The 144,179-nt window shown below is 43.7% G+C and overlaps 1 protein-coding gene across 9 annotated transcripts; it reads left to right on the top strand.

Annotated features, from left to right (window-relative positions):
• Positions 1 to 43,400: 43,400 nt before the first annotated feature.
• On the top strand, positions 43,401 to 125,734 carry BCAS1 (brain enriched myelin associated protein 1). Of its 9 annotated transcripts, none has more exons than XM_088026286.1 (12): positions 43,401 to 43,472; positions 46,236 to 46,314; positions 66,607 to 67,178; positions 86,317 to 86,475; positions 87,466 to 87,510; positions 89,839 to 89,973; positions 94,073 to 94,249; positions 100,246 to 100,281; positions 108,383 to 108,556; positions 116,246 to 116,311; positions 121,443 to 121,706; positions 125,660 to 125,734. In XM_088026286.1, exons 1-12 carry the CDS (start codon positions 43,401 to 43,403, stop codon positions 125,732 to 125,734), a joined length of 1,854 nt encoding a protein of 617 aa, XP_087882412.1. The 9 variants fall into 9 exon arrangements, with proteins under 9 accessions (XP_087882412.1, XP_087882411.1, XP_027981058.2 ...); XM_088026285.1 differs by having other exon boundaries at positions 116,246 to 116,336; positions 121,459 to 121,706; XM_028125257.2 differs by having other exon boundaries at positions 43,401 to 43,475; positions 46,248 to 46,314.
• The last annotated feature ends 18,445 nt before the right edge of the window (positions 125,735 to 144,179 follow it).

The following is a 144,179-nucleotide window of genomic DNA, read 5'->3' as shown; positions in this document are numbered from 1 at the left end:
GTTTCCACATCTGCAAGAGGATCACCTAGCACAATCCTTGGCATGTAGTTGGCCTTCAGGAAATGGTAGTTGTTTCTCCTTTTGGATACCTGGTGATTCTTGCCTCATTGTATCATCCTCATGTTATTGCTTGCCAGCCCCATAGATGCCACTGGTACCCCCGTGTGTGTGTGTGTGTGTGTGTGTGTGTGTGTGTGTGAGAGAGAGAGATGATGGGGATGTTTCCCCATCACTGTCAATGAGACCAACTACAGGATGGGGCACTCCACCACCTCTGCCCCCAGTGACTCCAGTGACCTGGGAAACATTATTACTCAGAAACTCCAGTGACCCTGCCTGGGGATGTGCCCCGCTCCAGCGGGAGGGCATCCGTTATCAGAAAATCCTAGCTGGACTCGCAGCTCTGCACCTGCAGAAGGACAACGGGCTATCAACTACCATCCAAAGGTCGAAGGAAAGCTCAGCGGTTGTCAAGTGCTGATCCTGTTTCTCTGTGAGTCGCCTGCCCAGAATTTTCAAAAAATCTGCTTGCTCTCATCTTTCAAGCTTATCCAAATGATGAATGCCACAATGTCTGACTAGTTTCATCTGCTCTTGATTCACTCAGCTGGAAGCTTGGCACAAATCCAATCACGTGTGTCATTTCTGTGTCTTTGGGTGAGGCTTCACTCAACTTCGGGTTTTTTCATTTCATTAGTTGGGTCATCCCCAAGGTTTGCCTGGGGGCTTTGTTGTATCTTTCTTTTTTTTTTTTAAATTTTTTATTGTTATGTTAACCACCATACATTACATCATTAGTTCTTGATGTAGTGTTCCATGATTCATTGTTTGTGCATAACACCCAGTGCTCCATGCAGAAGGTGCCCTCTTTAATACCCATCACCAGGCTAACCCATCCCCCCACCCCCCCCTTCCCTCTAGAACCCTCGGGTTTGTTTTTCAGAGTCCATCGTCTCTCATGGTTCGTCTCCACCTCCGATCCCCCCCTTCATTCTTCCCCTCCTGCTATCTTCTTCTTCCTTTTTTTTTCTTAACATATATTGCATTATTTGTTTCAGAAGTACAGATCTGTGATTCAACAGTCTGGCACAATTCACAGCGCTCACCATAGCACATACCCTCGCCAATGTCTATCACCCAGCCACCCCATCCCTCCCACCCCCCACCACTCCAGCAACCCTCAGTTTGTTTCCTGAGATTAAGAATTCCTCATATCAGTGAGGTCATATGATACATGTCTTTCTCTGATTGACTTATTTCACTCAGCATAACACCCTCCAGTTCCATCCACGTCGTTGCAAATGGCAAGATCTCATTCCTTTTGATGGCTGCATAATATTCCATTGTGTACATATACCACCTCTTCTTTATCCCTTCATCTGTCGATGGACATCTTGGCTCTTTCCACGGTTTGGCTATTGTGGACATTGCTGCTATAAACATTGGGGTGCATGTACCCCTTCGGATCCCTACATTTGTATCTTTGTGGTAAATACCCAGTAGTGCAATTGCTGAATCGTATGGTAGTTCTATTTTCAACTGTTTGAGGAACCTCCATACTATTTTCCAGAGTGGTTGCACCAGCTCGCATTCCCAGAGGGTTCCCCTTTCTCCACATCCCCGCCAGCATCTGTCATTTCCTGACTTGTTAATTTTAGCCATTCTGACGGGTGTGAGCTGGTATCTCATGGAGGTTTTGATTTGGATTTCCCTGATGCCGAGCGATGTTGAGCACTTTTTCATGTGCCTGTTGGCCATTTGGATGTCTTCTTTGGAAAAATGTCTGTTCATGTCTTCTGCCCATTTCTTGATTGGATTATTTGTTCTTTGGGTGTTGAGTTGGATAAGTTCTTTATAGATTTTGGATACTAGCCCTTTATCTGAGATGTCATTTGCAAATATTTTCTCCCATTCTGTCGGTTGTCTTTTGGTTTTGTGGACTGCTTCTTTCACTGTGCAAAAGCTTTTTATCTTGATGAAATTCCAATAGTTCATTTTTGCCCTGGCTTCCCTTGCTTTTGGCGATGTTTCTAGGAAGAAGTTGCTGTGGCTGAGGTCGAAGAGGTTGCTCCCTGTGTTCTCCTTTAGGATTTTGATGGACTCCTGTCTCACGTTTAGGTCATTCAACAATTTGGAGTCTATTTTTGTGTGTGGTGTAAGGAAATGGTCCAGTTTCATTCTTCTGCACGTGGCTGTCCAATTTTCCCAACACATTTGTTGAAGAGACTGTTTTTTTTCCATTGGACATTCTTTCCTGCTTTGTCAAAGATGAGTTGACCATAGAGTTGGGGGTCCATTTCTGGGCTCTCGATTCTGTTCCACTGATCTATGTGTCTGTTTTTGTGCCAGTACCATACTGTCTAGATGATGACAGCTTTGTAATAGAGCTGGAAGTCCGGAATTGTGATGCCGCCAGCTTTGCTTTTCTTTTTCAACGTTCCTCTGGCTATTCGGGGTCTCTTCTGGTTCCATACAAATTTTAGGATTATTTGCTCATTTCTTTGAAAGAAGTGGATGGTATTTTGATGGGGATTGCAATGAATGTGTAGATTGCTCTAGGTAGCATTGACATCTTCACAATGTTTGTTCTTCCAATCAATGAGCATGGAACGTTTTTCCATTTCTTGGTGTCTTCTTCAATTTCTTTCATGAGTATTTTATAGTTTTCTGAGTACAGATCCTTTGCCTCTTTGGTTAGATTTATTCCTAGGTATCTTATGGTTTTGGGTGCAATTGTAAATGGGATCAACTCCTTGATTTCTCTCTCTTCTGTCTTGTTGGTGTATAGGAATGCCACTGATTTCTGTGCATTGATTTTATAGCCTGCTACTTGACTGAATTCCTGTATGAGTTCTAGCAGTTTTGGGGTGGAGTCTTTTGGGTTTTCCACATACAGTATCATATCATCTGCAAAGAGTGAGAGTTTGACTTCCTCTTTGCTGATTTGGATGCCTTTGATTTCTTTTCGTTGTCTGATTGCTGTGGCTAGGACTTCTAACACTATGTTGAATAGCAGTGGTGAGAGTGGACATCCCTGCCATGTTCCTGACCTTAGGGGAAAAGCTCTCAGCTTTTCCCCATTGAGAATGATATTGGCTGTAGGTTTTTCATAGATGGCTTTTATGATATTGAGGTATGTGCCCTCTATCCCTATACTCTGAAGAGTTTTGATCAAGAAAGGATGCTGTACTTTGTCAAATGCTTTTTCTGCATCTATTGAGAGGATCCTATGATTCTTGTTCTTTCTTTTGTTAATGTATTGTATCACGTTGATTGATTTGTGGATGTTGAACCAGCCTTGCAGCCCAGGGATAAATCCCACTTGGTCATGGTGAATAATCCTTTTAATGTACTGTTGGATCCTCTTGGCTAGTATTTTGGTGAGAATTTTTGCATCCATGTTCATCAAGGATATTGGTCTGTAATTCTCCTTTTCGATGGGGTCTTTGTCTGCTTTTGGGATCAAGGTAATGGTGGCCTCATAAAATGAGTTTGGAAGTTTTCCTTCCATTTCTACTTTTTGGAACAGTTTCAGGAGAAGAGGTATGAATTCTTCTTTAAATGCCTGATGGAATTCCCCTGGGAAGCCATCTGGCCCTGGGCTTTTGTTTCTTGGGAGATTTTTGATGACTGCTTCAATTTCCTTAGTGGTTATAGGTCTGTTCAGGTTTTCTATTTCTTCCTGGTTCAATTTTGGTAGTTGATACATCTCTAGGAATGCACCCGTTTCTTCCAGGTTATCTAATTTGCTGGCATAGAGTTGCTCATAATATGTTCTTATAATTGTTTGTATGTCTTTGGTGTTGGTTGTGATCTCTCCTCTTTCATTCATGATTTTGTAGATTTGGGTCATTTCTCTTTTCTTTTGGATAAGTCTGGCCAGGGGTTTATCAATCTTGTTAATTCTTTCAAAGAACCAGCTCCTAGTTTCGTTGATCTGTTCTACTGTTCTTTTGGTTTCTACTTCATTGATTTCTGCTCTGATCTTTATGATTTCTCTTCTCCTGCTGGGTTTAGGCTTTCTTTGCTGCTTTTTCTCCAGCTCCTTTAGGTGTAGGGTTAGGTTGTGTATTTGAGGCCTTTTTTGTTTCTTAAGAAAGGCTTGTATTGCTATATACTTTCCTCTCAGGACTGCCTTTGCTGTATCCCAAAGATTTTGAACAGTTGTGTTTTCATTTTCATTGGTTTCCATGAATTTTTTTAATTCTTCTTTAATTTCCTGGTTGACCCATTCATTCTTTAGTAGGATGCTCTTTAGCCTCCATGTATTTGAGTTCTTTCCAACTTTCCTCTTGTGATTGAGTTCTAGTTTCAAAGCATTGTGGTCTGAAAATATGCAGGGAATAATCCCAATCTTTTGGTACCAGTTGAGACCTGATTTGTGACCTAGGATGTGATCAATTCTGGAGAATGTTCCATGGGGACTAGAGAAGAATGTGTATTCCGTTGCTTTGGGATGGAATGTTCTGAATATGTCTGTGAAGTCCTTTTGGTCCAGTGTGTCATTTGAAGTCTTTATTTCCTTGTTGATCTTTTGCTTAGATGATCTGTCCATTTCAGTCAGGGGGGTGTTAAAGTCCCCCACTATTATTGTATTGTTGTCAATGTGTTTCTTCGCTTTTGTTATTAATTGCCTTATATAATTGGCTCCTCCCATGTTCGGGGCATAGATATTTACAATTGTTAGATCTTCTTGTTGGATAGACCCTTTAAGTAGGATATAGTGTCCTTCCTCATCTCTTATTACAGTCTTTGGCTTAAAATCCAATTTGTCTGATATAAGGATTGCCACCCCAGCTTTCTTTTGGTGTCCATTAGCATGGTAAATGGTTTTCCACCCCCTCACTTTCAATGTGGGGGTGTCTTTGGGCCTAAAAGGAGTCTCTTGCAGACAGCATATGGATGGGTAATCCAATCTGATAGCCTGTGTCTTTTGATGGGGGCATTTAGCCCATTTACATTCAGGGTAACTATTGAAAGGTATTAATTTAGTGCCATTGTATTGCCTGTAAGCTGACTGTTACTGTATATTGTCTCTGTTCCTTTCTGATCTGTGCTGCTTTTTGTCTCTTTCTTTGCTTAGAGGACCCCTTTCAATATTTCTTGGAGGGCTGGTTTCATGTTTGCAAATTCCTTTAGTTTTTATTTGTCCTGGAAGCTTTTTCTCTCTCCTTCTATTTTCAATGATAGCTTAGCTGGATATAGTATTCTTGGCTGCATATTTTTCTCGTTTAGTGCTCTGAAGATATCATGCCAGTCCTTTCTGGCCTGCCAGGTCTCTGTGGATAGGTCTGTTGCCAATCTAATATTTCTACCATTGTAGGTTACATATCTCTTCTCCCGAGCTGCTTTCAGGATTTTCTCTTTGTCTCTGAGACTCGTAAGTTTTACTATGAGATGTCGGGGTGTTGACCTATTTTTATTGATTTTGAGAGGGGTTCTCTGTGCCTCCTGGATTTTGATGCCTGTTTCCTTCCTCACATTAGGGAAGTTCTCTGCTATTATTTGCTCCAATATACCTTCTGCCCCCCTCGCTCTCTCTTCTTCTTCTGGGATCCCAATTATTCTAATGTTGTTTCATCTTATCGTATCACTTATCTCTCGAATTCTGCCGTCGTGATCCTGTAGTTGTTTCTCTCTCTTTTTCTCAGCCTCTTTATTTTCCATCATTTGGTCTTCTATTTCACTGATTCTCTCTTCTGCCTCATTTATCCTAGCTTTTAGTGCCCCCATTTTTTTTTTTTTTTTTTTTTAAAGATTTTATTTATTTATTGGACAGAGAGAGAGAGGGAACAGAAGCAGCGGGAGAAGGAGAGGGAGAAGCAGGCTTCCCGCTGAGCAGGGAGCCCGATGCCCGATGTGGGGCTCGATCCCAGGACCCTGAGATCATGACCTGAGCCGAAGGCAGACGCTTAACGACTGAGCCACCCAGGCGCCCCTTAGTGCCCCCATTTTTGATTGCACCTCATCAATAGCCTTTTTGATTTCGACTTGGTTAGATTTTAGTTCTTTTATTTCTCCAGAAAGGGTTTCTCTAATAACTTCCACGCTTTTTTCAAGCCCAGCTAGTATCTTTAAAGTCATGATTCTGAACTCTAGGTCCGACATCGTACTAATGTCCGTATTGAGTAGGTCCCTGGCTGACGGTACTACCTCTTGTTCTTTTTGCTGAGGTGATTTTTTTCATCTTGTCATTTTGTCCAGAGGAGAATAGATGAATGAGAGAACAAAATGCTAACAGGTTAACAACGTCCCCAGCAAATATACTCTATACAAATCAGAAAAGACCTGAAACCAGGGGAAAAGAAAGGGAAAGAAAGAAAAAAGAAAGAGAAAAGAAAGGAAGAAAAAAAAAAAAAGAAAAAGATTAAAAACAAAAACAGAACAATACAAAAAAAGCCGAATATGATCAAATATGATCAGGCTAGTGCATAGATCAGTGCCACACACTAGATTTTGGGCGTATTTTGGTCTGTTAGAAGAAAGTGCCTCCTAAAATTTCAAAGGAAGAAAGACTTATATATGTACAAAATAAGGGTTGATACAATGAAGGGCTGGAAGATGACTGTAAAGATGAAAATTATAAAAGATTTTATAAAAGGAATTGATACGATAAGAAGTTGTTTGAAAAAAGAAAGAAGAAGATTTAAAAAAAAAAAAAGGGAGAGAATGTGATCAGGCAGGAGACTAGAAGAAAGCCATACTCTAGTGATTTAGGGTATATTTTGATCTGTTAGAAGAAACTGTATCTCAAAATTTTAAAGAGAGAACAACTTATATATATATGCCAAAAATAAGGGTAACTACTATGAAGGGATAAAATACAACTCTAAAAATGAAAAATAAAATTTTTTTTTTAAAAAGCGGATTGTTAAGATGTTGGTTGAAAAAGGGAAAAAGAAATTAAAAAAAAGTTAAAAAAATTAACTTCGAAAATCTAATGAATCATGGTAAAAAAAAGCCATGAATTCTATGTGCAGTATTCCCCTAGCACTGGAGTTCTCCCATTCTCCTTGATCGGTAAACTTGGTCTTGGCTTGCTGGCTGTTCATGCTGATCTTCTGGGGGAGGGGCCTGTTGCCGTGGTTCCCAAATGTCTTTGCCGGAGGCGGAATTGCCCCGCCCTTGTGAGTTCGGGCTAAGGAAGCTGCATCGGTTTGCTCTCAGGAGCTTTTGTTCCCTGCAAGCTCTCGGTACAGTTTGGAGGACCAGAGTGAAAATGGCGGCCTCCCAATCTCCGCCCCAGCGGAAGCAAGAACTCAGGGCTCCGCTCCTCAGTGCGCCCCCAGAGAAAAGCAGTCACTCCCGTGTCCCTGGTCTCCGTCCGCACTCCGTGCTCACCCGGCCTGTGACCGAGCGTTTCTATCTCTGGCACCCGACCTGTGTGTAGTCTCCAAACCCAGCAGATCCCTGCGGTGTGCTCCCGCGCTGCTCCTCCCAGGGGAGGAAGGGGAGTCTCCCCGGCTCTGCCGCTTGTTGGGTCCCTGCTGGAGGAGCAGTGGCCCGACTGGGTCGCGGATCACAGTTTATGGCCACCCCGAGCTGAGAGCCCGCGCCTCGGCTCCGTCTCTGCAGCCGGCTTCCCCGCTCCGATCCCTGGGAGCTCTGTCGCACTCAGGCACCCCCGGTCTTTCTGTGACCCCGAGGGTCCTGAGACCACACTGTCCCACGAGGTTTCCACCCCCCGCTTAGCCACTGGAGCGACGTCCCTCCGCGGAGCCGACTTCTAAAAGGTCCGATTTTGTGCTCCGCGGCTCTAGCACTTGCCAGAAGCGGCCGACGGAGGCCCCCTCCCCCGCCATCTATCCTCCCGAATATTGCCTCGGATTCACTTCTCCGCACGTCCTACCTTCTAGTAAGTGGTCGCTTCTCTGTTCAGAGAGTTGTTACTACTCTCCTCTTCGATCTCCTGTTGAGTTCGTAGGTGTTCAGAATGGTTTGATCCCTAATTCAGCTGAATTCCTGAGACCAGACGAAATCCAGGTCTCCTACTCCTCCGCCATCTTGCTCCGCCTTGTTGTATCTTTCATGAGAATGGAAATGACATAGAGGAAAAGGGAAATATTTACTGGGGGACATCGATGGGTTTTGGGGCTAGGCTGTATTACAGTTCATTGGGGTGGGTCTTAGTATCCTAATTTTGCTCAGAAAAACCAAGTAAGGTACCTAAGCACACAGCTAGTAAGCAAGGATTTAACCCCAGGTCCACACAACACAAAGCATAAGCTCTTTGACCACGTGGCACAATCAGGATCAGAGAAAGTCAATTATGGATTGAGTTCCTACAATCTATGATGGTGATGATGACGAGGAGGGTGAGGAAGAAACAATAGAGTATAACCCCGTTAAATTGTGACCCATGTGGTTCAGTCCCAGAAAGGAGGCCCCTCAGAAGAAACACAATCTGCCACCAAAAAAAAATTTTATTATAATTCAAGGTTTTTACATAGATTTCTCTACAATCGTGAGGGAATTCACAATCAAGAGAGGAAGACAGATGTGAATTGGATTCAGCATCCTAAATGCTACCATGTCGGGCAGACAGGGACAGGCAAACAGAGAGTCTGGACAGTTCGGTCCCTTGTGGATGAAAGCAAGGGCTTGCCTCATCTACCCGACCTGCTCTCTACCATGCTCACCTCACCTGCTGCAAGTCTTTCTCTTGGTATCGCCTCAGAGTCCCAAGGTGGTTGCAGAAGTTCAAGGAGTACAGCATCCCCAGCAGGAAGGAAGGGGAGGAGCCTTCTTCCCATAGCAGTCAGGGAAGAAGATCTTTCTCAGAAACACCCAGCAGATTTTCCCTTATATCTCATTGGCCAGATGGGTTATCGGCCCATCCCTAGACCAGTGAGCCGGATGGCTTCCATTCAGCCCCTGGATCAACACTGTGCTCTAAAACATTCCATGTAGACCAGTAAAGGACTACCAGTAAGGACTTCAAGGTTGCCATCTTCCCCGCCTGGTTTCAGCCACTGGGGGATCCCAGCAGAAGGTTGGAGGGAGAGAGACAGTGATGGGGCAAGGGGGCGTCTTCCCTGACATCTTCCTTGAAGGTGACCTCAGGCTGGCTGTGGACTTCGCTCCTCTCAAGAGGGTTCCCCCTGCCTGACTCTCCTCAATTCTGTGATGACCTTCCTGATCCCTTTGGCCACGGGAAGGTAACAGTTCTGTGGCTGCAAGTCTGTGGTTGTTTCATGACCCCTTGAACGGCCGTGTATGCCATCTCTGTCCGGAAGCTTCAGAGAGAGAGTGGCAGTGGAGCAACAGCTAGAAACCCACCCCGGGGTCTCCATCCTCTCCCTCTTTTTCTACTTCATCCGCTTTCACCTGTGGGCAGTTTATTCTCCCGACTCAGCGTCGCCAGGATGATTTAGAATCTCAAGCTACGTATCAGTGGCTTTTGAAGTGTCGTCCCTGGACCAGCAGACTCCAGGATCTGGGAACTTGTTAGAAATATAAATGCTCAGGCCCCCTCCAGACCTGCCGAAGCAAAAACGGGGTTTAACAAACTCCCTGGAAGATTCTGGAGTGTGTCATGGCAAGAGAAGCGCAGCTCTGGGTGCTGGCTGACAGGGCTGGTCGCCTGCTCACGTCATTACCAGCACCCTCCTGGCTAGTGGAATCAGCTAGTGTTGTTTCAGGTGAGGAACACCCTTCTCAAGCAAGTTATTTCAGGGCAAGAGCTGGAGAGGTCTTTTTTCCCCTCCCTCCTTTGGTCCTTTTCCTCTTTAGCAGCCTGCACTACTGGGGTTCACAGAACTGCTGCTGAAAAGTGAGAATTGGGGATAGCAAAAGAAGAGAGAAGGAGATTGTACAGAATCTGTATAATCTGGGATCTGGTTAAAACGCCAATTCCGGTCCAGCGCGTCTGGGTGGGTCCTGAGACTGCATTTCTAACAACCCCCACATTGCTGTCAAAATTGCTGATCCCTGGACTCACCAACCACCTCTTCTTTACCTACTTACGTTTGGAGTCAAAACTGAGACCCGGTTGCTGCTGAGCACTGCTCTCGCACGGACGGTCTCGGGCCCAAGTGCATCAACCTCCCTCGGGGCTTAGGGAAACACTGATCGCTGGGCCCAGCCCCAGAGTTGCCCCTTCAGCCCCGGAAGAGGTGAGGCTGGGTAATTTGCATTTCTAAGTGCCCAGGTGATGTAAATGATGCTGACCATTTAAGAACCCGTGATCCAACAGAACTTCGTCTTTGCTATTTCATAGCATTAAGTGATAAAGATAGCCTTTATTTATTCCGGCTGCGATGATTCCAGGTGCTGAAAATTTGAAAAGACAATTATTTCTTGTTTCACAAAACCCCCAGCGCGGGGAGGGCCAGACCCCGCCCACCTGAAATGTAATCCAACCGCACCACCTGCTGGTCATTTTAGGACGTGCACCAGGCGTCTGGCCGTCCTGGGCGAAAATCGCTCTCTGTAAATTGACCTTGGCAAACGCGATAGGACACTAGACAAGAACCACCACCTTCCTCGCCTTTATTTCTTTAGGAAATAAATATGATTCATGTATTTAAAAAATAGTCCCCCAATTCTCACCTAAATGGTGCCTGGCCCATGGTAGTAAACGTGTTGGCTAACATTAACTAATTTTGCAATATGCCCAGCATCTACACTTGGGCAATTGGTGTGAACTCTACCGGCCCTCATGATTCCTATGGAAAACCGAGGTGCAGGGCACTTAAGGAACTTGCTTAAAGTAATTGATGGAGACGGAATTCCAACCGGCTCTGAATCTCCATGCTATGCTCCCTCACAAAAAATCGTTGGAAGAAGTGCCTAGTAAATATGTTTTAGATTAGCTGATTCACCTCTCCTAGAAATTTAGCACTAGAATGTGCTTTCAATGCAAACTTTTTCATCCCCTTATTTTTATAAAGAAAAGAAATGGGGCACAGAGTGGTGAAGTAACTTGCCTAAGATCACACAACAACATGGTGACAGATCAGCAAGGTCACTGGGCTCCTTGAGCCACCCACACATTCAGCAGCATTTACTGAGGGTAGATTGCCAGGTGTCCAGCACCGGGCTGTGCCCCATGGGGAAAGCAGAGTTGTGAATATGCCCCACCCCTGGACAATTAGGGGCTCTGATTATATTATACTCTGATTCTAGAGATAATGACTTAACTCATTAAAAATATATAATCAAGGGCCCACTACAGTCTCTATTCCACCATTTAAAAAATTATTCTGTAGGGGCACCGAGGTGGCTCAGCTGGTTAAGCATCCGACTTTTGATTTTGGGATGGGTCCACGCTCAGCAGGGAGTCTGCTTGAGATTCTCTCTCTCCCTCTTCCCCTCCCTCTGCTCGCAGGCTCTCCCTCGCTCTCTCTCAAAATAAATAAATAAATCTTTTAAAAAATTATTCCCTAGTCATTCCAATAAGCTATTAACATTTTTGACACATAATATTTACATTATTATTTACTCCATATTTTTCCTGTGATCCATTCATTTTGTTTTTATGTGTCCTTGTCCTAAATAATGATATTTCTTAGTCATATGTATGACATTACTTGATAAGTTTGTTGTTTTATTTATTCATTTAAAACACACAGGATTCATTTGTGTAATGCCTAAATGCATCTTGCTCTCCACCACTGACAACCTCCCGTGTTTTGGGGAGAATCGGCTGGGCCCTTGGTAGCCCTGGCTATGTGCCAGAATCTGTCTTGACAATGACATCTGTAGGTCGTGTGATGTGGAGCATCACACTCATTAGGACTCATCACACTCAGTGGGGCATTACCCTTACTGAACCCTGGTTTTATCATCTGAAAAGTGGGATTAGTATCATTTCCTATCTGATAGGGCTATTATTGGGATCAGGTGAGATAATCCAAGCCAGAACTTCACAAGGTGCCCCAGACATAGCAATGATCCAATCAATGTCAGCTATTATAATGAACAATAATAATTGCTCTTATGAAGTGTTACGTTGTATTTTTTTAAATGAGGATCCATGAATCTCCAGGCTAGCTATACATCTGGCACTTCATCATTTTCTTTGAGAATCTATTTTGAAAGAAGGAACTGTGTTACCCATTTAACAGCTGGACACACAGAGGTGTGAAAAGGTCCTTATTGTGAATTCCCTAAAATTTTTGTACAACTCAGTGGGAATATGGGCATTTTCAAGTCTTGAAATCACTAGGAGATCTTCATTCTTATTTATTTTTGAAATTTCTGGGTTGGGAGTTTATGGTACTAAAGAGGAGCCTACTTTTTCCGTATCAGGAAACAAACCACGAATCCTTTTTTTTTTTTTTTTTTTTAGATTTTATTTATTTGACAGAGAGAGACACAGCGAGAGAGGGAACACAAGCAGGGGGAGTGGGAGAGGGAGAAGCAGGCTTCCCGCGGAGCAGGGAGCCCGACATGGGGCTCGATCCCAGGATCCTGGGATCATGACCTGAGCCGAAGGCAGACGCTTAACGACTGAGCCACCCAGGTGCCCCCAAACCATGAATTCTTAATGCTTAAGGAGCTGGACTCTACTTAAGTGAGGACGGTTTCCTCCATGATTCATGAAGGACACTTCTCCTGCTCCAAGAATAAATTGTTCACATGGAGAAACCACTTAGAATTCAGAAAGTCTTCAATCTATCCAGGAGGAGAAAATTCAATGTGACTGTATTCTTCGGGCTTTTGATGCCACAGATATAAAAATAAGGCAGGCTTCCAATGCAGAGGAGGACCTTATGACCCAGAGCGTTTAAGTAATCATACACAAACAGAAAAAGCCAGAATTATTGAAGCAGATTCCGATTCAAGCTACAAATCCTGTTCAATGGGAGGTACTGTTCTCTCCTCAAGGGAAGGTTGAGTGAAAGTGAATGGTTCCAGACAAAATCAGAAAAACACACTCCATTTCTTCCTCCCCACAGCTGGTTATGGGGTGGAATTACATGCCTGTGAGCCAGCTTGGGGGAAGAGGGGAACAATACTGCAATTGAAAGAACACTGTGTTTTGCACACATGTTTGCTTTAATGATATGCTTACTGTTTCTGCTTGTACGTATTATTTGATCTCTGGTTATAAATGCCCCAGCAAATTGGCAAAGCGGCATTCTCTGCCGCCACCAAAATAGGAAGAAGTGAGAGCCTGACACAGCTCCCTCCTACAGGGATTCTCATCCTGATGTACATTGAATGAGCTGAGTCATATTAAAATAATACAAAGTACCTCCACCCGTGTTCGCCTGGGACCTTTGGAAACTTAATCCCTGGGAGGGCAGCCCAGGTGAGTCCAGTGTGCAGCAACCCTGAGCCAGCTGACAGGTGGGAGGGACAGCGCAGCTCTCCATCATGAAGCCAGCTGAGCTTGCATGCTCCTCAAAGAGATGCGCTGACTGAGGCTGCGGGTCTGCCTGGGGAAGCAGGACTTGGTCCAATGCCAGCCCGACTCTGATTGGCTGCCTGCCTTCAGGCCTCTTCTGGAAACTGCCTGCACCTCTCCCCGAACTTCTGTTCTGTGAACCGAGCACAAGAACTCAATCTACTAATGTTTTACAACATCAATGTTGTGGCTCACGAGAAATATTTTTTTAGAAGACCAGAATCGGATACAGTAGAATATAATTGAAATAAAATGTATCACTCGGAGTAAGCAGAAGCATTTTTTTTCAGGTGCGTGTGTATGCACCTGCACACATTTCTAGGAACAGGGTCCTAATGAAAAATGTATGTCTTTTTTAAAAAGATTTATTTATTTATTTATTTATTTATTTATTTATTTATTTATTTATTTTAAGGAGAAAGAGAGAGAGTGCAGCGGGGAGGGGCAGAGGGAGAGTCTGAAGCCAACTCCACGCTGAGCACAGAGCCCGATTGGGGCTCAATCTCACAACCCTGAGATCATAATCTGAGCTGAAACCAAGAATCCATTGCTCAATGGACTGTGCCAGCCAGACGCCCCCCCAAAAATGTATGTCTTGATTGTAAGTGACCATCAGTAAAGTTTGAAAGCTTCTGATCTCACCTCCAGGGTTTTGGTAAGGGTTAAATGAGATAATGCTGTGGGGCATGTCACATATGAAGCACTACATAAATTCGGTAGGTCGATGGGTAGACAGATGGATTGATTGACAGGCAATCTAAAGCACAACACGCCAAATTCAGTGTAGAGATGACAGAAACAGTGGGATGAAAGTGTGACCACTTCGACTGTGGTACCACAAGTGGTAGAATTGGAAGGTCAGTATTCCTAAGAGAGCATGATTTCCAAAGGGACTTGAACCCTCGGTTAATTCCCTGATGTAAGGAATGGGAATTTGTCCCCCTCTCCTCCTCCATTTAGAGTCAAGAAATGTCACATCGCGTCTTTTTTTCTTTCTCAAATGAATCCAGCTGCAAATCTTCACCAACTTGATGACCGAGAAATTCAGTCTCAGTCCTGGTTATGGGGTTTCTGCTTTTTTTTTTTTAATAATCATACAATATTAGAAAATGATAATAATAATATCATAGCTGCTATTTATGAACTTTATTATGTTCCAGGCACTGTGCTAAGCACTTAAACATACTGTATTGTTTAATCCTACTTATGAGGTAGATACTATTATAATCCCTATTTTATAGGTGGGAAACGGGCTTCAGTGTCCCCAAGTATTCACTATGAGGTCACAATCACAGTTTCTGTGAATTACCTCTGTTCCTGACCTGCTCTTCCTCCACCTGCAGAACCCAGATGCGTCGAGTGGTCTCAAAGATGCTCCTTTTGGCATGTCTTCCCCCTGACCACAGGTTCAGGGTCTAGACCCTCATTGCTGCTCTTAGAACCTCCGCTCCATAAGCTGGATTCCACTGGCATCCCAAAGTTGCCCCCAATGGGAACAGGAGAGCAAGGGTGGTGCTGGACTTTGGCACTCACAGAAACAGCAACCCCTCCAAAGTAGTGTTGTTCCTTTCTTGGTATTGAGCAGCAAGGTAGAAACACTTCCGCTTTCTTAACCACCAGCCCCTGCTTCCCTTCTCTGACCTTCCCTGTACCTCCATTGCCCAAGAAAAACCTAAATGCTGTCCTTTGAACGTGTAAAGACCTTTCTCTTTGATCTTGAGACACAAATGCTACATCTCAGGGAAGTACAAACACTGAACAGATAGTTTGGTTCATTTCTTAGGGGACCGCTCATGACTTCAAAACTCCTACCTTAAAAGTAAATACCTCAATATTTGAGATATGCCATGGGAACAAAAACCTTGCAGCAGGCATGGTTGATTCTCCATCTCTTTGCAAACAGAACCGGGTTCATTATCCCAGACAGTGATGCATCCAACCCTAGCGGATGAGCCACACTTGCTTCAAGCCAATAGCCACTCATGGCAACACATTACAATTTGCCGATGATTTGTCTGCCGATGAAATGGACCTCTGGCCCATTTGGCTCGGGTCTGACCAATGAGGGAGGGGAAACTCTGTTAGAAGTTCTTGGAAATATTTTCCTCCCATCAGAGAGAGCCACACAAAGAAGATAAGACACCCCTTCTTGCTTTGGATGCTGCCATGCCAGAGTATGATATTTAGATCAGAACAACCATAAGCTAATAAACCCAAGGACAAAAGTCAATGTTCTGAGGAGAGTTCAGTGGAATGACTGTAAGTTTTACTTTCCTTATCAAGGACATTATTAAGCCATAGTATCATCCCTAGGGCTGCAGTTCTGTGGACTTGTTAAGTTATAAATAAATGTACTTATGGTTCAAACCACAGCTTTGGGGGCATTCTGCCACTTGTAGCCAAGTATACTCCCTACAGATACATGGATCTTTCAGGGAAAGAGGAGAAATATGTCATTAGAAAGAAAAATCTGAACAAACTTGGGGGACCAATTTCCTTGACCTAACAGTGTCTTGATCATTTCTGCCTTTGCTTACTTATTCAGACTGATTGTTAGCAAGCTGAAGCCCCGAAACTCCTTCAAGTTTAAAGAGTTTGCAGAATATTTTATTACCTATAAATACAAAGTCTTTGGGTCCCTTTGTGTCTCTGACAATACTCTTCAAAAACTTCTCAGATAATTCCACAAGCCTTTACTGACCACTTAGAATGTTCCAGAAGATGCTGGGCAGTGAGGGAACCAAGACACCTGAGACACATGTCCAGTCCTTGTGGGCTTGCCATCTAGTGGAGAGACAGTGAAGAAGATGCCAAGAGAGCAGAAAGAAGGGACGCTTTTACTCAAAACATTCTCAGCTCCCTTGGGGAATTTTGCTATAAAGCAAAGTCCGAAGTGAAGAGCACATCCCATCCTTGGTAAAGTTCGAAGACCAATGAGGAAATGTTTCCAGGTGTCTCTGAAGTACAAGAGAGGAAGGGGCATGAGAAAAGTTTGGGGATGAGGAAAATGATGTCAGAGATTCTAGGAAATTACCAAGGTTTTAGCTGAAGTGATTTCAGTAGAAGTTTCTTTCTGTCCTTCTTGAAAAAAATCCCTCAAGGCAAGAATTTCTAAAGCCTGGATATTGGCTTGAATTGGGGATGAGGGGAAAATACGTGCCTAACAACCATAACTTATAAATAGGTCTTTCTAGATTCTTACGGTTTCCCCCATCATCCACTGTTGCCTTGTTCGTAGCTGGGTTGACAGCAATTTTTTTTTTTTTTTTGAAGTTGGCCTTTGCTGAGTTTTTGCCCCCAAGGAACTTAACTGATTTTTTTTACTGAATCGACAATTCCCTTTATTTTGATCCTTATAGTTTACTGAATTGTTTATTATTCATTTCAATGACCACTAACAGGTATGACTGGCATAAGTGGGTATGAGCACAAACACAACTGGCTCCCGGGGAGTATAAAATCCAACAGGTGGGAACAGAGGGTGCCCAGAGCAGAGCAAAACCAACTCCCACATGCTGTCAGCTGCTGGAAGCATCCTCAGAGCGTTTTACGGGCTGTGTGTGCAAACAGAAGAATCATGTGTTGGCAGAGGAAGTGGAGAAAAAGCTAATCCAGAGGCGAATAATAATATCTATTTTCCTTCAGTCAAACGTTCTGTTATCTGGGCTTTGCAATATGCTCCCCCAAGAAAGACAGGGTAGTTCTTGGGTTGGAATGCAGTGTGATATTCTTGTTTTTCAAAGATTTGCCCAACTTTCATTGGTATCTTGCGTTGCGATCTCAATGGTCAATCAACAACGCCATTAGTCTTACAGGACCAGCTTCTCCAATGTCTTCAAGTCCACATGGCCCATTAGCCATGCCTCTCCAGGAGCATTTCTTCTATTTGGCCCTCTCTGCCCACCTCTGACCCCTCTCCATCAGCTCTCTGCCTCCCCAGGCCAGGCTGATGGACTATGTCAACACACGGTTGATGTAGTGCTGTGCCCTTGGGCTTCCGTTTGGGTTTGGCCAATGAGGATACCAGGCAGGAAATTAGAGGAAGAAAGGAGAGTGAGGTGACTCTTGTGTCCCTCCACGAAAGGCTGGCTGTGTCTTCCCATGAAAAGTCACTGCTCCTAAAGCAACCCGCTTTATCCTATTCTCTTTCTTGCTGGGTCCTTCAATGCTACCCTTTGGGTTTTCATGCTGTCTTTGTCCTTTGCCAAGCCATGCCCACACCTCCGTAATTGGTCTCTCAGGAGACAAATCTTCCTTGAATTCTTCTCATTTGAGTGTGTCATCTGTTTCCTTTTGACTCTCACTGTGGCACTGGTGGATGGCTCTCTTGGATTCTGGCCACTGACATGAGTCCATAGTCACAGGAGGAGAAAACCAATGGGGGAAGGTCCAGTCACTGAAATTCTTTCCTTTTAGAGGAGATATGGTCAAGAATGCAGAACTGCCCTTCGGAAAACAAACTTGGTGGCAAGGGTGTGGGATTGTTTGAGAAACTCCTTATAACACATGGTCTATGAACAGCTGTTCTTGGCTTTCAAACAAGGCAGTGTCCTTTTATGAAAGTTTACACACTATAACTTAGACAAAAGAAAGTATGATTCCTGGGAAATTGGTAGCAATAAATGTGTCCTCCTGATAGCACGATAAGGAGAGGAAGCTGTGGCCCCTGGTTTTCAAAATCCTCTTCCCTCTCTGGAGTTTAGAGTAGTGTTAAAAGTGGGCTGAATCATTAGAGAAGTAAAAGTTGCAGTAAATTACTCATTACAAACATTGAGCACTTACTGTGTGTGAAGGACAATCATTGCATGCTTTCTATGCCCTGTCTCACTTGGTCTTCACCCATGCTCTAAGAGTAGCTACTTTATTCTTCGTATTTTACAGATGAAGAATTTGAAGCAGAAGGAAGTGAAATGACTCTTGGCAACCAAGACTCAGAATCCACATTTATAAAAGAAGGCTAATACTTGTGTCCCAGGACTGTGGTCAAGATGAATCAAGGTCCTCTCTACCCCCTACAGAGGTCTCTGCATAGTAGACCCTCAAGGACATGCAGAAGGGCAGGAGTTCGAAATTGCAAGGGTGTGGAGTTTGCTTTGCTGTCGCACATCTGATCTCATAACTCTTTATTTGGCCAACTTAGCTGGGACTTCAACTGAGGAATAATAATAACCCTGAACAAAACAACCACCATTTATTTTATGTTTCTAACATTCTACTAAGAGCTTTGTGTGCACCATCTCCCATCAACCCCATATAGTCCTAAGAGGAAGAAAGTGTTCTTCTGCCCATGTGGGGTAGTGAATAGACTGAGTACTAGGGAGATTCAGTAACTTGCCCAGCTAAGAGGTGGCAGAGCTCACATAAGAACCCAAATCTGCCTAGCTCCTGCACATTTGCTCTTAACCTCTACCTCATACCCTGTACCTATTTTTATTGCATTTAACAAACCTTTCAGTGCTTACTCTATGTTAGGAACTGTTCTGAACACTACAAATATTAACTTTTTTAGTTTTCATAAAAATTTCATGAAGTGGGCACTAGTATCATCTCCTTTTTACAAGTGGAGAAAATTGAAGCCCAGAGAAGTTAAGTAACTTGCCCAAGATCACACAGACTTTTCAATTCCAAGCCCACTTTTTCTCAATTTTCAAATGAAGTCAATGTCAGGCACTATAGTATTTTGAGAGTGCTAGGTTTGAGTTGTCTGCCGACTTATTGATGTGTACCTCAATGCTATAAAGTTGTGTTCTTTGCAAAAGAGTGAAGGACACATATTGGTTTTCAATTCTCAGGCTTACCATAAAACAAGTGGGGGTGGATCATAGTCTCATGAGGATGCCAAGACAATCCAAAGAGCAGATCCTATACTGGTTTAACCTCAGTTGTCTGGGAGAACCTCCACAACATTTGTCTTCAGGCAAAAGAATTCTACACCAAATGTCTACCAACAGGCATTCTTAGGCCAAGAGAAATGAGCTGGAGAAAAGCCCAGTCTCTTTTTTGACAGGGATACAGTGGATTTGCTGGGCTGAACACTAAAGGTTAATTGCTCTGAGTAATACTGTGGCATTTAATCCTGGTGCCAAATGAACTGAGACAATATTGACCAAGATTCAGCCAACATCAGAAGGCAAACACAAATGAAAATCCAAGTCCTTAAGCAGAGGGAGTCCAGGCAAGAATCTGAATATCCAGGAAGATCAACCAAGGCGGAGGCAAGTCTCAAAACCTCAAGGGCCACATACGCCCCTCATAAACCAACATTATACTACGAGAAGTGCTATGTGTGCAGGGCCTTTGCATATGCAACTCTCGGGGCTAGAAACAACTTTCTCTCCCCTGCCAGTCCCCTGTGGGTGAATGTCACCAATGTCACTTCTTATTCAGCTCTCATGTATAAGATTTTCCCTTCAGGAAGGCTTTTTCCCCCACCCTAGGCTTAGATAGGGCATCTCATCCTCAGCTTTGTATTTCCCCTTTGCTGACTGCTGTTTGAACATTTTTTTCCAGATTATACACATGTTTCTCCCTGTTATTCTGTGGCCCAGACAGTGACAATACTATTTTCATCTTTGTGTCCTTTTATAATCTCAACATGTAGTACAGACACTGGTACCTAAGTACTTGATAAATGTTGAAAGCAAAAAGAATGGGTGGATGGATGGATGGATGGATGGATGGATGGATGGATGGATGGAAGAAGAGATGAATGGCTGGCCAGCTGGATAGATGATGACTGGATGGATGGGTGGATGGGTGGATAAATAAACGGTTGGGTACTTGGATGGATGGGTGGGTAGGTGGGTGGATGGACGATTGAGTGGATGGTTGAATGGAACCGTGAATGAACAAACACATAGATGCCTCTTAGAGGCAGCTGAGGAAGGAATGACAGGATTTTCCATCTTCTGGGATTCAAAGAAATGAAGTCTTCTCAACTATAATTGGTCCATAAAATTCTGTAAATCCATTCCTGCGGAAGAACGCACAGGCCATACTTTCCTTTTCTCAGAATGTACGTTGTGTCATTTTTGGACTTCTATTCTCTTTCAAGATGGTCTGGTTGTTTTTTCTCTTTTTAAGCAGATTTCACTTGGATAAAAATAAAGGTCAGTGTGGATCACATCTGTGATTGGTCCCAAGAGTCAAAACCTCACCTGCACTCGTTCCTAAGAAGAATAACACTTGGAGGGAGTTTACTAGCCTAGTTCTCTGCAGGGGAAAGCTACTGGAACACCACCGGTTTCTTAATGGAGGATGTGGGGGCTTGAGGAGCAAAACCTTAGTGAAGTTGGTAGCTGGTCTATAGGGTAAATAACATCAACATATTATAAGTAATATCAGGTCTGCATTTGAATTTCAACTCTATTCACTTACTAGTTGTGAGAATTTAGCTAAGTCTCTTAACCTCCCTAAGCCCGACTTCCCTTATCTATAAAATGGGAAGTTGTAATGATTGAAAAGTGGTATGAAAGAATAGCTCAAAGACTTGTGTCCGGATTAAAAAAAAAAATAACACAGTGTAGTAATTGTTCAGCCAACAATAGGTTGACATAGAAGCTGGGAGGTGAAAGCAACTGAAATAGTAATACAAATATTCTCACTTCAATTAATAAATTATTATTAGTTCACTAGGAGAGCATTTCACAAATTACGGACTACATGCCAGTGATGATAGAGAAGACAAACTTACGTGGTATATAAAGTGAGCTTTAAATAACATTAAATCACTAAGAAAGTGAGAACGTTATTCCCTGTGCAACTTGATTTCAATTATGATTTAGTGCTTCTCATTGCGTCAAGGAGAAAGTCTTGGTTTGATGCCAGAATTTCTTTAACATCTTTTAATAACATGAGTAGGACTCGGGTGCGGATCTTGGGCAGGCAAAGGAATCTAGCTAGAATGTCAGATCTTTCTTTAAGGTTGTTGCATTATTTTTTTAATGGTACCTTTTATTTGTGGGAAATAGTACTGGTTTTCCTTCCGTGGTGGCCACATCCATGTCCCTTTTAAAACACATTAAGGAAGATTTGAGTCAGTTTAAAGAAAATATATACATAAGAGTTTAGGTGGCATGGAGTTATGGCAGAACCAGCGGTGAATAACTCGCATGTGGAAAACCCTGAACAAGGAGGAAGAAAATGCAAAGCTGGTTATGCTGAGAATATTCACATCCACCTGTGAAAAACTTGCCATCTTTTTTTCTAGGTTTCTGTTTAAATCTGTCCAAGTACTGAATGGTATGGCTCCCCAAACATCCCCGCCCCCGTGGTGGGGACAGTTGGGAAATCTCCTTCTTCCAAGGGAAGGAAAAACACTCACAAAACTCCCCTTAGGTGATCTCCTCAAGTGCAACAGGAAAATGTATGGACATCACTTGACAGCCTGCCTGGTCAGGACTCACAGACTCAAGTGTCTACTGGGGTCAAAAAGACCCAGGGCACACGATACACACTTTGGTATAAACTTCCCACCTGAAAAAGAACTTGATGCCAGGGCATTTTTTAAGAGTTTGTGTGTTTTTAAAAAATATAATAGTTATGAAGTGGGAATATTTGTATTACTATTTCAGTTGCTTTCACCTCCCAGCTACTATGTCAACCTATTGTTGGCTGAACAATTACTACACTGTGCTATTTTTTTTTTAATCTGACACAAGACTTTGAGCTATTCTTTCATACTACTTTTCAATCATTACAACTTCCCATTTTATAGATAAGCGAAGTCAGGTTCAGGGAGGTTAAGGGACTTAGCTAAATTCTCACAACTAGTACATGAAAAAAAGCATCCTTGCAGTTTTAAATACAGACACATTTTGCATGTCAAGTGTATACAATCATATTTCTATACATATAAATATAATGTATTATATATTAGATTACATAACTTGTGGCAGCTCGGTGATGAGGATAAATGGCAAATGATGCTGGGACTCGGGGCCAGACAGAGAGAGAGAGAGGAAGTCGTGGGGACCCAGGTAAACTAGAGAGCACATGTCCCTTTAGAAAGCACAGCTAACATTCAGTCCCGATCAGTTGTGATTAGAGAATATTGCCAAACCCTTGTATTTTTCAATAAGAAATTAAAACTGTGAATTTTTATATGCAACTCCCTGCTTATTAAATGTTGGCAGTTAATTTATTTTAAAAAACACTCTTTCCTGGGGTGCCTGGGTGGTGAAGTCAGTTAAGCGTCTAACTCTTGGTTTTGGTTTGGGCCATGAGATAGAGCCCCACGTCAGGCTCTATCCACCTCAGTGCAGGGTCTGCATAAGACTCTCCCTCCCTCTGTCCCTCCCACTGTGCTCTCTCTCTCTCTCCTTCAAATAAATAAATAAATATTTTTTTAAAAATAAAAATAAATAAAAAATTAAAAAACTAAAAAGCATTCTTTCCTCAAGACACAAAGAAATGGAAAAATGTTCCATGCTCATGGATTGGAAGAACAAATATTGTGAAGATGTCAATGCTACCTAGAGCCATCTACACATTCAATGCAATCCCCATCAAAATACCATCCACCTTTTTCAAAGAAATAGAACAAATAATCCTAAAATTTGTATGGAACCAGAAGAGACCCCGAATAGCCAGAGGAACGTTGAAAAAGAAAAGCAAAGCTGGCGGCATCACAATTCCGGACTTCTAGCTCTATTACAAAGCTGTCATCATCTAGACAGTATGGTACTGGCACAAAAACAGACACATAGATCAGTGGAACAGAATCGAGAGCCCAGAAATGGACCCCCAACTCTATGGTCAACTCATCTTTGACAAAGCAGGAAAGAATGTCCAATGGCAAAAAGACAGTCTCTTCAACAAATGGTGTTGGGAAAATTGGACAGCCACATGCAGAAGAATGAAACTGGACCATTTCCTTACACCACACACAAAAATAGACTCCAAATGGTTGAAAGACCTAGATGTGAGACAGGAAGTCCATCAAAATCCTAAAGGAGAACACAGGCAGCAACCTCTTCGACCTCAGCCTCAGCAACTTCTTCCTAGAAACATCGCCAAAGGCAAGGGAAGCAAGGGCAAAAATGAGCTATTGGGATTCCATCAAGATAAAAAGCTTTTGCACAGCAAAAGAAGCTGTCCACAAAACCAAAAGACAACAGACAGAATGGGAGAAAATATTTGCAAATGACATATCAGATGAAGGGCTAGTATCTAAAATCTATAAAGAACTTCTTAAACTCAACACCCAAAGAACAGATAATCCAGTCAAGAAATGGGCAGAAGACATGAACAGACATTTTTCCAAAGAAGACATCCAAATGGCCAACAGACACATGAAAAAGTGCTCAACATCGCTTGGCATCAGGGAAATCCAAATCAAAACCTCCATGAGATACCACCTCACACCCGTCAGAATGGCTAAAATTAACAAGTCAGGAAATGACAGATGCTGGTGGGGATGTGGAGAAAGGGGAACCCTCCTACACTGTTGGTGGGAATGCGAGCTGGTGCAACCCCTCTGGAAAACAGTATGGAGTTTCCTCAAACAGTTGAAAATAGAGCTACCCTACGATCCAGCAATTGCACTACTGGGTATTTACCCCAAAGATACAAATGTAGGGATCCGAAGGGGTACGTGCACCCCAATGTTTATAGCAGCAATGTCCACAATAGCCAAACTGTGGAAAGAGCCAAGATGTCCATCGACAGATGAATGGATAAAGAAGAGGTGGCATATATACACAATGGAATATTATGCAGCCATCAAAAGGAATGAGATTTGCCATTTGCAACGACGTGGATGGAACTGGAGGGTGTTATGCTGAGTGAAATAAGTCAATCAGAGAAAGACATGTATCATATGACCTCACTGATATGAGGAATTCTTAATCCCAGGAAACAAACTGAGGGTTGCTGGGGTGGTGGGGGGTGGGAGGGAGGGGGTGGCTGGGTGATAGACATTGCGGAGGGTATGTGCTATGGTGAGCGCTGTGAATTGTGCAAGACTGTTGAATCACAGATCTGTACCTCTGAAATAAATAATGCAATATATGTTAGGAAAAAAAAAAGAAGAAGATAGCAGGAGGGGAAGAATGAAAGGGGGGAAATCGGAGGGGGAGACGAACCATGAGAGACGATGGACTCTGAAAAACAAACTGAGGGTTCTAGAGGGGAGGGGTGTGGGGGGATGGGTTAGCCTGGTGGTAGGTATTAAAGAGGGCACGTTCTGCCGGGAGCACTGGATATTATGCACAAACAGTGAATCATGGAACACTACATCAAAAAATAAAAAGCACTCTTTCCTCTGCAACATCATGGAGAATTAGTCACTGAGATCATGACCCTCATCCAATTTATTTGTAATCTAACTTGGAGGAGTTATGAAACCCGATCAGTGCAGAGCTTGAGCGCTGGCCGAAGAAAGAAGTTGGGTGTCAGGATTCAGTTGTGTTGGCAGCTGACAAAGAATAAATACAAATGTCCTGTAAGCACATAATGACATTTTCAACCTCGTGCAACCAAGGGGAAAACTTACAAGACAGAACACTGACGAAAGACCATCATTTTTTACTAAGCAAATACAAAATAATTTTTTAATGCAAATGCCCGATTTTAAGCTGTACACAAAGAAACAGACCTGCTTACACATTGATGTATTCATTCATCCATCTGTCTGTCTGTGGAAATACAGATTTGAGTGATAGAGACCCAGCCCCTGGCTCACAGGAGATCATTTAGTTGGAGAGGAATTTGGATACACACACACACACACACACACACACACAAACACACACACATATCAGATGCCTTTAAAACATGACTACCCTTTGATCCAACATTTTAACGTCTGGGAAATGCTTCTAAGAGAAAATTCCAGAACATAGCTGCATTAATATTGCTGCAAAGTTGTTCATCTCTCTGCCGTGTTTATAACAACAGAACATGTCATGTGTCAAACACTTAAATGTCCAACATGGCCAGGTGATTAATTCATCCAGGGCATAGTCACTCAAAGGGACACCTGACCCTATTTTAAACGATGTATTTGGCATTGTATAGGATGGTAAACAAGCAAATAAGATGCTGGCTTTAAAACAGTCTTTCAGAATCACTAATATATGTGTGATATTGATATGGAAGAAGAGAAATACTAAAAGAGAGAATATTTCTCAGTGAGAGGATTATAGATTATTATTTCTTTTATATATTGCTCCCTGTATCTTTAATAAGGAACATCTATTCCTTCTGTAATGAGGAGGGGGGAAGGAGCAGATTTTTAAGTTTTGATCTTTAGAACTCTTCACACTGTTAAAAATTCTTGAGGACCCCAATATACTTTTATTCATTTTGGTTAGAGCTATCAATGTTAACCATATAAGAAATTAAAGCTAAGAATTTTAAAATATTATTTCATTTAAAAATAATAATAATAAACCCATTCCGTGTTAACAAAAATAACATTTTGATGAAAAATAACTATTTTTTCCAATAGTTTCCAACTATTTGGTTTGTTCCAAAACAGGGGGGGAAAAAAGCAAAAAACATGGTATGGTTTTACATTTTTGTAAATCTCTTTAACTTCTGCCCTAATGGAAGACAGCTAGATTCTCATATCCGTTTCTGCGTTCAGTATGTTTCCATAAGTTGTTTGGGTTCAAGTACATGAAGAAAATCCAGCCCCATACAGTTCTGTACTTGGAAGAGGAAGAAGAATTTTAATCATCTTTTTAAATAATAAAGTGTGCCATGATCCTACACTTGACAAGTGATAGCTTCTGAAAGTCAGTTGCTGTGTGAAACCTGAAATCTTATCAATGAAATTTTTGTTCTCTCTACACCTGTGAGAGGATGAGAGTGGAAAAGACAAATAGCCTGTCAGTATTATAAGGAAGATTGTATGACTTCAGGGGCTCCCTGAGAGGGTCAAGGATAGCCATGGATTCCTGGACCACACTTTGAGAATCACCATCTAAATCATACACAAGCAAAGTGGGTCGCTCTAGGGAAGTGGCCTAGGACAGCTAGCTCCATTTCTTTTGTTGTTGTTTGTTTGCATTTTTTAGATGACCTTTTGAATTATTCTATTTTTCCCATGTGCATTTCAATGTAAAAAAAAATCAATTTTCCTAGGGCCATCATCATAGACTGATCCCACGGGCAGCAGATTCTGAGATGGGGATTTGCCCGCAGGGAGTGCATCCAGGTGTGCTGTTTTGAGTCACCCCGAGAAGGAGAGAAGGAAGCAGGATTGGGCAACTGGAGGAGGTGGACACTGGGGTATGGTCTCCCCATGCCCTCAATCAGACGGGGAGCTCCCGGCTAAGTCAACCCTTGACAGCTGCCCCCCACTGAAGCAGGCGGACCAGGTCTTCCTCTCTATACCAAGTCTTGGAGGCTGACTGCCCCAGGGAGGAACATGGTCTGGGGAGAGGGCAAGTTCCAGAAGGAGAAAGAGCCATCTACAGCCAACTCTTCCAGAAGCTGGGAATGAGCAGTTGGTCCTGGAGGGGTGGCTGGGCAGGGCACCTCAGCCACATGTTTGTCAATGCCAGAGTTGGGATTAGAACCCCGTCCCTCTGTTTGCCTCCTGAGCCTCTATAAAGAGACCCTCTGAAAGTTTGCTTCATCTGGCGTGGGCTCTATTCATCCACACACTGTCGATGACGATGACACCAGGCTGATCCTAAGTGAACGGCCACAGGACCAAAGGACGGGGTCTGCACCCCACTCAGTCCTGCATGAATATAGCCGGCATTCAGCTCTCTGCTCCCCTCGCTGTGAGAATCTCGTCCACCTGTCATATGCAAATATGAAAATCAGGCTCCTGTGCAGTTCGCTCTGGGCTCTCAAGCGGTGTATTCTGGGTTAGGGGAGGACTTTCCCTGAAAATGTGCTCCCATTCACTCTGGTGATGGGACTAAGCTAATGGATCAGGAAGGGGAGAGGAAAATGTAGAAACTCTGCCTTGAGAAGATCATCTTGAATCTGTAGTGTTAATATTAATAAAGTAAAATATTTGACATAGAAATCCACACCCATCATTCAAGACCGGGGTGGAGGGGGTCACAGCTCCTGGGGTCTCAAATGACCCTGACACCCACAGAGCCATAGTGAGCACAGTAGCTGCCTGGGTCTCTCTCGCACAGGAACCTTCTTCTCTCCGTTCTGGAAGCCCCACATAAAGAAATCTCCAGTCGGCTTCCGTCTTGTAGCTCCTGTTTGCTCTAATGTGGTGAAGAAAAACCAAGGATGTTTACTGACAGGGCTGCTCAGGAATTCCCACCCACTTTCCTGAAAGCAGGAAGAGAAAACAAAACAGACCCTGCCTGCCCTCCTGTCTGTATTTACCACCTCTTATTTCATTCACTGCAAGAAGGAAAACCTCCTGAGAGTCCACATGATGAGGGAAAATTATTAGCACCTCATCATCCCATATTTCCAACTCCCTTTGCAGGAGTATTTACAGATGCTTCTAATTTAAAACAGCTTTCTGACCAAAGTCTCTCTGCAGCAGAGCACATCAGCAACCTTGCAGGATCTGCAGTTTTATTTTATCCTAGGTTCACAGTAAGAAAGACTTGGAACAAGCTAGAAAAATGGCAGAAAAGAGATTCCTCTCCTCTTGCCACCCCCAAGAACACAATTTAGCATGGAAGCCATTCATTTTCATGGTGAAAGGAAAGAACCCAATGCCTGAAATTGTGGGGGTCTGACACGGTTTGATTTCCTTGCCAGTTTGTGAAGATTCATGCACTTTCTCGGTGGCCCCTCCAGGCTGTGCTGTCCCTCCCATGGCTTTGATTTCCCTGTAGACTCTGAGACATTATTCTTCTCTGAGCCTCTGTTTCCTCCTTCCCCAAATAGATACTGGTTGTGTGAGGATTATAAGAAACACACTGGATAATGTATAAGAAAGTGATCTGAAAAATACCCAGTGATGGGTGGACGCAAAAAAACAAAGGTGCTTATTAGATTTTCTGTCTCAGCCAAAGCAGGGTAGGCATGCAGGACCTCTGGCTCAGTGATCAAAAACATGGCTGAAGTTGGCTGAGCAGGACAGAGAGGGCTGCACATAGGAGGAGGGAGTTTTGGCAAGGCTGGCTGGGGAGAGACCCGGGAAGGACGTCGGAGAGGATTCAGCTTTCCAGGGGACCCCTTGTGACAGAGCGACCGACTGCAATCCAGATTCTGGGAAAGCAGTACTTGGTGAGTTTGTCAATATTTGAAGAGGGGTGGAGATTGTAAAGCAAGAAGATTAAGATGCAAACCGAGTCAGGAGATGTTGATGTTCTGAACACCACCTAACGTACGTATGGCTGAGAAAAACGCTTTTCTTAGTGAGCACCTGTGGGGTGGACACTAGGAAGTGAATTCTTTCACCAAAACGTTCGTCCTTCTGAGGACTCGTTGCTACCTCCCTCCAGTCAGGGCCCTGAGCTTGGTTGAATGCTCTGGGGTCATCATTTTGAAATTCTGAATGATTTTATCTTTGAACTTGTGTTGGGGAAACAAAATCTGATGGGATGACCTATTAGAACAGCCAGACCCAGCACCCTAGTGATGCCCCATGCTGGCAAGGATATGGAGCAATAGGAATGCTCACTCGCTCGCTCGCTCACTCCTGGTGGGAAAGCAAAATGGTGCAGACACTCTGCAAGACAACTTGGTGACTTCTTATAAAACAAAACACGCTCTGACCAGAGGGTCCAGCATTTGTGCTCCTTGGTGTTTGCCCAAAGGAGTTGAAAATGTATGTCCACAAAACACCTGCACGTGGATGTTTATAGCAGCTTTGTTCACAATTGCCAACACTTGAGAATAATCAAGACATCCTTAGCAGGTGAATACTATTATTATATTAATCAGCTCTAAGAAGAAACAAGCTATCAAGCCATGAAAAGCCATGGAGGAAACTTAAATGTAGATTACTAAGTGAGGGAAGCCAGTCTGAAAAGGCTCCATCTTGTATGGGCCCAATTATATGACACTGAAACAGGCAAAAGGATGGGACGTTAAAAAAAATTAATGGTTTCCAGGGGTCAGGGAGAGGAGGGATGCATAAGCAGAGTACAGAGGATCTTTCGGGCAGTGGTGTTATTCTGTAGGATACAAGAGAAGATCCGTGTCATTATATATTTGCCCAGTCCCACAGAATGCATAATACCCAGAGTGAACTCTAAACTACGGACTTGGGGGTGATTATGATGTGTCCACGTAGGTTCATCAGTTGTAACAGATGCCCCACTCTGGTGGGGAATGTTGACAATGGCAGAGGCTGTGCATGGGAGGGGTATGAGTGCTCTGAAAAAAAGGAAAGTCTTTTTAAAAAGTTGACGGTCCCTGAGGCATATCTGTGAGCAGAGAAGACATGCGCGATGCACATGCCCACTGTCCATTGCATCCCATTCACACATAGCATTCATGATGCCCCACAGGCAGAGAATCCTAGAGGACCCACGGTGGGTGGGTGACCAGCCAGCCTCGACGCACGCAAGTACAAGATAGGTGAGTGTAGGGACGCTGACAGCCCTGAGAAGTCATGCTTTCTATCCAAATTGGAGATCATTTCAGATGCACAAAGAAAGCAACACATTCTTGAAAACATGAACAACAAAAGAACTCTGTTCTATCCTTCCTTCCTCATGTCACCTCCCTGTAACAGCCAATGGGCTGAAAATGATGTCACAGAAAGGGAGAGATGGGGCAATCCATGGCTTTTCCTTTTAACCCTTCCTTACTCATCAACAAACTCAAGGTGGAGGGTGTTGGTCAAATGTGCGAGTACCTAGAAGTGAAATAAACATCACTGACTATGTTTGTGTGCCATTTGCTTTTAGTAAGAACGAAATACATATGCTCATACAAGCTACAAAATACGAGTTGTGTGATTCCCGGGATTCTGCCTGTGAATGCATTGCATTTAACACCAGCACTGCATGGTATGTGGATGAATGGTAAAATTCACGTGAATAATTAAACATTTTATTTTTTCCTTACTTAGAACAACTTTGAATAGCAAATGAAATACCTAAGAAGCCAAGAGAGAGAGAGACTATGGAGAAAAGGAAATGCTCTCTCTATATTTTTTTAGATTTTATTTATTTATCTGACAGAGAGCAAGCACAAGCGGAGGGAGCAGCAGAAGGAGAGGGTGAAGCAGGCTTCCCACTGAGCAGGGAGCCCAACACGGGGCTCGATCCCAGGACCCGGGGATCATGACCTGAGCCGAAGGCAGGCGCTCAACTGACTGAGCCCCATTTTAGCACCTCGAACAGTACTTTTCCCCCCTTTTAGAACAAGGGGCTCTGCATCCACTGTTACTAAGTTAACCACCACACAGCCCGCCGGTCAGAGTCGCAATCCGAACCCAGGCCTGGAGCCCAAGCTCTTGAGCCTCCGGGCCAGACTGCCTCTGTGATTATGTTGGCACAGTATGTGTGCATGGCAGATGCTTAATAATGTAATAATTGGTTTTATTACATTCCAGAGTTAAAGATAGAGCGCCTTGCTAGAATTGAGTTTACAGCCCACATTGTGGGATGTGCGATTGTGAATTCACTATCTGCTTAAATAGTATGTCTGTCCCTGAAACGTTGCTTTCTGAAAGGGGCTTTCTCTGGCTCTCCCTGTTTCTCTCTCTGAGCAGCCTTGGCTTTGTTTCATGACGAGGATCACACTCTGTAACTCTATGTTTATTTGTAGGACTCTGTGTTCAATTCCAATGAGCCCGGGGAGGGGGGTGCAGGGACAGGGCTTCTGTTCCTCCCCATTCTAAGCCCAGGGCTATATATAGCCTGGTGCTCAGCAAGTATTCATGATGGGCGCTTGAGTGAGCACATTAATGAATCAAGCCACAATAATTAGTAGTTTGCATTTCTCCGGCATGTTTTCTCAAGAACACTGAATATAGTATTTGCCATGTTTCTCTTTTTGCATGGGCTGTTAGGGAGCTCAAAGCCATATCTGTGAAGCCATCACAGCAAGCCAGTAAATCCACATGCGTATTTATCTCTGATCCTGAATGCACACACTGATGCACCCACTCTTATTTCTCTATCTTCCTTTGCTATTTTTAATGGACGCTCCCATCTTGTATTACGTATGTCCTTGTGAGACACTTCAATAAATATCCCTGCAGCAGGCTGTCTTGAATTTCTAGCCTGCAGAGAAAAAGAATGCCCTTCCAAAGCCATCCTCCATCTTCAGAGCAATAAGCCACCCTTAGATTACCTGCTTTCTGGGGTCCAAAGCCCTTTGGGAGTGATGTTTCTGTGACTGGGGGCAGTGCGGTGGGTGAGATGCTAGTTCCTTCCAGTTAGGTGGCTAGGTGGTGGTGGAGGTGTTCTAGAATAAATGAAGGTGAAAGGCAGGCAGAACTGCAAAACCCTACAGAACGTGTTCTCCCGGCTCTGACCATGGCCCGTGGTTACTGGAGAAGGGAATCAGTGACCCAGGTCAACCTGAGCAGATGCAGTGGGTGAGCAGATGCTTGGAGTTCCAGGGAGGCATTAGTGCGAGAGAAATCAGGTGCTCGGTTTTGATTGGAGAGGTGAGAACAGCCCCCACATCCAGGAAGAGAACCTGCTTCTATAGGACGATGTTAGAGAGGAGGGCCCCACCCAGACTGGTGTTTGCCCTGCTCTGTGTATTCAGCCAGCAGGCTCCGGATGAGGAAGCAAAGGGCAGGAAGCCGGGCTCAGTTGACTGCCTAGCACTGGGCAGCACCAGCTGGAGACAAGGCACCCTGAGCAGGAGCAGCTCCAGGTGACTCCAGGGGACTGAAGACACTCCCACCAGGGGCTCGACAGGTAAGGACTTCCAGATTAGGCTTGTTGTTTGTGGCAGGCAGTGAAATATAGACACTGGGCATCAGAGGATTGAGTTCGACCCCAGCTCTGCCACTGATTCACTGTGTGGCCCTGGGTGTGTGTGAGCCTCAGTTTCACCATCTGTGAAATGGATCCAAAGATAGCCTTACCTAAATGGGTTATAGAAGGATTACGTGACCATGTAGGCGGTGTCAGGTACGAAGCAACAGAAATAGCTCCAATTTGCATGGGAACATTGAGAGCCGTTTCGAGTGTAAGACTTGGGGTGAAAAATCACCAGACAAAGGGGTATGCTAAGTGATTTGGGGACCACTGTCAGGACTAGAATCCCCCATAGGAAAGCTGACTTTGAGTCTGTGCCAAGGGGCATGGTCTAAGGACATGGAGGAGACAGGGAGAAGGATTCCTTGTGTGAATCTGGTTGTTTACATAAATTGTCTTATTTAACATTCAAAACCATCCTTCGAGGTAGGTGCTGGGTTCAAATCCCAGCTGCAGGACTCCAGAAGTCGGCATTGCCCTCTGAAACTCCTTACTGCCTTGAAGCGTCAAGGTGATTAGAGGGTGGGTGCCCTGGGGCCAGAGGCCACGGGCTGGCTGGGGGCCCCTGGGTGGGTTGCTTCACCTCTCTGAGCTTCATTTCCTCTTCTGTAAAATGAGCGCAGTCGTAGGGTCGAGATACACGCAAACTTTGTGAGGGCTGAGACTACTTCGTGAGACACCTATGCTCTTAATCAATGTTGTCACTTATTTCTATTGCCATCATCATCTCTGTTTGACCGTTCGGGAGATGAGGCAGGGGCAGTGCAGGGAACTCCTTCCAGGTCTCAAAGAATGGAGTTGAGATCCAATCCATTCGGGATTCGAGTGAAGTGAGTGAGGCACACACAGAGGTGTGCAGAATTTAAAAGACACCAAGAGACTCAGTCATTAAGATAAATTATATATATATGGCGGGGTAGGGGCAAAAGGAGAGGGAGAGAGAGAATCTTTAGCAGGTACCACGCCCAGCGTGAAACCTGACACAGGGCTCGATCTCACAACGCTGAGATCATGACCTGAGCCGAAATCAATAAATAGATGCTTAACTGACTGAGCCACCCAGGCGCCCCAAGATAAATTATATTTTAAAGCAGTATTTAAAAATGTAAAAATAATGCCAAAACATCCACGATGTACAAAATAGCAGGTTAAGTAAAGATAGGGTCGGTAATAGCATCACTGTGGGTTTTTTTTTTAAATGCCGTGTTAAAATACATTCTTCGTCTCAAAGGCTTGAGTTTTCAGGCATCCCCTTAAATTTTGCACCAGGGGCGAGCGCCTAATTCACCCCACCATCTGCGGGGGGCTTGCTGGGACACCACCGGCTTCAGGCCTGGGGTGTACCTGTCCTGCTTTGCCGGCAAAATAAGCCAAGAGAGGAGTGTGCTAAAGTTACTTCTATTTTAAGGGGGAGCGAGGAGAACAAGCCCAAGTCCCCAGTCATGGAGGATTCTTTCTTCCCAAGATTTCTGAAACTCAGGAACAGTTGGTTGTCTTTCTACCAAGAAGGCATGTGCTTTTGGAGAGCAAGCAGCCCGTCTGGACCCATCCTGGCTGGTTTCCCACGACAGCAGATGCTCGCACAGAGAGATGGAACAGGCGCAGGGGGTCGAGGACTCCGCTCCACGTGGGCTCATCCGTCCTGCTGGAGTGACACATTTGCTGATTGTTGCGCTGTTGGCAGCTCCTCTCACCGCTGCATAGCACTGGGAATAGTTAAGGATGTGACAGCCTGAGTCACTGGAGCCAGGTTCGACCCCAGCTCTGCCTCTTTAGAGCCTTCTGATCTGGGGGGGACGGAAGTTACTCTTCTTTACGTACTTAATCACCAACATCCATTATGTATTTAATCACCAACATCCATTATGTATTTAATCACCAACATCCATTAAACAAGCAAGGCACCTGTCCTCATGGGGTTTGCATTCTAGAGGTGAGAGGAATGCATCCCTGAGCCTCAGTTTCTTTATCTGTGTACTGGGGGGAATCATGGGGTGCAGTAAGGAAAAACAGAGACAATGCAAGTAACGTTCCTCACCCCAGGGCTGGACTAGGGTGAAGCAAACAAGGCCCCTGAAGGCAAAATCCAGGGCTGGAGGAGGGGACGCTCATTCCCAAGTGCAGATTCGGCCCCTGCCCAAACCGGAGAGGAATGCCTCCTTGCATTTTGCACCTGGTGCCTCTCCAGGCCCTGCCTGGCTCCGAGTAAGCCTTCAGATAATCCTACCTACTACACTATTAGCTGAAAGCTGCTTGGTGCAACACTAAGAATAAGATAGTAAGCTCTAAGCCTTCTAGGCACATCAACAATTTATACACGCATAACTGAGTGTTCCCACCGCAAGACATCAACTACCGAGCGTTCCTGAAACACCCGGTGCGATTTTGACAAGGGTACCTCTTCCCCTGGGCCCACACGGTCCATTCTAGGGCACAGGGCTTGGGGAGCGCAATGAAGGATGGATTTCAGTCCTCATATGCCCCCTTGTGCAGGAGGCAGCCTGTCCCACTGTACATGGAGGCCCTCAGAGTGTCTACTGCACCCAGCACTGTGCTGGGGAACGCAGGGAGAGGCAGGTCATGGGACCTGACAGAGCAGGTCTGGTCTCTTTACTCATTTTGATCTTGCCTTTGGAGTTGGGGGGCAGAGACTTCGCTCTGCCAGGTGTGCCAGATGGCTATGTTGGCATGGGCCTCAACTGGGTGGTAAGGAGGACCCACAGTTCGTTTACATTCCATGGCATTGATCAAAGGTGTTTCTGCTTACTTGGTGACTAATCCTGTCGCCATTCCACCGTTCAAGAACCTCCCCTTTTCATTTGACAGTCGTTTAGCTCCTTGCTGGAAGGCAGCTTCAGAAATGCTTTCTCTGGGGCAGCTTGTCCTGTGTTTACGGTTGAATCTGTTCCCTGGAGGAGGGCTTGTTGTTAACTTCTAACTACAAGGAGATGACATGAACACTAATCACTGGTGTAAAAGAGGAGGGAGGAATTCGATGACAAATTCTGGGGTGGCTAATTCACCTGGGGAACAGACCACGGAGCTAATGGGATCACAACATTTGTAAGAGAAATAAATAGTATTAGGAAGGACTAACGTTTTCTCGCCTGACTACTGCCAAGCCCTTGTGCTAAATCTTTGTGAAGATTGTTGATGACCCTTCAGTTGTGCATTCCTCCTCAAGTGTGCATTGACTTTAGATCAGACCACATTCCTTGACTGGTCATAATTTTAATTTCTTATTGCACAAACAGATACGCAGTATTTTATATTCTCTGGTGTATTACATTACAAAGAAATATTTAATAAAATAAAGGCATAGCTTACATGGCAGAGGACGTGTAAGAAAGAGAAAGCAAGGGGTGCTTGGGTGGCTCGGTCGGTTAAGTGACCAACTCTTGGTATCAGCTTAGGTTCTGATCTCAGCGTCATGAGATCGAGCCCCACAGTGGGCTCCACACTCAGCACCGAGTGTGTTTGAGGCTCTTTCTCCCTCTTGCTTTGTGCCTCCCCTCTGCTTGTGCTCTCTCTCTCTCTCAAATAAATAAATAAAACCTTAAAAAAAAAATGGGAATTAAGAGTTTGAACTGCAGTACCAGGCTGCCAAGGGTTAAAGCCTGAGTTACTGACTTACCAGCAGATAACCTGTATTAGTCAGCTCATGCCGCCATAACAAAAATGCCATAGACTGGGTGACTTAAACAACAGATATGTATTTTCTCACAGCTCTGGAGGCTGGAAGCCCATGACGAAGGTCCTGGCGGACTCTGATTCTGGTGGGACCTCTCTTCCTGGCTCTCTTCCTCCACTGTCCTCCTGCTGTGTCCTCACATGGTGGAGAATGAGCAAGCTTTCTCAGTGTCTCCTCTTCCAAAGATGCTAATCCTCTGAGACCGGGGCCCCACCCCGCTAACCTCCTCTAACTTAATTACTTCCTTAGAGACCCTGTCTCCAGACACAGTGGCAGTTAGGGCTTCACCAGGCGAATTTGGAGGGAGAAGCAGTTCAGCCCATAGAGAAACGTAGGCTCCCTGCGGGCAGGTTCTGCATCTGTAAAATGGTATAATATAAACACGTGCCTTGTGGGGTTCTTGTGAGGATGTGATATATCCATATAAGAAAGCACTCAGAGCAGGGTCCAGCATGGAGCAGGCACTGTGGAAATACTAAGTATTATTATTACGAAGGTACAGCACATTTTATTTGGCCCTTATTATGATGGCTAATCTTTAGTCCTTAACTGCTATACACCAGCCACTGGGCTAAACACGATGTGGACTGCACTCCTTTTAGCTTCACATGAGAGCGATAAGGATGAGCCCGCCATGATCCTTTCTCCACCGCTCACCCTTACAACCAGGAGCTGAAGCTAATGCCCACAGCTGGTGTGAGCCGGGACAGAGAGTTTACCCTGTTTCACCACCGGGGACTAGATCCCCGGCCAGCTCCTCAGAAATGTAGGTCACTAGGGGACGCTGGGACATAAAGTGTGAGGAGAAAACTGCTAAGTCCGGCCCCCAGAACAGGATCCCTCAACCTTCACTCTGGTGACGTTTGGGGCCAGATCATTCTCTGCTGGGGGCTGTCCTGTGCCCTGCGTGATGTTCAGCAGCGTCTTGGTCTCCACTCACTGGGCACCAGCAGCAGCCCCCTTACCCTGAGCTGGGACCATCAGAAGTGTCCCCTGGAGGGTAAAATATAGTCCCCAGTTCCGAAAACACTGCTTTCAAGTTATTGTGAATAAGAAAGAGAAGCATATTCCTTTTTTTTTTTTAAGACTTATTTATTTATTTGACAGATAGACAGTGACAGAGGGAACACAAGCAGGGGGAGTGGGAGAGGGAGAAGCAGGCCTCCCGCCGAGCAGGGAGCCCGACGTGGGGCTCAATCCCAGGACCCTGGGATCATGACCTGAGCCGAAGGCAGACGCTTAGCAACTGAGCCACCCGCGTATTCCTAAGAGAACACATTGTTTCTTTGAGAGAGAGTGAGAGCAAGTGTGAGTGTGAGTGCGGCAGAGGGAGAGGGAGAATCTTAAGCAGACTCCACGCCCAGCACAGAGCCCAACGTGGGACTTGATCTCACGACCCTGAGATCATGACCCGAGCCAAAATCAAGAATTGGCCATTTAATCCACGGAGCCACCCAGGCGTCCCAAGAAAACATTTTAATAGAATAATGTAACTCACTAGGAAATATCACAAGATCCAAAATATAAAATATACAGTCCAAGAATTAGGGCCAAACATCCCAGACTTTGGGTGTGTACCTCTCTCTGTCCCACGTGTCGGGGGCTGGCTCCATATAGGGCACACACGTCCCTCATTGAACCTTCCCCGCAAAACTGTGTTGAGCAAGAGCTGCTGGGTAAGTGCCACAGCCTCTCTGTCCTTGGTTTCTCAGCAGAAAATTGAGGGAAGAACAGTGTCTAACCCAGAGGGCTGTTGCAGGGACCAGGGCAAGTCCACACATGCAGATCAGGAGTGCGCAGCCCAGAGAAAACTCTCCAAACCTGGTTATTGTCGCCATCATTAGGAATACTGTCATTCGCCACAAGAAAAAAATCCATTCAGTGGGCCCAGTGCCTTGCCCAAAGCCTCGCAACTGTGGGATTTATGGAGGCCTGGCTCGCGCCAGAGTTCTTTTTCTCAGGGTGAGGTGGAAGCGCCCAGACAAGCAGGAGAGAGAGATTGCTCCCAACACAGGCTGCCCTCTCGCTCCTCCCTTGGGGCCTGAGTTCCTCACATCTCCACAGTCACCCGGAAGGGTGAGGCTGGCTGGAGCCAGCGGGCCCTGCACACCCATTCTCGGGGAAGGACAGCTGGAGACCCAGGCTCCCCCGCATTTGCAGGCTGACAACACAGAGGACCTACAAAGACGACCCTGACAAGATTGGGGAGGTTTGGGGCACCTGGGTGGCTCAGTTGGTTAAGCGACTGCCTTCAGTTCAGGTCATGATCTCAGGGTCCTGGGATCGAGCCCCGCATCGGGCTCCCTGCTCCGCGGGAAGCCTGCTTCTCCCTCTGACCCTCCCCCTGCTTGTGTTCCCTCTCTCGCTGTCTCTCTCTCTGTCAATTAAATAAATAAATAAAATCTTAAAAAAAAAAAAAAGATTGGGGAGGTTTCCAGATGCCTGGGCAGACGATGATTATGGGGCCCGAAGGCAGAGGCCCTTCCTCCATCTGAGAATCCGTGTTCTGTGTATCAGGGTAGGCAGCATCTGGGGGAGGTCCCTGGCCCAGGGGAAGCTCGTGCACCCCAAAATATCCAAAACAGTGGCCCAGCTGTCACAGAAGTCACCTGGAGATCTTGAAAACGTACTAGTGCCCTGGGCCCCACCCTGGAAAATCTGAGGGATCCGGTCCAGCTGGGGCCTGGGCACGGGGATTTAAATCCACCGCCCCCCCCCCCCCCCGTTTCTCCTGCATCCACTGATTATGGCCTCAAGGACACAGCCGGAGGTGGAGAAGTAAAATCCCTTTCTATCTGAACGACCCCTCACAGAGACTGACCCCGTGTTCTCAAAATGCTAAGGCCTCAAACATGAGTCCAATTTCAAAAACAAAATGCCCCGCCATATGGCATGGCTGGTGTTTAATGTCAGAATAGGTCATTATAAACAAAACAAGTAACACCAATGGTTCATGAAAGAAAGGGCATCACCTTCAAATTTGTTTTTGTTTTTTTCTTTGGTTTTTTGTGGGGTTTTTTTTTTTTTTTTTGGTTTGTTTTCAAAATAAAAACTGGCTCTTTCAAATGAATACAGCTTTCTTGATGGAAAAACTCCTTGTCTCATTATTTTTTCTCGTTTGTTGGACACTGGAGAAAACCCCATCACAGACAGGAATTATTGTCTGAATCACCTTGAGCCTCAGTTTTGCCATCCGTTAACTGGGGGTAAAGAGGCCTTGCCTCCGAGTCCTTGAGCTGGGTTATAGAGAGATCAGCTCACCCTGGTTTGCCCTGGTGGGGGAGTGGGGGGCTGGGGGGAGGACTTTCCTAGTTTTAGCGGGAAAGTCCTGCACATCCGAACACCTTCCTTCCCAGGACAGCCCGGACTGATGCTCACCATCATGGTATTCTCCATGTGTGCCTGATTATGAGACTCCCCTGTGCATTTACTAAAAATACAGATCCAGGGCTCCAGCCCAACTTTTTGGTGAGAGGATGTTGGGAGTCAGAGGTGATGCTGTGTTCCTCAGCTGATTCTCACTATCAGGGAGCTTGGGAGTAAACTGCCTGCAAATCTGCATGAGAATAAAGATGACAACCCTAATCATGGCTACCACTTGTATGGTGCCCACCGTGTGCCTGGCTCTCTTCCCTGCACCTTGCATATAGTAACTCATTTAATTCTTGCAACAACCCCCTAAGGCGGGTGCTATTGTCATCCACATTCTTAAAGTTTTTTTAAAAAGATTTTATTTATTTATTTGAGAGAGAGAGAGAACACAAGAGGGAAGGAGGGCTAGAGGGAGAGGGAGAAGCAGACTCCTGCTAAGCAGGGAGCCCAGTGGGATACAGGGCTCCATCCCAGGACCCTGGGATCATGACGGGCGAATGCAGTGTCCTTCTTTCTGTCTGAGCCGAAGGCAGACGCTTGACTGACCGTGCCACCCAGGCGCCCTTGTTATCCCCATTTTACAGAAGAGGAAACCGAGGCCCATCAAGGCTTGGTAACTTGCCCTGGATCATTCTCATCCTTATCCTACGTGCTACGTGGCTCTCTACCTCGATCGTTCGGCGCTGGGCTGGCACGCGGCTCACTCTCCCTACACATCAGATGTGATTATCATGATTGTTTTATTAAGCTGTCCTATCTTGAGGGCAGGGGAGGACTTTCCATGCTCGAGCCAACCTTTAACAGAAGCTGTAATTGCTAAATGTGAAATTGTTCCCCTTGACCTCCCCAAACAGTCTGACCTCGCCCTGGAGGCTGACTGTATTTATTGCTGCTGATACTGACAATGGCCAATAGGTGGCAGGAACCTTTTGTTTTTGTCCCGTGTAAATCCTGCTCTTCGTACAAAATCTGAAGGAAGAGCAGGAACCATTTCAAAACACCCATGTTCTAACTGCTGGTGGGAAGCAATATTCTGTGAACCCAGGATATCCCTGCAAAAGACGGGCGAATGCAGTGTCCTTTCCGTTCACTTGGTCCTGAATATGCCAAGAAGCTACTTCAAATCCACAGTTATCAGGAAAACGGAGGAGCCCCAGCTCTGTGGGATGAAAAGTTCTCCTGTCTGCTCACATCACACTTCTTGCAGCCCAAGATCTTTCATGACCTCAAACATTTTTTGAAAGTAGCCCCCCAAATTGGACTGAACCTGAACTGAATAAGAAGAGCTTGAAAAGTTTGCAAACCCATGGATGACTCATTTTTAATTTTGTAAAAAGCTGGGCTCAGGTGGTGACATAATCTTCTGCGTGTCTATCCTTGTGCGTGGCCTTGGTCAAGGCCTTACACCTGCTAACCTCAGTTTCCTTGTCTGTAAAATTGAAATAATGGTACCCATGCTTTGCGATTATGCAACAAGGAGTCAATGAGTTTACTCTAAGTAAAGCCCTTCGGATAGTTTCTCAACACATGGTAATCACTCACCAATTTGGTTGTTGTTGTCACTATTTTGTCATCACGGTGGTTGTTAGAGTTGTCATCTTTATTTTCATACACAGTGGGTTCAAATCCTGGTCAGTCTAACTACCACCAACACTGTCTCTCGGCTCCCTCAATCCTCTTATTCGCAAGCTAGGTATATATCACTCAGGGTGATCTCCAGCAGCAGTTGATAAACATTCTGGAAAAGCCAGACTTTTTAGACCATCTAGTCTCTGTTGCAATTCTGCAACTCCGCGTTTGTAACATGAAAACAGCCCCATGTTGACAAGACGTGAATGAATGGGCGTGGCTATCACCCCCAGAATTTTACTTATAGATACCAAAATTTGGAGTGCATATAGTCTTCCTGTGTCACAATCTATGTTTCTTCTTCTGATTTTTTTTCCAACCATTTATAAATGTAAAGCCTGTTCTTAGCTCACCGGCCACACCTAAGAAATAGGCAGTGGGCTGGATTTGGCCCACAGCTGTTGTTTGCCCACCCCAGTCTTGAAGATTCAATATTATATTTGTGATGCCTGTTTAGAGATGGAAGTGATGGTCTATTGTAAGTATGCATGTCGTGGATTTTATAAATAGGAAGTCTTGCAAAATAACTAGTGTCCTGTATGTGTTAGCAAGTGCTCAGCTTTATTACCTGGTATTATTAGAAAACACATAAAATCCCCAGATCCTGTTATCGATCAAATTCCCCGAGAGAGCAAGGGGTAAGATCTATGACCCTCTTCTGGCCTCTGAAATTTCTGATGACTCAGTGTGTCTATTACCAGGGCATGAAACTTTATACCGTGGGCCAGAAACCCGGGGGAATCCTTGGAGACGCATGGGCTGCTTTAACCAGAAATCAGAAGTCCTGGCTTTTATTCTGAAAGCTACCAGAGCTGAGGAGCCTGAGTCTCCTCAAACATACATTATTTGTGTGTGTGAAAAAGAAACTTTTAGGTCTCAAGGCAGCAGGGCTCTAGAATGTCTGAAAGAGCCCTACTTCTGAGACCAGGCATCCTCTGGGTCAGACTCTCACTCTGCATTTCCTGGATGTCTCTCCTGGGTGAGTTTTGGGGACCTGATTCCCTCCTTTCGAAGGAGAGGTAATAATTTGCAGAACATTCCAGTGGTTAGGAGCCTAGGCAGCCTGTTTGAATCTTGCCTCTGCCATCATTACCTGGGTGACCTTTGGAAAGTAATTCAGCCTCAACTTCCTCATATCTAGAATGAGATGATGACAACACCTGTTTTACAGGGGTGCTGTGGGGTTCAATAAACCGACACAGGGAGCATGCTTAGGAACCAGTGCTGGGAACTGAGAACGTGATAAATAATTGTTGACTTTTATCATTATTATTAAAGCAAGGCTTTCAAGAGGCTTAGTAATGATGTGGGCACACGCCTAGCTCAGTCCAGGCGAGGGGAGGCGTAATTATCAATGATTAAGTCCCTCCTTCCCACCAATAACTAATAATTAGCACCTGAAAAATGCAAACACCGCGGTGAGAATAGAAGATACGACAGCAGGTAAAGACAGACAGACCTGGCCTCATGATGCTTACAGTGTATTGGGGAAGGGACACAGAAGCTAAATGTTCTGTTCTGCCCTCCCAATCTGGATCCATTGTTACTTCATTCCAGAACTTCTGCCTCCTGAGCCCTAGCCTGGTCCTTGTTATATTACCAATTTACTTTTGTTCATTGCCTAAACCATTGGGTTTAACACTTAGATATTACTTATACCAAGCCCCCCATTGTTTTCACCACTTTACAAGCGTCAATCATTGAGTCCTTATAGCAGGCCTGTGAGGCACAGAGAGCCTAATTAACTCACACAAGGACACACAGCAAGGAGAAGCAGAGAGAGGGTTCGAGGCCAGGTTGTCTTGCTCGGGCTCTGCATTCCTAATCATTGTACCATGCTGCCTTGAACTATCAGAATTGGCCTGTCTGATGGATTTATTGTCTTGTTTATTATCTACCCACCAGACTTTAGCTCTGTGAAGTCAGGGGGCCTCGTCTGTTGAATGCATAGCCATAACCCTCGTGCCTGGCGCAGCATAAGCTACAGAGTTGGTACCCAGGATGTATTTCTTGAATCAATAAATGAATGAAAACACAGCCAAATAAATATATAATTACAAGTAGCACTGAGTGCTATGAAAATCAAAAACAAACAAAAAAACCAGTGCTATGAGGGCTTTTAACAAGGGATCTAATTCAGTTTGACGATCAGAGAATACTAAAAATTATAAGTATTATTTTAATTATCCTCATTCTAAAATCTCCTTGATTCCATAGCTGTGTTTGGTTAGAAGGGGAAAAAAATGGTATCTATACTGAATATACTTTTCAATGATAGCTATTTCCTCCCAGCAGTTGAAAACTGGGGTTGCATTTGACTTAAATTCTACTGAATATATGAGTCCCAAATCTTTTCTCATCCCCCAAAATAAGTATAAGCAATTGACCTAACTTGGGCTTGTGGTAATATATCCACAGTAACTTCTCAGTTCTCTGCACTTAACTTCATAGGCGGGAATAAGACTTTTCATTTGTCTTGGGTTTTAATTTTTCTCTTTCTCTTTTTTTCTCTATTGCAGGAACAATGGGTAACCAAATGAGCGTCCCACAAAGAGTTGAAGACCAAGAGAATGAATCGGAGACAGACGCTAACAAGGTAGTGTAGTTAGGGTCACCTAACTACTAGCTGAGCAAGATCATTAGCTACTGGGTCATTAGCTACTGGTAGCTAGACTTGGGGATGACAGCAGAGGAAATGGCCTTTTCAGTGCTCATCACATAGACATTATTGATGATGTGCTGTTGTCCCAGGGATTCTTCAGTTGTACTCAAACCTCCAGCATCCATCCAGGAGCTTGTTAAAGATGCAGGCCCTAGGGGCGCCTGGGTGGTTCAGTCATTGGGTGTCTGCCTTCGGCTCAGGTCATGATCCCAGGGTCCTGGGATCGAGCCCCACATCAGGCTCCCTGCTCAGCAGGAAGCCTGCTTCTCCCTCTCCCACCCCCCCGCTTGTGTTCTCTCTCTCACTGTCTCTCTCTCTGTCAAATAAATAAAATACTAAAAAAAAAAAAAAAAAAATGCAGGCTCTAGGGACACCTGGGTGACTCAGTGAGTTGGGCATCTGCCTTCGGCTCAGGTCATGATCTCAGGGTCTTGGGGTCGAGCCCCACATCAGGCTCTTTGCTCAGTGGGGAGCCTGCTTCTCCCTCTGCTTGCCTCTCTCCTTCTCTCTTTCTGACAAATAAATAAATTAAAATCTTAAAAAAAGAAAAAGATGCAGGCTCTAAGGCCCCACCTAAGACTTACTGAATCCAAAATTACAAGGCTGGGAGTCTATGAAACCTGTGTCTTTGAGGACCTCCAAGGTGCACCGTATGGGGCCAGTTTGGTACCTACCGCCAGGTGGTTCTCAGCTGTGGGTGATTTGCCTGCCCCCCGCCCCACCAGGGGACATGTGGCAGTGTCTGGAGACATTTTTGATTGTCACAGCTCAGGGCTACTGATCTAGTGGCTAGAGTCCAGAGATGCTGCTAAACAGTGCACAGGACAGCCCCCACAACAGGGAATGATCTAGCCCCAAAGGTCAGTGGTGCTGAGGATGGGAAACCCAGATTCAGGTCAGTAGCTCACAGCCTTGGCTACACATTGGGATCACCTGGCAGGCGTAGCATCCTAGACCAATTAAACCAGAATCTGCATGGGTGTGAGGGCAGGCATCTGCATTTTCGGGGCAGCCGAGTTGGGGCACTACTTTAGGAACGCTTCCTTTAGGAGACTGCTCTGGAGAGCTAAGGCCAGGGACACCCCAGCACTGCTCCTTAGATCTTCTATGACCAAGTGGCAGAAAGCCTACATTTCTACCATCCAGTGCTTCTGAAGTCGATTCCATTTAAGACTTGGAGCCCAGCGAACATGGAAACCCCCATAGGAGGTTTACAACCCCCTACAAACTAATATTGATCATATCATTGGAGAATTCCTGCTCAGAATAGAAGGCTGGATTTGAAGAAATGGGCTAAAAACTCCAGTGCCCGCAGAGTGGGTAGCAAGCCTGACTGTTGAGTACATCATCTGGGAAGCTTTGCAGACAGACTCCCGCTGCCTGGCCCCACTGGACGGCAACTGAAATGCAGCCTCTGGGTGGGGGCTCAGGCATCAGGAGTCTCTCAAGCACCCAAGTGACTCCTAGTCTGGGAGCCTCTGGTCTCCAGGGGCTCGGAGGTGATAGAAGGGAGGGAAGCAGGCGGGCAGGACCTTCAGGGGACCGGGGACCAAGGGTCCATTTGCAGATGGCGGACTCTGGCCGACAGGAACCAACCAGATGTTCCCAGTCTGGTTTGTCATTAGCAGTTGGAAAGCAGTGTTAATGAAATCTCCTGCTTTTTAAATATTGGCAACTGATTCCCAAAGACTTGAAAACAAAAACTCTGCAAGCCAAAGAAACCAATTGGCACATCCAGGATCGCCCCAAGGGATGCCGGTCGTGAGCTCGGAGCCAAATGGTCACACACGTTAGGTGTTTCCTTGTTGTGATTTCTTGGGAGGGTTAATGATAGATTCAAGAAAGCAGGCTTATTTTAAACACTTAAGACCATTATAAAAACCTAAAGAAAGGAAAAGCCTTCTGTGTCCCTCCAGAAGTTTCCCACCGTCAGGAGCTGCCATTCAGACTATAGTTTCCTCTCTGGGCACTTATTCACATGTATTAAACTACCGATGGTATTCGCAAAATACAATACCGCGTGCAGAGTGCTTAGCACATAATCAGTATCCAATTAGTGTCAACGATTGGTGGTATAATTTAGATGGCCTTATTACTAAAATAGCATTATGTAACATACATTCACTCTTGGAACATTTTTCTTTCTGTGTGAGTGTATGTGTACGTACGTACACACACATATATATAAATATGTATACAAGCTTTTTAAATACCTGCAGCAAATGTCAAGAATAAAAACAATCAGGGCAGGAAATTGGGAAAACAGCGAGGTTGGACAGAGAGGGTGTGGAGCAGAAAGAAAGCCAACAGCGAACTTCCTGTATTTGACAAGTTTGTTGACTAAGGGCTGGGCTGGGGACCGTGCTATGTGTGCGGGTTGGTAGCATGTGGTTAATCTCACGGGGTTTGGGGATCAGCATATCAAATTCTTGCTCCCCACTGATTAGACAAGTGTCTGTTAGCTGGGCGTCTCATCTGCACGACGGGGTCCATCCTGCCTGTATTTGTGGGGCTCACCCGTTTGAGGTGAACGGGTTACTTAGTTTCCTGAAGCATGATGGGAAGCTGGGTACTTTCCAGAAACACAGCCTTTAAATTAAGTTTAATTCGGTGATGTACCTTGTGGCCTTGAGGTTCTTCCCTAAGTTCTGATTTTCCCCAAACATCTGACTACCAATGCCACATGTTCTGTTGCAGGTGGCATCTGAGATTGAGTGTGGTCAAAACGGGACGCCGGTGATCATATCGACCCACGACATTCCATTCTATGATGAAGGTCAGTGCCACGTGGGGGAGGTGGGCTGCTCCTCGGAGGGTGGGGAAGGGTCTGCGGATCCTGTACATGGTGAAAAGAAAATGCAAGGCTCGAAGTCACAGTCTCGCTTTGAAAACATTAGTGTTAGTATCCTGGGGCTACCAAGACAGTGTTACAAACGGGGTGGCTTACACAACAGAAACGTGTTGTCTCACAGTGCTGGAGGCCCCAAGTCTTTTCTTTTGATTGCATTCGGTTATATTAAAAAGTAAAACCACAGACACAAAAATGAAGGTAGAGACCATGAGCCATGGGGAAGTGGGGAAGTAGGAGAGAAGAGGAACCCAGTGATGGTGATGGGTAGTCCCGGCTAGGGGACAGTCCTCATCACCATGGACAATCCTCTGTACCACAGCCTGACCACATCGGCAACGTTGGCGCCTTCTGAGCACTGCAAGCAGGACTCTGTTCTCTGCCTCTGTCCTAGCTCCTAGGAGCCTCAAGGCATTCCGTGGCTTCCAGATGCTGTCCTCTCTATGCACATCTGTCTGCATGTCCACATGTCCCCTTCTATAAGGACACAGTCACATTGGATTGGTGTCCACCCGAATTGACCTCATCTTAACGTGGTCATTGGCAAAAACTCTGTTTCCAAATGAAGTCACAGGCACTGGTGGATAGAGTTCAACCCTGAGCAGCACCCATCCCTTCTGAGTATGCATAACCGCTGGAAGGGGCCAGGGATCTCCAGCAGATAAGACAAAAGCAAAAGAGTGAAAACACTAAGAGGTTGGCATTTGGAGTTGGACAGACCAAGGTTAAAGTCCCTGCTCTGCGGGGCGCCTGGGTGGTTCAGTCGGTGAACCATCTGCCTTGGGCTCTGGTCATGATCCCAGGGTCTGAGATCGAGCCCCATGTCAGGCTCCCAGCTCAGCGGGGTGTCTGCTTCTCCCTCTCCCTCTGCCTGCCACTCCCCCTGCTTGTGCTCATGCTCTCTTTCTGTCAAATAAATAAATGAAATCTTAAAAAAAAAAAAGTCCCTGCTCTGCAATGGACTAGCTGTGTGATCTGGACAAGCCATTTCACTTTCTAAACCTCGGCTTTCTCAGCTGTCCTCTGGGGTAAGAACACATACATCACACAGTTCCCAAGAGGATTAAAGGAGCCTGTCCATTAAGCATTTACATATTACCTGGCACTTAGGAACTCCACAGAAACCAGTTAAGTAGACAAGGCAACAGAATATTCCCTAGACAAGGGCAGTTTTAAAATGGGACGATATACTTACCTATTTTATTTGTCCTGCAGTAGAACACTACACTTTCAGTGTATGAAAAGTGGACAGGTCCTACTTTGCAGAGTATATACATAAACTTATATAAGAAGAAGAAGTAGTTAAGGGTAAGAACTCTGGAATCAAACTGCTGGCTTTGCCAGCTGCCAGCTGTGTGACCTGAAGCAAGTTACTTAAGCTCTCTGAACCTCAGTCTCCTTGTCTGTAAAGTGGGATAACATTAGTACCTACAACATAAGTATCGAATTTAATAAGGCACCTATTTCAGCGCCTGCCACATAGTAAGTGCTCTATGTATTAGCTGTCATTATTATTTTATGATTATGGTTCCTGTCATTTGCCTGTAAGTTTCTGGGCTTCAGTTTCTTATTCTGAGCAATGAGGAAATGAGTCCTATTATTGGTTCTAGAGGTTTTAGAATCTCCTAGTGTTAGGAGAAAACTCCTTTCTTTATATTCCACTACTCACACCACATCTGACACCAAATGTGTGGGGATTCCATACCAAGCAATTCTGTGACGCTTCTGGGTGTCCTCTGTCTCAATGCAGTTCTGACTCTCTTGACCTAAAGTTAACATCAGCACCCACAGGCTGAAGCCTCAGTCCCTCAAGACTGCCTCCCACTTTCAGTTGACAGTCACAAGCGGTGGGTGGTCAGGTGACCCGCACAAATCAGAGATTCCCATGAGCCCCACCTCAGGTTCAGTCATTTGCTAGAACGGCTCACAGACCTCAGGAGAACAGTCGACTTACTAGATGGCCCGTTTATTATAAAAGGATACAACTCAGCAACAGCCAGATGGAAGGGAGGCATAGGGCAAGGTAGGAGGACCTGGGGGTGACAGAGCTTCCGTGCCCTCCCCGCACCCCCAGGTACTCACAGTCCAGCTCTCGGAACACTGTACTGTAGGGATTTTTGTGCATGCTCTATTACACAGGCATGATCGATTAAGTCATTGGCCATTGGTGATGGAACTCAATATCCAGCCACTCTCCCCCACCCCCAGAGATGGGGGATGGGGTGGAAAGTTCCAACCCTCTAATCACTAGGCTGGTTCCCCTGGCAACCAGAGCCCCCATCCTTAGGGGCTTTCCAAAGTCACTCATTAACATAAACTCAGAGGTAGTTAAAAGGCGCTGCCTTGTTATGAATAACAAAAGACGTCTTCGTGGCTCTTACCATTTATATGATAAGTTTCAGAGGCGGTCTGTGCCCGGAATGAGGATGAAGACCAAATAGGTATTTCTTATTCTATATCACAATATCATTCCTGAGGAGTTTATTAAAAGCTTAGATGGCAGCCCCCCCCCCCCCCCCCATAGCCTCTATCTACAATAAGCTGAGGTTGGGAGCTTTCTAGAGGATTCTGACGCACTGCCAGGAGAGGCAATCCCTGGATGAGAAAAAGGCCCCAAGTTTCTTCCTGCCTTTAAACCCTGTGGGTCAAACTTATACTTTGATGTACACAGAATGGGTTGTATTTATAGCAGTAAACCTTTGATGAGAACGGGGTAGAAGCTGGCCATTGAGATGCATGGGCTTTGAAATGAGAATCATACCATTTGTATAATTCACAAACTGTAGATGTTCTCAAGAAATTGAGAGGCATTGAGAATATAATACGCCCTATGGAAATTACTTTCTCTATCATAATTATACGATTATTCCCCTGTTTGTAGTATAGGACGCAAGGGCAAGGAGTGTGTAGGATGAACGGAAGAACATAGTGTTGGGAATTGAGAAAGCACCGCCCCCTTCTCCCTCCCTCAGTCCCTCTCTCCCTCCTTTTCTCCGTCTTTCCCTCTTTTCCTCCCCAATATATATATATATATATATATATTTATATATGGAAGGAATTCCTAAAAGGAGGAAAACAGCTTACAGAAACACAGGACTACAGTCTGGAATAGCATATTGCTGTGCGAATACCTTCACGGGACAAGGGAAACAAGAGAATCGCATTTTGGTGAGTCACGGGTTCGTTGCATTTAGCTCTAGTTCCCTGCAGCCTTGCTTTCAACTTATCCGGGCGCCCGCTGGAGAATCTGTAAAGAGTTTAGATTAATCCTCTGAGGTCAGAATTCGGCCTGTCATTCACTGACAACTTGAGCCCCGTGCAACTCGCTTCGGAGTGATTATCCCATTTAATGAGGAAGGCAGCCTATTATCACCCTCTTGCTGTTTTCCCCAGGTTATTAACTAAGTTATCATTTTCAATGCAGTTTTTAAGGGGGTATAAAAGTAGGATTCTGGGGGCCTTTTTTGATCCTTTTGACAGAATTCTCTGACCAAATCTTTTGATGCACATCTGTATTCATCTCTGGTGGGGTATACATATACATATGCGCATAGAGAAAAGTCACCAGAGAAAGGGGTGAGTGGGATTCTGGGTGACTGTGTTCCTTCTCTTTATCTATATTTTCCCCACTACGATTCAACAATTAATCACCCTGCAGGAACATTTCCTGGGAGGGCTTTTTAAGAAGCGGGGGTGGCAGTAGGAAGGAAGGATAAGAAACCAGGATGCGGGATTTGAATCGTGGCTCTGCCCTCTGAGCTTGGACAAGTTTCTGAGCCTCTGTCCTTTCATTTGTAAAATGGGAACGATATTCCTGGTGGAACCAAGCTTCTAAGATCATCCTGAGGCTGAAATGAGTTGATACATGTGAAATACTTAGCATAGTGCCTGGCAGGTGGGTAAACACATGGAGAAAGCTACTTGTGCTGGGTTGGATTTAATGTTGATGCCCATAAAGGCTGTCATTACAATTTGACATTCACTGGATTATCTCTAGCATAACTTTTATATCCGGGTGGGCCCAATGTACTCTCAAGGGCCTTTCGAGGGGGAAGCAGGGGGAGGCGAGAGGGAGAGAAGCAGATGTCACAGAGAGAGAGAGAGAGATTAGAAGATTCTGCAGTGTTGTCCTTGACAGGAAGGAAGGGACCATGAGCCAAGGAATGCAGGGGGCCTCTCAAAGCTGTAAAGAGCAAGGGAGCAGATACTCCCCTCGAGTTTCCAGAAGCTGACCCATTCTCGACTTCTGACCTTCAGAATGTAAGATAATATATTTGTGTTCTTGTAAGGCACCAAATTTGGGGCGATTTGTTACAGCAGCAATAGAAAACTAATGTGAGCACACTCACACTTGTTGTCTAACAGACCTGGGCTTAGGTCCCAGCTCTGCCACCCACTAGCTGTGGAACCTTGGCAAGGAATTTGTGTTCTCAGAGAGTCATCTGTAAAATGGGAATAATAATAATAGTACTAACTTTGTAGGGAGGTATAAGAACAGTGGCTGGCACACAGTAAATGGGTTGAAATACAGGAGACAAGAAAAACTAGAAGCAGAGTCTGTTGTCTTGCGTGTCCTTTATCCCTGGCTTTCCCTGTCATGTCATCTGATGATCTGAGATTTTCCCACCTGTGTATTTATGCCTAGAACCTCACTGATCTTTGGAGAAATAAAAATGCCTCATTTTTTCTCCTTCTTCGACTCCTTTTTATCAAATTTACCACATTAGTCCCCTCTCCAAAAAAAACCTGTTCTGTCCTCAATGCTATTGGATGGCAGAGACTAATGCACGATGTATCATCATTTTTCAGAAACAGGAGACTGTCTGTTTCACCTGGATACGGAGTTTCTTAAAATAGTAACAGCTTCCCTTTCTGTTCCAAGTCAATTATTCCCAAAAAGAATTGCCAAATTTTGCTTTAAAAAAAAAAAAAGTAAGTGGAATCATTTTACGGGACTGAAAATTCATACTTCAGCCAAGTGTCCCTGCCCATGATAACATATGAGAACAGACGCATTTGCCAACAGTGACGCTTGGGGGAAGTGTAATGGGAGCCGCAAGGCCAAAAATCAGAGCCACCTGAGATGTGAAAACGTCCTCCCCTGAGGCGATCCAAAAGCAGGAAGAGAAAGGCCAAGATGGGCCACCATTTCCCGCTCCCCCGCCCCCTTTTTATTACGACAGAACGGGCGATCTTTCCCAGAAGGCCCTGCGCTCAAGCAGGCATCCTCTTAATCTCATTGGCCAGAACTAGGTCACGTGGCCCCACCAGCCGCAGGGCATGCTAGGACGGCACCATCTCCGGGCTGCAAGCGGAGAACACGGGGTTGTAGCGGATTGGCTGCCGGATGGGCCATCAGCAGTGCCTGCCAGCGTTGATCTCGAAGAATTACCGCTGAGCGACGAGAAGGAGCACACATCTTCACTCAGGCCTTTCAAAAGACGTTAAGGGCATCTAGCTCGTTTCCCAAACATTCCTTTTCTCTCTCCCCCCGTAACCTTGCTGCGTACGCTCCTTATGCTCAACTCCGCGCTTGAAACTGTGCTCCACGCCCCATCCACGCAGGCTCTTCCCTTTCTCCTTCCCCTGCCTTGCACGGCCTCGCTTCTCAGTATACAGCAGCGACTTCGGAAAACTGGCTCTCGCCGGTGGCCCAACCGCTCCTTGTCCCTCCACCCCCTTGCAAGGATGCCCTGGGAAGTCTAATCCTTAGTGCTTTTTCTCGCCAAAAACTCTAGGGGAGAATTTCTGTTGGATCAAATTATCCTAGTACTCTACTATGGTAGACAGTCTCCAGAAATGCACACCCCACCCCCCAAAATACTCCCTGTTTCCCTATTGTGGTCTTTACCCATTGAATCTGGGCTGGGCTGCATAACCAATCATACGGAGTGAATGGGATGACACATGAATTCCAAGGCTAAGCTTTAAGAAGCCCCGTAGCTTCGGCCTTTGTCTCTTGCAGCACCAGCTTTAGGGTAAGCTAGCTACAGGGTCAGTCCAAATGCTCTGAGACTGTCCTGCTGGGAGGGAGCCCATGCTGGTTGCACCAAGAAGCCAGGCGGCAAGAAAGAGAGAAATGCCAAGCTAGTCCCCACATGTCCAGCCAGCCCAGCCCAGGACAAAGTCCCTGGACTACACAAACATGTACAGATCCCTCTAATTCAACAGATACAGTCTTTAATTCATTGTTTTTCGACAGCTACAAAATGTTTTAAGGTATAGATATGCTATCATTTATTCAGCCATTACCCCGGATGGTGGGCATCCATTTTTTTACTGTTTTTCTTTCTCTCCACTCCAAACAATGTTGCAGTGAACACTCTTGCACAAATTTTCTTTTTTTTTCATAATTTTTTATTGTTATGTTAATCACCATACATTACATCATTAGTTTTTAATGTAGTGTTCCATGATTCATTGTTTGTGCATAACACCCAGTGCTCCACGCAGAAGGTGCCCTCTTTAATACCCATCACCAGGCTAACCCATCCCCCCACCCCCCCCTTCCCTCTAGAACCCTCGGGTTTGTTTTTCAGAGTCCATCGTCTCTCATGGTTCGTCTCCCCCTCCGATCCCCCCCTTCATTCTTCCCCTCCTGCTATCTTCTTCTTTTTTTTTTCTTAACATATATTGCATTATTTGTTTCAGAAGTACAGATCTGTGATTCAACAGTCTTGCACAATTCACAGCGCTCACCGTAGCACATACCCTCGCCAATGTCTATCACCCAGCCACCCCATCCCTCCCACCCCCCACCACTCCAGCAACCCTCAGTTTGTTTCCTGAGATTAAGAATTCCTCATATCAGTGAGGTCATATGATACATGTCTTTCTCTGATTGACTTATTTTACTCAGCATAACACCCTCCAGTTCCATCCACGTCGTTGCAAATGGCAAGATCTCATTCCTTTTGATGGCTCTTGCACAAATTTTTTATCGTTTGCATTTTAGACAGTTTCTTCCTGAGGGAGGCTGTACAAAGTATGGCTGGGGAGAGTGCTTTTGGACAAACCACATCTGCGGCCTCGCTTTACCTCTTCGCAGCTGTGTGAGCTTAAATAAGAGACTTCGCTTCTCCACCTCATGGTGTTATGAAGAGAAAATAAGATAATGCTTGCAAATCCCTTCACTTGGTGCCTGAAACAATAAAGGATGGCCATCACAATGATGTCGATTCCTGAAAATAGTGATGCCTAATTTTTAATCCACATTGGAATCACTGGGAGGATTTTTTTTTTTTTTAAATCCCATTACCAGGCCCCACCTAGAATCAGTAAATCAGAAGTTCTGGAGGGTAGGGCCCAGGCACAAATCTTTTTTCAAGTTTCCCTGGGCATTAGTATTTTGAAAACTGTTCATGTTCAGCCATGGTTGGAAACATTTGGAATGCACTCACATAGAAAATTCCTTATTCACATTTTTTTTTCAAAAATAAAACATTGGCATTTCTGTTTTATATTCTTCCAAGACTTTTTGGTCCCTACCATGGCTGACACCCTGGATACAGCATTCTGTTCCAGGCTTCATACAGTCAGATTTCACTAACTTCCCCGCAGCTGCTGTCGAGTAAAACACAACTTGTTCTTTGCCTCTCTGGACTGAGAAGAAGGCCGGACAGCATATTCTGCTCTGAACATAGAGACGTCCGACATGATTTCAGGAGCATGAGCAATATTAACTTGTCCCTCTCTTGAAGGGTCGGCCAAGAGAGCCCGAAATAGACCCAGAGAAAGCATGACAAACGGCAAAAAGAGAAACAGGATCGTCATGGGTCAGCTGTACATTATTTCATTTCTCTCCCCCAGGGTGCATTTTAACCAGATTGTGAAATGCCATAAATGCTTCCACCACAGTTTTAATCCTAGAGTGGACTTTTCTAAAGACCTTCTCTTCATATCTTTTACCACACTGGGAAGAATTTGCCAACACTTGTCATTGCACAAAAAATCAACCAATCAATCAATCAATCAATCTATGAGACCAAGGAAATGGTAAGCTGCCCTAAACATTTCTGGAAGTTTAACAATTAAAGCAGCAGATTAGTGGGTGAGATCTGCTATGTGCAGAGCAGACCTCAAAGACCACAGGTTTCTGAGAACAAGAGACGGGAAATACAAGCAGAATCTGGCTCCATTTGTAGGAACAAAAGCTGTGATGTAGAGCTGATTCTCAGCTCCAGGCGTGGCTGCCCTGCAGAAATCCCCCAGCAGATGATAAGAGATTTCAGTGAAAACCCTACTTGAGGATTTTCAGATGACATTTCCCAATTCAAAAAAAAAAATCTAAACATTGTGCTGGACGAACACCATGCTGGCCCTATCAGCAGATCTCATAGTTGGCAACCTGTGATAATGTAAAGTTGTTCTCCCTACTTTTCATCGCTCACCAAAAATAACTTAAAAAAAAATCATCATCACCCTTAGGTGATTCCAGCCTGAAGCGACTAAACATTTAAATCCTATAGCTAATTAATTCTAAGTGTGCTTGCTTGGCTTCTGGACCCACCAGGCCTCCTGCGCTTGATAACGTGCTCCGGTGTATGTTGTCACCAGGGAGGGACCACATGGGTAGGAGGTCCCCAGCGGCTGTGTCCCCTTTTGAAGCCGCCTCTATGCTTCATTCATGAACCCTTTTTAAAATGACCTCTGAGGGGTACATCAACTCCAGGGGACTTAAAATTTGAGGTTTCTGAGTTTGCTGAGCAGAGGGTCAGACTCTGGAATATGGAGATGCCCCCGAAGTCATGCCACTCCAGGATGCAGGACCCACTTGGCCTGGTGAAGCCTCCATCACAGCCACAGGCTCATTAGTTACAGACCCCACTGTCGCTGCTGGGCCTGCCCCAGGCAAAGTGGAAATAGGCCAAATGTTCCCTCAGTCAGTCTTCAATCCCATTCTAGACCTCTCCTTTCCCCCATCCTTTCATTATCTGTACATGTTTAAGTGACATGGGATGATGTGGGCCTTAGTACGTGTCCATATAAACATTCCCAACAGTATACGTAATAAGGTAAGACAAGAAAAACATCCCCACCCTGAGTCTGTCCCCTTCCCATTTCCTTCCTTAGAGGCAAGCATTCTTTACCGTTTCTTAAGGCCAGAGGTGTTCCAACTGAGCATATTTTAAAATCTGCTGCTCTACCTCTCAACACCACTTTTTAAAAACGAATGGGAACATTCTGTACATACAGCTGGACATGGCCTTTTTCCCTTACTGGGTGCCTTGGAGAACGTTCATGTGTGTGGGGGATTTCACTGTATGGGATTCACAACCAGGCCCCTACTGATAAGCAGTTAGGTTGTTTCTAGTCTTTTGTCATGGGGACAGTCGCCCAGCAAATTGTGTGTATCTGTTCTGTGTCTCTGTGCCTCGATGCGATTATATTTGTAGGGTAATATTCTAAGAGTAGAAATTAGAGTTCACAGGGCTTGTGAATGTTTAAATTTTGGTATATATTACTAAATTACCCTCCAAAAAGATTGCCAAAATACACTGCCACCAACGATAGATGGGGCTGTTCTTCCTCCTATTGCCTCCCTATTAGGTTACTAAATAGCTCCTTTTTCACCAGTTTGATAGGTGGAAAGCTAAGTCTCCTAATTTTGCTCATATTTAACTATTCATGAGGTTGAGCATCCTTTCATATGCTTAAAAGTCAGCTGTGTGTCTTTCCTTTTAACTGTGTGCTCACATTTGGTGTTCCTTTCCCCACCCCACTCCCCCCATTTGATGTTTGTTTATACGTCTTCCTTTTCCAGAGTGAGTTATAATTCACATACCACAAAATTCATCCTTTTAAAGTACGCAGTTCAGTGCTTTTGAGTATATTTACAAGGTAACACAAACCATCCCCACTATCTAATTCCAGAACGTTTTCATCACTCCAACCAAAGACTCCGTACCTATGCGCAGTCATTCCCTGTAGCCGCTCCCCCAGCCCCTGGCAACCACTAATCTGCTGTCATGTTTTCAAGTTCACCTGTGTCATAGTGTGTCACGATGCTTCATTCTTTTCCATGGCTGAATACTACTCCGCTGTCTGGATGGGCCACGTCTTGTGCGTCCATTCATCAGCTGACTGATTGACATTTGAGCGGCTTCCGCTTCTTCAACTATCATGGATGATGCTGCTGTGAACATCTGTGTACACGTTCTCGTGTGGACATATGTTTTCATTCTCTTGGCTGTGTACCTAGGAGTGGAATGACTGGATCATACAGGAACTCTATGTTTAACTTCCGGAGGAGGTACTAACCCGTTCTCCAGAGCACCTGTGCCATTTTACCTTCCCGCTGGCAACGTATGAGCATTCTGATAGCTCTTCAGCCTCGCCAATACTGGTGACGGTCCGTCGTTCTGATAATGGCCATCCTAGTGGGCGTAAAGTGGTACCGTGTGATGGTCTTGGTTGCCTCTTCCTAATGACTGATGGCATTGAGCATCTTTTCGTGTGCTTGCTGATCATTCATATGTCGACTCTGGAGAATATAATGCCTTCTTGATTTGGCTGCTTTTCCCCGTCCTTCTCTCCCAAGCCTCTTGTCTCCTAGTGCTTTCTGTCCGGCTACTCCCAATCCCCAGAGTCAAGCTAATAACTGTCACTCTTCAGCAGTGTTTTATGGGGCATGAATTCTACCTACCCCACCCTCCACGTCCAAGGCCTATCCTTGGTGTTCTTATCCTTGGAGGGCACCGAGAGAATAATATGTGACCTTCCCTGGTATGTTTTTACCATTTAAGATGTGCTTTATGTTGTATATCGATCCCTGCCACCCTTGGGGGTGGGAGAAAGATGCTCTATCACATTGCTGCTGGAAATGTGCATCGCTGGAGCCCTTTCTGGGAAGGAAATCTGGTAGTGTCTCTTTTCAAAAATTAAATGCACATTGATTTAGGTGCAGCAGCTCCACATCTGTGCCTCTGTTCCATAGAAATAAAGCATTAGTTTAGGATTTTTGAACACAGATGTTTATCCCGGCATTGTTTGTAAGAGAAATGGAAACAATTACTTGGAAGCTATCAGAATGGTCATTGATTAGGGCAATGGCGTAAATATCTTTTGGTATATGCATACTAAGGAATATTATGCACTTATTAAAAAAAATAAAATAGGGGCGCCTCGGTAGCTCAGCTGATTAAGCATCTGACTCTTGATTTCAGCTCAGGTCTTGATCTCAGGGTCATGAGTTCAAGCCCCATACTGGGCTCCATGCAGGGCATGGAGCCTACTGAAAACATAGGATAGATTTGGACATACTGACTGGGAGGACTGTGACTGTGAGTTCATTCAGGCAGCTTTAACAAAAATACCACAGACTGGGGCAGACTTGTTGTCTAGTAAAACCTTCTTCCTGGTTCATAGATGGCCACCTTCTCACTGGGTCCTCAAGCAGTGGAAGGGGCAAGGGAGCTCTCTGGGGCCTCTTTTATAAGGGCATGAATTCCATTCATGAGGGCTCCGCCCTCATGACCTAATCTCCTCCCAAAGGCCCCACCTCCTAATACCGCCGGCATAGGGGGTAGGATTTCCACCTATGAATTTTGTAGGGTCACAAACATTCCATCCGTAACAACGATATATAAAAGCAATCAAAAACTATGTCTGATCTGATCCAATTTTTGTAAAAACCAAGAAGAACGAACACAACCCCTGTGTACATGTATCTGGAATGCTTATATGTATTTGTATGAGTGTGGACAAAGCTTGACAAGCCATGCTGTGTTGCAGATGCTAGTTACGTTGCCATGGGGGCAGAAGGTCTGTACAGAAAAAGAAAAGAGTTAAGAGATCAATTGTTTTGGGTAGGAAACACATGTTAAATGTGTATTAAAATCAAATTGAGAAAAAAAAACAAAAAAATCAAACATTGAATGTGTCTTTTTTTTTTTTAAAGATTTTATTTATTTATCTGACAGAGAAATATATATATATAGAGAGAGCACAAGCAGGAGGAGTGGCAGGCAGTGGGAGAAGGAGAAGCATGTTCCCCGCTGAGCAGGGAGCCCGATATGGGGCTTGACCCCAGGATCCTGAGATCATGACCTGAGCCAAAGACAGATGCTTAATGGACTGAGCCACCCAGGCGCCCCTGAATGTGTCTTTGAGTGACAATATTGGCTCCCATTGGAGCAATGGTGGTTTAGCATTCGAATTATCTTTGTAGGTTCCAGACTTTTGCAGCACATGAATGATAGGAAATCTGTGAGCAGAAAGGAGAGTGGAAATGGTGAGCTTTGCTAATATAGTCTCACCCCACAGTGATGGGCAAATCACTGCTGACTTTTGAGAGAGCACAGAGTGAACAATTACCTTTTGCCCACATAATGTTGGAACCCAACATTAAAACACAGCATTTCCACCACTAGATGCTCAGACATGTTCTATCAAGCTAATAGTCAAGAACCTTCAGACCTAAGATGCCCCCTAGCTCATTCCTTTCTTTTATTTATGCTGGAATTTCTTGGCCTAGGCATCGTGGCTTTTTCATATTGAAATGAAAAGCATGAAATCTGATCATTCCACGAAATTTCCAAATCTAACATCTTCCTCCAAGCTATAAGTATCTGCCACATGAATCTTTATTTCAAGACCTATAAAACAACAAATGCATTTGCACAACACAGAAAGCCACAGTTGTTTGATGTGTCATTTGACTCCTGCAGCAAGACCTCAGAAGGGTCTTTTTTGTAAAACTTTTTGAGGTCTTCATCAGTTTTCCCAAGTGCCTACCATAATCCTTTGATATTCAAATATAATTCTCTTTTGAAGAGCTTAGTGGGTCATCACCTAGTTTCCCTTCTACCTTCCTGTCTTCTTCCATGAACTCTTTGAACTCTGCCAGATTCTCACCCAACAGGAGCCACGTGTGTGATCTGAGCAATACTTTCCATGACTCAGCAAACTCCTGCATCTTCTGCAAGGTTTGTAATTTCCCTTGGCAAATCGTGTTCATTACATTTCCACCTTAGTGTCCTTTCTCCGGACGGAGCGGGATATTGACACACAGGACGGTGTCGCACAGGAAGGGATGTCTGAGTGGGAAATAACTTTCGTTAAGTGGACACTTGGTTTGTAAATGAAATTATGGTGATGGCTTCTGCTTCCCTCTTTAACCCTAAGAACTAGGAGGATTTGGATAATGGATTCTTAGAAGAAAGAACGCCACCTCTGCCACCACCGGTTATTACAAGAGTTGCTACTCTTGCCATTGTTACAGTCAAGTTCCCTGGGTACTTGCTACGCCTTGCGCTCTGTGCTCCTGCCTTACATTTCCCTGACTTAATTCTGTTATGTGCCGAGCACTGTTGGAGGCACTGGGGACACAGCTGTAATCAAGACAGACCAGGTCTCTGTCTACTTGGGCTTACTTTCTAGTGGAGAAGAAGCAAAATGAATTAATGAGATCATTTCAGAGACCAAAGAAAGCGCTGCAGAACCCAAAGAGGAAATGGGGTGAGTGGGAGGGTGACTTTAGAAAGGGTGGTCAGGAGAGACCTGACCTGAGGCCTGAATGATAACCAGGTAGCCGTGGAAAGATCAGAGGGGAAACATTCCCAGGCGGAAAGAACAGCTAGAGTGAGGTTGGTGTGTTAAGAAGAGGAACATGCGCTGAGCTGAGGTTCTAACAGGTGTTGGCCATGGTAGAGTTCGGGCTTGATTTTAATTAGGGTGAAGCCCTCTTTGGATAGTTTTATGTAGATGAATGACATGATCTAATTTTTATTTAAAACAAAACAAAGTCACACACCAATGTCTCCCAAATGTGAGAAAACACAGTTGTTGTTTTTTTCTCTTGTGCATAGTGTTTTCTTGAAAATCCGCTAATTCCATTAACCAAACTTTGCTTTGTTCTCTCCCTCTCTTCTGTTCTTGCTTCTACTACAAAATGTCAAGGGTTTGAACTTTGGAATCAGGCAAACATGGGTTCGAATCCTGACTTAAGAGCATCCTGCTTAAGAGCAGGATGATGTTTGAAAGGTGACTTTACTTCTCAGAGCCTCAATTTTCCCACCTGTAAAATGGGAGTGATGATAGTACCTAATGTATACATTTGCTCTAATACATAAATAAAATGCTTCTTGTTACAGACAGCATTTGCCATAATGCCTGGTACATGGGAAATAGTCAATGAATGAACAGTTGTAGTAAGTGAAAATTTGAACTTTGCCACATGGAAAAAAAAAAAAACAACCAAAACATAATCCTTCCTCAGAAGTTCTGAATATTGTAATAGAGACTTTGTGTGTGTGTGCTTAAAATATGCACTAGAACTCTGAGGAAGCAGCTTGTTTTGACTGAGAATACTTGATACTTAGAGAGTGGGAAGCATTCCTGAATCTTCTCTGGCCCAGATTCTTAGATTTTTGAAGATAAATTAATTCATATTATTACTATTTTTAGAAGTCTTTCCAGAGCACTCAAATTTGTAGGTTAAACCATTAGAATATTTTTTCCTTATGACTTATGTTTGGAAATATAAAACAGTAATGGTAGTAATAATATATTAATAGAGCAAAAACCCTAATTTTTCTCAAGGACACACCACGTACCTGCAAGCAGTAAGCACCTTGTAGGAAGCATTTTGTTTAATCCTCATAATTACCCTTTGAAGAAGGCATTGTTATTTTCTTGACCATTTTATAAGAAAATTGAGGCATAGAGATATAAAGTAATTTAGCCAGATCACAGATAGATCTTCCTTGACTTAGGATAGGGCCACCTCCTGATAAATCCATTGTATGTTGAAAATGTATTTATAGGCGCCTGGGTGGCTCAGTCAGTTAAGCATCTGCCTTTGGCTCAGGTCATGATCACAGGGTCCTGGGGTTGAGTCCCATGTCAGTGTCCCTGCTCAGCAGGAAGTCTGCTTCTCCCTCTCCCTCCGCCCCTCCCCCTGGCTCATGCGCTCTCTCTCTCTCTCTCTCTCTCTCTCTCTCAAATAAATAAATAAAATCTTTAAAAAAAGAAAATGTATTTACTATACCTAATCTACCAAGCATCATAACTTAGTCTAGCCTACCTTAAACATGGTCAGAGCACTTCCATTAGCCTATAGTTGGGTAACATCATTTAACACAAAGCCTATTTGGTAAAAAGTGTTGAGTATGGCATGTATATGAAATGTACTGAATTTGCACTGAAAGGGAAAGACAGACTGGCTGTAAGGGTTGTCAGTGTACAGGTTCATGATCACCTGGTTGACTGGGACCTGCCACTACCCAGCATCACCAGAGGGGGTCACCCTGCATATCGCTAACCCAGGAAAAGATCCAAAATCAGAACTCCAAGTACAGTTTCTCCTGAATGAGTATCACTTTTGCACATTGTAAAGCCGAAAAACCAAGTCCCAGCACTGTAAGCCGAGGACCATCTGTATTTCATATTTGAGAGTCAAACTGAGGTCCTCGGCTCCAGAATCTAAGTTCTTAACAATGACACCAAAATGCCACTGGAAATAAGTTCTCAATCCCATGTCTGCCTACAATGACTTTCTTTTAAAAAGCACATAATACAAAATATATTTTCTGCACTAAGAAGATCAAAATGTTCAACTCTTCTAGGTATTTGAGGGCTGTCATCTGCATTCTTACTTGATTCCTTTTCATCTCCCTTAAACTCTTACACATTTTTTTTTTCAAGGAAAGTAAAATCTCTTTGGTATGTCATCTGTTTGTCTGCTTTATGAGAAAACTTTTTATTGAAACCAGATTCAAGATGAGCTTCTCTCAAGATTGCTTATAGGAATTGAAAGCTTGGTTCCCATCGTCCTGAAGGAACTTTTTAATTCTTTCCATAATAATGTGAGGAAGGCATGTAAACAATACTCATCTTTGCAAGAGTATAAACCTTGTAACTCCAGTGGGTTTTCTTCCTATTCATACACAGATTGGATGTGTGTGAGTGTCAGTGTGTGCATGTGTGCGCATGCATGTGCACTTAAATCGATGTTTTAGGACATATTTTGTTTCCAATGTTTATCGGAGGTCTCAAAAGTGGTAATTTCTTTCCTGAAGTGGATTATTTCCCTTCACTTTTACTGCGAAGACAAAGAGTTGGTGGCGTCTCTATCCAGCTCCTTGTAACTTACTTCCTCCTGTTTCATTCTCTTTACCTTCCTCCCTTCCATACTAACTGCTTCCTGGACAGACTTGAAGAGCTTAGAGACAGCTTCCCAGGGAGAGGATTGTTTGCTATTACTTGACAAGTGAAATGGTACTGGCCAATTCCGTGAAATTCTCTCCAAGTCACTGAGTATGTACTTAATTTAAGTTGGCATGAGTGAAAAAAAAAATCTGTTGGCCACGTAATGGTAAATTTCATCTTCAGGCATAGCTGGATCCAGGTATTCAAATTCTATCACTGGGCATTTGTTCCTTGAATCTTTTGGCTCTGCTTTCATCTGAGTTTGTTCTGAGGCAGGCACTTGTGAATGTGAAACCCAAGGCCACCACTTACAGATGTACCCCCACTGGTTTGCCAATCCAAGCATAAAGAATGTAACTCTGTTCTAATGGGTTCAGCAAAAGCCACAGGATTAGTCTAGCTTAGATCATTTTAGGAGGAGATAAGCATTTTAGTAAAGGAAATGGAAGCTGTGAGTGATACACTCACTCAAGTTTGGGGGGCAGACCTTCATTCTTATGGAATGTCCCATCTAGGAAGTCCTAGTTCTTATAAGTTATCAAAAATACTTTCCCCATTCTCTAATATCAAGAGCTAAAGTTTGCATCTGCTGTAATTTCTAAATGCCTTGAGGGCTAGTCTAGATACCTGGATGAAAAGAATTTATCCTTTATTAAAGCAATATATTGGCACTTTTTAACAAGTCTGTCTAGGGACTACATCAAACTAAAAAGCTTCTGCACAACAAAGGAAGTCATCAGCACAATGAAAAAGCAACCCACTGAATAGAAGAAAATATTTGTAAATCATTTATTCAATAAGGGATTCATATCCAAAATGCATAAAGAACTCAATAGCAAAAAGAAAATCTGATTTAAAAATGGACAGAGAATCTAAATAGACATTTTCCAAGGAAGACACACAGATGGCCAACAGGTACATGAAAAGATGTTCAACATCACTAATTATTAGGGAAATTCAAATAAAAACCACGCTAAGATATCACCTCACACCTGTCAGAATGGCTACTATGAGAAAAAAACCCAACAAGAAATAACAGGTGTTGTTGGGAATACTACTTGGCCAGAAAAAAGAAGAAAATCTTGCCATTTGCAAAAACGTGAATAGACCTTGAAGATATGATGCTAAGTGAAATAAGTCAGACAGAGACAAATGCCATATGATTTCATGTGTATGTGGAATGTAAAAAACAAAACAAATGAACAAACAAAACAAGACTTGGAGATACAGAGAACAGAGCGGTGGTTATCAGAGGAATCAAGAGGGCTGAGAGGGGGTTCAACTGGGTGAAGGGGGTCAATTGCATGGCGACAGATGGTAACCTGTGGTAATCACTTCATAGTGTATACCAGTATCGGATTATTACTACATTGTACACCTGAAACTAATATAACTCAATTTTTAAAAAGTCTGTCTTTGGGAAGATTTTTTTTTTTCCTAAAGACTTTTTCTCTGAGTGTAACACTCTTACCACTAGCTCTTTCGGGTCCTGGCTGGAGAGTAAGGAAGAGAGGAAAAAGGGAAAGAGATTGGCTGATGCTCTCGGCATTTTGAAAAGCCCTTCCTTGTTTTGAATCTCAGTCTCTGCCTTTTTGTCAACTGTTTCCTCTTCTCCTGGCATGGACCGTCCCCGCGATTCATTTATATTCACTGTGATGCTTCAGCTGCCTGCCTGGCTTACTTGGCACCCTGACACCTCCATCTATCACTTCCTTATTCCCACTCTCCCTCCCTGAGTACAGTGTTTACCACGATTATGAATTCCTAGAGCACAGGAAAAGCTAGAGAAGAAGAGCTAGAGGACATACCCAGTGCTCCTACAGGGTGACTTCCTTGGGATCTGAGATGGTGAGGAACCCCTAGTGCTTGTCACTGGCCTCTGAACCATCTCTTCCGTGCTCCTCAGCAATGAGCATTCTACATAGAGATCCGGCTCTCCCTTTCTCTCTCTCCTTTTTGTTTGGTCCTGACTCTAGACACTGAGAGATACCAGAGTTGGGCAAAAACAATTGCTAATAAAAGTGTGTACCTGTGTGTGTGTGTTTCTCACACATATTAACGAGCAATATGAGCAGAGCAAAAGATTCTCCCCTTTCTCTTTTTGTCCTTTTCTCTGTTTTCCTGCAAACAAATTGTGAAAGTGATCTGCTGCAGGGCGCCTGGGTGGCTCAGTCAGGGAAGTGTCTGCCTTCGGCTCAGGTCATGATCCCAGGGTCCTGGGATCGAGCCCCGCATCGGGCTCCCTGCTCAGCGGGGAGCCTGCTTCTCCCTCTCCCTCTTCCTCTGCCCCTCCCCACCTCTCGTGCTCACTCTCTCTGCTCTCTCTCTCTCAAATAAAGAAATAAACAAAATCTTTAAAAAATAAAAATAAGAAAATAAAAGTGACTGGCTACAGCTGTATAAAGCAAAACACAATGCTGGCAAAGGGGTGGGAGAATCCTTAAATCATAGTCTCTGTCAATTCTTAAGCATCTAGGGGCGCCTGGGTGGCTCAGTTGGTTAAGCGACTGCCTTCGGCTCAGGTCATGATCCTGGAGTCCCGGGATCGAGTCCCACATCGGGCTTCCTGCTCGGCAGGGGGTCTGCTTCTCCCTCTGACCCTCTTCCCTCTCGTGCTTTCTATCTCTCATTCTCTCTCTCTCTCAAATAAATAAATAAAATCTTAAAAAAAAAAATTCTTAAGCATCTACTACAGAAAAGACAGTGTGCCAGAGTCGTTGCATATGTCTTTTCCCTTAAACATCCCAGTAATGCTGCAAGGGAGCTGATCCATTCCCATCTTATGTACGAGGAAGTTCAAAGATTTTTTTGTGATTTGACCAAGGTCACACAATTTATCAGCAGAGAATCTTGATTCTTTAACTTTCATTCCAAAATTCATGGTCTCTCCTTTTTTCCTGAATATTGCACTGCTTTATAAAAGGCACCTAGGAAAGAAAGCAGTTCAGTGAGACCCATGCTGAGGTCAAAGCCGAAACAGCAGGATGCTGGAAGCAGTTCCCCCCCTCCCCCCACCGCGGAGGAGGAGGCCGAGCCCACTTCCACATGCAGTCCTGGCACTAACCTATGCCTCTGTTTCCATGCTGGCCAGAGGTCCAATTTGTGGCCCTGTGTGGACGCTTGCCCTTCCAGCCTTCAACATGGAAACTTTCTGAGTACTACTTTTTAAAATCTTCCACCAGCTTAGGCTAATACAGGCCTGATGGTAAGACAGAGCACAATTGTCGGAGCCGGGTCTCTGCCCATACCCAGACTCTGCGACTTAGCGGCTCACCAGGCAGCTGTGGGGACGTGGACCAACCTCTGTGGCAGCCACTTTTCTCACTTGGGGATAATGATAACAACTAACATGCATCAGGCACTGTTCTGTCATGTAATCTGCATCACAACATTAGGAGGTAAGTTCTACCATTTGCCTCACTTTGCCAGAAAATTGAGGCACAGGACAGTTAAGTAACTCAGATTCCAAGAGACAATTTAGCTCAGTGGTTCTCATATGTGAGTGATTTTTGCCCCGCCCCCACCACCCCAGGGGACATACGGCAATGTCTGGAGGCATTTTGGATTGTCACAATTGGGCGGGGCGGGGGGGGGTGGCTATTGGCATCTACTGGGCTGAGGCCAGGGACGCTGCTAACCACCCATAGCAAAGAATGATCCGGCCCCAAATGTCAATAGTCCCGAGGTGGAGAAACCTTGTTCTAGCTCCAGAGCCCAAGCTCCTGACCACTGTGCTGCCTCCCCGATGAAATCACGACAATTTGCTTCTCATGAGATTCCTCCAAAGCTACCACCGGAAAAGTAATACGAGTCACTAGTACGACACCTGGGATGTGCCTTCCGCCAACCGGCTGTCCTCCTCTGTAACCGCCCCCCCCCCGCTTCCTCTCTACCCAGAAGAGCAGGGTCAGAGGAGTTCTAGATAACCAAGTTCTGCTTCACAGAGTGAGTGGACAACAACAGAGCCCCTGCTTCATCATGGCCTCTGTGTATAAAACGTCTGGAGTCCATTATCCTTCCTTGAATTTCCTCGCCGGGTTGAATAACCGCTGTTTATGTTTGTGTTTACAGTCGACTTGGGAATAAGTGTCAAGGAGGATAATGTGGCCACTTCTTCCCCCAAGACAATGGAGATCAGCGCTGTTGCAGATGCCAACGGAAAGAATCTTGGGAAAGAGGCCAAACCCGAGGCACCAGCTGCTAAATCTCGTTTTTTCTTGACACTCTCTCGGCCTGTACCAGGACGTACTGGAGACCGAGCCACGGATTCATCCACTGGATCAGTGAAGCTTGATGTCAGCTCCAGTGACACTCTAGGGAACAAAGAACCAAGTGAGAGTGTGGCACTTCCGGTAGCAGCTGCGCTGGGCCACGACCCACATAAAACCCCAGGCCAGAGTCCGGCCGGGGACGGAGGCTTCTCTGCCCCTTGGGGACCAGCGCCTGTCTCACCTGAGTCGGGAGGAGTGACCCCCTCCAAGCCTGAGGACTCCAGCTTTTTGGACAAACTCTTCAAGCTGGACAAGGGACGGGAAAAGGCACCAGTCAAGAGCCACCGGGAAGCCAAGGGCGCAGAGCGTCAAGACCAGGCCCGGGAAGTTTCCGGATTGTCCAGGCCATCCGACGATGTCCCTGCAGAGAGGGTAAGTGCTGGACAGGGGCAATCCATTTTGTGAACACCAGCTCAGGGTGGCGGGGGTAGGCTCCGACGGGCTAAGACAATGGCACCAAATCGCTCCGCAGTCGCCAAGGGGCCCTGACAAGGCATCAAGCTGTCGACCCCTCTAGAACAAATAGCACATTGTAGTGGAGTGTCCCCCATGTTCCTGTGGGCGGAAACATCTGTTTGAAGAGCAATAACAGCTGTGACATCTGCTTTATGTAAAAGAAGAGAGGAGGTGAGTTACATACAGATGAATTCGTCCTTCCATTTATCAAAAGATGGAGGAAGACAAGTTGCATTTATGATCAATGGAGTCTGGAGGGGAAGGCGTTAGCAGAATAAAAATGGTCCCTAAAAGACTTCACTGCCCTGTCTGGTCTCAGTAGGTTGTTCCCCATTCCGTATGTTTATAGGCTTTCGTTGGAATACATTTCATTTCTTCTTTTTAATAGCCTGGATTGATCTTTAACTATCTTTTGCACCAAAGTGTGGGTTTAAATAAAGAGCTTTTACAGCTCTGGGCAGACTCTTTTATGTACTAATTATTTTCCAACAAGCTGGAGTAATATCTTTGTAAAAACTAGATATTTTTTTCAGGAGGTATCTGGAATCAGCTGCTCCACCCCCCACCCCACCCCTACCCCCGCACAAAGAAAGGCAGGTTCTTTTGATCTTAAAAAAGAACATTGGCTTTTTATCTTGAGAGAGTTTGTTTGTATTTGGCCCAAGAAAGGAACTCCTCGAATGAAAAAGGAAGTAAGAGTTGATACGGTGTATTTTAAGGTACTTTTTTTAGTCACTGGACTTTTAAATAACAGTATTTTTCAAAAATTTGGGAATGCAGTTAGTCATTGAGGTTAGAAGCAGGAAAAAATTAGAGGGGCTGTTTTTCATTACAGGGTTCTATATCATGGCTGTTAATATAGTTGTCTTAATAACAACTAATTGCATTCCCTGTTGCTAATAACACTGGCTGTCATTTATTGAGCACTTACATTATAGCAGGCTCTGTTCTAAACACCGTACATCGATTATTCTCCTTAAAGAAACTGAGTATCACATTAGTCTGCGGCTTCAATGCACCAGCATGGTGTCAAGAATTATATTTTAAATGTTAGGCACCAGGGCGCCTGGGTGGCTCAGTTGGTTAAGCGACTGCCTTCGGCTCAGGTCATGATCCTGGAGTCCCGGGATCGAGTCCCACATCGGGCTCCCTGCTCAGCGGGGAGTCTGCTTCTCCCTCTGACCCTCTTCCCTCTCGTGCTCTCTATCTCTCATTCTCTCTCTCTCAAATAAATAAATAAAATCTTTAAAAAAAAATAAATGTTAGGCACCAGCTAAACATTCTGGACAGTTACAACTGGGGAAAGATAATCAGGCTTGTGTGTTCAGGCTCTTACTATCAGCATTCTGGCTGTTTCTGTAAATTTCTTCTCCAAGAACTGCTTTTCAGATTTTCTTTCAAAAGTTTAAAAAATTGTCCTTCAAATGCCCATTTCCCTGAATGTACCAGTTCAGGGCCAACTGAATAGCTTTCTGTATAATTCAAAGTAGGTCTTCAAATGCATCCAGGCATCACATCTTTACTGGGTATGACACTGCCAGGTACACGTGAGACGGGCTACAGAGATGGCCAGGACAGAGCCCTTGTCCTCAGGGACTTTGTGATCCTACAAGAGAAGAGGTACAAAACCCCTGAGATCCTTGTGCGGGGTGCCAAGTGCTCTCCCTGGGGAGGCCGAGTGCTGCAGAAGATGCTCAGACACAAAGAGAATTGGCCTCACTGGCTCGGGGAGCATTCCATCAAATGTATAAACCTGGAGCTGGAAAGTTACTTGTCTTGGGGCTAGAAACTAGTCATCAATATTCATGAATATGTGAGAAACTATTTACTGCTTGATTCTGAGCAGAAACTCTTGAGTTCTCATTATTGGTCATGGATCCTGAGGCCATTGGGAGGCTATGACTTGGTGAATAGTTACATGTTCCATTCACTTGGGCACCCAAAGCCAACCCATTGCCCGAGTCAGGAAAAGATGGAGTTATTTATGGGAAGAAGATGAAGGACTGAGCTTTACTATCTTGGGACAGGTGTCTAGTGACTTCTCCAGATCCCCCACCTTAATTAAGAAAAACAGGTTAGCATCTGATACCTGACCCTTGAACGTTTTTAACCATAAAACCCCAATGCAATCAATCCATTCCCATTCTAAGAAAAGCAAAGAACAGTTTAGAGTTGTACTTTATCAACCCAGCTTTTTTTATTAAAGACTCTTAGGACCGGCACCTGAATTGAGTGGAGTGAGTTCCAAAATGAGATTTGATTCAGAAGATGGGGGGTTATGTTGGGAGCATGGCAGGTATCTGATATCGTCAAGCCTTTGGGCGATATTTTAAAGTTACCGGGACCTCTCAGAAGACCCCCAAGTTGTAACTTATCCTCCTTTGGGAAAAAGTGAGTCCGCTCCCTTAGATTCACCAGTAAAGTTTGCATTTGTTACACTACAAATGTCCATGTTTTTATTGGTAGTATCACTGGAATCTGAATATTGAGTACCCACTCTGTACTATATGCATATAAAACATGGAAAAGCCAGGAAGTAGCCATTTATTGTCTCTGTTAGTCTGTGAACTTGTGGATATTCAAGTACATATACCTGCAAAGCTTCTAAACAGAAACGGCCTTCTGATTATTGATGTTCCTCATCCGATCCCTGCCTGCGTGGTCTGTAGTGGGCAGGGGAGGGGGAGAAATCAATTGTTCCATGAGTGTAATGAGAGAATCCAGTCCTCAGAAAATAACATGAATAAAACTTCTCCATCAATGGCTTTCTTGGTGGGAGTACCGCATTATGCGGAAATGGCCGTCAATGTATTGATTGAGAATTCTTAGCGTAGATTATGTGCTGGGCTCAGCCGTGTGTCAGCTGCCCCTTCTCTCCCACTCACACAAACCCTTTCCCCCAGTCTCACTGCATGCTTCTTCCTGGGTTGGAATTCCAACCGCAAACCTGCAGAGCTGTGAATTGGGAGAAAGATGCCACCATTTCATTCTGGGAGAAGCACACAAATCTTCTGTGTTTTCAGAACGACAATCTTATTTTTGTGCCTCATAAAACTACATTCAGAGCATAGCATAATTAAAACAAGGGCAGAATTCATGAACAAATGAAGCATTTACTACATAGGCCAAAGAAAAGATAAATTATATGCCTGAAGGGTTTCACTGAGCTGTGATTCACACAAACCAACATGTTGGCAGGGACGAGAATTTTTTTTTTTTTTAATTTTTCTAGCCCCTCAACAATTGGACCAGAGCTATAAGATATGCATTTAAGAGATTCATTGCAAAAAAATAAAAAGTTACATAATGAAAATTTGGTCTTTATCCGTTAAAAAAAACAAACACTACATGTCTGTTGTCAACCAGGAATTCCAGAAGCATCTTTGAGTTGGGGGAGGGGGAGGGGCTTAACCTGTTACCAAGCTGATTCAGGAGATTTAAACAAGAATATGCCTTTCTTTAAAAGTTTAACTAAATTCTCCAATTATTATTTAAACACCAACCTTGGCAAAGCATTTTAAAGTAAATCCCATTCTAGTCCTTCAAAGATCATATCATCTAGTGAGAGAGGTAATTTTTTAAAGGGACGTTGTGAGAAGTGACACCGATCCTCAAATTCATTCCGACTACAGGTATTAAGAAAAAGACTCCGTGTTTTTGCTTCCTCGTATCCTTTTCTCCCTTGAATGCTTTTATCCTCCACGAAAACTGTTCTTGTCGAAGTGGCCATGATGTCGCAACTCCCCGGGGCCCTCACCGTGGCCGCCAAACCGGGGATGTCTCAGTCCCGTCCGACCGGCCTCGCCAGTCACATCAGACACCCTTCCTCACCTGGTCCCTCACCGCCCCCACACTGCCCGCAGTTCTTTAATCTCCTTTGCTGGATCTTATCCTCAAAGACTGGGGAACCTTGGAGTTCCCCAATCTTCAATTCCTAGACATCTTCTCTGACTACACTTACTTCCGTAGAGACAGCCCCAGTCCCAAGGGTTTAAATACAGCTATCTGCTGACAAGTCCCAAATTCATGTCTGCAGCCTAGATCCACCCCCGAAGTTGAGCCTTAAGTATCCAGCTGCCTCTTGACATGGGTACTTGAATTTCGACATCTCCATTTGAAGGTTCGCCCAACATGAGCAAAACTGAACTCCTCTCTCACACCTAACAACAAGCAACAGCATGCCTACCTGTGTCATCCACAGGCTTCCTCATCTCACTTAATGGCAACTCCACCCTGCCCCTGCTATTTAGCGGTAGAAATGGAATTAAAGAACCAAGATTTCCAGAATCCTACATGGTGTAAGGTAGGGAATTAAAACATAAGCATTGTAGTCAAGTAGCTTAAGGTTTCAACTCAGCCTCTGTTGCCTACTGGCTGTGTGACCTTGGACAAGTGACTAAAACTTTCTGAACCTTGGTTTCTTTGTCTGTAAAATGGAGATATCAATAGTGCCAAGCACATTTTCCCATTATTCACACTTGTAAAAGTTAAAAGAGATAAGCCATGTAGAAAACTCAGCACCGAGACGCTGCATTTTGAGAAAAAGAAAATTCAGCTATTATTAGCATCATGGTTTTCCCCCCATTAATCAACATTTTTGTCTTTTTACTCTGCCCTTCCATAGTTCTCAACCAAAGCTCACGGAGACAGCACTGTTGAATCTAATTTGAAACCGATGTAGCTTTCAACCCAAAGTCTCGATTTGAGTTAAAGGAAACCAAAAGGTGCAGGAGTTATAAAATTATTTGAGCAAAAATAGAAGTTCAGTGCCCTTGCCTGCAAGCCATGGTTTCTTAGTCTGACATTCTTCAGTCTCCACCGGCTTTCCTCTGTGTTTCCAAATGTATTTGCCATTATTCGCTTAAAGGTACCCAGTCAGAATGCCCCCCATGTGACCTGCACAGATGCCACCTTCTTCCCCACATTTTCTCCTTCTGTCTCTCTCTCTCTCTCTCTCTCTTTACCAAAAATTCACTTCACCTTCAATGTCAGGTTCTCCGTGAGGCTGAATGTATCCTCCAGTATTTGTTTTTTATGCTATACATTAAGTCAAATTCAGTAACAAAATTGCTTTGAAGGAAGTGTCTTATCGAAACATCAAACCTTAAGCGGGAATTCCTATATCTTTACCATTTTACAGAGGAAAAAATCCAAGCTTTAGGGAAACCAAGTCACTGACTCCAAGCTACATAGCTAAAGAGAATTGCCCATCCCCCAAGCCCATACTTTTCATGCTCAACATTATGTTTTGACCAAATTGTTGAAATTTGTGCGATGGGATTGTGACTAGGTGAAATTGAATATTTGTCTGAGGAAATTTCTATTTAATTCTTTTAAATGTTAGGATGTGCAACATTGGAAATGACAAGTTAAAATTTAAAAAATTTAAAAACCACCTAATTCCCATGTTGGCACGCCAAGTGAACTTTAAGCTGTGCTTTTATTTTGTTTTGTCTACCTTACAGCCTCAAGGTCATGCCATTCCAACAGGTAAAGAGAACTGCCCGCCCCAAAAGACTTTGTCAGTACAGAGGAAACTCTGTTCTAAGTTATGCAAATTATGGAGAGGGCAAGGTTTTTAGCTATGATACTGTAATTTTTATAAATTGTATGGATTTAGCACTAAGAAACATTTGATATGAACTGTTTTCAGCAGCAGAGTTGATGTGCAAGTGTAGGAATTTGAGTGATCCAGGGCTGAGTTCAGATTCTACCACCTATTAGCTGTGTGGTCAAGTCAAATAATAATAATTGCCTCACTTTTCAATAATTCATTTTTCATAGGCTGGGTAGTAAGCATTTGGCATATTTTATCTGCTTTGATTCTTATAACAACACAAGAAGGTAGGTATTTTTATTGCCACTTAACAGATGAGGGAGCTAGAGCTCAGAGAAGTTAAATTATTTGCCCAAGACCACACAGCTAAGTTAGTGGCAGAACCGTAATCCAGATCCATCAGTTGGCTAAAACCTGTAGCACTCAGTCATTTCCAAACCTTGTGTTTTCATCCAGAAAAGGAAGATCCTGCCTGCCTGAGGGGCATCCTAAGGATAGAAGACTATACAGGCAGTCAATAGTAAAGATGCTAAATAAAACGGTATATTTTCTAAGTTCTCAGAAAGTGAGAAATAAAGAATTATAAACTAAATGAAATGGTCTTCCTGCATGATGGAATTTGGGTAGTCTATCATTTAGGGTGCCTTTGACTGCGAGTAAAAAACCCACCCAATCACCAGTGGCATAGTTAATGAGGAGAATATATTATTTCTTGAGCATAGTGAGAATTCTAGAGGTGGGGGGTTTACACTGGTTCAACATCTTCATACTCCAGGACGAGTCATTCTCCAGGGCCTACCATGTATTGTTAGCTTGGTTCACAAGTCTGCCCACATGTGGTTTCCAGATAGCTTCCAGAGTTTCAGGTAGTGTACCTCCATGGTCATAGTGTCCTTTCAAAGGGAAAAGGAGTTTCCTAAGAGTTACCTGTTGTAAATTCAGTCGCATATCTGTGTCAAGGTCCAAGGAGGGCTTGTCAAGTTTCTTTAGTAGAGAGCAAACTCAGCTAGCAAAGATGATATGCCATGAATAGAAACCGGATATATTTTTTTCTATCCAAGTTTATATCAGGAAATCATCGAGTACATGGAACTGTAGAGGCTGCTCCCCGATCCCCTGTTCCCATAGTCTAATTTGACTATGACCCGCAGTAAGAACTAGATTTTACACCTTGACCTGATAGACATGCACGTGAAAGCAACAAAGAATTCGCTGTTTTCACAGCACAGACCATACATTAGTGTTTTGTATTCTTTTCTATCCTATTGTGTTTGTTGTTTTCAATACTGGTTTCGACCCATTAAATGTTTGTTAGATGTTTGTTAGATGAACTTGACAAGAATAAAGATGGTACACATCATGTTACGACTTTGCAAAGCATCTTGGAATATAGTCTCACAATCTCATTATCAGCTCTGCCTAGCACAGCTTTAAATAAAAAATGACTTCAAAATATGTGCATGATATAGATACCTTCACTGAGATAAACTATGTCGAATCATATATCTGTATCATTTATTCGGTATTTTTTTAAAGGTTCTATTTATTCATTTAGAAAGATAGAGAGAGCATGCGGTGGTGGGGGCAGGGGGTAGTGGAGCAGAGGGAGAAGGTCAAGCAGACTCCGCACCAAGCGCAGAGCCCGATACGGGGCAAGATCCTGACCTTAGCCTAAACCAAGAATCAGATGCTTAACCAACTGAGCCAACCCAGGTGCCCCTCAGTATTTTTAATTCAGTCTTTAACATGTTATGGTGTTAATCATCATGGTTGAATATTAAGTGAATGGTGTTTTGCAATGGATATGCAAAATAAATTTTGAGTTAACTTTCCCTTTGGTGCTATCCAGTCTGATTCACTCCCTGCCAGGTTATAATAACAGCCCTAATTTATTGAGCATTTACTAACTCAAAGAGAGGTGAAGTAACTTGCGTGAGGTCCTACAGCTAGAAAGCAAGAGAGCTGGAATTTATCACCAGTGCCCACACGCTTAGCCCCTGTGCCTATAAGTTCAAAAAAGAGGGAATATTTAGAACCTTTTGAAGCATCTTATATTTTTAAAAAATTTCTGAAGCTAATACTTTGGGACATTAGCTAACTCTGTGGAACATTGGTCCAATGAGATCCACCTTGAAACAGGGCTCACCGTCAAATAGTTTTAGAAAATACAACTTGCCTTATCCTCTTTCCTGAAGATTAACAATGGAATCAGCCTCCTTAAGGCCTGAGAAGTCCTGCAGCAAACAGATCTGCTTCACTTTGTTTAACTGAGCATTTCTTAAACTTAATTACCCATAAAACTACTAGCCGTCTAACCAGTTGGGCATAGACTCTGAGGGACTGTTCTTGGAAATGCTGAGCTAGGTGTGTAGACCAAAGTTGGAAAATGGCCTCTTGCAGGATGCAGCAAACCACAGATAGATTTTATTTGAACTTCACAGTGTTTTAATATTTTAGATGATGGATAACATTTTGAAATGGACAAAGTTGACAATATTTTAAAATTATGAAATTCCAATACAGTTCCAGGTTTCAGATATTTCTGGAAAGTGGGAAGTTTCATCCTATATTCCCAGACAGGATGTGAGTTGTGGCTGCCGCTTGGGATGGGGCATTCACTGTCCAGCTTATCCAGTCCCCACTGCTCTCTTGTTCCTAGCAGTGTGACATGGGAGTTGTCCTTTGCTACAACACTTACATTATTACTTTTTTGTGGTAGGGTTGAGAGTAAAGTGAAATATCTCCTTCACAGACCACTTTACTTCCTTCCTAGCACTTACAACAATTTGAAACTACTTAGGTGACCATCTTATTAATAAACTGTAAATCCAGTCTGAGAGTCATTCAATTGGCAGGTGTTGAACAATAAATAAGAGGCTTGAATGCTCTCATGTATTCATTCAAGAAACATCTGAGTACTTTCTTTGTGCCAGGAATGATTTAAGGGTGGATAGAATGATATACCTTATGAAAACTTTCATTCCAACGAAGAGAGCAATGGTAAATAAGGAAATAAACAGGTCGCCTGGGTAGCTCAGTCAGTTAAAACATCTGACTCTTGGTTTTGGCTCAGGTCATGATCTCAGGGTCGTGAGATTGGGCCCCGCATTGGGGGCGCAGAGTCTGCTTAAGATTCTCCCTCTCCCTCCTTTTCTGCCCCTCCCCCCATGCTCTCTCTCTTCAAAATGAATAAATAAATAAAATCTTAAAAAAAAGAAGAAAAAGAAAATGAACAAACAAATAAACAAATAAATAAAAAGGGCTATGAATGACATCAACACAGAGAAAGTAGAGTGGAGAGGTAGCAAACAATTAAATGGGTAGGGGGCAAGGCCAAGGATTTCGGTCTCACCTAAAAATTCAGGGAAAAGGATGGGACTTTTTTTTTCTTTTTCTGCACGAGGCCAAACCATTCTTAGAAGGTCTGCAGCCTAATTTTGGCAGCATGCAAAACAGTTTTCTCGCTACTGAGAAGTGTTTGTTAAACAGATGACAAACATATTCTAGGCTGTGGGTCATTAGCTTTTATATTTTGAAGTACTTTTGTTAAAAAAAAAAACTGGATATTTTCCCTCTAATAAATGTGAAATGCCACAATCACTCTGGAGCTTGCACGTCTTGGGACAGGAGAATCTTCCATAAATCCCTTTTGCCCGACGGGACTTGCCCTGGGAACCACTCTCTACCCACTCTTTGCCCACAGCAACTGTATTTTTCCATTTTATATCCTACATAGTGGACTTTAAGAGAGTGCCCCAAAGCAATGACTGCTGCAAAAATAAAACAAAACAAAGAGGCAAGAAAAGCACATTTCATTGCTTAATTCTCTATCCACATTTCACTTACCATTAAAAATCAAGTTGACAAATTCACTTACCCCTCAAGTGGAGGAGTTCTGAGAGAGAAAATGGAAAACCTTATTCATAGGAAGCAAGTGTGAATTGCTTTCTTTGATAGATTTCTTTTCCCCCTCCAACTCTGACCACAATGAACAACTGCTTTATTTAATCTTATAAATACAATATCTCTGCATCCGTCAACACCATGGATTAATGAGGCTCTATCACGTATAGGTGCTGTGTTAGGTTTTTGCTGTCGAGCTACGAGATGAGTTCTTAATACCCTGAGGTTAGGTCTGCAATAGTGATCTTACGATTTACCATAAAGAGCATCATGCTGGATAGCTGGTCCAGCCGAGCCTGTTTCAATTAGAACAAGCAGATGAAATGAACAATATTGCCTCTCTTCCAAAGAGGAGGGAAAATGGGCAAGTAGAACGTTTTTAGACCTGTTAGGTTTTTTGACCTCATGCAGCTTAGAGTCCCCCTCTTAGGAGACATGCCAGAAGACAAAGAAAAGGTAGCTTTCACGTTTCAATATTTTTAGGTTATTTGTATTGCCCTCTGAAGTCTTTGATAATTTCTTAATTAGGAAGCTTGTTTCAACCCTGGCATGTTGGCAGTCTCAAACAGCGTGCTTTTTGAACGAGCAATTTGACACCTAGGAATTTATTGAGAAAATGGACAAAATTTTATCCACAAGGCTTTTTTTTTTTTTTAATTCCAGCAATGTCTATAAGAGGAAAGTTGGGACAATTAAAACGGTCCAATAAGGGAGCTGTTCTGTTGATTTTATGGGACACCCTTACACCAGACATCATAAGCCAGCATGACACAGAAATGGAATGAGTGACCTGTGAAGACAGTGATAAATGAGAAGGGCAGGGTTCAAAACAGGAAGGATCCTTTTAGGGTAAAAATCCTATCTGCCCACTTGCCAACACCTATGCATCATTTTGGAACCCAGAGAGGGGTATGGAATGAAAAATTACACGTTGTTGATAGCAGTCATTTTCAGTAATGGAATAATGGGTGCAGGTTACATTTTTCCTCTTTGCTCATCCATATTTTCTCCTTTTTTATAAAAGGAGCAAGCACAGGGCACTGCCTGGCTAAGTTGAAGAACATACTACAATCTAGGTTATGTCCGGATCCTTCCAGCAGAGTGCGCTGTAGGGCTTGAGGCATCCCCAGTTGCTGCAGTAAGGCTGCTAGTAAGTTTCCGCAAGAAGTTACTTTCTTCTTGACTGTAATTCCGGGACTATGCAATTCAGAGCTAGGATGGCAAGTCCCTGTTCAGATAACACTGGCTTTTTAAATACACTTGTAACTGGTCTGTAGTAATCTCCAGTAGGAGATGAGAAAGAGGAATTTGGTTGTGGATGGGCGGTCTTTGAAGCCTTTCATAATTGGCATTTCTTAGGCGCTGTGTTCTTTCCCTATTTTTGCCATGGGCTTAATGATGTGAATGAATGCCTTTTTATCAGCTGATGTGAATTTGGGCGGGAAGAGTGGGGAAGATAAAAATTAGTCACAGTGATAAACTCTCCTTAGGTGGTTTTGAGCTTCGTGGGAAAACAAAGTAAATATATTATACGTAATGTAGAAAAATATATATATATATGAAATTTTGAAGTTCCCCCAGAACATTTTTAGTAGACTTTGGTTTTGGAGTTCCTTCCTGCTTGTTTATTAATTTGCTTTCCCTTCTGGGCAAATTGGAAGATAAATTCTGTCTTCAAGAATTAACCAAATTCCATTTTTCTCCCTCAGTCCGACAATGGCTCTGTGCAGGTGACAGTCTGGAGACCATTGTTGCCTAGCACACCATGTCCTTTCTGCTGTTGGGGCATCCAAGTGGGAGAGGAAACAGAGCTTTCCCTTTTATCCCAGGCAGCATGTGGCTCAAATTTCTCACAGATGGAAAGGAATGGAGTAATGGGTTTCTGTACCATTCAGTGTTCTTCGGACAAATTTTCTTGTGTTAAACTGTACGCTAGGCGCTGATTCTCAGTACAACAATTCAAACTGAAACCAGGGGCATGCCATCAGTGAAGAAACCTAGGTGGGGGAGACATTTATCACTAATAGCTCCAGACAAGGCTTTCATGGTTTATGTTTTCACTTTGACAATGTAGACCCTGCTTAAAGAGGCCGAAATCCAGTTGACAATTCACAGTTAAAGGAAGGTGCCAGAAGTTCCATATGGGTTTTATTATAGACAATCAAATTATGATAAGGCAGCATTATTTTTCAACGTGACAAATTGTGATCACTTAACTAGAGTCCCTGTCTGTTTGCCCTTTGAAGCCAACAGCAAGGGGGGAGAATAGGCTTTTTCCCACTCAGATGAAAAACAAGCTGACACCACGAACACCTGTTTGTATCAAAGAAGTTTCCAGATATTTCCTGGGGAGCGTTTTTTGCTTCAGTCTAAAGTTTCTGTTTGCTGAGAATGATCTGGAGGCCTGATGAGAATAGCAAAGACATATTTGTAGTTAGGAACAAAGATCGTTCTACAAATAACTCAATATGTAAGGCATCATCTTTCCAACTGTGTTTAGTTTCGCCCTCTGGGTGTTTTTTTTAAATTTGGAATGAGTTGCCCACATTTTGTTTTAATTTTGATTTTTGTGCGTAATACCTGGCTCAAATTAGGAAATTCTAAAAATGGTCTATCTGTCTACTAATGCCACCCCCAATAGATAATTACTGTTTGCATTTTCAAGTGTATCCTTCCAGGGTTTCTTTGGAAATACATAAGCAAATGCAAGCATAAATTTTTATTCCTTTTTTTTTTTACACAGAAGGTAATACAATATACACTCTGTCTATTCCATGCTTTTTTTTTCAGGCAACACTATTTCTATATCGGTATAGCTTCCTTGTTTCTAACCCTTGTGTAGTATTCCACTGTGTGGATGTGCCATGATCTAGTTCACCGGGACCCTAACAATGACATTGGGCTGGTTGCCCATTTGCTAGTGCCTCACTGCAGTAAATAACGTCATGCATTTGGTTTTTCACACGTGTGTGACTTAAAAGTTTAGAGTCAATTCTTAGAAGGGGAATTGCTAGATAAAAGTCTGTTCTTCTTAAAAATTTTGGTAGATAATGCCAAATTGCCCTCAACTGGGACTAAACTAATTTACATTCCAATCAGCAGTGAACAAGAGTGCCTGCTTCTTAAACCAGCCTCCCAACGGAATGTTTCCAAACATTTGGATGTTTATTTTTTTCTCTCAATCTTTCCTTTTATGGCGTCTGGATTTTGAGTCACAGTTACAGAAGACTTCTCAATCCAAAATTATAAAATATAAATATTTTTCCCATGTTTTCTTCTAGCGTCTTTATCCATTTGGATTCTGTCCTTATATAGGGTTGACTTAGGACACCAGGTAATTTGTTTTCAGATGACCACCTTGTTGTCCCTGTATCTTTGATTAAACAGCCCTTCACTTTGGATAGATTTGAGGTGACATCTTTATCATACACTAAATTCGCCTATGTCTCTGGGAAAAAATGTGTTGTATAGCAGGGGAGAGGAATAGAAGCAAAGGAAATTAAAATAGGAAAACTCTTGGTTTTGAGTAAACATCTGAAGGCAGGGAGTTGGTGGAGGTAAGGCAGCATGGAGCATACATACTTTTTGCCTCCAAAATAATTTGGGCCTGGAGTCAAATTCAGTTCTACTCTATGACCATATGCAAGTTATTTATCCTTTCCATGCATCAATTTATTCATCAATAAAAAAAACTGCATATAGTACATACCTCATGAAATCCTTGTAACACTTACATGAGGCCTTTTTAACTAGTTTAGCAGGGCCTGACACATAAAGGTTGGTCATGATTATTATTATCATTGACTTTTTTTCTCCTCATTATACTTTTCCTCAAAGAATTCATGGCTGCAAAATATTCCATCACATGGAATGTGTTCATTCCTACACATAGAAATGTAGGTTAGTGTAGCCTAGAGGTTAATCTCACATGTCAATACCACATGCCAATTTATTGACCTATTCCAGAATTGTTGGACATTTTATTGATTCTTCATTCTTACTCTTCCAGAACCAGCCTTTTTTAAATTATTAATCTTGAAATTATTGTAGATTCCCATGCGATTGTAAGAGATAATACAAAGAAATCCCTTTATCCAGGGTCCCTCAGTGGTAACATCTTGCAAAACTATGATACAATATCACCACCAGGATACTGATATTGATACAGTCCCATGGAGAACATTTCCACCTGATGCTGCCCTCTTCTAGACACATCCACTTCCCTCTCACATCCACCCTCTCTCCCAACTTGACAACCACCCATCTGTGCTCCATTTCAATAGCTCGGTCCTTTCAACAATGGTATATAAATGGAGTCATATAGAATGTACACTCTTTGGACAGGCTTCTGTCCTCCAGCAGAATTTTCTGGAGGCTCATCAAAGTCATTGAGTCTATCAATACATATTGCTCCTTTCCTTCCTTTTTTATTGCTGAATACTATTCCGTGCCACGGAGAGGCCACATTTTGTTTAGCCATTCATCCGTTGAAACACATTCGGTTGCTTCCGCTTTGGGACTATTACAAACGAAGTTGCTATAAACTTCCACGTGTAGGTTTTTGTGTGAATATATGTCTTCATTTCACCGGTGGAGAAAAAGCCGAGGAACGCAATTGCTGGGTTGTATTGTGGTTGTGTATTTAGTTTGTCAAGAAACTGGCAAACTCTTTTCTACACAGGCTGTGCCGTTGCACCTGCCCACCCGCAAGCAGTGTGTGAGCGATCTAGTTTTTCTGCCTCCTTACCAGCATTTTTTTGGTCATTTTTTTGGTATTTGCAGGTTGCTGCCTCCCCCATTTCCAAGTCTAGGATCTATGAGGCAAAAAGAAACCCCAGGGCACTCCACACTCTGTGGTTCCTCCATTCCCTAGCTGGTCTGTCTTCTCCTCTCCGTCTGGCAGAGAGAAACCAGGGACTTCCCGCTGTGCTTACTGGGAGGAGAAGGAAACGTTCATATTCTCCATCTTTCTGGAAGCAGAAGTCATGTTCTCTCTAAAAGCCAGTCTAAGAAGAAAAAAAAAAAAACATTTCAAGGAAAGGGCTCAAGTTCAAGCTGAGGATTTCAATGTGAAAGGCCATAAAGCTCTCACTGGGGGGATCCCCAGGCAGACCCACCACCTCCTTGCATTGAACAGGAGGCGCTTACCCTCAGTTGCTGTCCAAGACTCGAGACCCTGCTGCACCTGAGAAATTAGGGAGGCAGAGGTGAGCGTCTTCAGAGACATCAAGAGAAAATGCCACAGGGCAGAGGAGAGAGTTCTCCAACCGTGTGTCCTCCGTCCAGAGTGCTTTATGTTGGGTAAAGAGGTACTGACGGTTACCCGCCTTCTTCAGAGGAGAGCCATTGTGTCAAGTTTTCCCTGCCGGCCACCTAGACCCACGGGGACCACCTGACCGTCTACCAATTCATCCCCCCTTCCGCTGACTCCACCGTGTTCCATTTTATTTCCAGGAAGTTCAGTAAATGTTCCCTGTGTGTCTAGCCTGGGCTCTCAGAGAAGAATCATTGCCTGTTGCTGCCTGCCGGAAACACCCATCCGGGAGCTGGTGGTGGCGTAGAATCCGGCCCTTCCGCTCACTCTGAGGAGCGCTGGGAGCCCATGGGCTGTGGGGCCAGAGGGACTCAGAGCAGCTGACCCAGCCTGGACACCAGGGGCCTTCCGGAATAGATGCCTCCCCTGCCCCCACACATCCGTTTTGGAGGACTTCACCCATTGTCTAATTCACCCTCTGTGCCCTCATCTTCATTTTTTCTCTTGCAATCTTCACAGCTTGAGGCATAAGTTACAGTTATTGGTTCATCTGTATCTTTGCTTGGTTTTTCCTTGCTCCCCTGCTCGAATGTCAGCTGACTGAGGACAGGGCTGCGTGCGTCTCATTCGCCTCTTTATGCACACTGACGGTGGCCATGTGACACGCCTGGTAGACACTTGATAAACAGCTTCTTTCCTAATTCTTATGCTATCACAGGCAGATCCCAAACCTTGCAGGGATTCAAAAGTCCAGTCCAGTTTAAAAACTTCCATCTCGGGACACCTGGGTGGCTCAGTGGGTTAAGCAGCTGCCTTCAGCTCAGGTCATGATCCCAGGGTCCTGGGATCGAGCCCCGCATCGGGCTCCCTGCTCAGCGGGGAGTCTGCTTCTCCCTCTCCCTCTGCCTGCCTCTCCCCTTGCTTGTGCTCTGGCTCTCTCTCTCTTTCTCTGACAAGTAAATAAAATCTTTTAAAAAAATAAAAACTTCCATCTCGTATCCATTTTTACATTCATCCCAGTTTTTTCTGGAATCAAGCTCTGACAGGACCTTGGACTTACCATCTGGAGGGGGTAGGATTTACTCTTTTACTTCTTCTCCTCTGCCATCAGGCGTGTGCGTTCAGGGAGGAGGGATCGAGAGAAAAGAGCTCTAGTCTTTTTGCCTTTTGGTGCTATTGTCCTCTCTTGACTCACTGCATTTCTTTGTGTTGTAGGCAACCACAGACGACTCTCTCTGGGGCAGAGATGGGGCCTTCTCTGCCTTAAATTTCCCTGAGGGAACTCTCTACTTTCTGCTGCTTTGGGGGCTCGTTCTCCTGTACCCCACCCTCGTGGTGAGGGACAGCAAGGCTGCTCCAGCCCAGAAAACTTCCACAGCACCGACTCCTTAAGTTGGCACTCAGCACGTCCTCAGTCCGGCGCAGGGTGGCGTTTCCCTAAACACCCTGTCATACCCCCTCCACCTTAGTGGAACTGAATAACCTCACCGCAAACCTTCCCCAGCCCTATTCCCTCCTCATCTTCTCTACATTTTTCATGCTCTTATCTCCGGCTAAAATCCCTCCCCTACCTCCACCCATCTCCCTGTGACAGGCTCCATGGCCAAGGGCAAACACGGCTTCATCCTCGGGCCTTCCCTTCCCTTAACTCCAGTTGTACTCAGCCCCAGGGCACATTGGAATCCCCCCGGGATTCTGCAGACCTCCAGAAATTCTCGTTTCATTGGTCTGAGTGGGGTCTGGGCAGGGGCATTGGCTTAAACACTGCCCAGGTGGTTCTAATATGCGGTCCAACTAAACGTCTGTGGGCCAGAGGGGCTCACTTGTCTCTTACTCAGAGGATGGTCCTCTCTCCCAGCCTTTGTCCACTATAGACCGGCAGCAATAGGAAGGCCTTGTGGAATGGCTGACATTCACTGAATGCTTACCAGGTGCTATGCCTTGCCCTGCGTCCTGTAAGTGGACTCTCCCATTTACTCCCCCCACGACTCTAAGGGGCAGGTGCTACTCATTATGCTCCTTCTGTAGATGAGCCCACCGGTGCATGGACGCACGGATGTTAGGGAACATGCCCAGGACTGCACAGGTATGGTTGGTGGAGCAGGGAGTAAAGTCTGGGCTACTGGCCCCAGAGCCCGGGCTGATACCTTGTGGTCTCTCTGCAGTTTGGGCCCTAGTTCAAGTTTCCCCCTTAGCTACCGAGCACAGATGAGGAAATGAGTGAATGGAAATGACTTTGTCCTAGGCCACACCATAAGTCAGACCCAGTGGGGCATTTCTCAGTTAGACTTATTCCTTATACCACTTTCATAATGGCTCATTTTCCAAAACACTGGTTTGATTATTTATGTAGTATTTTTTTATTTCAAATTTTATTTCAAATGTTCTTTGTACTCAGCTTCACCTAAGCAAAAATATCCATTGTGCCATAGGTTTGATGTTGGGAATATTTTTCTAAAGCACATTGGAACAATAAATTTGTGTGTATATACACGCACCTGTGGGTACACCAGCACTCAGTTGCTATAAACAGAATTTTCAGCCGTCCTTCTGCCTTAACAACGTGGATCTGAATTGTATCTTGAATTTTAAAAAAAGTTCAATGCATATTAGAGTCTGTTTTTATTTTTTTTAAGATTTTATTTATTTTTGACAGAGAGAGAGAGAGAGAGAATGTGTGTGTGTGTGTGTGTGCATGAGCGGGAGGGAGGGGCAGAGGGAGAGGGAGAAGCAGACGCCCTGCTGAGCAGGGAGCCCAATGCGGGGCTCGAACCCAGGACCCTGAGATCATCACCTGAGCTGAGGGCAGATGCTTCACCGACTGAGCCATCCAGGCGCCCTGAGAACCTGTTTTTTTTAAAGGAGCCTCTCTTCCAACACAAAACAGGTTTTGCCTGGAATTAGCTAGAAAACCTAACAAGTTTGTTAAGGCCATGGCTTTTAGCTGCTTTTAATTTTACGGAGTTCCAGATCTTTTTATGAGGCATTTTGCAAGAAGCGCCTCTCCATTTGGAAAGAGTGCCGGGGCTGAGGGAACCCTGCGGGGTACATGTATCATTATTACCGTTTCAAATATTCATCAAAATGTGTTTTTGTATTTTTATAGCCCTTCCACAAAAGCCCCATTTTTAATGCAGACTATTCTGGCCTGGCCTCTGGTGTTAGGCTAGTCTTGTGTACATAACCTACGTGCCAAGTGCGTGCCGAGGAGAACAGAGGTATAGAAACTCAGAGAAAGGACTACATAGACGCTGTGGATGGCAAGACCCAGAAAGACGTCAGTGACGAATGGATGGGTTTGCAGTAACCTGGCTTAGCCCAGGGTCACGGGCACAGACATGGGGAAAGGAGTACGGGTTTGGAATGCTTCCTACCCTCCTGCGTGAGTTAGAGGAGAACATCAGTCCCTGTATCACATCCCTTGCACCAATAAGCTCCCAGATCCCCGAAACGGAGTTATTAATTTTAAAACATCATACTTTTAGGACACCTGGAGTGGCTCAGTCAGTTGAGCATCTGACTCTTGATTTCAGCTCAGGTCACGATCTCGGGGTGGTGAGATCAAGCCCCACATCGGGCTCCACGCTCAGCGCGCAGTCTGCTTGAGGATTCTCTCTCTCCCTCTCCTTCTGCTCCTCCCCCCCTGCTTGTGCTCTCTCTCTCTTTAAAATGGGTAAATAACTCTTCAAAAAGAGTGCTTTTAAAAAAGTTGATATGAGGGGCATGCCTGGGTGGCTCAGTCGTTAGGCGTCTGCCTTCAGTTCAGGTCATGATCCCGGGGTCCTGGGATCGAGCCCCGCATCGGGCTCCCTGCTCAGCGGGAGGCCTGCTTCTCCCTCTCCCACTCCCCCTGCTTGTGCTCCTGCTCTTGCTAACTCTCTCTCTGTCAAATAAATAAATAAAGTCTTTAAAAAAAAAGTTGATATGGTTCTCACTGTGGGGATTGTGGGAAGTCAAATGGAGGCATCTCTGAGGATAATGTGCAGATCATTAGACTAGGTGACCATAAAGTTGGGAAATATTGGCATCATACACAACCTCCTTGTAGAATTGGGAGAAAAGGGGTTTTGTTTGGGAGGCAATGTGCACTGCTATGTTTGTTACCCTCTGGCTCCAAACAATGTCCCTCCAACTGACTGCAAATGCTGAATATGTTAGAAAGCAGAGGAGGGGAAGGAAGAGTGACTCTCATAAGCTCCTGATTGTTCTGCACACCCGTGGGCAGAGGAAGAATGGCTGGAATTAGAGGGTCAGGGAGAAAGGGGTGCGAAGCAAAAGTTATTACTGTGAGAGTCCACATTCGACCAGTGGCGACAGTGAAAACTCTGTTTTACACCTAGAACATAGTGGACAGCAAGGGGAGAGAAGGACACAAGATCCCCACTGTGAGGTGCTCTGTCCCCGAGGACCCGGAAGAGCTGGAGACTGCAAAGGAGGACCCCCAGACCACAAATACAACCGAGAATAATAATTCCATCATGAGCTTCTTTAAAACTCTGGTGAGTGGTTGTTGCCCCTTCTTTCCTCTTTCCTGTTGCTCAAAAGTTGTGTTAATTCTGCGAATAATATATATTTGTTATTGTGCTGGCTGGGGGATCATGATGGTGCAGCTGGAACACTGGAGAAAGGGAAGAGATGTGCTTTGCAAGGGAATTGTGTCACATCGAGCGTTCAGTGAGGGAGCCCCCAGAGCTGGGAGCCATGGTATGAACATCAGGTGCCCCGACTGTGTGACATGAGCTGTGTTGAGATGCCACTCTCCTGAAGTCCCATGTCTAATGGTCATTGATCATAAACATAATTGGAAAAAAGCTCCTTGAGTTGTTGACCTATCAAAGCAGTTTTGCCTTCAGATGGCAAATAAAACTGAAGAAATCTCTTCCTATCTTGTTACATCAAAATCTACTATGTTGATGGCATAGAGGCAGGGACCAAGTCCTATAATGCTTGCTTGTCTCTGACTCCTCAAGGCAGTCACAGCCTGGCCCATGCCAGACCTGTGAGAGGGCTGAATGAATGAATCAATCAATGAATCAATGAATGCATAATCAGACAGACAGCTCCAAGTGTGTTTGGGTTCTTTCCAAAGCCCAAGACTAGCCTCAAAAGGTAAAAACAAGTCAACAGAATGTGCCACAAACACCAAAGGGGTGTTTGTTTGGATTAGTGGTAGGAGTGATGGAAAGTCTGTGTCCTTCCAAGAGACAATTTTGAGGGTGGTCAGGCTCTTAGTGAATGTATTAGGTCTGATGTATTTCATTGTAAAACATTAATATTTTAAACTCTTTTATACCTAGAAATTATCCAGAAGACCGTGGCTTTCTACTGAACTTGGTAGAATGCCTTTGTACTGAAAAGGACTTCTCATTACATTCTTTACCTGCAGAGTGAACTGCACTACCCCCCCCAAAAAAGATATCTGTATGAAATCAAATCACCCTAAAGAGCTAGCTGTGATTTTTAATATTTGGTTTTCTTAAACTTTTAAGGTTTCACCTAGCAAAGCTGAAACGAAAAAAGATCTGGAAGACACGGTAGGTAGTTTGAAGTACGTTCATGTTTGGGGTTTGTGTATGGGATTGGATTTGGATTTGTGTCTGCTGCTTTGTTTCTTGAATTGTGTATGTGTGTGTGTATATGCAGCAATTTAATAGTGCTGTTAAATTGTCTTTAACGTGTTTTGTTTGTGTCAGTGGTGTTTTGATGAAAATTTTAGTAGAAAGCTTGAAATATTTACTAACTCTGGATAAACTATTTCACAATCACCAATTTCTTATATAAAATAAGAACAGAATACTACAACCATATATCACGTTAGTCTTTTTAATTGTGTGTGAAGAGACCCAGGAATATAGGAATATAGTACAAATTAGCCACTAGAAATGAGAAAGAGGTGAGACACAATTTAAAGGAGAAGTAAACTGCTCTATTTTTGGTTTTTAAAAAATACGTTCCGTGTTTTTCATATAATTTGGAAAAAATAATTCTCCACCACAAAGGCAATTGTTCGGTGAAATGAAATAGTCACCATTGGACGCTTGCCAAGGGAAGGAATGTTTAGAGTTAGGATGCCCTAGAGAGCCTAAATTTTTTCACTGTCATCCTAGAGATCCAACCAATTCCCCTCAGAATAAATTTTATTTGGAACAACTACTTTCTAGAGATGTTTTCCTTTACACTTGACAGAACTGATTATCCCTAATGGAACACATGGTTTAACTTTCACGGGAATCGTGAGGAAAGTTGAACTTGGTGACAGATAAGTGTCTTGCGTCCTTCTTTTGATAACTGAGAGTGCTTTGAAAGACACTGGGACCCAATAAATGGCTTGGCCAGCCCAATACATCTGTTACCAATATTCGAAGGGGCCAGGTTGGGAAAAGAATCCTAGAATTTGTCTCAAGACCTGAGTTTGAGCTCCAGGCCTGCTTTGTGGTAGCTATGTGACATGATCCAAACCTATCTGAATCCAAATCTCAACATCTGTAAAGTCGGCACAATAAAAATTCTGTCCCACCACCCCGGCCTTGAAGGAAGGTGTGACAGTGCCTGGTAAACCGTGGAACTCTTGATCGCTATTTCCATAATCACTGCAAGATGTATTGAAGGCCATGATGACATTTGTAGTTATCGATTGCTTCTTCTAGAATGTCCTTCTTCCATTAGAAACAAATATTTATCTGAGGTATCTACATGCATTTTCCTATAAAATTAGTCATCTGCTATAAGGCAGCTAAGGTCAAGTTCAATGAATAGTTGGGTCCAAATGTTTCTCTTTTGATTCTGTGTCTTGCATTGTTTGAAGTCACACAGCACAATAGGCTATAAGCAGTGGGGTATGTGGGTGTGTTGTGTGGCTTCCCAAGTGACCTGATGCGCTCATTCTCTTCAGCTGCTCATGCACCGAGGCGCCAGCTGCACGTACCTAGCTGATAAAATCTCCCCACCCTGCCCAGAGAGGTCAGGGTCACTGCTAGTGGAGCTGAGCCTCAGAAAAGGGTTTTGTGAATGTAGGTCACCTACGACACAAACGGACCTCCTTCCACAAACCTGTGTTTTTAACATCCTTTCAACCAAAGTTCTTGGATTCTGGCTTTTGAAACATTTACACGGTTTGTCCATCTTCCCATTTGGCCTGGACAGTTTTGAGCACACTCCACACTCCACGCAAAATCCCCCGCCATTTGTAACTTGAGTTGACAGTTCTGAATGGTTGTTGCTGGGCTGTTGCAGTTCCAATCTCCCCCAACTTTGGCTCAGTGGACGGGCGCACAGTAGACACTTCTCTTGCCTGGGAGATCTGCCCACCTAGAAGTCAGCTGAAATTTTTGCAGATACTGCTTCCCTGAAGTTTCTAATACTGAATAAAAAATGGGTTGGAGAAAGAAAGCCCTCCAGGCAGTGCTTGTCTTGACTCCAGGATGCAAAAATAAATTGTTTTCATGTATCTTTTCCTTTCCCATGAGACAAGAGTGTTTAGATCTTTAAAACGATCAAGTAGGGGCTGTGTTATCTTCTTTTTTTTTAATCTGAATATTTTATATCATATAGACGGAGCTTCAATGTCCTGTCATTGTCTTTAGCAAATGGATTTGGGTTAATCTGGGTCATTTAAATAGGTCGCCCTGTTGAAAATCGACATGTACTCAAAATAGACTGGGAATCTACTATGTCGCAAATTGTCTCTGAGAGTTTAAAAAAGAGAAACATTCACATGATGTGAATGTTGTGGTTGGGGGATGGGGGTGATATACCAGCAGTTAATGTCAAAGTGTTTCAATGCACTTAAGAACGACAGGGCGGGGGGGAAAGGATTTTGTTTAAAAACAAAGTTCTAAGCTATGACTGCTATTGCCCAAAAGGCATCCAGAGCAGAAAGTGTCTGTGATGGCCAAGCTGGACAGAAGACCTGTGAGAACCAAGCTAAAGGCACCAAGAAAAAGCACCTGCATAACCCCAGGCTAGGATTCGCATTTAGAAAATTCTTTAGGCATAAGGTCTGTATCTTGTTAAATTAGAAAGAAAGAAAGAAAAAAAAGAGAACCCTGGTCTTCACCACGTGTACACGTGGCTGTCCTGGGTCCCCTCAGCTCTGCTTCAGGGAAGACAGCCTTGTGTGGTTGGAATCACGACAGGGAATTAAAAATGACCTGAATCAAATTTCAATGACTCTCTTCTCCATAATTATACATAAACATCTGACTAGTTTCTTCCTAGTGTGGACCAGGGTTCTGAAATTATCCTTCTAACTCAGTGTTTCCCAAATGTCAAAAGTATGCATACCATCTTCATCATTTTTGTCAGATATAGTATTAGTTGGTTGATCTTTTTATATTAAAAAGGACTCATTTCCTATTTAAAGGTATCTCTAAAGAAAACTTTATATTACATGATACGTGGAAAACTCAAGTCATTTTTCACAAAGAGGTAACCATGAATATGGCTAATAGAAAAAATTGCATTCTAGCTACCTTGTTTGTGTCAAGCTCCGAATCTAATGCCTTTCTAGCTTTATTAAAATGCAATTTGCCAGCAATAGAAAAAATGTTAAAGGTGTACCAGCATCAGATAAGCTTTCCCCCCGAATGTTCTTAAAAAGATTAGATGAGAGTTGGGGGGGGGAGGTATTTTCTCCATTTTAATGTTTTTTAGCATTTTATCTCTGCATGACCTAAAATTATCTGTGATACCAATGGTATGCTTTCTACGCTTTGGGAAATACTCCTCTAACCTCAAGAAAATAATTTTATCTTTCTGTGGTCTGTTCCATCCATTCTGAGTCTTAACTAAGCTCATACTGAACCCCAATAAAAATGCACGTACAAGAAAACAATGAATGAAGGCAGAGCAATTTCTACTCCATGTCCTTGGGAAGTGAGGACAACATAGAAGTCAGTTGGGGAGATTTCTGTCTTTGAACGTCTAAGAAGACACCAGTGTTTGTCTGAAACCAGCAGTTAAGATCCCTGAATTGGGCCAGCATGCTTGGACATTTGTGTAAAATATCCACCACTCTCCACTATGTTGAATGGACTTATGAAAAAACAACCACCACCACCACCTCCCCAGCTGGATGTTAGAGCCCCAGGATTGTGTATGCAAATAAAAAGCTCCATAAAAGATTTCCTGGATGAACCTTTATTTGCATAAACAAACTGTATTAGGAAGCCACCCTTAAATTTCCATACAGGCTTATTTTGTTTTGTAAAGACAGCGGGGGGTGGGGGGGAGGGATAGAGATTGCAGTTGGTTGGGGCGGGGGCTGGAGATTAAAAAGTGGTGTTACTGTATGTGGGAGACCGTTTGGTAACTGCTAGTGAAGAGTGTCATAGACCTTGTGCAGAGAAATCCAGCTGAATTCCCACTTGGAGCTTCTGTGAGTCAGGGGCCTTCAAAGTTTACAAAGTGTACGACTTTCCCCCTCATAGCTGCATTTCAGATGGCATTCATTTCATGCACAGCTAAGTGTCATGCCTCCAGAGTCTCTTTCCTCCACAAAACGGGGGCCACCCACGTTCCGTATTCCCAAGGTCTCCCCAGATCACTGGCCTCCACATCCTGCCACTGAGTTACATTTTGGGCAAAGATAGGATTTGGAGAAAATACTGGGAAGAAGAAGTGCCCCTTTCCAGACTTCTAAGGTTTTGCCTTTTAATGTAAAGTAAGAAGATAATTCTCAGATGTTCTCAGTTCTCATTTATGCAGCACTTTGGTAGAGCTTCTTGGCTTTTACCTCCTTTTTCTTCACTTTATGATTCTGTCATCCAAAAAGATAGGAAAATAGGGCCATTAAAACGGACCAAACAGACTGTTGCCTGGGTAGAGGGGCTGTGCTGCTCATCCTCAATTTTGCTGTAACTTGGACAGAAAAGAGGAAATCCAAGCAAATTCAGGGGAAAAAAAAAAAAAAAAACATCATCTTCTGGTTTTGCAATTCAAGAAAAAAAATGCAATGGCGACCAATGGGGATCAACTCCTAAATTCATTGTCTCTGTATCTCAATTTTTCTTCCTATAAAAAGAATTTTCTTAAAAAAATTTTTTTCTTAGTATAAAAAAGTGGGAAGTCCCGGAATTGATAAGTGAAATAAGCTTCTTGTTATAAATGGAGTGTCAGCTTTCCTTTGCTGAATTGGGATCTTTTTCTCTTGGCTTAACCACATGCTATGCTTCAGAATCAAACTCTTTCACATGTTCTTCAAACACTGAACATGACAACATGCACACAGGCAAGGCGTTGATCCAGGATTTTTTTTTTTTTTTTTTTTTTGCCATGCCCAGAAAGGCTCGTCTTCCCACTCACGTTTTCCTGACGTCCACCCTCTCTGCAGGGCAGCTAAAATATTCGTAGCCAGCTCATGTGATTACTCAGCTCTGCCTCATATTCATTGTTTTCCACTTCTTGGTATAATGTTTACATCTAACTAACCCCTCCCCTCTCCCATGCCCAAATGTGAAACAAGATGAACACTTATTAGGGAAGAAGGTAAAGTCATTAGATCTGCAAACTCCAAATCTAATATATTAGAATTTCCATGGGTAGGGTTGCCAGATAAAATACAAACACTCAGTTAAATTCAAATTTCAGATAAACAGCAAATAATTGTTTAGTATAAATATAAATATGCCGCAGGCAGTTCTGGGGATATACATTCTTAGGCTGAGAAATTATTCTTCGTTGATCTGAAATTCGAATTAACAGGGTATCTTATATTCTTATTATTGAGAATATTGGCTAAATCTGGGAACCCTGTGAGGCTGACTCCAAAAAATACAGAGTCGTTGTAATCTCTTCCATAATGCAGACAAAGAGTATTAATATTCAGTTGATGCTGGCAGAACACCATCTGGGGCACTTTGGGGAGTAAAGAGATGGATGGGCAGGGAGAAAAGACTGTGGGTGGTCTGTGGCTCTATAGCCCACTTAGGAGGGGGAGGGTGGGCAGAAACATAACAGTAGGTTCCTGTGTAGGCATTTCTCTCTGGTCCTTTCTATACAATTATTTAGTTATTTATTTAATGCCTATTTCGTGGCAGACACTGGGCCTGATGGGAGCTACGGATGTAATGGCATCCAAGGCAATGGCTCTTCCTCTCAAAGCTCGTGGTCTGGGCAGGGAGATGTATAGTCAACAAACAATTCACCAATATATTACAGTTATAGTATTCTATATATAATAGAGTTATCTCCTTGTAATGGTTTTCAAGAGTCTCTGGGTATTTTCCCAGCACAAAGAGAAGAGGACTGCCCATTTCCCAATGAAACTGATGAGTGTAGATGGGTTTCTCAGGCATTTTGTCATTATCACCTTCCCAATGTGAAGCTTTTTTAGATATTTTCTCCCTGGTTGGATACAATAGCACAAGGAGTGGGGAGACCTTGGTTTGTCGGAGGTGGTGTAGTATAGAGGAGGGGGTAAGAGCTTGGGTTTGGGTATCAGATTCCCCGGATTTTGATGTCAACTCTGCCCCTTTATTAGTGTAGTCATGGGAAAGTTTTTTTGACCACCGGGGACCAAAATTTCCTTCTCTGTAGAATCAACATAATAATCACTTCCTCCCTCATAGAACTCTTGTTAGAACATCCAATTGTTTAGAACAGTGCCTGGCACTGGTATCTTTGATTGTGATTATTAAATCAAAGTTAAAAGTTGGAAACGATGTCCCTTATATTTATTTTAACCCCTTTAATTTCACATTTGGATTAGTAAAATAGTACACGTGTATGATATAAGCAAACCTGCATGTATCAGAGGTGCATGCTCAAACTGTTTTTACTGACGGGAACATCATCAAAACCATTTGAAGACCAATGGCCTCAACACAAACTAATGTTTCTCACAGGCAAGTGCCTCTTACCAGCACCTTCATTCCTAATGACTTACATGAACATAATATATATTCTTTTGCAAAAGGAAACTATCTTGACTTTTCCAAAATTTTAACACAAATCCACATTCACATAGAATCTTTGCAACCACAGAAAATTATAAAAAAGAAAATTAACATACGTAACCCCAGCCTATGCTTATTAAAAAAAAGAGATCTTTCACTTTTGAAATCCTGAGGTCATTGTAATTTTTTTTAAACTCTAAAGGGTGCCGAAAAGTCGCCAGCCACTTCATCTGATGTCAAGTCAGACAAAGCGAACTTTATATCCCAGGAGAGCAGAGGGGAGGCCAAGAACCCTACATCCACCAACACTACAAAGGAAGCTGCCAAGGAAAAGGGGGGACCCACCTCTCTGCCTCTGGGCAAACTGTTCTGGAAAAAGGTAAGTCCTATTTTCAAGACTTGCAGAGTAGTTGGAGCTAGGGTGACTGGAGAAATTATTTCAATTGGGCTAATCCATGTGCTCACCAAGTACAGTTTATTTTTCTTCCCCGAAATGACTCAACTATCCATTGAGTTGAAGACTTATAATTTACTCCTGGGAAGAATGCAGTGCCTATGGTGTTAGAAGTATGTGTTTCATGGGAAAGAAAAGGAAATAAACAAGTTGATTTTTTTCATTCTTGGAGTTTCTCCGGCTCATGACAAACAGTTGTGGTATTTCGTGATTTCATTTTCTTTTCCAAAATGGCTTAGTACTCTGGCTTCCTCCTGGATTCCTCTGAGTACTGTCTCTTCCAGTGAGCTGAACCACCTCTGGGCTTCCTCTCTCTTTCCCCAGCAAGATATAATCAGTCATTAGGAACCACTAAGGCTCACTCTCCTTTTGGAAAACCAAGGTGTCCACCATTCACCACCAGTGAGAGCACACGCTGTGCTCTGTGATAGGAGCATTCAAAACATTGTCTCGTTTTCTTCTACGGTGGCGCACAGGGAGTGCGGTGGGTGGGGCCGAGTCAGTCTGCGAGCTAGTCCTTAATCAGCATTGCTGAGCACACCCCAGCTGCCACACGTGTTCAGAACTCTTGCCTCTTTTAAATGTGGCCAAAAGATGAGCAAGACGTCATGGGTGAGAGAGTGGAATGTAATTCATAGAGCTGAAAAAAAAATCTAATTAGTAATTTCATCAGAACTGCCATGCCACTTAGCATTCAGTGCAAGGCAGGTGATAAATACAGATGCCCCTACGGTGTTCGTTTTATTCTTTGGTCCAGAATCCAGCTGGATTTCTGGAACTCTTTTCTGTTGGCTTTCCATTGTACAGCAATCTTCCTTCTGGGTTCTGCCCAGAACACAAACTCCAGTACTTAAGGAGAGCTTTGGGTGATGTCATTTGGCATTCTGTTCTAATCCTCCTTCCTTCCCAACCACCAATTACTTATTTTTAAAAACCTTTTATCAGCAATATAATGTAGGGAAAAGTTCCCAAGTGAATCACATGTGCATAATGGTGGCCAGGAAGATGACTTAGGCAACCCATATTCAAACATCACTTATTTTAAAAATTATATATATATTAAAAATGCATTAGAAAAACTGACCTAGCACATCAAACTCAAGATTTAATATATATTTTGCCTAAGGTGAGACTATCTATGTTTAGTTTAAAAAGTAATCCAATTAAAAGGAAAGGTCACATAATGGATGGTACTGATCTTGAATACATAATCATTAATTCGGATCCTCCAAGGAGGGACACTGTGATGGAATTGATGTGCAATAGATTTATTGGAGGAAAACACCGTGAAGGATAAAGGCGGGGGGGCGGGGGGCACAGGAGGAGGTAGAGAGAGCCTTCAGGCCACAATAAGGGTCTGACATGGCAGAAGGGAGACAGGGAAGGAAGGAGGAGAAGGTTGGAAAGGCCACCGCCTAAGGGTGGTGCTGAGCCAATGGCTTGGGTCATGGTCCCAGGGTCCTGGGATCGAGTCCCACATCGGGCTCCCTGCTTGGCGAGGAGTCTGCTTCTCCCTCTGTCCCTCCCCCCTGCTTCTGCTCTCTCTCTCTCAAATAAATAAAATATTTTTTTAAAAATACAAATAATAATAGTACCTCATCATAGAAATGAAGATTTAATGAAATCACGCCCTGCAAAACCCCGAACATCATGCCTCGCACAAAAGTGGCCAATGAATGGTCCTTCCGAGCCTATGTCATTTATCTCCTGTGTGCTCGGGCTTGTGGACACGCTAACCATGGCCACCTCTTCATTTCTCCATAGCCTCCAGTCTGGGGAAGCTTCTAAGCTACTAAAGCCTCAAATACTCCATCTGTCCTTGTCTTTGGGGTCTCTAAGGCATATATTGGTTCCTCTTTGAAATTCAAGCTATTTCCATTGAGAAAAAAAGGACCACTTGACATTCTTCCCCCTAATGGTCAGATTTCATAGAGTTCAGTCTTGCTGTTTTTTTTTCTTTTTCACCATTATCTGGCTTTATTTCTTTTGTTGACTGTAAAAATAATGAAGAGAAGCGAAAACCCAAATCACCCGTAAGTCTTGCTTTTCCTTCTCCCACCTGATCAGACAGAACAGCTCTTTATGGAAGTAAAATAGGGACGACGCACTCCTGCAAGAATATTTTCAGTCTCCTCTGTGCTGAGTTTTTTTGTGTGTCAAACGCTTTGTGCTAAGGCATTGAAAAGATAACAGCAAACAGCTTGCTACCTTTTTGTAGCTTACATTCTCAAGGGGGGACTTATGTTCTAGTCAAAAACAAAATGAAGACCTTCGTTTTCTTTTCTTTAAATTAGGTAAGCTTTGGTTATAAAATCACTGTTGTAAAAATTGTAAAAAAGCAATGAGAAATCCTAGAAAATTTTGATCTTTCCACTAACCCAAACTCTTTCTTCTCCTCTTTTAACTGGGAAGCTTTTAAACAAACTGACTTTGAAGTGTCTATGTCTACAATATGAACATCAGAAATAAAATTTTCCCCCTCACATGCTGTGGATATGAAATTATAAGTTATTTTGATTTATAGTCTTGATTGCTGAAGTCATTCTTATTATAAAACAAAAATAACACAAATAACCTTTGAGAAAATTAATTCTAATGATGGTGTATTTGCCAAAAAATGTTTAAAAGCCAGTTACCTGGACTCTACATATGCCCCTTATTGTTTTGGGTTCTTTGGGGTACCATTTGCTCTGTGACCTCACAAAAGTTACTCACCCTGTTTGAGTTTCTTTCTTCATTTGTAGAAGGGTTGGAATAAATGATCTTGAAAAATTCTGGTATGCGGCAAATCTTGCATAACAGACAGAATCAGAAAGATTGGACTGCATAGCCTTGGACAAACTGCTGGACCACTCCAAGCCTCTGTTTTCTTTTATGTAAACAGGGGCACGTTTCTCCCACCATGTTGTTATGCCAATCCACTAACTGTACACAGAGAAACCCTCAGACATAGTAAGTGCTCAACAGTTTTATCGTTTCTTCGGAAACGAATAGTTGCTGGGTCTGATCTAAATATCCATGTGTGGCATCTGGCTCCAGCAGCACCCGAGGTACAAAATGAGTCTAAGACTCACTTATCGCACTATCGAAACACCTGAAGTCCGTTTGGAGGAACATGCCTGCACGTGCAAGTGTGTATGCGTGCGTGTGCGTGCACACAATTCATAAATGATACATTTGAAATATCTTCAAAATAGTGCCTTTTCTGCTCTCCTTTGGAGGACAAAAATGATGTGGAAAATAACGGGTGCTCTGAAGCCAAAGAGACCCATCATCCAGTCTCAGCTCTGACAGCTACTGGCTGTTTGGATGTGATCAGGTCACTTAAATCCTCCATGCCTTGCTTTCCGCAGCTGTGGAAGCAGGCAGTGACACCCACCTTTCCTGATTATTGGGAGGACGGAGTGAGAAAAATGAATGCAAAGTGACTGGCCCCGTGCCAGAACAAGGATGTTAGAATCCAGTGTTCATGTGTGGACCGCAGGTTACAAATGCTCTGGGTGTTTAAAAAAGGCAGCAGTTGGTGCAGGTCAAAACAGACTAAGAGAACTTTAAAAGTCCTCTGAATCATCTGAGTTACTTGCTTCAAGTACAGATTCCTGTATTTGATCCCAGAATCCCTGGGAATCCTGGTTAAGAAAGTCTGGCATATGGCCGGACAATTCTGGAAGCACTTGAAAGGCGGGCTGAAATGTCTAGTCTTGAGGAAAAGTATTAGGGCCACTGTGAAGTCAGTGAACACAGAAGAGCTGTCACATGATCAAAATGATGCTTCCAGAAGACCTTCTAGCAGTGGGATGTCTGTTGGCTTCAGTGCTACCATGTGACAGTATTTTAAAGAAACATTCTTTTTAGAATGTGCTCTTCAAAGGACAGGAACCCTTGCTATGGCAAGTTTAGACTGATGCATTTCAGGGGCTGTGTTTCGGTCCTTATTTTCAGCAAACAGGATCCTGCAGTTTCAAACTGAGTTTTTTGTGGTTATCGTGAATGAGGCTGGACAGTTTGTCGACTCAGCATAAAACAGCCAGATGTCCAGCACATCGAAGAAGATCAGAAGTTTCTGGTTTTGAGATTTGAATGGGAATCCCACCCTCTGTGTTTCCTGATTAGCCCCACACCTGATAAGGTTCTTCTGACTGGAGAGCTTGAGAACCCAATAAACACCTTTTGGTCTGCGGAGGTGGGACTTGCACTTGAAAATCCTCTCTGGTCTACTTTGAAGTGAGCTGTGCAAGTGTTGTTCTCATCTCTGAACATATTTCTGATGTGGAAGAAGTCCTCTGCCCTCCTTCTGAGAGCTCATCTATCACATGGGACCCGCCAAGAGTGGAGAAGAGCGGCCTGCAATCTGGTACCTCTGCTTCCTCCACTGGTGGGCTTTCTACAAGGTGGGAAACATAAGGAGAAAAGGCAGAAGCTGCCCGAGGCCTTCATTTGTCATTTTGTGTTGAGCATGGACACCACGCTGGGTGCAGGTACACATGACATGTGAGATCCAGGCTTGGCTCAAAGAATGGGTTCAATAGAAATACTGTTGATGTATGGTCCAAGCTGAAAATTTCATCTAGAGAGAAAGCAAATCTGGTTGCGAAGAGAGAAGCTCACACAGTTACTAAAAGATGTGTTTCTGACCCTTGAACTCATCATGGCAGGGGGAAAACTTGGCTCTTAGAGCCGTCTCCACCACTTCCTAGCTGCACCAACTTGAACAAGGGATTTTACCTCCCTGTATCTCCGTTTCTCGCTGTAAGTGAGGATCACCATCCTTACCGCTTGGGGCCACTTTCAGTGAAAGGGTGTCTACAAAGCACCTGCATATACAATGGCTATACAGGCATACAACTGGTTTGCAAAATGCAGAAGACGTGTTTGTGAATGTCGATTCCTTTCCCCCCTCCTACTGCGTGTTTTAAAGGTAAAAATAAACACAGGACTTGGAACAGAATGAATATAGGGAAGAGCTCCTAGCCTAGAATCCAAGAAAAGAGATGGTCTATGAACACCCTAAAATTATTTGCAAAATATTTTGTTTCTGTTTATTTTTCTGGGGAGAGAGTTCAGATCTGTCAAGTGAGTCTTGAAGCAGTCTATAAACACCACCACCCCCCGCCAAATTTAAGAACAACGGCAAAGATGAGCTCCACAGTTGAAGCTTAGCAGATGGATGTAATGGTGGTGGCATTGACCTTTGATAGCATCGGGCCAACTGCTCTCCTAATTTAAGGCAAGACTGTGAATGCCAGGATTACTGTAGGGAGGAACAGTGCTTGAAGTTGGGTGTGTTGGACCCCAGCCCTCTGGGCCTCCAGAGGAGGGTTTTAACCGGATTGAACTTGGCCATGATGACATTGACCCATATGGAGGGGGGATGTAGGAAGCAGCTCCTGATGCCAGCCACTGCACTGTGGTCAGAATTAGGCTGAAGACCTCGCTCATGACCTCAGTGCCTGTTTGCTCTATGATTACCATGGGATAGACTTCTCTGGACTTTCTGCTGCAATTTTCCTGAGCAGCTCATTTATTTTTACCTAACAGTAACTGTGCCCTGTATGATCGATCCTTTACCCTCTTTTCATCAGCAAGCAACCAGAAAATGTTAAGGCAAATGCGTTGCTGACCCATAGCCCAGGCTATGGTCTGTGTTTTCTTTAGCAACCCCTTCTCCTCACTCCATTCGTGTCCTGGCTGCATCTGGGTGTTTATTTTCCCTTCGCTGCATGTTAAAAACACAGAACAATTTGCATTATCTTGCTGTACTGTTTACTCTTGTGTAAGCCTCCTTCAAGTTCATTTTGGAACCAGGTATGTGTAAACAATTCAATGTCCAAGAATGGCACCAAAGGGCTGCAAGCCCAACTAACTCTCCATTTTTTGGGGTAACATTCTGACTCTTACTTTTGTTTTTATCTCCCCTTTAGTCAGTTAAAGAGGATTCAGTCCCCGCAGAGGAGAATGTAAGTTGTGCATTAAATGGCAGAATCATTCCATGCTCATCTTCTGCATGCTGGACCATTCATTGGGCATTTCAGCTCTGGGGTCCCATGTTCTTGCATGCTCCAATGTCTCCCATCTGCCGTAGACTCTTTCACCCTTTTATGTGATTAGGGACCAATGGGGAATAATACTGGGTGAATATTTGTACCGCCTATTGAATCAATGCAAACTAAACACAATATCAGAGCAAGTGTCTTTACAATTTGTTATCATTTAGGGGCTGAAAGAGTCTACCAATCATAAGAACATCCTCACACATCCTTAAGGGGCAATGATGCTGCACGCTGGGCTCCTCCATCTTGATTGCTCTTCCACCTCTATTTCCATGGCAACCCAGATTCTCTACTAACTGTGGGCGGTACCCAGGACAGGTAGTGGCATCAAGCATGAGAGCATCTTACTGCACTCGATGATGAGACTGTTGGTCTTGGGCAGGAGAGCTGACTTCTCGGATCTCCACCTGAGAAATGTAGGTTGAGCCTCGCTGTCCAAACTTTCAAGACAGTATGTTCACATCTGAAGGGGATGGCTCCATTGAGGCACCTCAAAAATGTAGTTTTCCAAAACCTCTTCCAGCGAGATTAATAAATCATCCTCATGAGTCAGCAGCTTTCCTCTCTGAAAGAAGTACAGTCTTTGGAAAATTTTGGAAGTGAGGATAAGTGAGTTCACAGCTCCTTAAGAGAGAAACTGATCATGATCACTTTGTCAAAGCAAAATATGTTTGGCTCTTTCTAGGTGTCTCTTGTTTGCTAGCCTTGGATGAGGCTTGTGTTTTCATTTTTATTTAATTGCTGGCATTGAACCGATGTTGAGAATCCAAGTACATTCCAAAAATGTTGCCTGTTATGTGGATTGAAAATTAGAATGGCTATGTTATAATTCTTGTTAGGAGAAAGATCTTTCAGCTCTGCTTTTTTGTTGTTGCAAATGTTTTCTTTCCCTCCCCAATCCCTGCTCTTCCTCCCTCCTTTCTTCCTCTCTTCTTCCTCTCTTTCTCCTCTTTCTTTCTTTCTTTCTTTCTTTCTTTCTTTCTTTCTTTCTTTCTTTCTTTCTTTCTTTCTTCTTTCTTTCTTTCTTTCTTTCTTTCTTTCTTTCTTTCTTTCTTTCTCTCTCTCTCTCTCTCTCTCTCTCTCTCTCTCTTTCTTTCTTCCTTCCTTCCTTCCTTTCTTTCTTTCTTTCTTTCTTTCTTCTTTCCCCCTCACCCTCTCCTTTGACTCAATTCTAGTAGCTCGGTAAAGCTCAGATCTCTCATAATTCCAGAAAATTCTCATGAATATACCAGCTCTTTTCTGTAGAGTCAAAGCCTCTATTTCACCAACATGTGAGGAAGAACTCTGTGAGTCTTTTTCCCCATGAACTTTAAATTTAAAAGCTGCAGGTTAAGTCTGAAGCATCAGTTAGCTTTGAGGTTCTGAGTTTGTTTTTTGAAGAGAAACTTGTGTTTAGATGTTTGTGTGCAGTTGCCTGTCTGAGGAACCCCTTGCAGCTCATGTGCTAACATGCAGAGTTGACCTTTGACAGACAAAGAGGAAGTATACCCTTTTCTAATGTGACGTTCAAAACAGAAATATAAACGTGAACAAAAGTTAAATTACTGATACCAAAAGAGAACAAAAAAGCTGATGAAGATATTAAAGAAAGCAAAGTATTTTCTCAAGAAAATAAACATGATCAAAATGGCTTTAAATTACTTGGCCCTACAAGTAATGTTTCTGTTTGGAAGCTCCAACATGTCATTGTCTAACAGCCTGTTAGTTGGAGGGAATGAGGCTAAAAGTAGTGATTCTGGGCCCATCATCCCCAAGCTGTGCCACTTCTGGGACCTCAGTTTACTCATCTTTTAAATGACCACAATAATATTACCTACCCCTTAGGGTTCTGGTGAGAATTAAATGGGAACTAGGCATGTAACGTGCATACTTCAGGGCCTGAAACACAGGAAGAATTCAGTCATTCAGGGCACAGCAGACTGCAGCTCACAAGCCAATTCCAGCCCATTGTCCGTGTCCCTGCAGCCCACGAGCTAAAAATGGCTTTTACATTTTGAATGATGAAAAAATTGAAAGAAGAATGATATTGCAGGGTACTAAAAATTACACAAATTTGGGACACTTGGGTGGCTCAGTCAGCAAAGTGTCTGACTCTTGATGTCAGCTCAGGTCATGATCTCAGGGTCGTGAGATCGAGCCCCACATGGGGCTCTGTGCTAGCCATGGGGTCTGCTTAGGATTCTCTCTGTCCCTCACCCTCTACCCCTCCCCACCCCTCCCATGCTCATGCTCTCTAAATAAATACATGAATAAATAAATAAAATGAGAATACCTGTTTTTAAAAATATTACACGAATTTCACATTTCACTGTTTATGAATAAAGTTTTATTAGAACACAGCCACACTCATTCATTTGCATATCATCTATGGCTGCTTTTCTGCTTCAATGGTACAGTAGAGTAGTTGGGACAGGGCCCTTGGCAGGAAGAGTTTGCCGCCCCTGCAGTAACTGTTAGTGCATAGGAATTATAATGTGATGAGTGAGCGCTTCCCAGCAATCAGTGATTATTTTGCCCTGTGAAATTATACATCTGTCAGCTGACTCAGTGCCCATATGGAATGAAGGCATGTGTGAAATAATTAGTTTAATTTCCTCCTCCCAAATAAGAGAGATGGCATTAATCAAAACAACGTATAGTACTCTAAACCTCCAAACAGGACCATTAGGTGTGATTAATCCTATTATAAGAGTCCTTTAACTAGCAACTTCTGGCTAAAATATGGTTGGGTTTATTTATTTTTTAATTTCTCTACCATCAGTTTCTATAACCCATCTATCAACCAATGCGAAGCAAAAGACAGAGTGATTTCCACATTTCTCAAAGTTTTTCATGAAGAGAAAAACAAGGCTTTTGAAACCCACAGAAGTTTAGTGCTTTTCCTAGAATGTGCTTCTGGTCCTATCAGAAATAAAATCTACTACAGAAACTACTGAATCATTCCGCTGTAATCTGAAAACATTTTGGCCATTGCTTAATAAAGTTAATGTTCTAACTCATGGGGGATAAAAATCTTTCCTTCCCAATGACCTATACAATGAAGGAAATAGGTACTTCTGTTGTTTACCTCTCTTAGTAAGTAATCTCACGGTTGCAAGGGAAAGGAAACTCAACCCAACCTGGATTTGTTTTAAAAAAAGAAATTCATTGTCACTCCTCACTGGGAAGTAGCATTGGTTTTAAATCAGTCTTGATGCAGAACTTCCCTGTGGCTCAGCCTTCTTGGCCTGGCTACCTTTCTTCTCACATCCCATCACACAGTCCAGAGTAAAGGAGAGATTGGGCCAGTGGAAACCCTGCAGGTGCTGGAGTCTGTTCGCTTTCATGGACTTACATGGGTTCACAGGCTTTGTGAGTCAGCTTTTGCCAGGCTATGTTGCGGTAACGTCCAAGCCCTACACTTGGCTTTCAACAGCAAAGATCCTTTTTTTCCTCACTCATGCTACATGGCAGCCATAGGTTGGCTGTGGCTGATCCACGTGGCTTCATCCTGCTGAGATCTAGACTGAGAAAAACATCCCCTTCATCAAGGACGGGCGATTGTTGTGACAAGAGAGAAGACAGCCAGAGGTGAGCCATAAGATGGCTCAGAGAGCCTCCACTCAGTCTTGCTTTGCGGCATGTCTGCTCATGTTACATTCACCAAAGCAAGTCACCCAGCAGTGGGCACAGATGCATGATCCCTTTACAGGAAGCCAGGGTGAATAATTGGGAAAGTAATACATTCTGCCACATACTCCCATCCCTGAACTCATATGGTCAAGGAGCTAGACCTTGGCTAGGATTGGCTTAGATCTGCTCGAACAACTGCATCCTGATCATGCAGGCTTAAAGTAAGGAGGGTTGTTCCCCTAAAATAAAACTGGGGTTCCATGAAGAGAATGGAGGGAGAATGGTGACTAGATTGAAAAATAAAACTTTTCCCAGGTCTTTGTAACCAAATAATCACATTCTAAATCAAACCAGCTAGCATCTTTAAAAGATTCTTAAGTAAAAACTGTTAGTATCAATACTGTGTGTTATGGGGGAAGTGTAGGTGGAGGAAATCTATTTTGCTATAAATCAGTTTCCAAAACTCACAGTTCTAGTGAAAACTGTATAATCCAAATTCCAAGAGTAAATATAGTATAACATTTGAGGCCAAAAAGTGAAACCTTTTGCTCCCTTAATGTGTATTTTCTGTGTTAAACGTACTAGCCATCTTCCCGCAAAGTATGATATCCCCTCTCCTGAAATCAAGCAAGGGGGATTTGATTCTAAAATATAGCACAAATCTGATTTTCATTATATCCATCATGCCCAAAATTAAAATGTGCAGATGCAGGTTTTTTTTTTTTTCTAAATAGAGAGTGACTTTTTCCAAAACCCTGGCCAGGAAGGATATCAGAAAAATATCCAAACAAAAATCAGATTCTATGTCTGTATATGCAAATCAGCTCCTAATTCAGTTCAAATCCTCTGGATTTCCCCACTGGAAATCAGTGGATTTTCCTTGGCTGCTGAGAGCCAATTTCTTGGCCTGACTTCAAAGTTAATGGGAGTCTCTAGAAGTCCCTCCAACCAGACTTTGTTTTTTCCTACTAAAATAGTTGTGGGGTTTTTTTAATTTTTTTTATTAACATATAATGTATTATTTGTTTCAGGGGTACAGGTCTGTGGTTCATCGGTCTTACACAGTTCACAGCGCTCACCATGGCACATACCCTCCCCAATGTCCACCACCCAGCCACCCCATCCTTCCCACCCCCCTCCACCCAGCAACCCTCCGTTTGTTTCTGAAATTAAGAGTCTCTTATGGTTTGTCTCCCTCCCTGGTTTCGTCTTGTTTCATTTTTCCCTCCCTTCCCCTATGGTCCTCTGTCTTGTTTCTCAAATTCCTCATATCAGTGAGATCATATGATAATTGTCTTTCTCTGACTGACTTATGAAATAGTTGTGTTTTGAAGAATGGACTCTGGCCTAGGATTTATGAGTTGACACCACTCAAATTTTTAAAGGCCCAGCCAGAAAACCATTGGCAATCAAAAACTCGATTGATGAAGTTACTGCTACACAGTCTGATCATTTTATTATGTAATTTTCCCTCTAGGCTCCTCCATTCAAAAAAGGAACTTGCTGCTTCAAAGGTAGAATAATTCTGAACCCAGATTCAGTGAATCAGACTCTGGTCATTACCTACCTAAGGGCTATTTCCCATTTCTCCACCCTTCTTCCTTTGATCTTAGGCAAGATTGGCAACTACCACACCCCCAGAGTATTTGATCATGATTAGTCTAAAGCAATTATCCCATTATTTTTCTCAACAAAAATTTGGGAGTAAGGATGTGACCACTTCTGGCCAGTGAAATGTAGCTGAGGTAAGAAATCAAAATACAGAAGTTCATCAGGAGCAAACCTTTTGCTATGGCCTTCCTCCCTTTTTTAAGACATTAGGTTGAGGATGTGATGCCTGGAACTGTGGCAGCTATTTTATATCCATGAAGTAACAAATAAAAGGATGAAAACCCAGCATGCCAAGGATGGCAGAGCCAAAGGAGAGAAGGGGCCCCGGTTCTTAAAGACCTCGTGGAGCCATTAAACCAATCCTAGAACTTCCAACTTGCAAACTTATTGTTCTATACCATTACTAGTAAAATCACTATTAGGTGTTCAGTTACTGTACACAACACCATCCTCACTAAAATGGCTACTTACCTGTGCTATGACTTTGGCCAAGTCATTCAGTCATTCAGATTCTTCGTCTCTAGGATAGGGATAATGTTACTTACTCTGAGCTCTTTAATAATTCAATAACCATTCACTGAGGTAATATATTAAAATATCTTGTACGATGTCAGCCATAGTAAGAGTTAGATATTAATATCATCTCTAAAAAGTGGGATTCCTCATAATTCCGGCCCATGGAATAAACAGCTCTCATAATAGCACAAGTAACGACCACTAGTATTAATTGAGTGCTTGTTATGGGTCAGGCACTGTTCTAAGAACTTTATGCCTGATTTAATTTTGCAAACAACTTTCTGATGTGTATACTGTCCACGCCAAGAATTGAGAAAACCCAGGTACAGAGATATTGAGTAGAGACCTTGGTCTAGAGCCTCCATAAGGGGTGGAGGGGAGACGTGGAGCCAGGCAGGGCTGGAGCTGCAGGCTGCTCTCATGAGCCCTGCGTCAGACTGCCTGCATTTCAGGCTTACCCCTGGACTCTGGTGGCCAAAGCTTTTTTTCAGAAATGCAACTGAACTGAATCAGGCCCAGATGTGGAAGTCCATGACCACGTCAGACACCAATCCCAGTATGTCACCTGGCTTCAGTCTCAGCCTGATTTCCCAAGATGGGCCTGGGTCAGAGCCTGGCAGCTCACAGTAGGAGAAGCCTTCTCACAGACACTTGCGGTCCAGCATTTTCCTTCTTGAGGTGGGACAACTTGACTCGTCCACCGGAGCCCCAACTGCTCCTTTGTGTCCTATGGTCAATCCATGCTTATCTTACCTGCCTGCCTCGCTGCTTTCGGACTTTTGAGTGGATGACTCCCCAAGCTAGATCTTTATCTACAAAGGAAGGATGCTAGAAGCTGTGTCAATATGTTATAAAATGGAAGGTGGAGAGAGAAGGCTGTGATTTAGGTGCCATATTTCAGGGTGTTCCCTCATGCTGCTTTGTTAATGGGCACCTTCTTGTTTTGCTTGACAATACAGAAATCAACGGTCCTTCTCAATTTGGATCACTGGGGTCATGTGCAAGCCAAGGGCATATTCTGCATGAAGAAAAGGAAAATGATTTCTCCACAGGCATACAGGTGTTTTTGGAAATACCTAAGGTCCCTTCCCCCACTCCCTGACAGCAAATATAAGATGCAGAGGAAGCTGGAGGGTCCAGCACCGGCAAAGACAAATGCAAAGGTGCCTTTGGCTCTAGAGAGCCTTCCTCTGAGGCAGGGGATGACAAACCTGTTGTGTGAAGGGCCGGGCAGTAAATGTTTCAGACTTAACAGGCCACATGTAGTCTCTCTTGCCTGTCTTTCATCTTTTAAAAACATATTACAACCCTTTGAAAAAAATGTAAAATCCATTCTTAGCTCAGGGCTGTGCTAAAAACAGTCTCTGGGATGGATTTTGTAGTCGTTTGCCAGGCCCTGCCTGAGGAAACAAAGAAATTATGGAGCCTTCTCCAGGCCAATTAAATCTGTTGCAAGGATCAGTGCAAAGTAGAAACTGGCCCAGATGTGACTGGGGCACAGCACAAATGGAGTGAGGCAAGGCAAAAGAACAGAATTTGGAATCAGAGCGCAGGTGAATCGGACCTTGCGTCCAAACCTCCCATTGCTGGTCACCCCTTCTCCCCAACGGACCCTCAGGGGGCACTGAGCTCCCTGGGTACCTTGCTGGGGGCCGTCAGGAACTTCACCATGGTGTTCTTGCCAAGTTCCGTTTTCTTCTGAAAGCAGGAACTTCGGTAAAGAAACAAAGGCAAATGACCGGCCCTGGGTTGGGGTGGGAAGTAAGTTAAGGACGGGGTCCCAACTGCTAAATCCAGTGTGGACTTCACACTATCTTTTCCGCAAAGAGGGCAAGTCTTCCCAGTTGCGGGGGGATCTTAGGGCATGCGATGGAAGGTATCGTGGCCAACATCTCCAAGGACCTTTAAGGAAATGATGACTCCTGATTTTTATACAGGCCAAGGGTAAGTCACCTTGATGGTGGACCAAAGAGGGGGGCCTCCCGGAACGGAAGGGGTAGTGAGCCTGCTGTGGATGGCAGTCCCCAGGAAGGGCTTCCTATTTCCGAGTCAGGGTATTTGGACTTTTTTCCCGAAATTGACTGTTGGAAAGCACACTATAAGACATGGGTGTTCCTTCTCGAAGATGTGCCTGTGTAGAAATGATCATTGGGTCAAACTTGTAGCATGTGGACAAGGGGGCAACCAGGACCCCTCACTTTATAAAGCCTGTTTGGGGGAATGTTTTTTTTTTTTTCACTGTCTTATTACCTGGCAAAATAATTACCAGGTGGTGTGTGAATCACCAGTAGAGGTTGTAAAGTCCGAGGAAGTAGAATCAACCTTACAAACAGTGGATCTCAATGAAGAAGGAGATGCCACACCCGAACCCACAGAAGTAAGATTCAAAAGAGAAGAACGCAAACCACCACGAACCTCCCTGATGGCGTTTCTCAGACAAATGGTAAGCCACCTGTTTCCAGCCCAGGAAAGCTGAAATACCCAGATCAGCTTTCGCAAACGAAGGACCCATCTCAGGTGGGGTGAGCCGTAATTGTAGGTGGTGTAGAGGGGATACACGTGATCTGTTGTGTGCAGGGAGACAACTGCTTTTCCTCCTTCTGACTCAATCATTGAGCGAGTCTCAGTTTATTGCTAATGTTCCTTAATCTTTCCTTAAATCCTGCTAACTCCCTTTTTAACAAAGAAAGAGCTGGTCTTGGGTGCTGAGCTTTGGCAGACAGCAGCATCCATGCAGAAGTTAATATTACTGTTCGCTTTCAATTTAATTTATTTTTAAAGTTTCCTTCTCTGTATGGCAAATGATATTGTTTTTCTCATTATGGTAATGATATGCCGTTTCCTTTGAGAATACATTTATTTACACGAAGAACATAAGGCATTGTTTAAAGTACTAGGTAAGAAATAGGCCAAGTTATATACTGGTGTTGGAAAAATTCTGAAAGTGATGTGTGAGTGATACAAATTTGGACAAAGCCGATTTATAAATAATTCCAATCATAAAGTGACAACATAATTTTCCCATAGTGAATGTGTATAACTCAGTTGGTGAATTTGCCAGGCTTTTAGCTTGCATAAAATGGAAAGAATGTGGGCAGATGTTTTTTTGGTGTCTCTGAAGTGTCATGTACATTAAATAACAAAGCAACCAAGAACTTAAATAATTATAATGCAACAAAACCCAACTTGGTTGGAAGACAAAGAGCAAAAGCCCATGTAAAAGGTCATTGGTTTAATTCTCTTTTAATGAAAAACAAGAATTTCATTATCGTGTACCATTATTTTCAGGAGTATTTGGGAATTTAATCCTTTGAGAAAGCAACCCTTTGGTTTCACAGGCTCTGCCTGTTAAGGAATTCTTTCTAGTCCACAACACAACATAACATAACACAAAACCCTTGCCAGTGGGAGCTGAGGCATATTAGAAATGATTCTGTTAGGAAGTGTCAACAGGAATCATTTTCTTTTATCCCTGGACTCTCAGAGAGTAGGAAGTGTAGGTAGAGTTAGTAGTGAGCAGGTTGTATGGCTGGGACCCCATCTATGTTCCTGGTCATTTACTCTGCAATTTGGCACTGAAAATGGGGATCAAGATCTGAGATTTTTCAACCAATTTTTACACAATGTCAGGAAAGAAAAGAACATTTGGCCTTTTTCTGGCAACCCATTGACATTACAAATGGCATCCCCAAATAGCTCATCATAACATTGAGAGTGATCCAACTTTCCCATTTCTCGGTGGAGTTGAGAGATTACCGCCCCCAACATAGCAAATAGTATGACTTTCTTTTCCATATAACCACCCTGAGACTTCTTCGCTTAAGGACAAGAAAATGCAAGAGCCTCCAAATAAAACACGAAAGGTGTCTAAACCACCCACTACATCCATTCAATTCAAATCCTTGAATTCTAATGAGTCCCACATTACTTAAATTCACCCTCCAGAGCTATCCTTTAGAGGTTTCTGGGGGATGTTTTCTAGCAATAGAAATGGGTACCTCTGAACTGTTAGAGGAACAAGTTGGAAACAAAAGAGTCCTTTATAATTGATTCTCCGTAGGATAGGGATAAGAGGTAGAAGAAGACACATTTTTTCCAGAGCAATCTTCAGTGGATTCATAGCATCAGGTCCTATTATGTCCATTGTTCTTATTATCTACCGTCCATAGAAAGAGTTATGCCTGGGAGCTTGAACACTGTTCCTCTCTATTAATGTTGAAACTCCAAATCTTCCATGACTTGGGGGATTCTCCCTAAAAATTCCAGATACCCTAGTGATTCTTGTCTTGCAGTCTGTTTTGTTTTCATTATAAAAAGATATCACCATTGTGAATAATTCAAATACACAGAAGATGTGGGTTTTCCAGTTCACCGCGATCCCACGACTCTCTGTACTCAGGCCCAGCTCACTCATTTATATCCCTAGCCCTATCCCTGTGGGTATTTGGTGTTGCATCCTTGATATAGTACCACCTCATTCTTTATAACAACTTCATTGAATCACATCAACTGGGTTTATCATACTTGGATTCACCATTGTCTCTTGATGGACATTGGATTTGTTTCCAACTTGCTGCACTTCATTTGGTCATTTTTTCAACAAATAATTATTGAGTACCCACTGTATTCCAGACATTGGGATATAACAATAAGTAGACGTGGCCCCTGTCCTCATGGAGAATAAAGCCCAATGAGGAAAACATGTTTATTTTTAACTCTAGGCCATATGCAGTGAGCACCCACCATGTGTCTCGTGCACATTGATCTCGGGTCCTTCAGTAACTAACCTGATGAACATCCTTGCACACCTACCTTTATGCACATGTGCTAATATCCCCCACAGCGTGCACTCCTGGAAGCTGGCTTCAGCAATCATTTCAGGAAACACTTTGAGCTAACATTGCCTGACTTCCAAACTAATTTAAAGTCCAGATTTATGTGGGAGAAAACCAAACCAAACCAACCCTTCCTCTCAGGGCTTGAAAATCAAGACAACATCTGACTCATCACCGAGCTTTTCATTTTTTATTTTTTGAGCCAAATAAGTGAATGTTTCAAACTGATTTTAGATATTGTTAGAAAAATATAAGTTATTTTTAAAATAATTGATTTAATAAAAGAGGAAGCTCCATTGTAAATGTGTCACCCTTGTTTTACAATCAATGTCTCCATTCATCAAATCATTTTTGATTTTCTACCTCCTCACCTTGGCCTCCCTTAAATTTCTCTCGGAAAACATTTTGCTGTCCCATGGCACTGTGACTCAGGGTTGCATATTTAAAAAAAATAAATGCATTGCCCAGGTTATTTCTAAAGAGATCTTTTTCTTTCCAGAAATTAACCTCTCATAAAAATAGAAATGGAAAGAATATCATTTTTTAAATAATCTTATTTCAGGAAAAATAGAGTTCCCTAAGTCCTTGCACTGCACCCAACACAGGTAGTTCTATCACTTCACAAAACTCCTATGGGCTCCTACAGATTTTCAAAATAATTGCAAAGAGTAGCTAAGACATCTGTCATGCCCTAAATAGAAAAAGATTCTTATAGGTATTAATTCAAGTGTATGTCAAGATATTGGATATTTGAAGTGCCAGTATATTTTTATAAAGTGAGTGGGTGGAGAACTCTATTCATGTGCCCACAAACCAGGTAGGTGGATGAAACCATACAGTGGTAGATGGGAATATAGAGATATAGATTTATAATCTATCAATATTAATAACACCCTGTACTTGAAAAGTGCTTTCCTCCTCCGAACCCTTGTCACCTACTGTTTCATTTAATCCTGCTGCTGTCTTTCTTTAGACCATTCATTTTGTAGGAAGCTCTTTGTTGGAATCATGTTCTCAGGCACAGACAGGGACTGTGAGCTTTAATATTGAGCACATATAAGATCCAAATGAGGATACAGCCAGGAAATCACGGTCTTCCATTGCTTACCTTCAACCTATAAATCTAATAAAACCTGTTGAAATTGACCATCTGGAGGAAAACAGAGGATGGTTTGTAATGGTGACTGTGAAACAAAAAAACAAAAACAGGAGTCTTCCAGCTCAAGTTCTTGATCTCCCATTCTGCCCCAAGTCCTGATTATGAAAACAGAGTTGTGCTTCGCGAGGTTTCTGAAAGTAGTGTTTCTCTGGGCAATTCCTATCTCCACAGCAGCCTGCGTTCCTTTCTATCCTTACAGGAGATTCTGTGGTCACTTGGCACTCTCGGTTAATAATTATAGTAATGATGATAATAGATACTTGTGTATGTATCATGTGCCAGTGGCCTGGCCAGCACCATGCTAGCACTGTGCGTGCCTTAGCTCATTTATTAACCTAAAAACTCCATGCAACACATTCCTGCCCCACCGTGCAGAGAAGGGCATGAAGACTCAGTGTGTTTAAGCGATTCGGTCAGGGTCACAGAGCTGGAAAACGGCAGCGCCAGAACTCAAACTCAGGTGTTTGTTGATTCTAAAGCTCACCCCCTGTACTTGGATGTGATTGTGACTTTCTGTGCTCCTGGCAGCTGATTTTCTTTGAGAGTACATGGAGAAAGAACAGCCATAGTTCCATTGTTGTGATTCTCCTCATAGTGTTTTCTGCGCTCATCTGAAATCACCTGAAATTACAACAAGGCAAGAGAGAGGAGAATTAATACATGACTTACAAAAAGCTCGGATGTACATTTTCTGAATATGTTTGTCACTAAACTGAGATTTGCCTTGGTTGTGTAATTTGTCTGATTGTCCAGTTCTGTTTCAAGTGAGCATCTTGGTAAAACACGAAGGTAGGGACTCATGGCCTTTGTTGATTCTGGAAATTTCTAGCAGGTCCAGTTCCTTGGATTTGTGTAACAATGAGGCTGACCTAGTAAACAATCCCACATAATAAATTAAAATATCTTCCCAATTCTTCTTTTAAATCTCAACTTTGGTTGAATTAGATCTCTACCAAAAATACACTTGCACTCCTTTCAAAGAAATGCAAACTGCCCACCAAACATTTCCACTAGAACTTTGAATATCTAAGTGATACACGTTGGAGAGGATTCAAATGCTCCTCAGAGTATCAAGCTATTAGAATGCGTGACACGATGAAAGAAATAAAAATGACTTTATTAATAGGCAAAGCTTGGATGTCACAACCAGGTGCCATCCCAACACTGCAGGGTGGATGCCCTGAGATGCTTCACCTTTGGCTTTCGTGACTAAAAATAAACCCCTGGAAGAAAGTTGATCAGTAATGAACTAGAAAATCTCGGAAATTACTTGGTAGTCTTTGAACTGTTCTTTAAAGTATTGGATAGTCCCTGAAAAAAATCTGGGTTCTTTAAACATTAACTCTATTTTTGACAGCTGGAGAAAATGAGCTTCTGCGGTTATGGTCCTTTGAATACAGAGCCCAACATGAACTATTTGAATTGGTCTCTAAAAGAGGACTCAGCAAAGAGGAAAGAATGATAGAAAGAAAACAGAGAGGAAGGGAGGGAGGAACTTGGTAAGACCCTTAGTCTAAACTCAGCATGTAGTCACCTTGGCATATATACAGCTTTTTATGCCTCAAAATGAATAACAGAGGAAAATCATAAAAAGCTTGAGATAGTCTCTTTTTTAAAGAAGAAGAAGTTGAACTTCTTTGCAATGATCTCCCTAACAGCCGGAGGGGCTGTTTTCCGGATGCTAACCTAGATCCACTGCTGCCAAGAAAGACTTTGGATTCAATCCAAATTCTCCTCCAAGGGCTAGCAAAGACAGGGAGGGGAAGAAAGCAGATTTAAACCTTAAACTGGCAGAGGACCTAACAGATATCGAATTGAAACCGCTAGAGGGAAGTTAAAAAATCTCTCTCTCTCTTGGGCAGGAAGGTGGCACCAGGGGCCACGCCTGCCTCCTGATCTCCACTGAGGTTTTGCTTAAAAAGCCATTTTGTTTGTTTGGCTGGTTTTGCCATTCAGCATTCCCCAAAGGCCAGCTAATGAGGATGTGATGCCATATTCTAAAGGACACTAGGGAATGTGTTTGGGTAGGAAGGGCTCTTAATGACAGCTTGAATTCTGGAGGCCAGTGAAATCCCAAAATGGCAAAACCTTTGAATGCAATGAGGAGGCTGACAGAGCTGGTTACAGGGAGAGAAATAATAACCGAGAGAGTCCATTTCTTTTTCTAAATGTTCTCAAGCAAGACTGGCCCCTGTAGAACAATGCAGAAGACCCAGAGGAAGACAAAACCGCTTTCCATCCAAACAGATCTAAAGTATATGTAGAGGACAAACAGATCCTTATTTGCCTCTGGGCTGAACACCTTGGTGAAACCCATGACAGTGATGTCCCTAAGAAAGGCACATGGAACTTCCAGACACCAGGGGTTCGGGCTGAAGAAAGATTTCTTCCATTCCTAACCAATCAAGAAGCATGTATCAAGATTCTACCTTATGTCAAGCTCTGTAAAGGTGGTTTCTGAGGCAGGACAAGACCTAGAAATTGCCATACTGTGTTAAACCATTGACAGTCCTGGTCAAGATTTCGGAATCTTAGTGGCACCAAGTAGTATTTAAAGATGAGCATGGTTGACCTCTGAGGATGGGCATGTTCCTCCCTATTTGAGATTTATCAATCTCCATCTTTTCCAAGCCCTTATTATCTTTCCGAATTAGGGGGCTTCATAGTAGATGCTTAATAAAAAATGTGTTCATTGAATGGTGGCTCCTACCTTGGAGGGACAGTACCAAGAGGTGGTTAAGAGTATGGGATATGGAGTCATTGCCTGGTGTCAAATCCTTGCTCGCTAACCTGCTAGTTCCATGACCCATGCTGGTTTCTCTGAGCTTCCATTTTCTTGCCTGTAAAATGAGGCAAATAAAATTATTCCTCCATCTTAAGGTTCTGCATGATGAATAAATGAACTAGTGAGGGTTATTATCTCATTTGGCACACTGCCTGACCTTTAGTAAGCACTCCACTAAGAGTTAGATTTCACGAATAATAATTTTCATTATCATTACTAATATGAGCACCACACCTCAGGTTACAGAGACATATAATATTAATTAGTCAAAAAATTATTTGAGTGCCTTTGATGTTTTTACCTATTCTTGATGCAGGTGTTACAGTTTCTTGCCATCTGCTGACAGAACAGCTAAGATCCTAACAGTGGGAGCTGAAGTCTTCCTGTTTGCCCCACATTGCTTACCCCCATTTCCCACACTCCCCTCCTCCAGCAGGGGAGGAGGAGATGATAAGCAATGACCAGATATGTGGGAATTAAACCCCAGGCAACATTGTTGATAAGAACTAGGCAATTCATTACCAGATTTCTTAGGTACTTTATCAAGCGTCGGGCATAGAGCATTACTGAATCCACAGCTGAGACAGCAGGCCCGGTATTGGTCTGCATTTGTCTATGCCAATTAGCTTTAAAAAGTGATGCTCAAATTCAAGCATGCTTCAGAACCACTCGGAGGGCTTGTTGCTCATCCCCCCACCCAACCCCGAGAGTTTCTGACTCAGTAGATCTGGTGTGGTTCTCAAGAATTGGTATTTCTAACAAACTCCAAAGTGATGCTGAGGCTGTGGCCCTGGGATCACAGTTTGAGAACCCTTCACTGAGTGTGTGCTTTCAGGAGCCAAAGCTGTGAATTCAACCCATCCAGCCCTATCACTGATGCCACAGGCCACAGCAGTCACTAAAAATGGAAAGTAGGATATTCAATAAACCCCACCTCTCTGCGAGGGAAAAAAAAAATACAAGGAAACATCCACCACCTAAATGTTACCAATAGAAGGCTACCAACGGTTTAATCGTTCGTTCACTCAACATGACCCACCACCTCTTGGTTCCAACATCAGCATTTTGGTCATCATTTCTTTATCCCAGAATTACCTAATCCCAGGGTTTAAGACTTCCGTTGTTGTTGTTATTTGGGGAAAACCAACACTTGAATATAATCAGACTCTGGTTACAAGCCACATGGAAATTGTGTATCTCATGAGTAGTACATTTCTAGCTGGTCTTCCATTTGTCTTGACCCCGAATCTCAATTGTGAATGAATGAGGTCATCCATTTCAGAACTCCCCTTGCATTCCCCATGTTGCTGTGCTCGTGGTAGCTGAAAGGCCATTGTCTGTTTGTTATTTTAGTCAGTGAAAGGGGATGGAGGGATCACCCACTCAGAAGAAATAAATGGGAAAGACTCCAGCTATCAAGTAAGTGACCCGTCAACTCTGTTCGGTGGTGGGTTTAGTTTGCATGTTCTCACTTCTTTCCAGCCTAGTTGCCAATGCAATTCTCAGCCACAGACAACTCATTTACCATCTCTAGGTTAAGCATCTGCTGTATACCAGGCACTATCTTGGGCTCTGCGGATACATGCACGAACAAGCTAGAGTTTCTTGGCTATTTCATTTAACACATGCTTTTCTGTCTTCTCCACATGGCAAATCCCTTCCTGTCCTTCAAGTCTTGGCCTAAATGTCACCTCCTCAAGGAGATGTTCTATTTCTGCCCATCATCATTGCATCTTGTTCTTTCACTTCATGGAATTTATCACACATTGTAATAAGTCATTTGTCTATTAGTTATGTCTCCTCTACCTGTTCCTTTCTGTGTTTGGAGCATCTGTGGAGCAAGGGAGGAGCCTCTTTTATTTTTCTATCACATTGCATAGTGCCTGGCATAGAGCAGGAGCTCTTTCTTGAAAAAAAGTTGGTGAAAGACATGGGATCATGTGGGGTTTTTTTTCCCATTATTTTCTCCATTCTAAAGAAACATAGCTATGACATTTTTAGAACTACACATATCCTTTTTTTAAAATGGGATCATCTCATGCTCAACACCCTATTTTATAACCTGCACTCTTTCTTAACTTAGAAATACACCTTCACAAAAATGTCCTCAAATATTCTTCTACTAATATTTGCAATGCAGAGGGCTGGTTAAGAGCACAAGCTGCAGGCTCAAGACTGCCTGCATTCAAACCCTGGCTCCGCTACTCTTTAGCTGTGTGACTAAAAACAACTTACCAAATCTCTCCATGCCTCAGTTTCCTCCTCTCTACAATGGAGCTAGGAAAAGTACTGCCTCGTGGCATTGTCATGCCTAGATGAGTCAACACACGTAAAGTCCCTGGAACAGTCCTAGTACCAGGGACTCAATAAATGTTAGTCGTTACGTGAAGCTGCATGGGCTGCCATACAAACTACCATAGACTCAGTGGTTTAACAACAGAAATTTATTTTCTCACAGTTTTGGAGGCTGGAAAATCCAAGGTCAGGATGCTAGCATGGTTCTTGGTGAGGAGAACTCTCTTCCTGCCTTCCAACAGCTGTTTTCTGCTGTGTCCTCACATGGCAGCTCTTACAAGGACACTAATCCTATTGGATGAGGGCCCCATCCTTATGACCTCAATTAACCTTAATCACTTTCTTACTCCAAATACTTTGACACTGGGGGTTAGGTCTTCAACATATGAAGCCATACCAGTTGCTATTATTTTGTTACTATTACTATTATGCCACTGATAGGAAATTACCACCCTAGTGTACTGTTCATACCACACACACACAAATGGACAGCAATGACTATAAATAATGTATGATATTTCTGTTTCCATAATAATTGGATTAGCCCATATATTTCAACAGGGAATATATTGCTTTTTGCTAGATTCAAATTATTTTTGTTTTTCGTTTTCAATTTATGACTATACCTGCCCCCAAAGTCATTCTCTAGACCACTTCGGAACAAAAAATCCTGAAGTTAACTACCTTGGAAATATGATAAATTTAGTTTATTCAATGTGAAACATTTAGATATAATTGTACATTTTGTCTAGGATCTTGATGTGAAGCAGTGATGCCAATCATCTTAGCAATTCTAAAATGTAAGTGAAGTCAGTGAAAATTGGAGTGAGCTAGAAACCTCATTCTATTTACACTCACCTAGGAGTGTTCTGAGAATCCATTAAAGGGCCCTGGATCTGGACTTGAGGAGACAGATGTGTAATCTTGGAGAGATGATAAGTGCTTATTTGAATTTTGGGGGTGGGAAGAGACATTCTCTGTTCCTTTCCAATTTGCCCTCTCAGGATTATAAAAGTCTTGATTGATGATTCCAGAAGAAGAAGCCTCAGGCACCTCCTGGTCTAGGTATGCTTCCAAGGTCTGAATCAAATGGGATGTTCCCATGACCTTGTCCTCCAACTTCCTGCCAGCATCACTGGGTTCTAGGGGAGGATACACTCCGATGATTTGGATGAGAATAATTTCTGTTATAAATTCTGAGAGAGTCAAATCCCAAGCAAAGATTTTAAATCATCTACGTTTAATGACAAAGCCATCATCACACAGTTTTAGATTCTTAGCTTACTCTGAATATAAGGAACCAGCCATCTGTTATTTTCAGAAGTTAGTTTCTAAGCCATTAAGAAGAACATTTAAGCCTAATAGCATGGCGTAACCCTGTGGTAAATGGACCTGATCCACTGAAAGCTGCCCTCCTGGAAAAAAAAAAAAATCAATGTCCTGTGAAAGCTATTGATGTGTGGGCACTTCTCACTCCCCACCTCACAGTGATTTGCTGAGGGAAATAGTGTAGAAACATCTGGAAGGCGATTTGCTGGCCATTCATTCAACCCATGTTGGTGGAGACTTACTATGTGTCAGACGAGGTGCTGGGAATAAAGCCATGGAAGACAGAAGAGTTTTGTTCTCTGGAGCTCCCCTTGCAGCAGAGAGAGGCCGGCGGAACGCTCTCAAGTGAGCCAAGAAATCCCCAAGATTAAGGCAAACATAAAGAAAACACAGCAGTGTTTTGTCAGAGAGGGGTCGGGCTTCTTTAGACCGTCTAAACAGGAACTGCGTCTCCAAGGAGGCGACATCTGAGCTGAGACTTGACAGCAAAGAAACAGCAATCCTGTCAAACCCTCCGAACATACCGAGCAGAAGTTACAGCGAACGTGAAGTCCCTTTTTTTTGAGAATAAGCTTGTTTGAGGAAGAAGAGGAGGCCATGTGTCTAGAGCAGAAGGAACAGAGGGGAGACGAATAAGAGACCAGGTCGGAGAGGCACAGGGACACTCGATTTAACAAGTATGTCGTGAGTCCTTGGTCCGTACCTGGCTCTCAGAGCCACACAGACAGAATCTCTCAGAAAGAATCTCTGCAGGCAGTGTCGGGTCAGGCTGACCGACTCTCCCCAGTTTGCCTGAGACTTTGTGGTTTTAAAATTAAGTTGCATGTCTTGGAACCCCCTCTCTCCCAGACCAAACAAGAAGACTGGTCCCTTGATGTTTGGCCTTTTCCATGGCCAGACACCCTGTGGTACAGGCTTTAATCCTCAGACCACCATGAGGTATGATGTCTTTTGTTGCTCCCACACAGATGAGGAAGCTGAGAGAGCCAATGATTCCTTCCAGGTCCTACAGCAAGGGTGTGATGGAACCAGGACCACACCCTGTTCTTTTGACTCCAAACACGAAACCCTTAGCCAATGACTGGATCTTACCATCTTCTGTGCAACAAAAACAGTCACCACGGTGTTCAAATGGTCTGTGGTCTTTCTGAAGAGCCTTGTGGTGGGAGTTTCTGTCCCACTGTACAGGCGTATCTGCTCTCGGCTCTCTGTTGCATTTGGGCATCTGTATCTTACTTCGCATTTGCTACAGCTTCGGCAGCCGGGGTCCGACGGAAATAATCAGAGTGGGTGGTGGCAGGAGAGCTTCTTGGAGTGACTCAGTGTTGGATGTTTCCTTTCTCCAAGGAATTCTGCCCTCAGGAGGCTTCCGGGACCGGGGCGTCTTCTGTCTTCTTGTTTGTTTCTAAGGGGTATATTGATACTGATGAGAAATGACAGTTCTCTGCTTATCGCTTTCTCCGTCAAACTGCAACTTTGTCCAAGAACTTTTTCACTTGGGAACAATCTATCACTTTTACAAATCAGAAGTTGTAAACATATATTCAGCGGGTCAAATGTGGCCTACGGGGGTGCTGGTGTTGTGGCTGTTTTCAAATTTCTATGCGAGAAATAGAAGACTTGACAGCACTGGGGCTGCAATCCTACGTAGTATCTTGGTTGCGTCTGAGCAGCTGTTGCCCCTTTGAACAGGGCATGTGGCAATTCACCACAATCCTTCCCGCCACTGCAATTTTCTCCCCAACATCAAAGCCAGCGTTGCTTGAACTGGTGTTTTTCTTACACTAGAGAAATATTTCTTACATTGCTTTCCCAAATGGGGAAATAAGGTCTCTATGTGATTATTCTTACCCCTGCCCTCTGTCATGTTTTTATTTCCTCTGTCTGACCCCTATAGTAATTTCAGTTCAAGTAAATTATGGAGAAAAGGCTTTTGCTTTACAGATATTTTGTTATCTGTAATTTACCTAGCATTTTCTAGAATTTTGGATTTTACAGCTTCATGCTTCCAAACCGTAGGAACCAAGTAGGATTGCAAAAATTTCTCTTCAGCGTGAAAGATGTACATTCAAAACTTAAAACACTTATCTTCTCTCTCCACTGTTTTATAAACGAAAGAACAGTTTCACACCAGAAACTAAGGTAGACATAACCATGAAAAAAAGAATAGGCATCCCCAAGAAAAGAGTCACATGTGATTTTAAGTGGGAGAAACCCTCTCAAAGCTGGCTTAAGCACAGAAGGGTTTCAGGAACAGCTAGATCCAGAGGCATATGTGAGGCCATCAGCACCCGGGTTCTTTCTCCCCCTATCTCTCTTCATCTCTCAGCTCTGCTTTTCTCTCTATTGGCTTCCTCTTCAAGCAGATTTTTCCTGGAAATGGCACTGGCTCTGGAAGCTCCAGGCTTTTATCTTCACAGTTTGGAATCCAATGGAGAGTGGACAGACCTCTCTCTTGGTTGATTTAGCAAGGTTCTGAGATTAGCTCAGTTCTTATCTGCGTTCAGCCATCCTGAACCAATCACAGCAGCCCGATCACCTGCACAACTCTGATTGACCAGGCCTGAGTCCTGTGCCTTTGTCCAGGGGCGGAATTAATTTGTCTGGACCATGGTGAATAAAGGAGAGAAAAGGGTGGTTCTCCAAGGAAAACCCAAGTTCTAGTCCCAGAAGAAGGAGAGAAGAATGCTTGCTAGGAAAGCATAAATAAGTTTTTAGATAAACAAATAATATCTTCTACTGTGACCTTGAACCATCGTAAGTATTTGTACCTTTTTCTTATTTTTTTTTTCAATTTCACCCAGGACTCATGAACACGTAGACCCCATCCAACACTTGAACACCTCTGTTCTGACATACTTATTTCCCTGCTATTGAGCATTGTCTGATAGCTCCTAAACATGAATTTTGTTTGAACTTGCTGTAGAGGCCAGACTCACCAGAGAAGGCGATCACATCCCCAGAGCCGGAGCCGGCAGGAGCAGACCAGAAGGGCAAAGAGAGCTCCTCCAAGGACAAGAAGGTGGTGGCTGAAGGGAACAAGCAGAAGAGCAACAAGCAGGAAGCCAAAGAACTGGTCCAGTGTGTGGAGCCGGCCGCGGGGGAGGCGAACTCGGTGCAGAACGGGGACAAGGCCCAAAAGAGACAGGAGAAACGGCGACAGTCCCTCGGGGGCTTCTTTAAGGGCCTGGTAGGTGGATCATTCATCACCTCTTTCTAGGCTCTTGGGCCAGGAGTGTGGTTCCCGCCTTCAAGGTGGGACTGGCCTGGACCTTTATCAAAGAAATATGGCTGGAGCACCTGCCGTAGGCCAGGCGCTGTGCTGGGCTCAGAGAGCAGGCTGGACAGAGGCATCACCGTTCAGCCGGACGCTCCGGTGCCGATGGCTGGGGGCAGGGACACTGAGCGGGTGAAGAGCAGGGAGGCAGGAGGCAGGCACGGGGGAGCCTGAGTGTGAGGATGTGACCCTCCCCCTGCCCCGGGGGGCTTGAAAGGAGTGTCAAGGAAGGCTTCTCGGAGGAGATGACCTCTAAGATGGGGCCTCAGATTAGCCTGTGGAGGAGGAAGCAAGGGGAGGCCTGAAGAACCAGTGTGTTCCAGGCAATGGAGAGACAGCAGAGAAGTGAAATTCAGTCTTGCCAGAAGAAGGCATAGGAGCACAGAGGCAAGGTGGCAGGAACGGGTGGTGATGAGGAGCATCAGGATTCACCTGTGGCCAAAGGGAGCCTTGAGATGTTTAAATCAGGAAACTGCTCTGAACCTGACCTTGGGTGGTGGGGATACGGAGGTGACTAAAAATTAGCTCCTTCCTCCCAGAGAGGCCTAGTCCAGGGTGAGCGGAGGCCAGACATTCCATAATTAATTAAGCTCTGGGTTATTTTGTGTGTGTCTGTTTGGTTCTTCTCTTTCTCCTCCCCGAGACTGGAGGGCAGTGACCACACTGTCGTGGGCAGACGTGCTGTCCTCCCCATCATGGTGGCTAGAGCATAGTAGACACCCGAGAAGGGTTTGTTGAATGAATGAAGGAATGGATGGAGAAAATATGGCACTAGTAAATGTTTTCTTATATTTGGGATAATGTAAATCCTGGCAAATGAGGAGAGTCTGAAGGTCATTAATCAAAAGATAAGCAAGGTGGTCAAGCATCCACTAGGAGGAGAAACAGGTGAAGTCATACCTAGGACTCACGGGAATGTGGCTCGAGCCCATGGGGCAGGACAAGGAAATCACACTGACAGTAGCCATGGGGCTGGAGGTAACAGGGGTTGACCTTCAGGTGGTGATAATGATGGGAGAGGTACCTGAAGCAAACTGCCTTAAAGCGATTGATCATTCCTGATTGTCCCGGTTGCTGAACATCTGTAGGTATTGGTGACCTCTGATCGATGGAGGTGGGGGAGTACGATGGTTGCCCTGGGCCCAAGTTTGGTCTCCAAACAGTATCTGTGGGAACCTGTTAGTAATGCAGACTCTCAGGCCCCATGCTTATTTTATGGATGAATGCCATCATATTTCCCTCTGGCCAGTGTGTCTGGGTATGGGTACAGAATCTCAGTGTGAGATAGTGCTAGAAGTCATGGTTTGAGGCTGTTTGGAAACGGGAAGCCCTGGAACAGAGCCCCTCTCCTACTCCCAAGCCTCCGGTGTAAAGGCTTCTCCGGTTCTTAAGAGTTGATGAAGACTGGAGACCGACCATCAAAGCGGAGGGGAGGGGGGAGCTAAAAGACTGATCGTGCTTTGAGTGGTTTTGTAGGAAAACGTGTCTCCATTCTCTGCTCCAGTTCCTTGGAGAGGAGCGTAAAAACCCTCATCACACTTTTCTAGACATTTCCAAACTGACTATACATTTTTTTCTGCCCAAAGTTCTGGTTGAACCATTCCCTGCCAAGCCACAGTGCCCGGGGTGGCGTACCGCGTGGGGAGCGTGCTGTTTTGGAAAGATTCTGAGCTCACAGGCCCAGTCAGTTCCTCACTTTCTTGGTGGTTTTTGGTTGTTTTTTGGGTTTTATTTTATTTTATTTTTTGGTCAGAGGCTCATGGAGTGTTCTCTGCATATCTCCTCACACACAAAATCCCTGGGTCTCACAGGATGGATCTCATCCAGTAGTTCTGAACCTGTGATTTTCTACACAGGGGACATTTGGCAATGTCCAGAGACCATTTTGATGGTCACCCCTGGGAATAGGTGCTATTGGGATGTTGTGGGTAGAGACCACGGATGTTGCTAAATGTCCCACGGTGCCCAGAACAGCCGGGGGGCTGGAGTTAACCTCCAGGTTGTGATAGAGATGGGGCAGGTACATGAAGCAAACTACCCGAAACCAGTTGATCATTCCTGATTGTCCCGGTCCCTGAATATCTGTGGGTATTGGTGATCTCTGATCGACGGAGGTGGGAGAGCCCAAGTGTCAGGGGGCTAGAGCTGAGAAGACCAGAGATGGCCAAACAGCACATAGGACAGTTGGAAAGAACAGAGCAGTGCCTGGGAGCCCGTGCTGTGAAGTCGGACATCTTCACTGGAGTCCGAGACCTACCACTTCCTAGCTACTGTGGCCTTGGGTTAGTCACTTAACCCCATCCGTGCCTTGAGTTTCCCCTGTGCAAAGCTGAAGTGATAATGTCAGCAACCACTGTAGGGTTCCTGGGGAATCAGATGCATGTATGCCCTAAGGGGTCCAGCACCTGACATGAAGCAGGAGTTCCATAGTGGACACTATCATTTCCCCGGCAAATACGCTGGACCTTGTGTGTGGACCGGAGCCTGACCCCCTGCAAAGGTGGGACATCGGCCCACATTGCTCTCACCTTAAACCCGCCATGGGACTCCTTTCCCTGCAATTCATTCTCCCTCTGTCCACATGCCGCCTCCCTCTCTCCTTGCCCAAGACCAGCTGCCCCAGTCAGTTCCCAAATTCACTGCCTGCCGATCCCTGCTTGATCTTTGCCCTGCGGGTGAGAGCCTCTCTGCTCTGCTCCCCCCCCCCCCCAGTCCTTCGTCATGCTGCCTGGATTCTAACAGGGAGCAGCCTCCTTGGCATTTCATGCAGCGTCTGAAAAGAACTGGAAGGAAGCCTTTAGAACTCATCAAGTGCCACTGTTTGCAAGCATTTGGTTTTTGAGCAGAGGGACTCGGCTGACAAAGGAAACGTCAGAAACTTCACGGGTGTACGTGCGTGTGCGTATGTGTGCATACGCACATAAATGTGTCTGTAGAAACATATCTATTTGATCAACATGGAGCTCTGACTGGAGGGGGAGTAGGCCCCCTCCCCCCAGCTAGCCCAAGAGCCACCCACTTGATGGCGCTCTCATCTCTCCCGCTGCCGCGGGTCCCCGACGCCTTCGTGTAGTGCTAGGATTCCGTGCAGGTCAATCTGCAGGTTTTACAGGGGAGCCGACGGAGATTGGAAAGAAGATAGGGTCTATTCTTTATTCTCCCAGAGTCCCCTACCTATCATTTTTGGCCCTCTCCACTGGGCACAGGCTGAACCGAGGCTGGGAACAATTAGCTCAGTTATTCCACCCAGGGCTTGGGTAGAGCGGGCAGGACCCAGGCTGGAGCCTGGAGAGCCGGTGATCTGAGGTCCGGATTCCAAGTCAGGGGGGCCCGTGCAACGCTACGTAAGCCAGTCCTGACTTCTCTTAGAGCCCGTTTTCCCATCTGTAGAACTGGGCTAATCATCCCTGCCCGCCTCGCTGGGCTGGCGAGAGGACCAGATGAGGGTGGGTTTGGCTTGGCTGGTTGCATCCTGTGAAGTGCAGGCCTGAAACAGCGGGCAGGACAGAGGTGACGTGAATGCCTCTGATCCCCAAAGTCCATGCCTCGTGGGGCCAGAGGAGAGACTCACTTCACCTTGGAGCATCCCTCGGAGATAAGTTGTATCTCCTCCATTGGAAAGATGAAGAAACTGATTTGAAAGAGTGAAGTAATTCCTCCAAGTTGTCACAGAGCTAGAGAGTGAAAGAACTGGGCAATGCACTCCAACATCTGGCTGGAAACCATTCTTTTATCCACCAGTCATGCAAAAGGTATATTTATTTGGCACGAGACCTGGCACGGAGTAAGTGCAAGATAAATGGCAGTCATTGCTCTTGATATTTCAGACTTTCATTAGGGTGCAACTTCTTTATATTTTTCTCCAGGGACCAAAGCGGATGTTGGACGCCCAAGTGCAAACAGACCCTGTATCCATCGGACCGGTTGGCAAATCCAAGTAAACAAATCACTACAGTTCCCACCAAGTTATCCTGCCAGCAAGATGTCTTCTCCCTACTCCATTTCCTCCCCGAGCCCACTCCATGTACATAGTTTTCTTCTAACACCATCAAATGAAATTCTGCCTACAAATTAAGCCTGAGCTGTTGTATATTGAGGTGTATTATTTACGTCTCTGGTCCAATCTTTTCCAGTAAATAGCTGTCAAGATGGTTTAGCAGGTGAACCAGTCAGGTGGGAAGACCTCGATGGTTGCCAGGCAGCGGGCAGAGAGGTGGGGGAATGCATTCTGGGTAAGTTATGAAAAATGGCAGTGGCAAGTAAGTTGCAGAAGAAGAATGCCTGTTGGAAGGAAGTAAGCTTTGTAGGAAATACACGCTCATCCTCTAAACTTGGAGAGGAGAGACAAAACTCTGTTTAAGTTCACATTTCGAGGAGGAATAGCATGGGCTTCGTGGGGGAGGTTGCCAATTTCCTGGAATGGAATGTGTGGGGAATGAAAAGGGAATGAAGAAGAGTTGCTTTTCGAATAGGGTCCTTGAAAGTTATTGATGAGAAGGGAAAAGATTGACCACAGAGGGTTTGAAATGCTTTGGGAAAACAATTGCTTTTTGAAGCTCAGTGACATTACAACTTCAAAACAAACAAACAAACAAACAAACAACAACAACAAAAAAAACCAGAATAAATGAAGTTGCAAGTTTACTTTGCAACACAAGGGGGCACTGAGGTCTCCATTTTAATCCTGCATCCTGTAGCCCTAACAAAGATTTGGTCTCTGCAATCTTACATTATTAATGCCTCTCAGATGGCTGAGGGGCTTGCTTCATCTGTTCTGTCTGACACTTATCTCAAGTCTGTCTGTAATTTCCTAATGTTCTCAGGATGTTTCCTGATAAAACCCTCCCCATAACCCCAGTTAATAAAAATTTTTGGAAGATTATTCAAATACCGGACGTTTTTTTAATACGTGTACAGAGGAGTAAATAGGACCATGAGTCTATTAAAATGTAATTCAAAGTAGCATATGACTGACTGATATCATGTATACTGTATTTTTCTTTTTCTGATTTAATAAAAAAATACATTTACATCTAAAGCATCTTTTAATTTTCAACTTTTAAAGCAGGTCTCTTGTACTCTCTGAGACACCTTTATCCCCCACAGGATAAAATCAGTCTTCTTCCCCCATCTTGTCTTCCCTCCCAGACGCTCCTAGATTTCCTTGTGTATGGGCACATGCACATACAAACGTGTGCACACATATATTTGCATATACACACATGCACTTATATAAAAGTACTGTCTTAGCCCAGGCTGCCTAGAGCAGAGCCTGAGACAGGGATTCAGGAGCATGTGATATGCGGAGGGAGGCCCTTGGGTGGAAAGAGGAAGTGAACAACAGGGCAAGGAGGGAGCTGAGCAAGGATTGGGCTCAGCTGGAGTTGAGGTTCATCCTGATCCCCTAGGGAGTGCTGGAGCATGAATTGCACCTTACAGTTGGTTCTACCTTGAGCCAAAGGGAGCTGGCGTTTGTACCCTTGTTGATGAGTCCCGGCCCACCCTGGGAGGTGGTGGGACAGGTAAGGTGCTCCCACTGAGCTAGGAAGTGGGAAGCTAGAAGATGTGTGCCTGGGCAATGTCCACTATAGTTAGGCACATGATAAGTAGATACGTATTTATACCCATGTAGGAACATGTCCATACATATAAACATACTTTACATGGAGAAAGGTATGTAGACATTCATACTTATATATTACTTAAAAGAACAAATGCATGTATGCATTCATATTCATACACATACAGATAGAACCGCACATACACACTGGCTTGTAAAAATCCATTACACAATGATCTGAAGTAAACATTGATTATACTCTTCTGACAAGTCTGCACGTTAGGCAAATAAAACCATGGCTTTGGCAAAAGAAAAAATGGCATTTGGAAAATGTGTTCGGGAAAAAGATGCTATCTCCCAGATGTGGGGGGCCCGTTGCTGTGGGGGACCGCTAGCTCCCAGCTTGGATGGCCGAATGCTAGGTTTCAAATAACGATCAGAGGTCCTTTCCTTAGCTCCTTCAGACCTGCTGCTCAAACCTGGAAATCAGTGTCTGTGGCTCACCCAGTTGAGAATGACCTCATGGCACTTCGAGTCTGAATGCTTAACTTGGCACAAATCAGGAAAAAGCCCTTTGGGGAAGCTTACTGGTAGGGTGACTTTCCTCCACCAACACCATCATGGAACATGGGCCGATTCAAGAAAACCAGGCAGCTGCTTATTCCTTTGTCCCGAACACCAGGGGGGTCGCCTTGTGTGACCTTTGGTGAGCTCTGGGCCATACTAGTCCATTGAGGAAGGTGACAGTTTCATTTGCAAGTTTCACCTCACTGGGCACAGGGGCTTTTGGCCCTGATGAGAAATGCCCCTGGGCAGGACTGAGTCACTAAATGCAGAAGGAGCCCTCCCATCCCCCACCTTCCCAGAAAAAAAAAATTTAAAATTTTTTTTCAATGACGTTTTTTGCTGAGAACCTCTCTGCACAGCCAACACTTTCTGTAACGGTTTCGTATTGCCCTGGCCGAAAAAGAGAGCAAGCTTTTAACGAAATTGCTTGGGTTTGTTGTTGTTGTTGTTGTTATTTTTAAAGGCAAGAAAACTTAAGCCAGAGCAGACTCAGACAATGACTTATCTGGGGGATTCGAAAGCTAGTTGTAGCCTCAGAACTGCAATAAAACCCCATCTTTGAGTTTTGAGGGTTTGTTTTTGTTTGGTTGGTTTTTTAGCTGGGAGCTCATTCCTGATGCCTATACAGTCAATACTAATTTCCATGCCACCCGCTGAACTCCTGTAAAAAAAAAAAAAGGAGCAGAAACTCCCCCAAGTGAGCTCTGGAAGGCTCTTGAGTCTCAAAAGCCTTGAGGGACTGAAGTTCCTCCAAATATGGAGCCCAGAAAGGCCACTTGGATGGCAAAGCTGTGTATAACATCGAAACACAAAACACGTCTTGCAGCTGAAAGGGCATTATGGCCTGTGGGAGGGGGCCTAGGGGCCTCGTTAAAAATTTACAAACTCATTTACTCATTTACTTTCTTATTTTTAGGTGCACAGGGAAGTGTGTCTTCTCCCGTGTCAAGAAGTGGCCCTTCCAAGAACTGAGCTTTTGAGCTGAACCGGCTGCCCCTGGGGGAAAAACAAAAACAAAAACGCAGCTTTCCAGTTCCAGCGGACGGTGACTTTTTGACTGATATCCATAAAAGAATTCATTCAAAAGCGCTCTTGTTCTCAGCAGCCCGTGAGGTCCCTCGTGAATTCATCATCTAGGGAAGGGGAGGCATACCTCCAGAAATGCCCAAAAGGGAGGGAAAAGAGAAAGAAAGTTAAGTTCTGTGGGTTTTGTTGCATCCTCCTGCTCTTTAAGCAAATTGTCTGGGATTTACACACACACACACACACACACACACACACACACACACACACACACACACACACACACACACGAGCTGGAGCTGGACTGCCCTTATTTGCTTGCAAACGGTCCAGATGCAATGGGGCCCCATTAAATTAGACTCCATGAGCCTGGAATCTGTGTCCTGCTGACTCCTTCACAGTGCCTGCCCCCAGAAGGGAGCTCATTTCCACATCCAGGGCCTGACAAATGTCATTTCTTATGTCAAACACTGCCACGTGGATCTTAAACCCTAAGCGGGATCTTAAACCCTCAGCTAGCCTTCCAGCTTTAAAGAAAATTCTGGAAAAGAAAATGATTTCAGTGATCAACTCACCCAAGTTGCAGACACAGGGCATGCGCTTTGCGGAATGGTAAGGAAGGTAAGGGTTGGTTTTAACCATCATCCCAATGTCCCTTTTGAAGCCTTCTTAAAAAGCGGGTCGCAGGGCGAGTAGAAATGAGGCTCCTCTGCAGTCTAGATCTTCCTCACTCGATCAGTGAACACACAGTGACCCTGGCCCACTGGAAATTACGGGCTCCCTTAGGGAGAAAAGAAATTACTTACTGAGCAGCAAACTCTGTAAATTTGTAATTCAGATCTTAGGGCTGGCCTGAGAGCCGGTTGGGATCCAACCCTTTGCATAAATTGGTGTTCTGGAGAGTTTAACCCTTGCGGCTCTGTTTCCTTTCCCCAGAAAGCTGCTAGTTTTAGCCTCTCCATCCCCTGGCCCCTTTAACTTGCCATAGCAGACAGAGCATCCCCTTTGCGATTTCACAGAAGTAAGGTTAACTATAATAATGCCTCACATTCTCGCACTTTGTGGTTTATAGAATGCTTTCTGAATACATCCTCTAATTTAAAGCTGTATACCTCTAACTGAACTTAATTGCCACCTTTATTATATTTTAGTATGAGGGCACTGGCATGCACCTGTATGCCTTTTTTTCCCCCTCTCTCTCCAAAGGAGCACTTCTTGACAAAATGGCCCCCAGCTGCTAGAAGGAGCTCATTGCTTATGTAATTGACTCTCGCTGAAGGATGTGTTTGTTGAAATCTGGCCACATGGGGGAGTTTTAGGACGTAGGGCGCTACCATCTCCAGTCAAGCCCTTCTCCCTCACTCCCTAACCAGGAGGTTGGGCCAAAAAAGTTCTTAAGAATGTGTTGATTAGCTTCTAGAAAGCAGTCAAATTTAATGAAGGGAACTAGAACAAGATGGGGGCAGCCTGGGCAAGTCAACTGCCTTCCACGATTCCCAGTCCACCAGACCAAGATAAAGTTGGTTGGTTTATTCTTCCATTCTTACCAGCTTAGTCTTGGAGGAAGCTTAAGGAAGGGTAGTGTGATTGTAAACCATTTAGGTTGGTGTCACTGCAAAGCATTTAAGTTCCCCTCACCAGCTCTTCATGCTCCATAACCCAGCCTTACCTTTCATGTCTCTGTACCCAACTAGCAGGCAAGCGACTTAACCTCTCAGTTTCCTCCCTAAACAATGCAACTGGAATAGTGCCTCCTTTGTGGAGCTGGTGGCTGGCCCATCATAAGCGCTTAGTACAGGAGAGCTATTACGTCATAGGGAACTTTTGGCACCAAAACAGAAAACTCCTACTCAAATTGGCTAGTAATAATCATAATAACTGTAAGGATATTTATCATATCATTTAACAGATGTTATATCACAGCCTGGCTCCGATTTGCTCTGCCATGTTCCATGGGCTGACTTCACCGTAAGACCAGTGCCAATTGATGGCTACAGTTCCAGACAGGGGGATTATGGGATTACCATAATCAGTTCTGATTTATTGTTTTGGCAAAATCGATTATTTAGAGGCAACTACAATGATGCAATAAACAGGAAGGCAATTATTGACATCAGTGTCTTTAAAGTTAGTGGTTCCTCAGATCAACCATGCCCCGACAATTCTGACTGATGGGGCACATATTTATGATGCCCCGCCCTCCAAAACAGGGCCATTAGACTGTGAACTCATCAACATCAGGGACTTTCTTGTCTGTGTCCCTCACTGCTCTGTCATCAATGTCTAGCACAATGCCTGGATAAAGTAGATTCTCAACAATATTGGCTGAATGGATATATTAAAAGATCGATAATCTATGGCCATATCCATTGGCGAGGGGGTTGCCTTATTCTCTAGTATGAGTTTATTTCAGCCCCAAGTGTTCAATCACTTTAATTAGACATCCACCCTCCCCAGCTACCTAGCCTAGTGGTCCTCAGAGGGTGGTCCCATAACAATCAGCATCGGCATCACCTGAGAACTAATTAGACATGCAAATTCTCAAGCCCCACTCCATACCAACTGGATCAAAAATTCGGGGTGGAGGGCAGCAATGTGTGTTTTAGCAAGCCCTCCAGGTGGTTGTGAGGCAGAGAAATTTGAAAAGCACCGGTGTAGGTAGAGCGACCACTCCACTGACATCGATTTAAGAAGACCAGCCCTGAAGATGCATAGCTAACATTGGACTTACTACATGCCAGCCATTGTGTGCCACATAAATTCCCTTGCTTACTGCCCATTTTACAGATGAGGACATTAAGGTTCAGAGAGGAGAAGCAATGTTATCCAAGGACGCACATGTCAGAGCCAAGGCTGAAACCCAACCTAAGGTCTTAACGACATGTTTTCACGTCTGTGGGAAAGACAGGCAGGCAAGAGGACAATAATAATATAATGTATGATAAGTAAATGTAGGGTGTTGTGAAACTTGGAGGCAGACATTGCTACCAGACTACAGGGGATGGAGGTTGGCCATTGGAGGTGGTGACAGTTGAGCTAACTCACAAAGAATGATTAAGAGTTGGCCAAAGTGCTTCCCAGCAGAATAGGAAGTGCAAAAACCCAGGGTCTACAGAGAGAAGGGCAAGTTGTTCAGCATGGCCAGAGGGAGGTCATGGGAGGAGAGGTAAGACAGTGGAGGCTAGAGTGGTGGCACAGACCAGATCATCGGGGACATGAAGTAAGGAGCCCATAGTAAGAAGGTAGAACCTCTCCTGAGAAATAGGAAAAAAACATCTGAACTGAAGGGTGGCAGAGTCCCATCTGTGTTTTGGTTGCAGGTAGGATCTAACATAAACTCAATTTGACTAATATTCATTGAGTGAGCTGAACCATCTAGTAGGTATTACAAAGTATAATCATTTTCTTCTTCAGCCTCTTTTAAAAGTATAAGAACTACCCACTTAGATAAAACCTCTAAATGGCATTGGTCCCTACAAGAATGATTAAATGCTCATTTCCATGTGTCCTAAATGAGGGTTTGGAATGTGGCCCCTGATCCACCCAGATGATCCACATCTATGACCCAAGACTGGGAGATCATGAGCAAGTTATTTTACATATTAAAGCCTTAATTTGTTCCTCTGTAGAATGGGAATAATAATGGTACTTAGAAAGTTGCTGAGAAAAGTAAATGAGACAACACATTTATAGCTTGTAAGTATAGGGCCTGGCAAGTAGTAAGTGCTCAGTGAGCATTATTGATGAGGACACAGACATCTGCCCAAAGTAGCACATATGTCTTCACTTTCATGGGCTCATAGGTCACTCAATCACTAGGATTAAACTGTGTGCCAGGCCCTCTTCATTCTGGTAATCAGTTGACTGGCTGGCTCATCCAGGAAAAAAGAAAAGAAGGAGGAGAGGGAAAAAAGAAAACTGTTGATTTTCCCTGATGTCCACCTCATTCTAAAGTAAAGTAGAATTTCTGGGGAGTGGACTCAAGTATGCCTTTGGTTTTCCTCGGTTGTATCTTAAAATATTAGCTGGTTTGCCATGCTAGCAAATGCCGTGGATGCCTCACCTCCATTTCTCTTCAGCCCACTTCAGAGTTCACCTACAGCACTGATAACTCCCCACCTCAAAGATCTCTCCACTATTGGCTTTTCTTCTTGGTGGCTTTCTCCAGGGGCTGTGGGAACTCGTTCAGCCCACCTGCAGGGCATTCTGGAAATGCCCAAAACTTTACGCCCCTAGGGACAACTTTCAACCAATGAAGAGATGGCAGATAAATATCTCAGCTTCCCCACCCCTCAGAGGGACAATTTTGAGGTGTCTTCTAAATGCTCCCACCAGGTCCTCGGCAAAACCGAATCCTAGCTGCCCACAGTAGTAACATACCCATGAACACACTCTCCCTCATTTGTGCTTCCTGGGATCACTTCCCAAATAAACTACCTGCATCTGAGTTCTTGTTTCAGGGTCTGTGTCTAAGGCACAAACATCTGTATCTCACTTAGGGTCCTTGTGCCAAGTAGTTTTTTTTTTTTTAATTTTATTTTATTATGTTAGTCACCATAGAGTATATCATTAGTTTTTGATGTAGTGTTCCATGATTCATTGTTTGTGCATAACACCCAGTGCTCCATGCAGAACGTGCCCTCTTTAATACCCATCACCAGGCTAACCCATCCCCCCACCCCCTCCCCTCTAGAACCCTCAGTTTGTTTCTCAGAGTCCATAGGCTCTCATGGTTCGTCTCCTCTTCCGATTTCCCCCCTTCATATTTCCCTTCCTTCTCCTAATGTCCTCCACGCTATTCCTTATGTTCCACAAATAAGTGAAACCATATGATAATTGACTTTCTCTGCTTGACTTATTTCACTTAGCATCATCTCCTCCAGTCCCATCCATGCTGATGCGAAAGCTGGGTATTCATCCTTTCTGATGGCTGAGTAATATTCCACTGTATATATGGACCACATCTTCTTTATCCATTCATCTGTTGAAGGGCATCTCGGCTCATTCCACAGTTTCGCTATTGTGGACGTTGCTGCTATGAACATGGGGGTGCATATGGCCCTTCTTTTCACTACATCTGCATCTTTGGGGTAAATAACCAGTAGTGCAATTGCTGGGTCATAGGGTAGCTCTATTTTTAATTTTTTGAGGCACCTCCACACTGTTTTCCAAAGTGGCTGCACCAACTTGCATTCCCACCAACAGTGTAAGAGGGTTCCCCTTCCTCCACAACCTCTCCAACATTTGTTGTTTCTTGCCTTGTCAATTTTTGCTGTTCTAACTGGTGTAAGGTGGTATCCCAAGTAGTTTAATAGAGGGGAATTCATAGGTGCTGGATGAGGTGAAAAAGCACACGATGAGGAGACCACCCAAGATATTAGACACAGAAGGAAGCTGCAATACCATCAGGGCCAGACAGACAAAAGGAAGGAGTCATGTTACCAGAGCCAGGAAAGCTGGACATCCTGTGGGTAGAGGAACATCACATGGGGGTAGGGGAGGCTGTGCGAGGGTAGCTGGGTCCAGAGGGGGGCTATCAGGAAGCACTGCCGGGGCACCTGGGTGGCTCAGTTGCTAAGGGTCTGCCTTCGGCACGGGTCATGATCCTGGGGTCCTAGGATCGACCTCTACATGGGGCTCCCTGCTCCGTGGGAAGCCTCCTTCTCCCTCTCCCACTCCCCCTGCTTGTGTCCCCTCTCTCGCTGTGTCTCTCTCTGTCAAATAAATAAATAATATCTTTAAAAGCCGGGGTGGCAATCCTTATATCAAACAAATTAGATTTTAAAACAAAGACTGTAATAAGAGATGAGGAAGGACACTATATCCTACTTAAAGGGTCTATCCAACAAGAAGATCTAACAATTGTAAATATCTATGCCCCTAACGTGGGAGCAGCCAATTATTTAAGGCAATTAATAACAAAAGCGAAGAAACACACTGACAACAATACAATAATAGTGGGGGACTTTAACACCTCCCTGACTGAAATGGACAGATCATCTAAGCAAAAGATCAACAAGGAAATAAAGACTTTAAATGACACACTGGACCAAATGGACTTCACAGACACATTCAGAACATTCCATCCCAAAGCAACGGAATACACATTCTTCTCTAGTGCCCATGGAACATTCTCCAGAACTGATCACATCCTAGGTCACAAATCAGATCTCAACCGGTACCAAAAGATTGGGATTATTCCCTGCATGTTTTCAGACCACAATGCTTTGAAACTAGAACTCAATCACAAGAGGAAAGTCGGAAAGAACTCAAATACATGGAGGCTAAAGGGCATCCTACTAAAGAATGAATGGGTCAACCAGGAAATTAAAGAAGAATTTAAAAAATTCAGGGAAACCAATGAGAATGAAAACACAACTGTTCAAAATCTTTGGGATACAGCAAAGGCAGTCCTGAGAGGAAAGTATATTGCAATACAAGACTTTCTCAAGAAACAAGAAAGGTCTCAAATACACAACCTAACCCTACACCCAAAGGAGCTGGAGAAAGAACAGCAAAGAAAGCCTACACCCAGCAGGAGAAGAGAAATCATAAAGATCAGAGCAGAAATCAATGAAATAGAAACCAAAAGAACAGTAGAACAGATCAACGAAACTAGGAGCTGGTTCTTTGAAAGAATTAACAAGATTGATAAACCCCTGGCCAGACTTATCCAAAAGAAAAGAGAAATGACCCAAATCCACAAAATCATGAATGAAAGAGGAGAGATCACAACCAACACCAAAGAAATACAAACAATTATAAGAACATATTATGAGCAACTCTATGCCAGCAAATTAGATAACCTGGAAGAAATGGGTGCATTCCTAGAGATCTATCAACTACCAAAATTGAACCAGGAAGAAATAGAAAACCTGAACAGACCTATAGCCACTAAGGAAATTGCAGCAGTCATCAAAAATCTCCCCAGAAACAAAAGCCCAGGGCCAGATGGCTTCCCAGGGGAATTCTATCAGACATTTCAAGAAGAATTAATACCCATTCTCCTGAAACTGTTCCAAAAAACAGAAATGGAAGGAAAACTTCCAAACTCATTTTATGAGGCCACCATCACCTTGATCCCAAAACCAGACAAAGACCCCATCAAAAAGGAGAATTACAGACCAATATCCTTGATGAACATGGATGCAAAAATTCTCACCAAAATACTAGCCAATAGGATCCAACAGTACATTAAAAGGATTATTCACCACGACCAAGTGGGAGTTATCCCTGGGCTGCAAGGCTGGTTCAACATCCGCAAATCAATCAACATGATACAATACATTAACAAAAGAAAGAACAAGAATCATATGATCCTCTCAATAGATGCAGAAAAAGCATTTGAAAAAGGAGAGCATCCTTTCTTGATCAAAACTCTTCAGAGTATAGGGATAGAGGGTACATACCTCAATATCATAAAAGCCATCTATGAAAAACCTACAGCCAATATCATTCTCAATGGGGAAAAGCTGAGAGCTTTTCCCCTAAGGTCAGGAACGCGGCAGGGATGTCCACTCTCACCACTGCTATTCAACAGAGTATTAGAAGTCCTAGCCACAGCAATCAGACAACAAAAAGAAATCCAAGGCATCCAAATCGGCAAAGAGGAAGTCAAACTCTCACTCTTTGCAGATGATATGATACTGTATGTGGAAAACCCAAAAGATTCCACCCCAAAACTGCTAGAACTCATACAGGAATTCAGTCAAGGAGCAGGCTATAAAATCAATGCACAGAAATCAGTGGCATTCCTATACACCAACAACAAGACAGAAGAGAGACAAATCAAGGAGTCGATCCCATTTACAATTGCACCCAAAACCATAAGATACCTAGGAATAAATTTAACCAAAGAGGCAAAGGATCTGTACTCAGAAAACTATAAAATACTCAGGAAAGAAATTGAAGAAGACACCAAGAAATGGAAAAACGTTCCATGCTCATGGATTGGGAGAACCAACATTGTGAAGATGTCAATGCTACCTAGAGCAATCTACACATTCAATGCAATCCCCATCAAAATACCATCCACTTTTTTCAAAGAAATGGAACAAATAATCCTAAAATTTGTATGGAAACAGAAGAGACCCCGAATAGCCAGAGGAATGTTGAAAAAGAAAAGCAAAGCTGGCGGCATCACAATTCCGGACTTCCAGCTCTATTACAAAGCTGTCATCATCAAGACAGTATGGTACTGGCACAAAAACAGACACATAGATCAATGGAACAGAATCGAGAGCCCAGAAATAGACCCCCAACTCTATGGTCAACTCATCTTTGACAAAGCAAGAAAGAATGTCCAATGGCAAAAAGACAGTCTCTTCAACAAATGGTGTTGGGAAAATTGGACAGCCACGTGCAGAAGAATGAAACTGGACCATTTCCTTACACCACACACAAAAATAGACTCCAAATGGTTGAAAGACCTAAATGTGAGACAGGAGTCCATCAAAATCCTAAAGGAGAACACAGGTAGCAACCTCTTCGACCTCAGCTGCAACAACTTCTTCCTAGAAAGATCGCCAAAGGCAAGGGAAGCAAGGGCAAAAATGAACTATTGGGATTGCATCAAGATAAAAAGCTTTTGCACAGCCAAAGAAACAGTCCAAAAGACAAAACCAAAAGACAACCGACAGAATGGGAGAAAATATTTGCAAATGACATCTCAGATAAAGGGCTAGTATCCAAAATCTATAAAGAACTTACCAAACTCAACACCCAAAGAACAAATAATCCAATCAAGAAATGGGCAGAAGACATGAACAGAGATTTTTCCAAAGAAGACATCCAAATGGCCAACAGGCACATGAAAAAGTGCTCCACATCGCTTGGCATCAGGGAAATCCAAATCAAAACCTCAATGAGATACCACCTCACACCCGTCAGAATGGCTAAAATTAACAAGTCAGGAAACGACAGATGTTGGCAGGGATGTGGAGAAAGGGGAACCCTCGTACGCTGTTGGTGGGAATGCAAGCTGGTGCAACCACTCTGGAAAACAGTATGGAGGTTCCTCAAACAGTTGAAGATAGAGCTACCATACGATCCAGCAATTGCACTACTGGGTATTTACCCCAAAGATACAAATGTAGGGACCCGAAGGGGTACGTGTACCCCAATGTTTATAGCAGCACTGTCCACAATAGCCAAACTGTGGAAAGAGCCAAGATGTCCATCGACAGATGAATGGATAAAGAAGATGTGATATATATACACAATGGAATATTATGCAGCCATCACAAGGAATGAGATCTTGCCATTTGCAACGACATGGATGGAACTGGAGGGTGTTATGCTGAGTGAAATAAGTCAATCAGAGAAAGACATGTATCATATGACCTCACTGATATGAGGAATTCTTAATCTCAGGAAACAAACTGAGGGTTGCTGGAGTGGTGGGGGGTGGGAGGGAGGGGGTGGCTGGGTGATAGACATTGGGGAGGGTATGTGCTATGGTGAGCGCTGTGAATTGTGCAAGACTGTTGAATCACAGATCTGTACTTCTGAAACAAATAATGCAACATATGTTAAGAAAAAAGAAGAAGAAGAAGATAGGAGGAGGGGAAGAATGAAGGGGATTAAGTCAGAGGGGGAGACGAACCACGAGAGACGATGGACTCTGAAAAACAAACTGAGGGTTCTAGAGGGGAGGAGGGTAGGGGGATGGGTTAGCCTGCTGATGGGTATTAAAGAGGGCACATTCTGCATGGAGCACTGGGTGTTATGCACAAACAATGAATCATGGAACACTACATCAAAAACTAATGATGTAATGTATGGTGATTAACATAACAGTAAAAAATTTAAAAAATAATATCTTAAAAAAAAAAGGGAAGCACTGCCTTTCTGCTGACAGGAGGACACAGGAAAAATAGCTTGGTGGCAGTGCCCCCCGCTGTCTGAACCCAACCAGAAGCCAGTTGGCAATGGAACCTGGGAAATGAAATTTGAAGGAAAACATGGAAAGAGGAGCTAAGAACCAATGGGCGCAAACTAAAGCTCGGCTTAGAGAGGAAAACTAACATCAGAAAACAACGTTGGTTAGGGCCCTACACCCACCCTGGATCTAAACAAATGAACGTGTATATTATGATCCCAGTGACATCGAGTCACTTAACTTCTTCAACTTCACTTTGATATCATAAGATGGAGGACGACAATGGAGCCTCCTACATGGAGCTGCTAGGTGGATTTGATGATATATTCCATGCAAAGCAGTTAGCACTGTGCCTGGCACATGAGTGCCTAATAAATGCTCACGCTCATTGGAACATTTTGAGATTCAACTGCTCTTTGAGTACCTGGCAGCCCATTAAAATTCCTGCTCAAACTTGTTTCTTCCCCTCTTTACCACTCAAAAGCTTAACTTCAAGGTCTAGAATCTGCCTCTAGTCTCTACTTCATTGCCTTAAAAAAAAAAAATCTTTCCACTTTCACTGAAGTTCTGCCAGAACTGAAGGAGGAACAGCTCTCCCCTCCCCTCTTGGCTCCCAACCCTCTCCCTGCAACACCCCCCCTCCCTATCTTTGCTGGCCAGTTTTTCACAAGGAGCTTAGCAGTTTTGAGGATACAAAAACAGGAAATTATGCACCAGTCCTGACTAAGGCTAAAAACTTATGTGCAAACCCTTCATCATACAGATTTCTTCAGCTCTCAAAAACTAGGGCCTTGAAAAATCAGGTCCCTGGCCAAGATCTTTGAATTTGCTTAATCATTTCCTTTGCAAATGTATAACCTCTTTAGCCATGAAGAAGAAGTGGTGAGAAAGAGGGAGGTGGGAGTTGATATATTTTAAGTCAACCACAAGACAGGACAGGAAATTCTGGATTTGGGTGTGCGGGGGGGAGGTGGTAATGTTTCTTTAATCCCTAGGTGCCGCAGTAGACTAAGACAGCAAGTTGGGGGAAGTTGACCTTTCTAGGAGACTCTTTTACTGTTGACTCTGACCCAGAGTGAGATGTCATAGCCCTCTTCATTCAGGGCTGAATAGGGAACATGAGAGCAGAGAAAACTCTGAGATGCATCCCCCGTGACCCTTTATTTGACTCAGGCAGCCAACATTTACTGAGTGCCTATTCTGCCCCTGTGCTGTATAGAGAGGACTAAGATGGGCTCCCAAACAGGCAAAATAATGTCCCCACTTGCTCAATGCCAGTTGAAAGTTAATGTACCTATTGGAGAGAATCTGAAGTGAGTGACACCCAAAGCTGTTCTGTTGTTAAAATCTCTGGAACAACAATATAAGTGGCTTCTTTGTGCTTCCTTCTTGCTTTTGGAACTTTTCCCAGCAAATCAGAGCTGTGTACTTTATTAATCCTTAAGGTAAGTCATTGTCTTTAGCAGTAATTTTTATCCAAAATGGGAGACCAACCCCTTGCTGGATGTTAATCCAGCAAATAGAATGAGATGGGATGAAATGGAATGGCATAGAGTGGAATGTTCATGATGTATTTCTTTCTTTTTTTTAAGCTTTTTAAAAATTTTATTTATTTGTTTGTCCGAGAGAGCACGCACAAGCAGGGGGAGCGGCAGGCAGAGGGAGAAGCAGGCTCCCCGCTGAGCAGGGAGCCCGATGCAGGACTCCATCCAAAGACCCTGGAATCGTAAACTGAGCTGAAGGCAGACGCTTAGCCGACTGAGCCACCCAGGTGCCCCTCATGATGTATTTCTTACTATGGTTTACAATCAGAAAAGCTTAGAAGTCTCTGGTCTTTATTGTAGTTCAGTGGCTAAAAGCATGGTCTCTGGAGTCTGCTGGCGTGGGTTCACATCTTAGGAGTGCGCTAGCTGTCTGAGATTCGACGTGTCAGTTAAACTCTCTGAATCTCAGTTACTTCAGGGATGTACAGCATACAAAGCGAAATATAAAATGTAATACTGGACATCATAGTCTCTCAGGTTCTGGGGCCCTTTATTTTCGGAAAGTGCCATTCTGTGCCCTGTATCTTTCCTTTGCTCCCAGGTTGCTGCTAATCTACTGGGGTCCACTCCTTTTAGTAAAGTTACTCCTTCTATCTTAACCTCTCTCTCCCTCTGATCACCTCTCATTCCCTCAACCTCTAGCTGCTATCTCCAGCATCATCCAGCGAAAACCAAAGCCATTTAATACGTAAAACTTCTTTCTGGAAAAATGGACCATCTCACCTACTAGAACAACTACAAAAGCTAGACAAAAAAATTAGTATGAAGGCATCCTAAAACAGAGACACAGTGCTCCACTTCAGTGGAAAACAGTAAGGAGACCGTAGTTGACTTTTCAGCAGAATTGATGGAAGCCAAAAGATAAAACCCTTTAAAAAAAAAAAATAAGAGCTGAAAGAAAATAACTACCAACCTATAACCGTGCATCCAGTAAAAATATCCATCAAAATTTAAGATGAAATAAATATATTTTCAGACAAACAAAAACGGAGTGAATACATTACCAGCAGACTTTACCTAAAAGAAAGACAAAGGAAAGTCCTGTAGGAAAAAAAGAAATAATCTCAGAAGGAAGACTAAAATTTTAGGAAAGAATGAAGAGCAGCAGCAGAAGAAGAAATGTGTTGGTAAAGCTAAATGAATATTGACTGCATTAAAAGATAATAATCATGTCTTGCAGGGTTTAAAATATATGTAGAATTAAAATTTACAGCAGCAGTAATGCAAAGGGAATGAAAAGGGAATTAAACAGGTCCTAACTTCCTTGCACTGGCAGAGAAGTGTTAAAAGCACTAATTTTATTAGACTACAATAAGACAAGGATCATACTTGTAATCTGTAAGATAACAACAAAAGAAAATGTGGAAATAACAAGCTAGTAGAGAGGAGAATGACCTAAAGAAAGATGTCATTAATGTAAAAGTTCATAATAAAGAAAATGGAACTCACAACAGATGGAAGTCATTGAAACAGCTAGTAATGTATTAGTATTATGTTAATAATGTATTAATAATTACATTAACTGTAAATGGACTAAATGCTCAAATGAAAGGAGATCGTCATACTAAATGAAAAACCAAAAACCCAACTATTTTCTGCTTGCAAGAGATAAGCCTTAAATATGAGCATACAGAGAGAATGAAAATAAAAGATGGGAAAAGATACTGTATGCATACACTAACCAAAAGAAAGCTGATCAGTTACTCTGAGATGAAGTCAATTTTAAGATAAAGAGCAATATAATAGATAAAGAGTGAATTTTTTTAACAGAAACCGTCAGTCCCACTGAAAGATAGAACAATCCTACGTCTAGAAACAGTCGCTAATATAGCTTCAATATGTATAAGGCAGAAATCACCAGATCTGAAAGGAGAAATGGAGAAGTCCACAACCATTGTGGTGGGCTTTAACATTCCTCTATCAGTAACTAATGAACAAACCAATAAAACTAAATCAGCAGGAATAGAAAAATTTTGACTAATGCTATTTAACACACTTAACCTAACTGACATTTACAGAACAAAGCAACTGATAACTGCAGAATATACATTCTTTTTCAAGTGTACATGGAACATTTACCCAAATTGACATGTGCTGGCCTGTAGGGTAGATCTCAAATTTAGAAGGTGGGTGGCAGGGGCAGGGTTTGCTGCTGGATTGGATGTGAGGATGACAAAGAGAGGAGTCAAGGTTGATGAAGGATCCAGTGCTCTCAAGTCCAGAGTGACTGATTCATGCTGCACAGTTAGCATTTTGGAAAGATAGGTGTGTGTGTGTGTGAGTGTGTGTGTGTGTGTGTAACAGTCATAAGGTAGTCAGGAGTATTTACATGAGTGAGTCAACCTGGGAGTGAACCTGTGTCCAACTGAACATGAAGCGATTATTCAAACTTGGTTTCTAGAATATTCCCAGGGTGAAGTTATTTCCTGTTTTTATCACTGCTCAGTTAAGTGCTTCTCTTAGGAACTGGGTGGCATCATCTGTTTCAGTTTGGAATGGTAGGCGCATAGAAAAAACTCCATAAAAGTCCCACAGGGTTGACAGACACTTCTGAGAAATGAAGTGAGACAACCCAATTCCTGGCCTCTCTTATCAGAGAGGGATTGGTTTATTCATGTGCTGATTGAGTATCAGCTGTGAGTCTGGGTCTGGGAAAGAGATGAACAAGAAAAGCAGAGAACACTCCAGTATAGATGAGGAGGCATCCACTCCAAAAGCCAAGTATCAAGGATATACTTGGGGAAATCCCACACAAAATTGCATTATGTACCCTTGCGTGATATGTTTGAAGTAGTAAAGAACATTCTGGAGCTCAGTTCTCCTTTGAACTAGCTCCAAGACATTGGGCTGGAAAGGAAACATTCTGTCTCAGTTTCTTTACTGTAAAGTGGGAGTGATGTTATTGATAAAACCATCATTGCAGAAGTAAAACAGATAATATTCAGAGCCCGCTCAGAGCAGTGCTTGGGATTAAGTTCCCCAAAATTAGCATTTGCAACTTTTATCATTCGGCTGTTTCAAATATTTCTTTTCTTTTTTTAAAATTATGAAACCACAACATTTTAAAAAAATGTTAGGAGAGAGTTATAGTGAAAGAGTCTGTCACCATCCCGTCTCCCTGACTCAATCGTGGTAGCTTCAAATATTTTTTTATATTGATTATGTCATTGTTTTGAAAGTGCCTGGCTTATAGCAGGTGATCAATATATGCATACTGATTGCCTGACTGTCCAATTGAATGTCAACTACTTTGTTCTATGCTTTGCATACCTAATTTAGTATATAAGATGATGAATATAATTATATCATATACATTCTTTTATGCTTTTTCATAAGCTGCACGATCATAATCTTTATGGCTCCTGGAAATCTCATTGCGTCAATGTGCATGCTCTGGATAAGCCATTTCTCTTTTGCTGTCCTGTTTGTACAGAGAATTACTGCAGACCACACTCTTCAGACACCACCACAGTGAACAGTTCTCTATAAAGCATTTTGCCTTTTTTGGTAAAATTTCTTAAGAGAATCATAGAATACTGAGTTGAATGTTCCAAACTCCACCTTTAGGTTAGCTGAGACAGGAGCCCCCGGCGATGAAACTGAAAAATGGGATTCCTTCCATAAGTTTAGGTGGTAATAAAATGAATGCTATGAGATGATGAAATCTTGTGGTGACCCTATTACCATTTTGAAGCATTGCTTTTCACTCTTTCAAGAAAAAAAATGTTTTTAAAACCCACAGCTCCGCCAGCAGATCAATAGAAGTTACGAGTATTTTGATGTATTCGTCAGACAACATTAGCAAACTCACC

This window comes from Eumetopias jubatus, unplaced genomic scaffold (genome assembly GCF_037043125.1).
Source record: "Eumetopias jubatus isolate StellerSeaLion01/CBP00866 unplaced genomic scaffold, mEumJub1_p1.0 scaffold_9, whole genome shotgun sequence".
NCBI lineage: Eukaryota > Metazoa > Chordata > Mammalia > Carnivora > Otariidae > Eumetopias > Eumetopias jubatus.
Note: the sequence above shows the minus strand (reverse complement) of the source record. Positions and strands in the feature narration are given on the sequence as shown.

Excerpts from the sequence above, each read along its gene's own strand:
- BCAS1 (XM_088026285.1), top strand. The coding sequence starts at position 43,401 with ATGGGTAACCAAATGAGCGTCCCACAAAGAGTTGAAGACCAAGAGAAT. Across the intron at positions 100,282-108,382 it reads CAGTCCCCGCAGAGGAGAAT|GTGGTGTGTGAATCACCAGT; the intron begins GTAAGTTGTGCA and ends AATAATTACCAG. Across the intron at positions 108,557-116,245 it reads TGGCGTTTCTCAGACAAATG|TCAGTGAAAGGGGATGGAGG; the intron begins GTAAGCCACCTG and ends TTGTTATTTTAG.